This window comes from Coregonus clupeaformis, chromosome 5, assembly GCF_020615455.1.
Source record: "Coregonus clupeaformis isolate EN_2021a chromosome 5, ASM2061545v1, whole genome shotgun sequence".
Taxonomy (NCBI): domain Eukaryota; kingdom Metazoa; phylum Chordata; class Actinopteri; order Salmoniformes; family Salmonidae; genus Coregonus; species Coregonus clupeaformis.
Genome location: NC_059196.1, coordinates 8,324,997 through 8,469,175, shown reverse-complemented (window position 1 = coordinate 8,469,175; position 144,179 = coordinate 8,324,997). Strand labels below are relative to the sequence as shown.

Sequence of the window (144,179 nt, the reverse complement as noted above, 5' to 3'; positions counted from 1 at the left end):
TGGCAATCAACAGATATGAGAATAATTCATAACATTCAGTATAAAGGTCTAGTGACCATCAACCCGCACCTTGAGTGTCACAAATAGAACACTGAAAATCATGTGTATTACAGAAAGGAAAAATACAGTGGTGTAAAAAGTACCCAATTGTCATACTTGAGTAAATGTAAAGATACCTTAATAGAAAATTACTCAAGTAAAAGCGAAAGTCAACCATTAAAATAATACTTCAAATTGCTTATATTAAGCAAACCAGACGGCACAATTATTTGTAATTATTTTTTTACGGATAGCCAAGGGCACACTACAACACGCAGACATAATTTACAAACAAAGCATTTGTGTTTAGTGAGTCCACCAGATCAGAGGCAGTAGGGATGACCAGGGATGTTCTCTTGTCAAGTGCGTGAATTGGACCATTTTCCTGTCCTACTAAACATTCAAAATGTAACGAGTACTTTTGGGTGTCCTATTTTCTTTAGGAATGTAGTGAAGTAAAACTTAAAATTGTCATAAATATAAATAGTAAAGTACAGATACCCCCCCAAAAAACTACTTAAGTAGTACTTGAAAGTATTTTTACTTAAGTACTTTCCACCACTGCCCCACAGCAACCATTTTGACTATATTAGCCCACACAGCTACACGGATGCACTTTCATGCAAGGTTTAGGACCGCATATACTGTATAAGCTAATAGAGACTCTAACTGATGTATATAACAGTATTAAAATGATCTTCTACTTTGGTTTAGATACAAGCATCATGAAACCTATAACACAATACATTCATTTGAAAATCATTTTGTCACGATTCAGACAGACGACCAGAGGACCACAATTGCGTCACACCAGAAAGTTTATTAAACTTAAGGGAAAAGGGAAGTAGGGAGTGAATGAAGGCTCCAGGGGTAACAGGGATCCCGTCCAATGCGCTGGGTCTGTGCCCCCCCCAGTGGCAGCGATGCGTCCTATGAAGCCGGTGGTGGGTGGTCCAGAAGTCCTGGGGGGGGGGAGACACAGACACAACAGGGCGGAATGAAACCAGGCAGCAGTACAGTTCAAGGGAAATCCAAAATACGTAGTAGCAAGGCAGAAGGCTGGTCAGAGTTACCGGGAATGAAGAGTAGTCAGGAGTCGTAATGGCAGAAGCAGGTCTGGATCTCCTGAGGCAGAAGAGTATCCAATAAACAGGCAGGTCCGGGGTCACAAAACCAGGGTGAGCCAGAAGCGCGAGCAAACAGGTTCCGGGTGTGAGCTTTGCAGACGATCTGACACCGGAGAGCTGAAAGACAGGGCCTTAAATACTGGGAGAGGTAGTGGGTAATGCAGCGCAGCTGGCAGAGTAATTAGAGCAGAGCAGAGCAGGGACAGGTGGAGCTAGTTAGGCTGAGTAGAGAGAGTGGTGAGCAGAGTGGAAGAAAATTAAGGTGGTAACCCGGTGGAGTGAGAGGCCCATGACAGAACCCCCCCCCCAAGGGACGGCCCCAGAAGTCCCAAGAGCAACACCACGCCGGGCGGGAGGAGGGGAGCCGGAGGAGGGCTAGAACTCCTCCGAACGGTCCCGAGTGAACGTCCTCATCCTCGGAGGAAGCCGGAGGGCCGTGGTCGGGAGATGGGACAGGTCCCGAGACAGGATCAGGCACAGGACAGGAAGCCGAGCGGGCCGGACGGTTAGGGACCCCTCTGGGGCGGCCCCTACGGATTGCAGGTTGATCAGGATGCCGTTGGTGGAAAGCGGTGATGAGAGTCCTATCCACAATCCGACTAGCTGGCACCCAGGTCCTTTCTTCAGGTCCATAGCCCTCCCAGTCAATGAGGTACTGGAGACCCCTACCCCTCCGTCTGGACCGAAGCAGGCGGCGGACGGTGTAAACCAGACCACCATCGACGAGCCGTGGAGGAGGAGGACCAGGCGCAGCAGGGACCAGCGGACTCTCATGGATGGGCTTAATCTTAGACACATGGAAAGTGGGGTGCACCCTCAGGGAATTAGGCAGTTGGAGCCGGACAGCAGTTGGGCTAATCACTCTTATGATAGGGAATGGGCCAATGAACCGAGGTGCCAGCTTCTGCGACTCCACCCTGAGTGGCAGGTTCTTCGATGACAACCACACCCTTTGACCAACATGGTAGGTGGGAGCAGGAATTCTCCGACGGTTGGCCCCGGTAGTGTAGCTGGCAACGGACCTGAGGAGTGTGGCTCGGGCTTGTGACCAGGTGCGGCGACATCGACGGGCAAAAGCAAGTGCAGATGGGCAAGTAACCTCCTCCTCCTGGCTGGCAAACAGAGGAGGCTGGTATCCATAAACACATTGGAAAGGGGACATACCGATGGCAGAGCAGGTCAGAGAATTGTGTGCGTACTCCACCCATGTCAATTGCTGCGACCAGGAGTGGGGGTTGCGTGAAGTCATGCATCGCAGTGCCTTCTCGAGCTCCTGATTAGCCCGCTCTGACTGCCCATTGGATTGGGGATGGAATCCGGAAGTCAGACTGACTGTGGCTCCCAGCAGGTGACAGAACTCCTTCCAAAAAGCGGAGGAGAATTGTGGACCACGGTCAGAAACAACATCCTTTGGCAGTCCGTGGATCCGGAAGACGTGTTCCAGGACCACCTGGGCGGTCTCCTTGGCGGTTGGGAGCTTGGGGAGGGGAATGAAGTGTGCCATCTTGCTGAAACGGTCAACGATGGTGAGAATGACGGTCATGCCACTTGAAGGGGGCAGCCCCGTGACAAAGTCAAGGGCGATGTGAGACCAGGGACGTCTGGGCACAGGCAGGGGCTGCAGCAATCCGGCTGGGGGCTGGCAGGACGACTTGTGTTGGTTGCAGATGGGGCAGGCTTGGACGAATTCCCGTACATCCTTCCTCAGAGAGGGCCACCAGAACCTCTGGGCGAGCAGGTTGTAAGTGCGGGTGGAGCCAGGGTGACAAGCTAGGCGGGAGTCATGTCCCCACTGAATGACCTGGGACCTCAGGTCTTCGGGGAAAAAAAAGGCGGTCAGCTGGGCAAGTGCTGGGACCTGGCTGGTTACGGAGAGCCTCCAGCACCTGTTCCTCAACAGCCCAGGTCAGAGCTGCAACGATGCAGGGACTTGGCAGAATCGACACAGGGTCCTTGGAGGGGGTGTCATCCTTCTGGAATTGACGGGAGAGGGCGTCTGGCTTGGTGTTGCGTGATCCAGGCCGGTATGACAGAGTGAAATTAAACCTGGTGAAGAACAGGGCCCAGCGGGACTGCCTGGAGTTCAACCGTTTGGCCGTGCGGATGTACTCCAAGTTCTTATGATCGGTCCAAACGAGAAATGGAATGGTGGACCCCTCCAGCCAGTGACGCCACTCCTCCAAGGCAAGCTTCACAGCCAGCAGCTCACGGTTCCCTATGTCGTAATTGCACTCAGAGGGGGACAACCGACGTGAGAAAAAGGCACAGGGATGGAGCTTCCTATCCTCCGCAGCCCACTGAGAAATCACAGCACCAACTCCCACATCCGAGGCGTCCACCTCCACAATGAATTGCCGGTCCACATCAGGCATCTGGAGGATGGGAGCGGAGGTGAACCTCACCTTGAGGGTACTGAAGGCTTTGTCGGCTGCTGGGGTCCAGGTGAAGGGTTGCTTGGTGCTGGTTAGAGCAGTGAGAGGGGCAGCAACGGTACTGTAGTTCCGGATAAACTTCCTATAGAAGTTAGCAAACCCCAGAAACTGTTGCAGCTTCTTTCTGTTCTCGGAACTGGCCATGAAGTGACGGCTGATACTTTGGCAGGATCCATTTGGATACTTCCCTCTGCCACTATGTACCCCAGGAAGGCCACTGTCTTGACGTGAAACTCACATTTCTCTGCCTTGGCGTAGAGGGAATTCTCCAGAAGACGATGAAGGACTTGCTGGACATGGCGGGTGTGTTCAGACAGGTTTCTGGAGTAAATTAAGATGTCATCCAGGTAAACGAAGACAAACTTGTTTAACATGTCCCGCAGTACATCATCACTAGAGCCTGGAACACAGCAGGAGCATTGGTGAGGCCAAAAGGCATAACCAGATACTCGTAGTGGCCTGTTGGTGTATTGAATGCGGTTTTCCATTCATCTCCCTCCCGGATCCGCACTAGGTGGTAAGCGTTTCTGAGATCCAACTTGGTAAAAACAGTGGCTCCCTGGAGCAACTCAAAAGCAGAGGTGAGCAGAGGCAGAGGGTAACGGTTTTTCACTGTGATGTCGTTGAGTCCCCTGTAGTCGATGCAGGGGCGAAGAGATCCGTCCTTCTTCCCCACAAAGAAGAAGCCAGCACCAGCAGGAGATGAAGATGAACGGATTAATCCTGCGGACAGCGAGCCATTGATGTAGTCCTCCATGGACTTTCTTTCAGGAGCAGACAACGAATAAAGACGACCCCTTGGAGGAGCTGTTCCAGGGAGGAGGTCGATGGCACAGTCGTACGGTCGGTGAGGGGGCAGAGATGTGGCTCTTGCTTTGTTAAACACCTCCCTGAGACCATGGTAGCATTCTGGGACATTGGAGAGGTCAGGAGCGGAGTTAGTAGGTACTGGCCGAGGGGGTAGTGCGGCAGCAAGCAGGCAGGTTCGGTGGCAGTCCTCTCCCCACTCCCTGATCACCCCGGTCACCCAGTCGAGCTGAGGGTTGTGCCGGGCGGAGCCATGGGTAACCCAGGATGAGGGGTTGGCCTGGAGAGGGGGAGCAGGTGAAACTGGATAGTTTCTTGATGGTTTCCGGACAGACCCATCGAGACCGGGGCCGTGACATGAGTGACCGATCCGAGTAAGTGTCCGTCCAGTGCCCGGGCAGGAATAGGAGGTGTCAAACGGAGGTTCTCCAGTCCCAGTTGGCGTGCCAGCTTGATGTCCATTATGTTGGCTTCGGCGCCAGAATCCACCAGAGCAGCCAGGGTGTGAGTTGAGTCAGAGAGGCGGAGGTGAACTTGCAGCAGGGGTTTGCGGTCGGAGGACTGGATGGTCATTGAACTCAACCGGACTCCCCCTACGCCCGGTGAGCTTCGGCCCTTTAAAGGGCAGGTTACCACACGATGTCCATCACCTCCACAATAGAGGCAGAGGTTTGAGGTGAAGCGGCGCTGGCGCTCTGCAGGAGTGAGGGAGGCTCGCCCAATCTCCATAGGCTCAGACTGATCAAGCTGACCTGGGTGAGTGGCAGTAGATGACAGGAGCCCAGTCGGATCTCTCCGAATGCCGGTAGTAGGTGGACCTTGGCGCCCCTCTCACGACGACGGGTCTGTATCCTTCTGTCGATCCTGACAGTCAGTGCGATGGCTTCATCAAGAGTGGAAGGCAGTTCATGGGAGACCAACTCGTCCTTGATATAGTCAGCCAAACTATGGAAGAACGCGTCCACCAACGATGGTGTGTTCCAAGAACTTCGTCTAGCCAGGGTTCGGAAGTCGATGGAATGGTCTGCGACTGTACGTCTGCCTTGTCGAATACTGAACAGTTCACGAGACGCCTCTGCGGTGGGTGAATCCAGGTCAAACACCTTCAGCATCTCCTCAGCAAACAGGTCGAAGGTTGCACATGCGGGGGTTTGACGTTCGAACTCTGCTGTTCCCCAGAGTCGAGCTCGGCCCGTCAGGTGAGTGATGGCATACCCAACTTTAGCCCCTCCGTGGCGAAGGTCCTTGGCTGCAAGGAGAACTGAAGTCGGCAGCTAGTCAGGAATGGCCGGACCTGGGTTGAATCGCCGTTGAACCGCTCGGGGTTTCCAATCTTGGGTTCGGAGCAGCGGCTGCAATGACCGGGGCAGGTAACTCGGGGGGCTGGGCTGGTGGGCAGACTGGCTGGGGTAAGGTTGGTGAGGAGTTGAATGATCATGGCGAGTTGTTGTTGCTGCTGCTGGAACTGCTGCTCATGCTCATCGGTTTCCATGTCGGGGAAAGTGTGCGCTGAGTCCATAATGGTCAGATCGTACTGTCACGATTCAGACAGACGACCAGAGGACCACAATTGCGTCACACCAGAAAGTTTATTAAACTTAAGGGAAAAGGGAAGTAGGGAGTGAATGAAGGCTCCAGGGGTAACAGGGATCCCGTCCAATGCGCTGGGTCTGTGCCCCCAGTGGCAGCGATCGTCCTATGAAGCCGGTGGTGGGTGGTCCAGAAGTCCTGGGGGGGGGGAGACACAGACACAACAGGGCGGAATGAAACCAGGCAGCAGTACAGTTCAAGGGAAATCCAAAATACGTAGTAGCAAGGCAGAAGGCTGGTCAGAGTTACCGGGAATGAAGAGTAGTCAGGAGTCGTAATGGCAGAAGCAGGTCTGGATCTCCTGAGGCAGAAGAGTATCCAATAAACAGGCAGGTCCGGGGTCACAAAACCAGGGTGAGCCAGAAGCGCGAGCAAACAGGTTCCGGGTGTGAGCTTTGCAGACGATCTGACACCGGAGAGCTGAAAGACAGGGCCTTAAATACTGGGAGAGGTAGTGGGTAATGCAGCGCAGCTGGCAGAGTAATTAGAGCAGAGCAGAGCAGGGACAGGTGGAGCTAGTTAGGCTGAGTAGAGAGAGTGGTGAGCAGAGTGGAAGAAAATTAAGGTGGTAACCCGGTGGAGTGAGAGGCCCATGACACATTTTTTTGGACCTAATTTGCTTACCACTTTTTCCATGTGGTTTCTTTCTTCACAGACTCCATAAAATCATTTTTTCCTAAATATTTGGTGACATTATTCATTTTATGTATAGTTTCCTAGAAAGAAGGGGTGGCTCAACTAACCCTTTGGCTCGACTGACCCCACTCTCCCCTACATTCTTAACTGTTACACATATGCATTTTCTAAACTGAATATGGTACTTTAGTGATCTTAAACTTCCCCATTACACTTGCCAATAATGTTTATGGACGTGTGTGTGTGTGTGTGCTTGCAATCAGGGCATGCCTGTGAGGACGCATGTGTGTGTCTGTCAACGCCAAGAAGTGCTCTTACCAGCAGCGTCACACACAGGCTGAGGATGAGCACAGCACCAAGCAGCAGTCCTCCTGTCACCAACCAGTCAGGGCGTAGGAGCAGGTGTCGTCTCTTGGCGATGCCCATCCTTGTCACATGATGGGGGACAGTGGGGAAGAACGGTCCAGCCTCATAGCACTGTCCACCTGCTGGCATTACCCTCACATACTGGAGGAGCACATGAGCATATGTGCTTTAGAAATTGGGAAGGCTTATGGATTTCACTTTTATCCGTTTAAAGTTACTCCATAACACAATAAAGGAAATAAATGAAGAGGAGCGTGACGTTACTATACAACGATTGCACCTTTCACCCATTTTGTTCATTACATAAGAACATCTAAGGCCCTGTTCGAGCAAACAGGGTAATACCATGTGTTTGTATTGGTGATCACTGAGTTTGAAGGCGTACACCCCAGGTTGAGTGAAGACCATGGAGAAGAGTGTCGGGGGAGTCCTGGCCAGTTTCAGGTCCTCAGCCAGCTGCCTCAGAGGACCCCAGTCAAAGTCACGGTTGGTATTGAACAGGTTCTCTCTGGACAACAAGACAGGAAGCTTGAAGCTCAGTAGTAAAAAAGGATAAAGAAAATACTGATCATATAAAGATACCCACACAAAGGCCGAAATAATTTTTGCAGATAGTGGCTTTTCCATACTGCACTTTTAGAAGTGCGTTGGATTTGCAACAGCACCCTGTCCCGGATGAAGAGGTTTGACACTATGCAAATAAGAAACACATTTCTGAGAGCGAAGTGTAGAAAATCCACTATCAGGAGCACAGTCTGATTGACTTACACGTCATATTGAGGGTAGTGTTGTCTGCTGACAGTGAAGAGCAGTATGTCTCCTAGGTGTAGACATGCAGTAGGGTTCAGAATCCCCACAGAGCTGGAGTTCATGGTTCCTCCCCAGATGGTCGCTCTGCTGGACCAATCAGACCCTCCCTCTCTGACACCAAAGTCACCTGGTAGCAAATAGTCATGGAGGGATGGATGGATGGATGGATGGATGGATGGATGGATGGATGAATTAATAAATCAACAAATTAACAAACAAACAAACAAACAGAGGAATGGATGGATGGATGGATTAATTAATCACAGAGAGAATAATTTATCAGTAAGAGTGTGTGGACAGTAAAATTATGATAACATGTACAGTGCCATGACAAAGTATTTGCCCCCTTTCTGATTTTCTCTTATGTTGCATATTTTTGATACTGAATGTTATCAGATCTTCAACCAAAACCTAATATTAGATAAAGGGAACCTGAGTTTACAAATAACAAAAATGATGCCTGACGAAAACCAAACACTGCATTCCACAGTAAGAACCTTATACCCCCGTGTAGCTCAGTTGGTAGAGCATGGCGCTTGCAACGGCAGGGTTGTGGGTTTGATTCCCACGGGAGGCCAGTATGAAAAAAATTAAGAAAATGGATGCACTCACTAACTGTAAGTCTCTCTGGATAAGAGTGTCTGCTAAATGACGTAAATGTAAATACCAACGGTCAAGCATGGTGGTGGTAATGTGATGGTTTGGGGATGCTTTGCTGCCTCAGGACCTGGACGACTTGCCATCGTTGAAGGAACCATTAATTCTGCTCTGTATCAGAGAATTCTACAAGAGAATGTCAGGCCATCCATCTGTGAGCTGAAGCGTAGCTGGGTCATGCAGCAAGACAATGATCCAAAACACACAATCAAGTCTACATTAAAAAGCAACAAATTTGAGGTTTTGGAATGGCCTAGTCAAAGTCCAGACCTAACCCCAATTGAGATGTTGCGGCAGGACTTGAAATGAGCAGTTCATGCTTGAAAACCCACAAATGTCACTGAGTTAAAGCAGTTCTGCATGGAAGAGTGGGCCAAAATTCCTCCACAGTGATGTGAGAGACTGATCAACAACTACAGGAAGCATTTGGTTGGAGTCACTGCAGCTAAAGGTGACACAAGCAGATATTGAGTGTAAGGGGGCAATTTCTTTTTCAAACAGGGGCATTGGGTGTTGTATAACTTTGTTTATGAAATAAATTAAATAAGTATGTTATTGTCGTGTTATTTGTTCAGTCAGGTTCCCTTTATCTAATATTAGGTTTTGGTTTAAGATCTGAAAACATTCATTATCAAAAATATGCAAAAGTAGGGACATTTGAAAGGGGGCAAATACTTTTTCACAGTACTGTAGGTTTTGTATCATTCTCTGATGATAGGTAACCTGTTGTGATGTGCGTTCCATTGCTTTTCTCTGGAAATAACTTCTGAATCTCCGCTGGGATGTCATTGAGGAGACCAAGGAACCCTGCATCTTTAAAAAAGCAGAGACACACAAAGACAGTCATTGTTGGTGGTGGGGTTGGAAAGTTATAAAGGGAAATATATTTTTTAAAATCAAATCAATAATAAGACACTCATTGTTATTATTGGTCCTACTATGGGTTAAGGGCCTATTATTACTGGGCCCACACTGTACCCGAGGAGCTCACCACTTGTCTGCACTGTATACACAGGAAGGGAGACATTGTGGCGACCGTCACACTGCAAGGTCCCCTGGGAGTCCCAGCGTTTGAACGCGGTCTCCAGCAGCACACTCCCTGAGACGCTCACCTGTTACAGAAAACACTGGGCCGTTTACTGATAAATATGTCAGGTTGTTACTCTACGTGGCTGTCTATGATGTCCAAGCATATGATATCCAAGTATGTGATATTCAAGTTCATTCAGCGCATCTTCTGTACATTGTCTGTGATTGTACAAGCTAAGTTGCAACTCAAGCTAGTGTACTGTATACCCTTGTACATTTTTCAATAAATTGTCCTATGGATGTTGGTTGGAGTTAAGGGAACAGGATAAAATGTTTGTAATGAAAGAGTTTCATTCCAAAATGCAATATATCCATTTTCAGAAATGTTGGTAAATGAGCTTTTATTGTTTAAAGAAATTATGTAAGAGATTGGTGTGTTTCTTCACTATCTAATAATGGCATGGGGTTATTCAATGACAGACATCACTAGATGGTTTAATTTCAGAGAGACAAATAATCGTATGTGTGTGTGTATCAAATCACATTTTTCATTGGTCGCATACATGTATGTCGCCTTGTGAGTGTGTGTGCGTGGTGCCTTGTGTGAGTATGTGCTCATAATGTGTCTGCCATACAACTCTTTCCTACACATGCTGAAGTCATCATGGCTTACCTGGCCTTCAGAGTTGCTATATACTAGCTGCAAGTTTACAGCAGCACACACTAAATGCAGTTCCAGCTTTGGCCTGCTCCTACACCAGCCACCACACACTGCTCTCTCTGGGGGTTCCCTACACAGACACAGGCCCAGAGCTCCATCAAAGCCCTGGTAGTCCCCTGGAGAGAGACACACCTGGGAGAGGAAGAGAGGAACACTTGAGGTCTGTTGACCTACAGACTAAAGGAAAGGGCTGGGACTGAGCAGCAGCCAGTCAAGTGAAAAAGGTTACACATTAAGTTGGACTCAATTATGTACATAAACCCAGGATTGCTGATGCTATGTATTGGCCAATGATAGAATAATAGAATAAATGTGGCAAAAACAAATGTAGACATTAATAAATGCATTTCTATAGCTTCCAAAATAATTTTTTTAAATGGTGGGGGAGTGCCAAGATGGAGGCGCGGTGGCTTCAAAACAGTGCCCCCTGTATTCATCTAGTGCAGGGGTTCCCAAACTTTTTCACTCCGGCCCCCCTTCCAGCATTCGAGAACATCCCGCGCCCCCACTGCGCACGCATATGCGCGCCACGTTTATTTCTATGGGCACAAGCAATGTTCATGACACAAACTGTTCACACCCCTCTTGTTGGTGGAGAGAACATTTTGCAGGTTTAAAGCTTATTGTCTTGCAATTCTATACATTTTGCCATGTCTAATGTGTATTCAAGTGATATTTGAGTGACTCAAGCATTACAACAAAATCTATGAGCTGAAAAACCTAGCTAAAAAACATTAGCTGACATGGGCTAGTTGATCTGGACATTTCTGACAAGTTATAAATAGCTCTCTAAGGTATGCAATGACTAACATGACAAGAAGAACTGATGATGCACTACCCAATTTTGAAATTTCTACTATTACAACTTTCAAGAGTAAATTGAAAGCCGGACTGAGTTCCTACTTTTTTTTTTGTACTCGCGACCGCGCGCCCCACAGTTTGGGAACCACTGATCTAGTGTATATATCAATTACTGGTGGGACTAGTACAGAGTAGACATGTTGCTACAGTTCCATCTGTACATTGTCTGTGATTCTACACAGAATAGAATGTATCAATGGAAACAGTTTCCACGGTTTTTGTATGCATGTCTTGGTAAAGCAAATTGTATTATCAAAAAAGTACTATCAACACACCTGTACTGCACACAGTACTTTGTTCAATGAATTACAGTACGTTGTTCAATGAACCATTGACATGGAATGTAGAGTTTGTGTGTGTGTGTGTGTGTCCATGCATGGGTGAGTTATCTTCTCCTAACCTGCTGGGTACAGTGCTGTGCCCACTGCTGCCTGTCCAGACAGGTTCCATGTTGTGTCCTCGCTCTCCCATCTCTACAAATATCATACACACTGTGCAAACACGTGTCCCCTTGGCCCATGAGCCGGTACCCTAGGGCACAGGGGCACTGCCCATCACTGGCCTACATTGGCGCATGCACACACACACACAACACACACACACATGCACACAAATAGACATTAGACTTTTTGCACTAACTCTTTTGACTCTAAGCACACACACTGGACTCTCCCCACACACTTGTTTATGAAGCATGTGACAAATACAATTGGATTTTGATTTGATTTGACATGAAAACGCTTAGATCAACACCCAATCTCCAAAACCTGGAAGTCTTCCAGAGTACCTAGAGTCATTTCCCTTTTGAATATGAGCTGCTGAGTGGAAGGCTCAACAGTCACTGGGTGACTGGCACAGACGAAATTAGACTCCGGCTATGTTGAAACTCGATATGAAACATTCTGAGCCGCGGGCTACAGATTGAACCCATGAACCCAGTGGATATACTGTATATTGTGTTAACTGTTCTTGCATGCAACCTGTGTGCCTGGTACTACGAAAGATTGACAGGACAGAGTCATTGATACACAATACTAAACATAGAAGAAGGGCTTTGCACCCACACAAGCACGCACGCACACACACACGCACACACACACACACACACACACATACACAAACACACAGACACACATACACACACCTGGAAGGTTTGCCCTTCTCCAAGACACACACATCTGTCCTGGCCAGGTAGGGGCTGCTGTGCCCACGCTCCACAGGGTAGGCCAGAGGGCAGAGCAGGCCGAGGACAGTAGTGGTTGGTTGGGCAGCTGAGACAGCGGTCTATGGATCTAGCACCAATCGTCGGCCCAAACGTACCCTTTGGACATGGCACCGGTGTGGGACTTCCCACTGGACAATAGTATCCTGTTTGAATAAATATAGTTTTACCACATGAGATGGTTGTGGTAGTGTAGCACCAAGGGTATTCATGTATTGCCACAAGGTGGCATAGTCAGGTTTCGTCTCTCATGCCACACACAGTTAAAACACAATAGCCTCACAATAGGATCCTAATTATTCTCAATATCCAGGTCTATCTAAGCACGCAGAGACTCACAGACAGTCTACCTTGTTCACAAAATGGCCTCTCCAGCTCCCTGGTTTCCTCAGTTCTGTTGTGGCCATAGACAGTGTGCTCCTCCACAAAGACATACAGGTACCAAAGCAGCAGGGTGGGCCACCTGCAGACTCCTGGCCCTAACTTTCTTAGCATCATCCCGGTCCTGGACGGTCCTGCTATTGCAGTCCCAGACTCAGTGGGGGACAGGAGACCAGCACTTTCCCTGGTCTACTGAATAATTGATGGGGCCTGAGAGGTAGGGTAACATGGGAGGCTGGTGGGTTGAAAGCGGCAACCCAATGCATCCAGGTCAGATTACAGGCTTTGTTCATATCAATCATAACATGGAACTGATATTGAATTGATAGTGATTTGTCTCTCGTCACATCATCACAACTTTGCTTTGCGGTTCATTGCAATTCTCCCAAAATTCTAGGAATGTACTATTTATTTGCATTGGATTTTCAGAATTAGCAGATTGTTTTTCAGACTGTTTCTGATTGCCGTTTTGCTAGGTCAAAGAGTGGTCGTGAGAAATGAATACTATGTTTTGCTGCTTATCCAGTTGCGTCAAACTTTGTGCTGTGTACTGAAATGCTGCCAGCTTGTGTTCAAAATCCAAGGTAACATCTTCACCCTTTGCTTCCTCATCAAATTAAGAGATAACGGGCCTGTCCTTTATCTAGTGGTACACATACGCTTACGCATGTACTAAATCAATACCACTTACCAAATAAATATCAATGAAAACAAGTAGCAGTTTGAATACAGGCCAACTGCCTAGAAACCACAAATACAGAACTAAAGTGTATAATGCAAGGCTGTGTGTGTGTGTGTGTGTGTGTGTGTGTGTGTGTGTGTGTGTGTGTGTGTGTGTGTGTGTGTGTGTGTGTGTGTGTGTGTACACTAGGAATGTGCATGCGCATGGGTATGTGCGTGTGTGTGCGCTTGAGTGTGAATGCACTTGAGTGTGTGCCTGGGATGTGTAATAACCCACAGTATGTTCAGAAGTCAACCGTCTGCACAAGCAGAAGCAGGTGGCCTTAATCCACCGCTGCAGGAAATTAGCTTTTAAACAGGAGCATTTTCTCTTTGCCCCATGGCAAAATGTGTAGAATTGTAGGAAGTTAGCTGTTTCCCACCCTTGCTCAGACCTTGCGGTGCGCCACTGTTATCCACTCTCTAGGACATTTCATGTAATATATTTTCCACTTTTTTTTTTTTCAAGAATGGACTTTGGCTACATGGAATAACCTACATTATTCACTACAGAAACTCTGGACTATGCCCTGTCAATGACAACTAGCTAGTTACCTAAGAGAATTGTGGTGACCTTTTACACACATACAAGCAGGATGAGATGAGTGAAGGATGTGCTCTGGCTGCAGTCAATGGTTAAACCGTCTGTGTTGGCATGATAGCTGCAGTCAATGGTTAAACCGTCTGTGTTGGCATGATGGCTGCAGTCAATGGTTAAACCGTCTGTGTTGGCATGATGGCTGCAGTCAATGGTTAAACCGTCTGTGTTGGCATGATGGCTGCAGATCAATGGTTAAACCGTCTGTGTTGGCATGATGGCTGCAGTCAATGGTTAAACCGTCTGTGTTGGCATGATGGCTGCAGATCAATGGTTAAACCGTCTGTGTTGGCATGATGGCTGCAGATCAATGGTTAAACCGTCTGTGTTGGCATGATGGCTGCAGTCAATGGTTAAACCATCTGTGCTGGCATGATGGCTGCAGATCAATGGTTAAACCGTCTGTGTTGGCATGATGGCTGCAGTCAATGGTTAAACCATCTGTGTTGGCATGATGGCTGCAGTCGATGGTTAAACCGTCTGTGTTGGCATGATGGCTGCAGTCGATGGTTAAACCGTCTGTGTTGGCATGATGGCTGCAGATCAATGACGTTATGACTGGTTATACTCATTCATATATAAATATTTATGACTCGTATAGAGATATTGCAATATGAGTTCAAATGAGGTGAGAGTAATATAGATGGGTGGGTTGTTTACCAACAAAACCAATACATGCGCAACTTTGAGGCAAAACAGACGGGGTTGGCTTACAATCAAAGGAATACTGACCAGTGTAGGCTGCTGAGGGGAGGACGGCTCATAATAATGGCTGGAACGGCGCAAATGGAATGGCATCAAACAGATGGAAACCATGTGTTTGATGTATTTGATACCATTCCACCGATTCCGCTCCAGCCATTACCACGAGCCCGTCCTCCCCAATTAAGGTGCCACCAACCTCCTGTGATACTGACAACACGTAAACTATATTTAGTCTGCAAATGTTTATTGAAAACATACATACATGTGCCCAATAAGCACTGTCTCTCAAATACATTGTTACAGTTGTTGGTTACATACAGTAACTAGCTAATTTTAGCCATATTAGCATAGACTTGAGAAGGGTAAAAACACGTCAAAACAAGATATGGTATCAAGAACAAGAAGAGCCGGCCTTAGCCTCAGAAGGCATTTTTTTGGACTTGTGCTGATGTGGTTTGAGTTTTAACAGCATATATTATGTCTCAATAAGGCTACATTCACAGACAATAACACTAGTCTGTGAATGTAGCCTAGTGCCTCCACCCACCATGATCCTGAGTGTTCCATTAAGTATTCCAGAACTGATTAGAGAACTCTAGTCAGATGGAAACATTCAACCAAGTTCAGCCGGACCCTGATAATATATACTACCATTGTTTTCAGAGCAGATAGTGTGAGGTCTTTGACAGAGGCCTACTTTCTATGTCTGTGTACTCTTCGTGTACCCCAAACTGAGTGGATTCAAGCCAAAATCAAGAATCTTATCTAATAGTTTATAGAATGAACTGAATGAACTTCATTGTAGAGTTTTTCCAGGCTCACCCAGTTGTTGACTTGAGCCTCATGACAGGGACTGGCGGGAAGCAATCATTGAGCTTTAGCCTAGTTGGTTTCAATATTCTATATCTGATAGTGCCATTAAGTGCCTTTCACATGTTACCCTCCCTTGTTTTTCCCCCAATTGGAAATCAGACTGTTTTGTGTATATTTTATATTTATTTAGAGTTTGCAGTGACCTTTATCATCATTTATGTGCTTTACTCTATGTTACATGATTTTCAATGGTTTGCTGAGCCTCTCCCTCCTTTTGTATTTTCTGATTGATTTATTGTAGCCTCCTCCCCCTTGGCTGGTCTCCTTGGATACTGAGTTGGCCCAGGTCTGCCACACCTGGGCATGATTGAAATAACGAGCTACCACACTACTGAAAAGGGAGCTTGCAGCTCCTCTTCTGAGATTATCCTGCGAAAGGGATTCTACAGGCGTGCAGGGAACATGAGCGAGGACAGAACACAAGCTTTGGGTGGGGTAATGCGAGGGAGATGGCACTGTATGGAGTTTAGCCCTACGGTAGCTATTCCTGTGAACCCACCATGGCTACTTCCGCCTCCAGTAGTTGATGTAGGAGTGTTGGAGAGACTATGGAAAGATAGGGAGGGGGTTGATCCATCTGATTTGTTTAATAGATGTCTGGATAGTGTATATCAGGGTTTTGTGCCCATTCTCACAGATGGTTCAAAAGACCTAAGGACAGGACATTCTGGGTCAGCATTTGTAGTGCAGGAATGTGGGGTGGCAGTCAGGACACGTATTACAGATCACCTTGCTGTATACATGGCGGAGCTAATGTCCGTACTGTTGGCCTTGCAGTGGCTGGAGGAAGTCAAGCCGGACATAAGTTATTTGCTCTGAATCATGTGCAGTGTTGAGTCTGCAGTCCTTTAGCTCACGAAGCAGACAATACCTGCTGTATGAGGTACTACCAACCCATGGCAGGGTTAAACCGATGGGTATACAGACTAGATTTACTTGGGTCCCAGCCCATGTGGTGGAGGGGAACGAGGTAGCTGCTGTACTGGCTAAACAGGCCCTTAGTAGTGGCTGTTGCAGTTTCAATGAGCAAAGCAGAGGCAAAAAGCCTGACATGGAGAGTGGTGGTGCAGAGATGGCAGGAGCAGTGGAATAGACTCTAAGGGCAGGCATTTATTCCAAGTACGGAAGAAAGTCGTGGCAGACGGCAGGAGGAGACATAAGAGAGGAGGCTATTTTTAGAAGATTAAGGGTGGGACACAGCCAGTTAAATAAGACTTTAAATGAGATGGGAAAGCATCCAATAAGAAAGTGTGATTATTGCCAGGAAATAGAGATACTGAAGCATGTACTAATACAGTGTGGGCAGTATGAGAGGGGAAAGAGACAGATGAAATAGGAGGGAGAAGGGATACAGAAAAATAAGTTTAAAGAGCATACTGAGTAGAACATCATTAGATATGTCTGAAATATTTGGTTATATTTTTTTAAAAGAGAAACTGGGCTGGCAGGTAGGATTTAGTTTCTCTCTGGCCCACACTCTAGCACAGTTGGTGGTGGTAATGCACAACAAAGTTGGATGCCAACCGCTGATAAACCCCACCGAAGAAGACCATTTGGGGACTGCTGCTGGAGGGAGAACACACCAATTCCGAATCCAGTGCTTAATTTGAGCCGTCACCTCTACATTTTGGACAGTCCTTCCGGAACCCATTTGCCAGGATCCAGTACGTCTTGTGGCAAGAAAATATATATATGATGTAAATATTCTAATAAAATTCAATGAAGTTGCGTCCTCTGTAATTCTCCTGCTCCTTAAACGTAACGTAGCTAATATTCTAAGAATGCATTCATGTTGGGTCGGCCGGTTTATGGTTTGCGCAACAATAGCCTATGAACAACGCGTGGCCATTGCTCTCCAGCGTCGCACTTCATCATGCAGCACCCCTGATAAATGTACAGTGGGGAAAAAAAGTATTTAGTCAGCCACCAATTGTGCAAGTTCTCCCACTTAAAAAGATGAGAGAGGCCTGTAATTTTCATCATAGGTACACGTCAACTATGACAGACAAAATGAGAAAAAAAAATCCAGAAAATCACATTGTAGGATTTTTAATGAATTTATTTGCAAATTATGGTGGAAAATAAGTATTTGGTCACCTACAAACAAGCAAGATTTCTGGCTCTCACAGACCTGTAACTTCTTCTTTAAGAGGCTCCTCTGTCCTCCACTCGTTACCTGTATTAATGGCACCTGTTTGAACTTGTTATCAGTATAAAATACACCTGTCCACAACCTCAAACAGTCACACTCCAAACTCCACTATGGCCAAGACCAAAGAGCTGTCAAAAGACACCAGAAACAAAATTGTAGACCTGCACCAGGCTGGGAAGACTGAATCTGCAATAGGTAAGCAGCTTGGTTTGAAGAAATCAACTGTGGGAGCAATTATTAGGAAATGGAAGACATACAAGACCACTGATAATCTCCCTCGATCTGGGGCTCCACGCAAGATCTCACCCCGTGGGGTCAAAATGATCACAAGAACGGTGAGCAAAAATCCCAGAACCACACGGGGGGACCTAGTGAATGACCTGCAGAGAGCTGGGACCAAAGTAACAAAGCCTACCATCAGTAACACACTATGCTGCCAGGGACTCAAATCCTGCAGTACCAGACATGTCCCCCTGCTTAAGCCAGTACATGTCCAGGCCCGTTTGAAGTTTGCTAGAGTGCATTTTGATGATCCAGAAGAGGATTGGGAGAATGTCAGATGAAACCAAAATAGAACTTTTTGGTAAAAACTCAACTCGTCGTGTTTGGAGGACAAAGAATGCTGAGTTGCATCCAAAGAACACCATACCTACTGTGAAGCATGGGGGTGGAAACATCATGCTTTGGGGCTGTTTTTCTGCAAAGGGACCAGGACGACTGATCCGTGTAAAGGAAAGAATGAATGGGGCCATGTATCATGAGATTTTGAGTGAAAACCTCCTTCCATCAGCAAGGGCATTGAAGATGAAACTTGGCTGGGTCTTTCAGCATGACAATGATCCCAAACACACCGCCCGGGCAACGAAGGAGTGGCTTCGTAAGAAGCATTTCAAGGTCCTGGAGTGGCCTAGCCAGTCTCCAGATCTCAACCCCATAGAAAATCTTTGGCGGGAGTTGAAAGTCAGTATTGCCAAGCGACAGCCCCAAAACATCACTGCTCTAGAGGAGATCTGCATGGAGGAATGGGCCAAAATACCAGCAACAGTGTGTGAAAACCTTGTGAAGACTTACAGAAAACGTTTGACCTGTGTCATTGCCAACAAAGGGTATATAACAAAGTATTGAGAAACTTTTGTTATTGACCAAATACTTATTTTCCACCATAATTTGCAAATAAATTCATTAAAAATCTTACAATGTGATTTTCTGGATTTTTTTCCCTCATTTTCTCTGTCATAGTTGACGTGGACCTATGATGAAAATTACAGGCCTCTCTCATATTTTTAAGTGGGAGAACTTGCACAATTGGTGGCTGACTAAATACTTTTTTCCCCCACTGTATGTTCAGAAAGAAATGACAATAATTCAGAATACTACACCAGGAGTATGCCTATAGTTTAGCCACAGACGATAAATGGCTTATAAAAACAAATAGCTTAGCTGTGGATTGTGTGTAGCCCAATCGCATGGCATGCAGTAGGGAACGCGCGACTAATCTGTGTGTAGGCTACCAAATATGTTATCAACTTCCGAATAGGCCTATTGCGTGAACAGCATTGTATTACACAAAGTAGAACAGAGGCTTTTGGCAGAGCGCATGGGCCATAAACAGTGAGCTGCGCATCATTGGGCGAGTCAGTGAAACTGGAAAGCTGTTTTAGGACTATAATTCCCTCATGTTGTACAATGTCTCCACACGCCTAGGCTATTGATGGATTCAAGACAAGGTCGTTTTTATTGACCTCAGTTTGTCAGTGTCAAAGTAGCCTGAGATTTTGATCATTTGTGAAGTATTAAAAACTATTCTGTTAAAGTCTCAAATCATCTAAAATGATGTAGAATTGCATGAAATGCGTTTATAAAAGGACAAATTTCCCCGGATCCTAGGCTTACATTTTTGGTTCTCCTATGTGTGCAGCTTCTGCAAGCGGCTCTACTCTACTACTCTATGCCAGCACACAAAAGCGATAATGCATGCAATGCTGTATTATAAATATATACAGTGGGGAGAACAAGTATTTGAAACACTGCCGATTTTGCAGGTTTTCCTACTTACAAGGCATGTAGAGGTCTGTCATTTTTATCATAGGTACACTTCAACTGTGAGACGGAATCTAAAACAGAAATCCAGAAAATCACATTGTATGATTTTTAAGTAATTAATTTGCATTTTATTGCATGACATAAGTATTTGATACATCAGAAAAGCAGAACTTAATATTTGGTACAGAAACCTTTGTTTGCAATTACAGAGATCATACGTTTCCTGTAGGTCTTGACCAGGTTTGCACACACTGCAGCAGGGATTTTGGCCCACTCCTCCATACAGACCTTCTCCAGATCCTTCAGGTTTCGGGGCTGTCGCTGGGCAATACGGACTTTCAGCTCCCTCCAAAGACTTTCTATTGGGTTCAGGTCTGGAGACTGGCTAGGCCACTCCAGGACCTTGAGATGCTTCTTACGGAGCCACTCCTTAGTTGCCCTGGCTGTGTGTTTCGGGTCGTTGTCATGCTGGAAGACCCAGCCACGACCCATCTTCAATGCTCTTACTGAGGGAAGGAGGTTGTTGGCCAAGATCTCGCGATACATGGCCCCATCTATCCTCCCCTCAATACGGTGCAGTCGTCCTGTCCCCTTTGCAGAAAAGCATCCCCAAAGAATTATGTTTCCACCTCCATGCTTCACAGTTGGGATGGTGTTCTTGGGGTTGTACTCATCCTTCTTCTTCCTCCAAACACGGCGAGTGGAGTTTAGACCAAAAAGCTCTATTTTTGTCTCATCAGACCACATGACCTTCTCCCATTCCTCCTCTGGATCATCCAGATGGTCATTGGCAAACTTCAGACGGGCCTGGACATGCGCTGGCTTGAGCAGGGGGACCTTGCGTGCACTGCAGTATTTTAATCCATGACGGCATAGTGTGTTACTAATGGTTTTCTTTGAGACTGTGGTCCCCCTGGTCATTGACCAGGTCCTGCCGTGTAGTTCTGGGCTGATCCCTCACCTTCCTCATGATCATTGATGCCCCACGAGGTGAGATCTTGCATGGAGCCCCAGACCGAGAGTGAATGACCGTCATCTTGAACTTCTTCCATTTTCTAATAATTGCGGCAACAGTTGTTGCCTTCTCACCAAGCTGCTTGCCTATTGTCCTGTAGCCCATCCCAGCCTTGTGCAGGTCTACAATTTTATCCCTGATGTCCTTACACAGCTCTCTGGTCTTGGCCATTGTGGAGAGGTTGGAGTCTGTTTGATTGAGTGTGTGGACAGGTGTCTTTTATACAGGTAACAAGTTCAAACAGGTGCAGTTAATACAGGTAACGAGTGGAGAACAGGAGGGCTTCTTAATGAAAAACGAACAGGTCTGTGAGAGCCGGAATTCTTACTGGTTGGTAGGTGATCAAATACTTATGTCATGCAATAAAATGCAAATTAATTACTTAAAAATCATACAATGTGATTTTCTGGATTTCTGTTTTAGATTCCGTCTCACAGTTGAAGTGTACCTATGATAAAAATCATAGGTACACTTCAACTGTGAGACGGAATCTAAAACAGAAATCCAGAAAATCACATTGTATGATTTTTAAGTAATTAATTTGCATTTTATTGCATGACATAAGTTAAAAAAAAAATTATAAAATTTTTTTATAAAAATGACAGACCTCTACATGCCTTGTAAGTAGGAAAACCTGCAAAATCGGCAGTGTTTCAAATACTTGTTCTCCCCACTGTATATATTTATAATACAGCATTGCATGCATTATCGCTTTTGTGTGCTGGCATAGAGTAGTAGAGTAGAGCCGCTTGCAGAAGCTGCACACATAGGAGAACCAAAAATGTAAGCCTAGGATCCGGGGAAATGTGTCCTTTTATAAACGCATTTCATGCTATTCTACATCATTTTAGATGATTGGAGACTTTTAACAGAATAGTTTTTAATACTTCACAAATGATCAAAATCTCAGGCTACTTTGACACTGACAAACTGAGGTCAATAAAAACGACCTTGTCTTGAATCCATCAATAGCCTAGGCGTGTGGAGACATTGTACAACATGAGGGAATTATAGTCCTAAAACAGCTTTCCAGTTTCACTGACTCGCCCAATGATGCGCAGCTCACTGTTTATGGCCCATGCGCTCTGCCAAAAGCCTCTGTTCTACTTTGTGTAATACAATGCTGTTCACGCAATAGGCCTATTCGGAAGTTGATAACATATTTGGTAGCCTACACACAGATTAGTCGCGCGTTCCCTACTGCATGCCATGCGATTGGGCTACACACAATCCACAGCTAAGCTATTTGTTTTTATAAGCCATTTATCGTCTGTGGCTAAACTATAGGCATACTCCTGGTGTAGTATTCTGAATTATTGTCATTTCTTTCTGAACATACATTTATCAGGGGTGCTGCATGATGAAGTGCGACGCTGGAGAGCAATGGCCACGCGTTGTTCATAGGCTATTGTTGCGCAAACCATAAACCGGCCGACCCAACATGAATGCATTCTTAGAATATTAGCTACGTTACGTTTAAGGAGCAGGAGAATTACAGAGGACGCAACTTCATTGAATTTTATTAGAATATTTACATCGCAAACAGTATATATATATACAGTGGGGAAAAAAAGTATTTAGTCAGCCACCAATTGTGCAAGTTCTCCCACTTAAAAAGATGAGAGAGGCCTGTAATTTTCATCATAGGTAGACGTCAACTATGACAGACAAAATGAGGAAAAAAAATCCAGAAAATCACATTGTAGGATTTTTAATGAATTTATTTGCAAATTATGGTGGAAAATAAGTATTTGGTCAATAACAAAAGTTTCTCAATACTTTGTTATATACCCTTTGTTGGCAATGACACAGGTCAAACGTTTTCTGTAAGTCTTCACAAGGTTTTCACACACTGTTGCTGGTATTTTGGCCCATTCCTCCATGCAGATCTCCTCTAGAGCAGTGATGTTTTGGGGCTGTCGCTGGGCAACACGGACTTTCAACTCCCTCCAAAGATTTTCTATGGGGTTGAGATCTGGAGACTCCAGGACCTTGAAATGCTTCTTACGAAGCCACTCCTTCGTTGCCCGGGCGGTGTGTTTGGGATCATTGTCATGCTGAAAGACCCAGCCACGTTTCATCTTCAATGCCCTTGCTGATGGAAGGAGGTTTTCACTCAAAATCTCACGATACATGGCCCCATTCATTCTTTCCTTTACACGGATCAGTCGTCCTGGTCCCTTTGCAGAAAAACAGCCCCAAAGTATGATGTTTTCACTCCCATGCTTCACAGTAGGTATGGTGTTCTTTGGATGAAACTCAGCATTCTTTGTCCTCCAAACACGACGAGTTGAGTTTTTACCAAAAAGTTATATTTTGGTTTCATCTGACCATATGACATTCTCCCAATCCTCTTCTGGATGCACTCTAGCAAACTTCAGACGGGCCTGGACATGTACTGGCTTAAGCAGGGGGACACGTCTAGCACTGCAGGATTTGAGTCCATGGCGGCGTAGTGTGTTACTGATGGTAGGCTTTGTTACTTTGGTCCCAGCTCTCTGCAGGTCATTCACTAGGTCCCCCCGTGTGGTTCTGGGATTTTTGCTCACCGTTCTTGTGATCATTTTGACCCCACGGGGTGAGATCTTGCGTGGAGCCTCAGATCGAGGGGAGATTATCAGTGGTCTTGTATGTCTTCCATTTCCTAATAATTGCTCCCACAGTTGATTTCTTCAAACCAAGCTGCTTACCTATTGCAGATTCAGTCATTCCAGCCTGGTGCAGGTCTACAATTTTGTTTATGGTGTCCTTTGACAGCTCTTTGGTCTTGGCCATAGTGGAGTTTGGAGTGTGACTGTTTGAGGTTGTGGACAGGTGTCTTTTATACTGATAACAAGTTCAAACAGGTGCCATTAATACAGGTAACGAGTGGAGGACAGAGGAGCCTCTTAAAGAAGAAGTTACAGGTCTGTGAGAGCCAGAAATCTTGCTTGTTTGTAGGTGACCAAATACTTATTTTCCACCATAATTTGCAAATAAATTCATTAAAAATCCTACAATGTGATTTTCTGGATTTTCTTTTCTCAATTTGTCTGTCATAGTTGACGTGTACCTATGATGAAAATTACAGGCCTCTCTCATCTTTTTAAGTGGGAGAACTTGCACAATTGGTGGCTGACTAAATACTTTTTTTCCCCACTGTATATATTTTCTTGCCACAAGACGTACTGGATCCTGGCAAATGGGTTCCGGAAGGACTGTCCAAAATGTAGAGGTGACGGCTCAAATTAAGGAGTGATAGATGTGCAGAAGATGATGTGCAAATAGAGATACTGGGGTGCAAATTAGCAAAATAAATAACAATATAAATACAATATGGGGATGAGGTATGTTGGGTCGACATGTTGGGTCTAATACTTCTGTTCAGAATGGCTCCCTGCTGCTCATGCATGTCTTCCTCTCCCCCTCTGTCGCCAGCATGGAACGTATGGGCTCGGTGCCACAGACGCTTGATGACAACGGACGAAGAGGAACGACTGTCGTCCAGCGGACAAATTCTGGACGACCGACGGTGGTGGCGGAGGCAATCTTGAGGACCTCCAGCAGCATAGACAGTATTTTTGGGACTGTTTGTGTGAAGCCCCCTGATACTTTTGAAATAAAATAAAAAACTTTAACTATAACTTTAAACCTGCAAGTTGACATACAATACCTGGCCAAAAGTATGTGGACATCTGCTCGTCGAACATCTCATTCCAAAATCATGGGTATTAATATAGAGTTGACCCCCCCTTGCTGTTAAAACAGCCTCCACTCTTCTGGGAAGGTTTTCCACTAGATGTTGGAACATTGGTGCAGGGGACTTGCTTCCATTCAGCCAAAAGAGCATTAGTGAGGTCTGGCACTGATGTTGGGCGATTAGGCCTGGCTCGCAGTCAGCGTTCCAATTCATCCCAAAGGTGTTCGATGGGGTTGAGGTCAGGGCTCTGTACAGGCCAGTCAAGTTCTTCCACACCGATCTCGACAAACCATTTCTGTATTGACCTCGCTTTGTGCATGGGGGCATTGTCATGTTGAAACAGGAAAGGGCCTTCCCCAGCTGTTGCCACAAAGTTGGAAGCACAGAATCGTCTAGAATGTCACTGTATGCTGTAGTGTTAAGATTTCCCTTCATTGGAACTAAGGGGCCTAGCCCGAACCATGAAAAACAGCCCCAGACCATTATTCCTCCACCACCAAATTTTACAGTTGGCACTATGCATTGGGGCAGGTAGCGTTCTCCTAGACGTTTCCACTTCACAATAGAAGCACTTACAGTTGACCGGGGCAGCTCTAGCATGGCAGAAATTTGACGAACTGACTTGCTGGAAAGGTGGCATCCTATGACGGTGCCACGTTGAATGTCACTGAGCTCTTCAATAAGGCCATTCTACTGCCAATGTTTGTCTATGGAAATTGCATGGCTGTGTGCTCGATTTTATACACCTGTCAGCAACGAGTGTGGCCGAAATAGCCGAATCCACTCATTTGAAGGGGTGTCCACATACGTTTGTATATATAGTGTACTTTTGGCCATGTAGTGTACCTAAGTGGATGAATTCAATAGTGCATTTAAATATAATTAAACGTGTTGTTTTTTAGGAACAAATGAGTCCCCATGGTAGTTGAATTTAATCAACTTGTATGTCCTCTTTTATTGACCTGCAAACTCTTCCTGATATTGACCCTGTCGCCCCACATGACTCCTTTCACGACCACAACGCTTCTACAATCTTGCCCTTAATACAGGATGACGTCATTTGAAATTCTTTAAACCGATGTCGCAAGGAATGTTGGAGCTTGTGCAGTCTGTCACAGTGAGTGTTCTTGTGTGTTGTGTTTCGGTGCTATTCGTTATCAACATGACCCTCCACGTGTTGTGTGTTGACACAGGCAGAGTTAAGGACAGCCAATGATAAGAAGGACCCATCCCTTTATAAGCACGGTCTTGATGAAGAGTCATTCTGCCAAACCTAGTACACAGGTAAGGACAGGCCACTCTCTCACTTATTGATCTTCCGCTACTTCTATTGTTTTTTGGTCTATTTAGTCTGAAGATTCCTGTTAGAAAATTCATTTTTCAATTTCTCCTCAGTGAAAAAAAAACATGCATCTCAAAGTAGTGATCTTCGCCTTGTCATTTTTGACAACCACAGGTTTGTGCTTTCTCCCATTTCCTTTTCCTTAAAAACATCACTGCATCTGCTATCGAATAGTGTTTATCATAATATAGAGCAGATGCAATTATGTTTTAAAGAGAATAATAGCATTTAAAATGAGTTAATGTATCAATGGTGTTAACTTCTCCTATCTCCTACTGTAGCCCACCCACTCCACCGTACCAGCAGAGAAACATCACAGGCCCTACAGGACATAATGACCAATCAGGCTAATGAGAAGACAGACCTCAACAAGGATGTCAAGTATGTCCTCATACAATATATGCCATAAACAATTGAATCATAAATCATAAATGCATGTATACAGGTGAGCCTTATAACAGCCTCAAAACAGTCCCGTAACAGTCCCATAACAGGCTTATAACAGGCTTATAACAATCTTTTAACAGCTTTATAACAGTATTATAACAGTATTTTAACAGTCCTATAACAGTATTTTAACAGCCCTATACCAGTCCTATAACAGCCTTTAACAGCCTCATAACAGTCTTATAACAATGTTTTAACTGATCCTGTATGTTAACAGTGGGATGTGGAAGAGCCATGTGGAGAACAGCAACCTGTACACCCAGGACAGCCCCAACCCCATGGTGATTGAGATCAGGCACAAGCTTACCCTGGAGTCCGAGAGGCTGCGCTCCCGCCTTCACCAGGAGCTCACTAAGCTGAGGGAGAGGCTCGCCCCGTACCCTGCCCACCCCCAGTCCAGCAAGTCCACCCTGGCCAGCATGAGAGATCGCCTGGCCCCCCTGACCAAGCAGCTCCAGAGCGCCGTGAACGACAACAGCCAGGAGCTGTGTAGCCACCTCAGGCTCTACTTTCAGGGATTGGAGGCCGCGGAAAGCCAGGCGGCGGCCGGACCCACCCTATACCTGGAGGCCGTGCATTGGATCAGCCAGACCTTAGACGACAGCAGTGCCAAAATGACCTCTGTCATCCAGGACTTCAAAACCAAGACATCCAGCATGATCAGGGAGCTCAATGGTACCATCCAGGGGGACTTCTGGCAGGAGGTGAACGTCCGGCTGGGACAGGAGGTGCAGGCGTTGAGTCTGGAGGTCCAGGGCAGGGTGGGGGTGCTGAAAGCAAAGCTGGCCCGTCTCCTGCTGGCTCCACACCCCCTCAGGGCTGAGGTGTCCACCAGCATGGAGCAGTTCTGCCAGAGCGCCGCCTTACAGGACCAGTTGTTCAATGCCCGAATAGAGAAGCACCTTCTGGGGCAGGAGTCACAGGCTCAGAGCCCCAGCGAGCCGCTTTCTCTGCAACCTCTGGGCTTATTGGAGGAGGACTTCTCTGCGAAACTAAGCGCTCTCCTCCAGGACATTCTGCACACTGTCCAGTAAAAGCAGAACAAAACTCTCCTCATAGCAAAATGAGAGAGAGAAAGAACATGGTGTCCCATTATAGGGTACATTTAAGATATATCATTGTATCTGCTCCTCATGCTTATATATATATATATATCAACTCCTCTACCATTGTATATACAGTACAGTAAGTAATCCATGTATATTTATGATGTTTTCGTTGTTGTGTTTATTTCATGTGGATGATTGTTGTAAGGCATTATATGTCAACTGTAAATAAAGCTTGTGTGAAGTTTACACCGTGTAAATAGGATGTATTTTTACGGCTAGTTCATATGCAGTACTTTTATTGTGTTCTCATAAAAAATAGACACCATTACACATAACATTGAATTCATATTCAACTTTATTTAGTATTTTTTCAAATAATATACAGTACAGAGCAGCTGCAGCAGGTCTGAAATTGCAGCATGATTGCTAAACCCAGCCATCTTAGGTTACAAGTCAACTGTATTGAGTACAGTATATCAAAATAAAATCCCCAAAACCCATAACATATTATAGCATTGTGGAAGACTCAGTGCATATATCTATGGAGTCATAGGCAATGCTATTAATAGTAGTCAGATAAATGCAATAGGTAATATATCAGTTCCCACATTCCAGAATAATGATATAAATTCAGAGAAGTATTGATGTTGCCTCGTCTTGTACAGTATTGCTCAAGCGCTTAACATACTTTCAGAAATGCTTATATGTTAGTACAAAAGGTGAAATATTCAACATGGTTCAGGCATTTATACATTTTCCTTCATAACTGGTAATTGATATTGCGTATCAGGAATTGATTAACTTAATCTATAAACAAAAGGAGAATTAGACACTAGTGTCAACTTATTTTCTTAGGACACGCTCAAGGTCCTCTAGTAGTTTTGGCTACAAAAATATTGACATAATGAGAAATCTGAAACACACCCTATCAGGCGAATCAGATTGGGCAGCTCGCAGGTGGACAGGTTAGTTGGTAGATGGTCATTGGCCAAGACACCTTTCAGTCAAAGGCATGGGACAGACCGCCTGCCCAGTAGAGCTTCTTGAAGACAAACCAGCTGCCTAGAACCACCAGGGCTATGGCTGCGGTGCCAAAGAGGATCCCTACCACCAGCCCTGTGATGTTAACCCTGTCACCTCCTGACTGTACCCCTCCGCTGCCTGGATCACACAGAGGAAAAGTAGAGCATAGTTTGGGGGCGTGCTTTAAATGACGAGTTTATCCTCCCACCTAGACATATTAACCATTTAACACTTGAATTTAGCAAAAACATTTAACTCACTATATGCCAACGCAGCAGGTCTTTCCTCTGTAGGAAAAACAACAGAGAGGGAAAACATCATATTATTCACTGAAATTGAATTTAAGTAGCAGTGGTACTGATAGCAATTAACTCTATAAACTCCAGTGAATTACTTGCTACCCGTGATCATTATTACTGAATATCAGAATCTCAGACATAATGTTGAACAAAATGGTTAATAGAATATTCCAGGTCTCACCAGCTCTGCTGGTATAGAGTGGTCCCACAGAAACAGTGGCTGATTCCACTGACTCGGATCCAAAAGGCTCCAGCGATCTCTTTCTCCTGCTATTGCAAGCCTGTGACAAAGACAAGTTTTTATGCTTATACAAACTATTTATAGTATTGCAGCGAATTCCGGGGGTAGCGCCAACCGGACTTGAAACCCGGGTCCAGTGACTGTCATCCCAACACGTTAGCCACTACACCAAGAGATCCGATCTCTTGACAAGGTTGCTGTGATGGGTCAAGGTCAACACTGTTCTATCGATGGTGCTAATTGTAGAGAACAAGATACGTTAGAATGGTGTAGTTGGGTGGACTCCACTTACATCAACCAGTTCCCGACACTTGCTGGGCTCACACAGTCGAAGGATACAGTGCAGGTAGATACTGGACCTTTCCAGGTTATTGTGTGTCACAAAGCGGAATGCCTCAAAGGAGAATCGGGAATTCTTGGAAATCCCATTCTGTGTGACTGATGAGCGTGGATCAACAGAGCATCTGTGAATAAGGATTATAAGAATTGTCATTTTGCACACACTTAATACGACCAATATATTGGCCTGTAATTTATCATCCATATTTCTCTGTATTTGAAATTGATGAGAGGATGGATTTTATCAAACCCTGTGAAGAAGTTGTGCTGCTCATTGTTTGACATGTTGTACGCAGATGGGGTTGCAAAGCAGTGGTCAAGTAACAGATTAAAACTGTTTTAGGGAGGGAGGGAGGGAGAGAGAGATAGAAGAGAGAGAGTCATCATGTCAATTTGTTAGAAAAAGAGTGTATACCATTCAGAATAATGTAAAAATAGAATATACAAATAAAAATGAATATAATGGATATGGCAAACTACAATACAAAATACTGTACATGAAATGAGTGTGGACTCTGACAATTGACCCAGTAGATAAGTTAAGAGACAAAAGCTTGACTTACTTCCCAGTGAGGTTGGTGGCCTTGACCTCCACGTAAACCTTGGAACGCAATTCAAGTCCTGTCGGTGGAACCACCAATTGGTGACCGTAATCAGTGTCCTGCACAACAAACAGTAGAGAAGAGAAGGAGTTGTGAGGAAGATCACAGGTGAGGTTTATTCTGTAAATATCCAAATCAAAAGACTAATAGCAGAGTAAAATAAGAGTAAATTAACCTGTCATAATATGTCGCTAAGATATAGTTACATTGTAATAACATTCTATAGGCGGGGACAGTGTATATACATCTCAAACAGCCCTGACCATTAATGGATGCTTTTTTATGCATTAGGAATGTAATACTGCACTCACATTAAAAACACTCATACTCAACGTGTCAATGAACGTGCCATTATTGTCACTAGTGGCCACTGAGACTGACGACCTAAGATAGAAAGAGTGGGAGAGAGCTGGAGTTAGAGAAGAAGGAGAAAGTGTCATAGTTCATTTATACGTCAGCTGACCTGACGAAGATCCCAGTGGGATCGAAACGTTGTCTGTTTGTGTGCCTTGAATTAATCACTGGGTAGCAATACAGAGTTAATTTGTAACCCAATTTTTTTTTAAATTAAATTAAAAAACATCTAGCTACCTCGCTAGCTATATAACCCAATTCAGCCTCTGGGGATCAATAAAGTATATTTTTACTGATAAACAGATAGAGGACCGAGACTCACGCCACAATCTTTGTGTTGTTGAGAAGGTACTCCAGCGGGTAGCGGCAGGAGAAGTGATAATAGAGGTCTGTGGCATAACTGATGATCCCCACAGAGGACTTGGGGGTGTCAAGGTAGCCCGTGATGATGACCGACTGGACGCTGGAGAAAAAGCTGAAGGAACCAGAGGCATCCGGGGCCTCGTCCAAGATCTAGGCTCAATCAACACAATGATGGATCAATGAATTGATGATTGAAAGGGAAAAGGAAAGGGGGTGTCTAGTCAGTTGTTGATATAAGATCAATGAATGATAGATCAATTATATAGGACCAACACAATGATGCATCAATGTAAGATCATGATTGATTGGATTGATATAGGATCAACAAGTTGTTATTAGACACTTAGCTAGTACACAAAACACAACTTATAAATATTAGGTTTGGTTTACATTCGATTCTATAATAAGGTAAGGTAGTATCATTTTACACAATTGCACAGTTCACAGTAGGCTACACACAATTTTCCTATTTCCCAAATAACCACCAGAAGGCTAATCTTGGACATACATTACATACAGTTAAACAGCCCAAAACCTAATGATGTCCTAATTTACACCGTAACTAAGGCACTCTCTCATTGTGCATGCACGGTATATATGCAGAAGTCCTGAAAAAATACAAATGTATGCACTCACTAACTGTAAGTCGCTCTGGATAAGAGCGTCTGCTAAATGACTAAAATGTACACCTTACCTAAGGCACTCTGTCACAGTGAATGTACAGTCACCCTCTCACCTGCAGTGACTGGCGACAGGGGTTCTCCTGGCTGTGATTGACAGGCAGCTGGTAGCGGATGACAGGCGGATCCACGCTGGTGTCAATCAAGCCCTGGCACTGGCTCTTGTTGTGCTCTCCATTCAGAGCCAGACCGGCGGGGTCGAAGCCTGCCCACTGAGCCGTACACAGGTTCACCTTCAGGTTGATCATACTGGCCCCGCAGTCCACCGTCAAGTCGTTGTTGTCTGAGTGGCCACAGAGGAGAGGGAGTAGAGGTTAAAACATATACAGAATCATTAGTAGGCTACAGTAGCTGCTGGGGGGGAATCACTCAGTGATCTTACCACTGTTTATACAACGGGTGGGTCTAATCCTTAATGCTGATTGGTTAAAAGCGCATTCCAGCCGGTGTCTATTCCACAAGTTACCACCAGCTAAATCTATGACGTTAAAATGCCTATTTACTCTGTTACACCTGACTGCGCAATCCACTGTCTCATCAGCCCAGCCAGGCAAGTTACTGGGGGGAATCACTCAGTGAGCTTACCACTGTCTGATCACCATGTCTCAATTATTGTTCAGGTCAAAATGTTCCCCCTGAGATTTTCACATGGGGAATTCCACCCCTGAATGGCCATGTGGTTCAACCCTCAGGACTTACCTGGGACCCTGTTGTACAGAGCAGAACAGTTGTAGGTAATGGAGGAGGCAGGCTGGAGGACAATAGCCATCACAGCAGAGACACAGTACAGGGAGAGCATCTTAACTACTGTGGAGAGAGAGGATGAGAGACACTCAGAGGACATTCACAGAACAGAAAGAGCCACAGTCAGCATCCATGATCAGAGTGCAAAGCAGATGATAATGCAGAGATGGTTGTGAGATTTGTTATCCCATACAGGAAATAAACATGTAAAATGTACCACTAAACAAAATCTGTTATATTTCAAAAATGATAAACTTCCCTAAACAATTATTCACTATTCTAAATATGTTTGGTTTGACCATTCAAAACTAAAGCAGGAGAGCTGAGTCTCAAGTCATCCCATCCTACCTGTGAGGTTCCCGAGGAGGTGTTTGTGTGAACAGGTTGTGGTGGGATGTGTCTCATATACCACAGGTGTTAGACCTCCCTGACATCTAATATCACATGGGAGTGAAACACACATCCATCCCCTCAACAAACACACAAACACAATATTTTTTTAAACCATCAAACAACCACTAAGAGGACTGTGTCAGTGGGGTTTGACATAGATCTCAAAGGTTAACCTGCACGGGATATTTCATATTTCTTGGAAACAATTAGGGGATATCTTGAGAATGATTGAGCATTGTTGCTTTTCAGGGATATATTGTACACTGTATTCATATCTGTTTTAAATATATTATCATATTAGATTCATCCACTTCAGCATCAGGATTTTTTTACATTATAATGAATCCACTTGAACGCAATATTCTTCGGTGATTTGCTAATTGTGGAAACAAGTAGTTACAAATATATATAACTTTTTAATATATATATCTTTTTTAATTGATAGGTTGAGATAATGTGTAGAATATCCGATAATATGAATTCCGAGCCAATGAGATGATACAGAAAATCGATATGAAATTCTCCTTTGAGCATGGTTTTTAGCCCAGGACTAGGCTTAACCTTTGTCTAGGAAACAGGCCCTTAGAGCTTCATGGGTTGGGCATGCGTTGACATTTCATTACAAAACCTTTTGAGCAGAGGTGTGTCTGTTCGAATTTTATAAACATTAATCACCACACAAAACCTATTCATCAAAATGCCATACAATCCCTGGGGGTCCTTTTGCATTTCTTATCAAACTTCCATCTAAAAGTGAGAAGTTAAATCTCCACGAGAGACAAAGCTGTCTTTTGGGATGTCCTATATAGAAGAGTGGATTTATGTGTTGAGAATGAAACACTATGAATGCTGGAAATGTGATAACGTAAGCCACAAGGTAACAAACACAGAACCAGAAATAGCCATTGTTAATTTAACTTGCATGTCAGCCCTTTACTCTATTGTGTTCCAAGAGCTACTTTGTAAGTAGACTTTGCTATAGGCTACAACTGCTACTGTTCAACTGTGAAGGCCAATTGTTCAGCGTGAAACATAGAATGAAAACGACCAGATATGTTTCTGCCAAAAGCCCCTTGGCGAGAGAAGAGATTTGTTACATTATACGGATGCATCACTCGGTGACAGTCCCTTCACTTTTTGTCTCTGCCCAAGATCTCTCCAATGACAACTGTTTAGTGTTCAACACGGAATGCAGTGGGCATTCTTATGTGATCTAATCATATTATCAGATTCCAAAAATCCTAATGGCTGCTGGGGTCACTCAAGATTACGCAAAACTCTGAACCCTTGTCTATCTGAGACAGTGTAGTTTGAAGCTAAGCTGTTTACTATTATTTAAATCAATGGATAATCAAGGTTAATTGATTCTGAAAATGAATGAAAGGGCAGTACTGTACATGTGGAAATAATATAGTAATAGAATGCATGTTGCTTGCCTTACATGTTATATGATGGCAAGAAAGAAATTGTCACGCCCTGCCCTTGAGAGGCCTGTTGTCTTTAGTTGGTTTGGTCAGGGCGTGAGTTTCTATGTTATATATTCTATGTTTATGTTCTAGTTAGTCTATTTTTATGTTGCAGTGCTAGGTTTGGCCGGGTGTGATTCCCAATCAGAGACAGCTGTCGCCCGTTGTCTCTGATTGGGGAGCATACTTAAGCCTGAGGACTTCACGTTACGTTGTTTCTTGTTTTGGTTTGTATGTTTACTGGGTGAATAAACATGTATGCTTTCCACGCTGCACCTTGGTCTGACCCGTCTCTCAACGTTCGTGACAGAAGATCCTACCACAAAAGGACCAAGCAGCGTGCCCAGGAGCAGCAGACACCCTGGACACAGGTGGGGAAGTCATTTTGGACTTGGGAGGAGATATTGGCTGATGGAGGACCCTGGGCGAAGGAGGAAGCCCAGGCAGGAGAGGAGAAACGGCGACCCCAAAAGGACTCGGTCACGGAGAAAGCCCAAGAAGCAGCCCCAATAAAAAAAATTGGGGGGGCTAAAGGGGTGGTCGGGGATCGAGAGAGAAGCGCCCCAACCACTGCAACCGGTGGAGTTCCAGTTGGAGTCCCTACGACCATGAGAGCAGGAATGGGAACAGTTTTACACTGAGGAGTCGGAGGATGACGACGACGATGAGTTTCTGTTCCCTAACTCGTGGGGGCTCCCGGAGGAGTCCTCACTGGAGGAGGATTGGGCGCGGAGAGAGAGGACTGGAACAGTCGTACATCTCCAACGACAGTTCCCAGCCCGGTACGTCCCGTGCCTGCTTCTCGCACCAAGCCAGTGGTGCGTGTTCCCAGTCCGGCACGGCCCGTTCCAGGACAGAAACACGCACCTAAAATGGAGTCAGCAGGTACAGTCAGTCCGTCCGGATCTTTGGAGGAACGTATCCAACGGCAGGCGAGCAGGATCCAGGCTCTCGGCAGCGCAATGGAGCGCGTGGTGAGTAGATTGGAGCGATGGGAGAGAGGTGGCGTTTCTACACCTCCTCCAACCACACAACTCACCCGACCTCCAGCGACGGTCCCCTGCAGGGAGCACTTTAGCGTGTCGGTGCCCAGTCTGGGGCCGGCAACCAGGCCAACTACAGGGTTGGAAACCACCTCTGCGTCGGTGCCCAGGGTGGGCACGACGTACAGTCCCGTTTTGGAGCAGGAGCTCCTAAACGTGTCGGTGCCCAGTCTGGGGCCGGCAACCAGTCTTACTACAGGGCTGGAATTTTCCTCTGCGTCGGTGCCCAGGCTGGGCACGGCGTTTAGTCCTGCTCCAGAGATGGGGATGGATACTTGCCGGAAGGCTGCTCCACTCCGGAGCCAGACTAATCCACTCCACCGGTGCCTGATCTAGCTCTGGTCGGTTGCTCCACTCCGGAGCTAGAGTAGTCCACTCCACCGGTGTCCAGCCTAGCTCCGGTCAGCGGCTCTAATCCGGAGCAAGAGCAATCCGCTCCACCGGTGCCTGATCCAGCTCCGGTCAGCGACACCATTCCCGAGTCAGAGTAGTCCACTCCACCGGTGCCTAGTCCAGCTCCGGTCAGCGGCTCCATTCCGGAGCCAGAGCAGTCCGCTCCACCGGTGCCTAGTCCAGCTCCGGTCAGCGACTCCATTCCAGAGTCAGAACAGTCCGCTCCACCGGAGCCAAGTCCAGCTCCGGTCAGCGGCTCCATTCCGGAGCCAGAGCAGTCCACTCCACCGGGATCCAGTTCAGCTCCGGTCAGTGGCTCCACTCCGGCGCCAGAGCAGTCCGCTCCACCGGTGCCTAGTCCATCTCCGGTCAGCGGATCCATTCCGGAGTCCGAGCAATCCGCTCAACCGGGGTCCAGTCCAGCTCCGGTCAGCGGATCCATTCCGGAGTCAGAGTAGTCCGCTCCACCGGTGCCCAGTCCAGCGGTTCCATTCCGAAGCCAGAGCAGTCCGCTCCACCGGGGTCCAGTTCAGCTCCGGTCAGCGGCTCCACTCCAGACCCAGAAGTCAGCCCTTCTCCAGGGTCGGGGCCTCCCACACCAGGGTCCAGACAGGGCTTGGTGCATCGTGGGGTGATTGCCGATCCAGGTCCAGACGTCAGCCCCTCTCCAGGTTCGGGGTCTCCCACACCAGGGTCCAGACAGGGCTTGGTGCATCGTGGGAGAAAGGAGAGGGGAAGCATCGCGCCGAGGACCAGACCAGGGGCGCAACAGAGAGGAAGAGGTCGTCACGCCCTGAGCCGGATCCGCCTCTGAGGCTGAAAGCCCACCCGGACCCTCCCCTAATGAGTCAGGTTGGTGCGGCCGGAGTACGCACCTTTCGGGGGGAGGTACTGTCACGCCCTGGCCTTGTCGGTTGCTCCACTCCCTTTAGTTGGTTTGGTCAGGGCGTGAGAATCTATGCTAGAAATTCTATGTTTATGTTCTAGTTAGTCTATTTCTATGTTGCAGTGCTAGGTTTGGCCGGGTGTGATTCCCAATCAGAGACAGCTGTCGCCCGTTGTCTCTGATTGGGGAGCATACTTAAGCCTGAGGACTTCACGTTACGTTGTTTCTTGTTTTGGTTTGTATGTTTACTGGGTGAATAAACATGTACGCTTTTCACGCTGCACCTTGGTCTGACCCGTCTCTCAACGTTCGTGACAGAAATGAATAAGATAGATGAAAGGAAACAATTTAGCATATACAGTGGGGAGAACAAGTATTTGATACACTGCCGATTTTGCAGGTTTTCCTACTTACAAAGCATGTAGAGGTCTGTAATTTTTATCATAGGTACACTTCAACTGTGAGAGATTGAATCTAAAACAAAAATCCAGAAAATCACATTGTATGATTGTTTAAGTAATTCATTTGCATTTTATTGCATGACATAAGTATTTGATACATCAGAAAAGCAGAACTTAATATTTGGTACAGAAACCTTTGTTTGCAATTACAGAGATCATACGTTTCCTGTAGGTCTTGACCAGGTTTGCACACACTGCAGCAGGGATTTTGGCCCACTCCTCCATACAGACCTTCTCCAGATCCTTCAGGTTTCGGGGCTGTCGCTGGGCAATACGGACTTTCAGCTCCCTCCAAAGATTTTCTATTGGGTTCAGGTCTGGAGACTGGCTAGGCCACTCCAGGACCTTGAGATGCTTCTTACGGAGCCACTCCTTAGTTGCCCTAGCTGTGTGTTTCAGGTCGTTGTCATGCTGGAAGACCCAGCCACGACCCATCTTCAATGCTCTAACTGAGGGAAGGTTGTTGGCCAAGATCTCGCGATACATGGCCCCATCCATCCTCCCCACAATACGGTGCAGTCGTCCTGTCCCCTTTGCAGAAAAGCATCCCCAAAGAATGATGTTTCCACCTCCATGCTTCACGGTTGGGATGGTGTTCTTGGGGTTGTACTCATCCTTCTTCTTCCTCCAAACACGGCGAGTGGAGTTTAGACCAAAAAGCTCTATTTTTGTCTCATCAGACCACATGACCTTCTCCCATTCCACCTCTGGATCATCCAGATGGTCATTGGCAAACTTCAGACGGGCCTGGACATGCACTGGCTTGAGCAGGGGGACCTTGCGTGCGCTGCAGGATTTTAATCCATGACGGCGTAGTGTGTTACTAATGGTTTTCTTTGAGAATGTGGTCCCAGCTCTCTTCAGGTCATTGACCAGGTCCTGCCGTGTAGTTCTGGGCTGATCCCTCACCTTCCTCATGATCATTGATGCCCCACGAGGTGAGATCTTGCATGGAGCCCCAGACCGAGGGTGATTGACCGTCGTCTTGAACTTCTTCCATTTTCTAATAATTGCGCCAACAGTTGTTGCCTTCTCACCAAGCTGCTTGCCTATTGTCCTGTAGCCCATCCCAGCCTTGTGCAGGCCTACAATTGTATCCCTGATGTCCTTACACAGCTCTCTGGTCTTGGCCATTGTGGAGAGGTTGGAGTCTGTTTGATTGAGTGTGTGGATAGGTGTCTTTTATACAGGTAACGAGTTTAAACAGGTGCAGTTAATACAGGTAATGAGTGGAAAACAGGAGGGTCTGTGAGAGCCGGAATTCTTACTGGTTGGTAGGTGATCAAATACTTATGTCATGCAATAAAATGCAAATTAATTACTTAAAAATCATACAATGTGATTTTCTGGATTTTTGTTTTAGATTCCGTTTCTCACAGTTGAAGTGTACCTATGATAAAAATTACAGACCTCTACATGCTTTGTAAGTAGGAAAACCTGCAAAATCGGCAGTGTATCAAATACTTGTTCTCCCCACTGTATACAGTATCTCACAAAAGTGAGTACACCCCTCATGTGACAACACTAAAGAAATGACACTTTGCTACAATGTAAAGTAGTGAGTGTACAGCTTGTATAACAGCTGGCAGCACTCATACATCTATTTCCCAAAGACAACCTCTGGATATGACGCTGAGCACATGCACTCAACTTCTTTGGTCGACCATGGCGAGGCCTGTTCTGAGTGTAACCTGTCCTGTTAAACCGCTGTATGTTCTTGGCCACCGTGCTGCAGCTCAGTTTCAGGGTCTTGGCAATCTTCTTATAGCCCAGGCCATCTTTATGTAGAGCAATAATTCTTTTTTTTCAGATCCTCAGACAGTTCTTTGCCATGAGGTGCCATGTTGAACTTCCAGTGACCAGTATGAGGGAGTGTGAGAGCGATGACGCCAAATTTAACAAACCTGCTCCCCATTCACACCTGAGACCTTGTAACACTAACGAGTCACATGACACCAGGGAGGGAAAATGGCTAATTGGGCCCAATTTGGACATTTTCACTTAGGGGTGTACTCACTTTTGTTGCCAGCGGTTTAGACATTAATGGCTGTGTGTTGAGTTATTTTGAGGGGACAGCAAATTTACACTGTTATACAAGCTGTACACTCACTACTTTACATTGTAGCAAAGTGTCATTTCTTCAGTGTTGTCACATGAAAAGATATACTCAAATATTTACAACAATGTGAGGGGTGTACTCACTTTTATGAGATACTGTATTTTGTTATATCATTTGTGGTTTGAGAAGGGGACACAGATATGACACAAAGGATTTTAGAACAATTAGCTAAAATGTAAGATTAATGGGTTAATAATATACTGAACAAAAATATAAACGCAACATGTAAAGTGTTGGACCTCCACTTCCGGCTTCTTCACCTGCGGGATCGTCTGAGGGGGGAGGGGTTGTTGAGGAGTATTTCTGTCTGTAATAAAGCCCTTTTGTGGAAAAAACTCATTCTGATTGGCTGGGCTCTGGCTCCCAAGTGGGTAGGCCTATGCCCACCCATGGCTGCACCCCTGCCCAGTCATGTGAATCCATAGATTAGGGCCTAATGCATTTATTTATATTGACTGGTTTTCTTACATGAACAGTAATTCAGTAAAATCTTTGAAATTGTTGCATGTTGCATTTATATTTTTGTTCAGTGTAGCTGTTAAATGTGAAATATTTCTCCATCTAGTCACCAATACAGGAACCCTACAATTTCACAAAGTTAAACCCTGCATGAACTGTAACCTTCACCACTGAAAACAAGCCAGAAAAAGTCCCAGCCAGACATGACCAGTGTAATAACATCAAGACATGTCAGCCAGGATTATACTGTAGTGACAACATACTTCAACACAGTAATCACCGTTGTGCTTCTTTACAGTATCCATCTCAGGGCTCAACAAAGGTGGCGGAAATTTGATCCCAGTCACAGCAATAACCAAGGGCAATTAGGCTTGTTTAAGATGCTGATTTGAGTCGGGAAAGAAAATATGCTGGGAATGGGTAAGGGAATGATACTGTACGCTTTGGAAGGGTATAGGGGAGAGATCAAAGAGTCATTATAGTCCCTGTCTATCTGAGTGGACATCCCCTGCATCACGCAACTAGTGTATCTCTCCTTTCTCATCATGTCAGCTCGCAAGGTGGACCTACTATAGAGTCATAATATGAGTCTATACTTGTTGTATTCGGCGCATGTGACAAATAACATTTGATTTGATTTGATTTGAATACCCATAAAACCTAGAGGTCAAACGTGGAAATGGTTCAAAAAGTCTTCCCGTCCATTAATTTTTCCTATAGGGGATTTTAGAAACACTTAAAATTAGGGCTGTGTTTCGTGTAGGCTTACCCTGGTGTGGCATTTTGATAACCGTGTAAATCTCTCTAGGACAAGGTGTATTTACCCCCCCAAAAATTAAATGCTAATTATGTGGCTATCATAAAGAACTACAAATGCCATGATGTTCTGGACGAGACTGCCGACTCGAGGAATCTCTGGAATAACTATCTAATGTTAGCTAAATGTAGTAATGAATAAATAGGATACACTTCTTTAAATTGACTGAATTCTGTGAACTGTCTTGTGCAAGTTTTAAATTGACACATTACCTGTTAGCAAAGGTATCAGCTAGAGATGAGGTGCAGGGATGTGTCGTTTTGCATAATGTCTACTTTGATGCTAATTAGATTATTTATTTTTTATCTGAAAGTAAATGGAGCCGAATATATTGATAAAAGACACATTGTCCGAGAGAGATTAACTTGGTTATCAAAACGTCACGCCAGGGAGAGCCTACACGAAACACAGCCCTTATTTTAAGTGTTTCAAAAATGGTGGAAAAACGATTGGAACCATTTCCCTGTTTGACCGCTAGGTTTTATGGCCATTGTCTAAATGTTATGGTACTTGGTTTGTCCTTGAGAAGACTCTTGTGTGTTGGAGATGTTGGAGTAGAACTAGTGTGAAAGTAGAAATAGTATGATTATTGGTACTGTCATTGCTTGAATAAGACAATGCAATGATGGTGACGACATGGTGATGAGTAAAATATTATTGTCGTAAGAGAAGTAGTCCATTGCTGTCATCTGCTGGCCAAGTTTGGGTGGTTATCAGTGATTGTTTACCAAAGTATCCAACACATTAGGAACACCTGTTCTTTCCATGACGACCAGGTGAATTCAGGTGAAAGCTATGTGACCCCTTATTGATGTCACTTGTTAAATCCACTTCAATCAGTGTAGATGAAGAGGAGGAGACAGGTTAAAGAATCATTTTAAAGCCTTGAGACAATTGAGAAATGTATTGTGTATGTGTGCCATTCAGAGGGTGAATGGGCAAGACAAAATATGTAAGTGCCTTTGAACAGGGTATGACGGTAGGTGCCAGGCGCACCGGTTTGAGTGTGTCAAGAACTGCAACGCTGCTGCCGTTTTCCCACTCAACAGTTTCCCTTGTGTATCAAGAATGGTCCACCACCCAAAGGACATCCACCCAACTTGACACAACTGTGGAAAGCATTGGCGTCAACATGGGCCAGCATCCCTGTGGAATATCGAGTCCATGCCCCGATGAATTGAGGCTGTTCAGAGGGCAAAGGAGGTGTTCCTAATGTTTTGTACACTCAGTGTATGTTCCTCTTATTATTTGGAAATATTTCCAAATTCATATCTGATTATATAAAATGACCAAAATGCAGTCCCAAATCACAGACTTGTATTACCTTTCAGTAAGACCCTATTTAGCATTAGATAACATACATTGTTTCCCTGTCATAAAATCAACTGATGCCTTGAAGTAAAAAGGCCTATTCCATTCCTGAGTTACACCAGAGGTGGACCCCCTCACAGAGAGACAGTGCATGCCTTTGCGTGACTTGAGTAACACTACCCTGGCCTCACACAGATTAGGACCCTCTCATGGGGCCAAGACTCGTGTCACTAATAAATGGACATGATAGAGCGTTACATTCCAGGAAGAAGAGTAATGAACCTCTGGAGCAGAGCCAGCCAGACAGCACAAAAGTGCCTCACATAAAAAGCCTGTGTTGTGGAACACATCCCGGCTTGTCTGAGCACTTCATTTGCTCCCAGAAAACGTGTTGCAGGGTTTACCATCTGCTGGTGACTGATCGAGATTACACGAAGAGAGGCCATGAGTCTCGGTCTTGTGGCTGACTACTGTGTGTGCTGGGCCAAATAGGATAGTCTTTTCTGTTTACATGCTGTCTGGTTCCTGGAAAAACCTTAAATCAAATACGACCCCGCCAAGCCGCACTGCTTCTTGACACACTGCTCGCTTAACCCGGAAGCCAGGTGCACCAATCTGTCGGAGAAAACACCGTACAGCTGACGACCGAAGTCAGCGTGCATGCACCGGGCCCGCAAGGAGTCGCGAGATTGCGATGGGACAAGGACATACCAGCCGGCCATACCCTCCCCTAACCCGGACGACGCTGGGCCAATTGTGCGCCGCCTCATTGGTCTCCCGGTAGCGGCCGGCTGCGACACAGCCCGGGATCGAACCTGGGTCGGAAGTGACACCTCTAGCACCTTAGACCGCTGCGCCACTCGGGAGGCCCGTATTCTCTTTTTGTATTTAAAAAAAGTTACACTTTTTGGAGATAATAGGTTTTTCCAGGACACCAACAATGCTGTTTATGATATATGAGAAAACGTGTGCTAGGTCTTAGTTGAGAGATGAGAGTTCTATTTGCTGCATGGAATGTGTATTATACTGTTATTGATGACTATTTTTAAAGCCTTTTTAAGCCTCTACATTTTCCTTCATATTCTTTATTAGGCCTATGCATAATTTTGTAAAATAATGTTTTTCTATCCCTTTCACAATCATAAATTGGAAATATACTTATTTTCATTTTTCTACAGAGAAAAGGGAAATGAGTGGAAGTGGCTGAAAAACAAACGAGAAAGGACAGGGACAGGAAATATGGTGTTGAAAAAATAGCTCTTCCCTTTCCTCCTTTCTGGCTTCCTGTTAGGGGCCAATGCTTTGCACATTCCTCTGAGCCCATGAAGTCACTGCGATCAAATCTCCTCACTAGCAATTCAATCTGAGCCCGTTTTCACCAATCCTTGATCAGCACTCCTACTCTAAGAAGCTTTATGAATGCAGGCCCTGGACTTTTCCATTTCTGATAGTTACAGTCAAAACACTAACTGAAAACGGTTCACTATAGGGCGAATTAAGGTTTCCAGGTTTAACATACCTGGCAACCCTCTGCTGTTTGTTGCCAAGTTAGCCAACCCCTTCCCATGTCGCCTAGGCCACAGCATATAACCAACTGTGTTATTATGGTCTGAGTCTGAAGTGACTGATGTTGGCTTTCTGAGACTACCAGATTAGCATCAGCATTCAATCCTATCTCAGATCTGCTCTAGCATAAAACAGGATGTTTTACTGACTATGTGTAAATTATGTGGATACAGATTTCAGGGCCATTGTTATCTGGTTATATTGGTCATCACATATTAACCTCACAATAAAACGGCTCACCACTTGTTCTTGTATTGTCTGGAGTTTGCTGCCTGGAACACTTGGAGATTTCCCAAAGTCTCACAAAAGTGTTCCATGTAGTAGCTACAATGGATCTTTGCTGGGCAATCTACAAAGAAAAATGATTGCAAAGTACTGGCTAAATTAGCAGTACTTAGAATTTCCTAATTTCCTCAAGTGAAAGAACACAATCTTCTCCTCAGACTAATGCTTGACCTTTACATAATTAACTACACATTTTTCTCTCAAATGTTTTATTTCTTATTTCCCACCCTGGTTGTCAGATATTCCATTAAAGTAATGTGTGTGTGTGTGTGTGTGTGTGTGTGTGTGTGTGTGTGTGTGTGTGTGTGTGTGTGTGTGTGTGTGTGTGTGTGTGTGTGTGTGTGTGTGTGAGAAATAGAAAACATTTGCTATACAGTTGTACAATCCCATGTACATTTCTCTTGCTCAGTATAGCATACCACACAAATACGTCTATTCATTCCATTAGTCTCTTTTCCATTCTTATCAAATGAATGTGACTTTGATTATTGTGTAAGTGAAGCATGGAGAAGCCTAATTTCATTATGCCTTTATATGAGTGCAAAAAAACATAGCAAGATACGACAAGCATTCCTCCTTTAAACTTTTATCTTCGATGGACTTACTCAAAATCCTGAGCCATTCGCAGTAAAATGGGTTTAAAAAACGCTTTACCGGATCCTGCAAAAACACTTCGACCTAATTCTGATTGGACCATACCCTCTCTCAGGCTTTGACGGGCGGCCACGGATTTGCTCGAATTTACGCGAACGCTTTAGTGAAGATGAAGAAATGGATTTTATTAAACTGCTCGGGACGGTTCTCGCCGTTTGCTGCCACCCAGGATTCACCCAATTTGAACTCAATGGTGAGTGTTTACAGGGAAAGAATGTCAAACTTGTCAAAGCACGTTGTCAAAAGGTAACGGTATGATTAACCAAAGTTTATCTAATGCATGGCAATATTGCGGTCTGTTGATTGTGCGAAAAAAAAATCGTATTATGTAGTGCCCAACGAAAGAAGAAAGATTTTGGAACGTTAACATTTTAAAATAGAAACTTCAAATGTCACCCAAAGTCGAGTGCTTTTGTAAGCTAGATGGCAAAAACAGTCACTGCAATAATTATCTTCAATAGGTCTATACATTGCCCAGAGCAGGCTTTTTGTTTTGGTTTGTGTGTCGGGAACCTATGATTCGTTTTGAGATGGGCCATTGTGCTCAGAAGTAGGTTACAGATTTAGAAGACCAAGGTGGTATGTAATAGCCCAAATGTGGTGCAAAAATCAAGGTGCAAAATCAAGGTGGGCCATATTACTTTAAAGCTTATTCACTGTGGTTTGCAACATTATTAATAAAGGCCCCAATAATAAAGAAAATAAGCCTGTAATAATAAATAAATAATAACATAGAGCCTATTCATAATGTTACATGCAATCACTTACGAAAAACAATAAAACATTTCTTAAGCTTATGGCAATAGGCCTATATAAAATCAAGAGATCTTGCACATAGGCCTATTATCATGTCATTCATGTAGGCTAATATGTGTGCCATATGTCCTCACAGCTTACATAACAACTTGCAATGTTATTCCACTTAATTACCATTCTGATTTGACATTATTTATTACCCATGTTTAGATTAGCAATTTTGCAATTGAATTTGCAATTTGATTTGCATTCTTGATTTGCAATTTCTTGTTTTCCAATGCGATGCACTGTAGGCCAGAGGATCTGCCGGCGTGGCACAGAGCGACCCTGCTACAGGATCAACTACTTCCAGGACCCACAGCGGAGGGTGACCTTCGATGATGCCAGGCAGGCCTGCAGGACAGATGGGGGAGAGCTCCTCAGTATCGACACTGACAATGAGCAGCGCCTGGTCGAGAGGTTCATCCAGCAGTTGCAGGCCACTGATGGGGACTTCTGGATCGGGCTGCACAGAAGCCCACGCCACCGGGTGACTACTATGGGCTGCCCTTCGCAGTACTACTGGCTGGATGGCAGCAAGGCCAGATTCAGGTGTTCTTGTGTTTTACTTTGAATGTTGTGGTATTGGCAGTGTTGGGGAAGCTAATATGAAAATATAGTTTACCAAGCTACCAATTACTTCACACTGAAAGAAGTTAAGCTACACTAAAGCTACCCTTAAAAAAATATAGTTGACTTAACTAAAGTTACTTTGAAAAGGTAGTTCACTTCATCCAAACTACTTTGTGAAAAATTATCATATGTAAATCTGAAATGTCATAGACGACAAATTGCAAGAACAGATCACTGTATTCAGATGTTAACAGAATGTGTCATTTAACCTATTAATCACAAAATTAAATGTTCCAAGTGAGAATTACGCAGGCCTGATGCCGAAAAAGAAAGGAAATGATTACGTAGTTCCAGTAGCTAGCTACATCGCTACATGGCAAAAAAGTCATTAACTACTGAAAACACTAACTTCATTTGAATTTAGTTCAACTACCACCAAGCTACTGCAAAATGTAGTTAAATTACCAGTTGAACTACATGTAGTTCACTACTCCCCAACACTGGGTATCAGTAGGATGAGAGTGCATTTTCAGAGGCATGCTGTTGACTATCAGAGGATCTCTGATAAGGTTGTTGACCTATGGAAAAATGCTTGTTGCAGAAACTGGCATTGGGACGAGCCATCATGTGGCAACGAGATGTGTGTGGTGCTGTATCACCAGCCTTCTGCCCCCCCTGACGAAGGGGGGCGCTTCATGTTCCAGTGGAACGATGACAACTGCAACACCAAGAACAATTTCGTCTGCAAGTACTCCGAAGGTGAACTGTACCCTGGACACGTTCTGAGTAGCCAAACGTTGTGGAACATTGCAGATAGAAATGTCATGAATAGAGCTGACATGATTCTACATGTCAGAGAGTTATGTTTGTTCTACATCATGTTTTTCTATCTGAACGTTCCACAACATTGTGCCCTGCTGAACATAGCCCCGGTGTCCTTGATAGTGTCCATATTTAGACATGAACAGATTCAAAGGGTTGTATTCAAAGGACAGCAAATGGAAGGAAAGGGACCGAAACAGGGAGGGACTACCTGAATTTGTCCAATAAGAATCTCTCGTTTTCGTTGACGAAACTTTTTGTTATGGATTGCAACAGTGTGCACTAATGAATACGACGGTGTTACATTACATTTATCCTATCTCAATCCTGTAGTTTATCTCCGCTGAAGGAGATAATATTGTATGGTATGATTTTTATTGAATACCAGCTTATCAACAAGGAACCATAGAAAATATCCTTCACAGTCAATATAGTCCATATTCATTTGCAGCTGATGATTGTCACTTTCTCTCTCTTACAGAAAAGTTACCCATGTTTACTGTGGTGTGGAATTCAATATACACAGGTAAACCCACCACTGCAACTAACATTTAGATTTTTTAAGGTCAAATATGTGAATCCTTGAGATGAGTGATTTGTTGATACTGAGATCAACAGCTTGAACATTGTAATGACATCACCATTCTCAATCTCCGAAGTGTCTATGTATAGGATGACATCTAGTGGTCAAGATTTATGAATCACAATATAATACACTGCTCAAAAAAATAAAGGGAACACTTAAACAACACAATGTAACTCCAAGTCAGTCACACTTCTGTGAAATCAAACTGTCCACTTAGGAAGCAACACTGATTGACAATAAATTTCACATGCTGTTGTGCAAATGGAATAGACAACAGGTGGAAATTATAGGCAATTAGCAAGACACCCCCAATAAAGAAGTGGTTCTGCAGGTGGTGACCACAGACCACTTCTCAGTTCCTATGCTTCCTGGCTGATGTTTTGGTCACTTTTGAATGCTGGCGGTGCTTTCACTCTAGTGGAAAGCAGGAGGAGCACTGCCAGAGCCCTGCAAAATGACCTCCAGCAGGCCACAAATGTGCATGTGTCTGCTCAAACGGTCAGAAACAGACTCCATGAGGGTGGTATGAGGGCCCGACGTCCACAGGTGGGGGTTGTGCTTACAGCCCAACACCGTGCAGGACGTTTGGCATTTGCCAGAGAACACCAAGATTGGCAAATTCGCCACTGGCGCCCTGTGCTCTTCACAGATGAAAGCTGGTTCACACTGAGCACATGTGACAGAGTCTGGAGACGCCGTGGAGAACGTTCTGCTGCCTGCAACATCCTCCAGCATGACCGGTTTGGCGTGGGTCAGTCATGGTGTGGGGTGGCATTTCTTTGGGGGGCCGCACAGCCCTCCATGTGCTCGCCAGAGGTAGCCTGACTGCCATTAGGTACCGAGATGAGATCCTCAGATCCCTTGTGAGACCATATGCTGGTGCGGTTGGCCCTGGGTTCCTCCTAATGCAAGACAATGCTAGACCTCATGTGGCTGGAGTGTGTCAGCAGTTCCTGCAAGAGGAAGGCATTGATGCTATGGACTGGCCCGCCCGTTCCCCAGACCTGAATCCAATTGAGCACATCTGGGACATCATGTCTCGCTCCATCCACCAACGCCACGTTGCACCACAGACTGTCCAGGAGTTGGCGGATGCTTTAGTCCAGGTCTGGGAGGAGATCCCTCAGGATACCATCCGCCACCTCATCAGGAGCATGCCCAGGCGTTGTAGGGAGGTCATACAAGCACGTGGAGGCCATACACACTACTGAGCCTCATTTTGACTTGTTTTAAGGACATTACATCAAAGTTGGATCAGCCTGTAGTGTGGTTTTCCACTTTAATTTTGAGGGTGACTCCAAATCCAGACCTCCATGGGTTGATAAATTTGATTTCCATTGATAATTTTTGTGTGATTTTGTTGTCAGCACATTCAACTATGTAAAGAAAAAAATATTTAATAATTTTATTTCATTCATTCAGATCTAGGATGTGTTGTTTAAGTGTTCCCTTTATTTTTTTGAGCAGTGTATAATAGGAGAGAATAGAATATAATATAAAAACTTTATCAGTGTCATTGAATCAATCCTCTTCTCAGATTGTCACGATCGTCGGGAACAGAGGACCAAGGCGCAGCGTGGAATGCGAACATATTTATTAAATAATGATAACACGATCAAAACAACAATCGATAACGTGACGTCCTCGGTCTAACACAAACCACACTGGAACAAGATCCCACAAACACTGTGGGAAAACTGGCTGCTTAAGTATGGTTCCCAATCAGAGACAACAAGCAACAGCTGATACACGTTGCCTCTGATTGAGAACCACACTGGCCAACATAGAAATACAAAACTAGAATAAATGAAAACTCACACCCTGGCTCAACATACTAGAGTCCCCAGAGCCAGGGCGTGACAGTACCCCCCCCCCCCAAAGGCGCGGACTCCGGCCGCGCCAACCAAACACCACAGGGGAGGGACCGGGTGGGCACTCCGCCTTGGCGGCGGATCCAGCTCCGGACATGATTCCCACTCCAACCCCCCAAAGTACCCCTGGTCCGGTCTGACCCTGCTGGCCGGAGCTGGACTGAACACCGGTGGAGCGGATTGCTCTAGCTCCGGCGTGGAGCAGCTGACCGGTGCTGGACCAGGCACCGGTGGAACAGGCACGGGCTGTGCCGGACTGACGACGCACACCACTGGCTTGGTGTGGGGAGCAGGAACAGGCCGAACCGGGCTGACGATGCGCACCATAGGCTTGGTGCGTGGAGCAGGAACAGGCCGGGCCGGGCTGACGATGCGCACCATAGGCTTGGTGCGTGGAGCAGGAACAGGCCGGGCCGGGCTGACGACGCGCACCACAGGCTCGATGCGAGGAGCAGGAACAGGCCGGGCCGGGCTGACGATGCGCACCATAGGCTTGGTGCGTGGAGCAGGAACAGGCCGGGCCGGGCTGACGACGCGCACCACAGGCTCGAGCGAGGAACAGGAACAGGCCGGACCGTACTGGGGACACACACCACTGGCCCTACGCAGGGATCAGGAACGGGCCGGACCGGACTGGTAACACACCCCAGTACCTCTCGCCGTGCCTCTACACTTTCCCTCTCCTCTGTGACCAGTGGCCCCCTTAACCTGGCGGCCTCCTCTGCAAACCCGCTGGACCGCTCTATCGCGGCCTCCTGCTGCCCCGTCGTCCACGGCGTGAGCCCCCCCCCCTAAAAAAATTATGGGGGTCTCTCCTCCCCGTGGGCCAGGCCCAGCCGAGGTTCATGTCCTTTAGCGATACCTCTGGCACTGGCTACTGGACACGCTGCTTGGTCCAGTGTTGGTGGGATCTTCTGTCACAATCGTCGGGAACAGAGGACCAAGGCGCAGCGTGGAATGCGAACATATTTATTAAATAATGATGATGATAACACGAACAAAACAACAAACGATAACGTGACGTCCTCGGTCTAACACAAACCACACTGGAACAAGATCCCACAAACACTGTGGGAAAACTGGCTGCTTAAGTATGGTCCCAATCAGAGACAACAAGCAACAGCTGATACACGTTGCCTCTGATTGAGAACCACACTGGCCAACATAGAAATACAAAACTAGAACAAAAACAAATGAAAACTCACACCCTGGCTCAACATACTAGAGTCCCCAGAGCCAGGGCGTGACACAGATAATAGAGGCTATGCATGACAAATACAGTAGGCCATAGTACAGTTACAGATTACCAGTGACGCTGCTTGAAATTGTTGCTCTGATTGAGTTTATTCCTAGGGAGTTTATTTATAGTAGGCTGCTAATTTGCATATTAGTCATACTGTACTCCTCTACACATTGCTGCATCACACATGCTCAATCCTTCATCTTTGATGAAGACAAATGTTGCTTATTTTTGGTCTGCATATTTATTTGGTCAATATTACATTTTTGGATATCAATCGAACTTACAGTGTCTGTCTATTTAAAAGTTTTGTTCATTATCTATTTTCCAGTTGCCCCAATTATATCTCTCATGCCAAACCTACCATCAGCTACAGTGAGTGATGAGAAGACAAAAATTGGACTATCTGAATCATCAGGTAAAAAATCTGCACTCTTCATGTCTATCGAGTTTGATCCTAGGTTATGAAATATTGTGCATTGTGTCACAAATGCAATAAATAATCTCATTTCTTTTTTCTTTTTTTATTCTCCAAAAGGTATTCATAGTGAGGTGCCAACTTACTGCCATTAGCCTGGTCCCAGATCTGTTTGTGCTATCATGTCAGCTCCTTTTCATTGACAATGAGTGACAAGGAGTTGACATGATAGCACAAACAGATCTGGGACCAGGTTATAATGCCATTGTCTTACCTCTGTTGTTATCTTTCAGATAACGCCCTGTATGTCTCCTACATTCTATTTGCTACTGTCCCTATTCTACTGCTGCTGCTTGTGGCTACAGGAGTCTTCTGCTATAAACTGGCTGCCAAAAGGTAATAATTGTTCGCTTCATTAAATAATAACAGGTAATAATACATTGTGTACGATTGGCACCTTTCAAGGTCACCTAACATTATTTAAAAGTATGTAAAAAATCTATAAGTTAAAAAATGACAGAGAAAAGAGGGGCAAAACAGAGGAAGCTCGCAAGAGGGCTTACGAAAAATAATCAACATCAGACATCACAGAGCATAAGATAGCCTTAAGAGATATTTTGTTTTGAGGTGGGTTTCAATGCCGTATTTGAAGTAGGCAATGCTGGAGGTGTTTGTGGCTCACTACATGCCTCTGTAACTGATAGTGTAACTGTCTTTATGCAGGAGAAAGTCTCAGACAGACAGCTACCCTAAGCAAGAGCAATGGGGTACAATGTCCACTGCGGCCTGCAACATCCAAGGACCCTATGCCTACCAGGACATCACCAAGCTTCAACCAGCCGATCTGGAGAGCATGGCACCTGAAACAATCAAGAAGATGTCCTTCTGTGCCTCCTCTTTTGATTCCCAGTGTGATGATTACGAGAATGTTTCAAACAAGGAGACAGTGACAGAGAGTGGCTTTGTGACCAATGACATCTATGAGGCCTGCCAGGACCAGGGTCGGCACTATCTCAACGAGACTGGATGGGTGGAGAATGAGATATATGAGTAATGTTGCAGTCCTGCAGTGCCTCTCTCTTTACCACATGTCCACTGGGCCATCTGGGCATCTGACTGTTGTTGTCTCCATTCATCTTTCATATATCCTGCTGGTGGGTTGTATGGCATCATGTGATGCGAGACAGGATGGACAGATCCTGTGTAGTATTCAAAAGTGTTTGCTTTAGGGTACGCCCACTAACCGTACAAAAAAGCCCATGGTGTCACCCCCATTTGAGGCTTCCTGTGTGGAAGCTGATTTCAGGGAACAGGACAATATCTTCGGAAACTCGGATGACAGAAATCTGACCCCACGATACCTCTGAGCAATGGTCTCCCGCCTGTGAGAGATGATCCTCCCAATGATGTTTACCAAAGCCTCCACTGTTATGACACCAGTTTGAGCTGGCTGGATATAGTCTTTAATGTGCCTTTTCATGACTACACCAAAGTCCTGGTTGGATAACAGAGTGTAGCATTTGTTTATTTGCCTATTCCTGTGTCTTCGTCTTATAAACTTGTATGTATCACAATGTTGTGAAGAAAATCAAGAAAATACATATTTTGCGTACATGGTAGATTCAAGTGGGCCTGACTAGAGTGTTGTGAAAAAGTAGTCTAACGAGCTAAAGCTGAGTGTTCTTGGAGGATGTCGGACAGGAAATGCCAAAAGCACATCTGGAACTCGCACATCCAGGAAATCTAGCAGTGACAGCACATGCTTTTGGGGTGCTGCGCTCAACAATTTCCCATGTAAGTCTGTCACGATAGGTTAATTAACAAAACATGTACTTGCTGGACCTGTAGGCCTATATGGGTAATATTTCAAATATTGCGCACCGCTCTGGCTACAAATAAATGTGTTTTTATTTTATTTTTAAATAATAATGTACCTTTATTGTATTTTTGTGTACAAGAAGACAGAAAAATTGACAATTTCTATAAGTCGTAAAACCTTTGGTAAGATATAGCTTACTTTACTGTACTATTGCAAACAGTACTTACTTATGGCTTCCATATTGTTTGTTTGACCAGCAGATGGTGTTGTTTCATGTCATATTTTAACTGTCTTTCCATTGGTCTCGAACTCCAGCAGCTTCACTAAAATGCTATGTTGATCGCTAGATGTGCAATGGGTATGTTTAAAAAAAGGATAATAATGTGCTAATATTCTGTCATATTATTGTATTATTCTCAAACCAATTGATTTGCCATTATAACCTGAACTGAACAAAAATATACTGAACAAAAATATAAACGCTACATGCAACAATTTCAACGATTTTACTGAGTTACAGTTCATACAGTATAAGGAAATCAGTCAATTGAAATAAATTCACTAGGCCCAAATCTATGGATTTCACATGAGTGTGTAGGAGCGCAGCCATGGATGGGCCTGGGAGGGCATAGGCCCAGCCAATCAGAATTAGTTTTTCCCACAAAAGGGCTTTATTACAGACAGAAATACTCCTCAGTTTCATCAGCTGTCCGCGTGGTTGGTCTCAGACGATCCCACAGGTGAAGAAGCAGGATGCGGAGGCCCTGGGCTGGGGTGGTTACACATGGTCTGCGGTTGTGAGGCCGGTTGGAAGTACTGCCAAATTCTCTAAAATGACGATGGAGGCGGCTTATGGTAGAGAAATTAACATTCAATTCTCTGGCAACAGCTCTGGTGGACATTCCTGCGGTCAGCATGCCAATTGCACACTCCCACAAAACTTGAGACATCTGTGGCATTGTGTTGTGTGACAAAACTGCACATTATAGAGTGGCTTTTTATTGTCCCCAGCACAAGCTGCACCTGTGTAATGTTCATGCTGTTTAATCAGCTTCTTGATATGCCACTCCTGTCAGGTGGATGGATTATCTTGGCAAAGGAGAAATGCTCACTAACAGGGATGTAAACAAATTTGTGCACAAAATTTGCGAGAAATACGCTTTTGTGCGTATGGAACATTTCTGGGATCTTTTATTTCAGCTCATGAAACATGGGACCAACACTTTACATGTTGTGTTTATATTTTTGTTCAGTGACAAACCTGAATTGCAGAACACACACCATCCATTATAATCCAAATTAATGTTTGCCGTTTTGTGCATAGCTGGGAAACCTGGCAAGCATCTCACACTGTGTTCTCAAAATGTATGTTCTCAAAATGTATGATTATTTTACCACAGGCTTAAAGGGCAATTGCAACCAACAAAAAGTATAATAAAATGTATTAGTGGTTGCATCACTTGCATGCATCATTTGCCTTGTGCATAGACATGCATATGTTCCATAGTCAGAGCCCAGCTGCACACACACCTTTACATATCAAAACAACATGCATGTATTTAGTAATTTGCTAGTATAAATGTACATAAATAATTCACCAGTCCAATCCATGCATTTGACTCAGAGTAACAAAAGCTTTTTCTGTGCCCCTGCAGGCCAAACTTCAAAGTCAACTATCCACTCTGGGCGGCGAGCAAAGAGATTTCAGAATAGCAATGTTACCGGTTGACGTAAGAGGTGGATCCGGTTGCCTTGGAAACGAATTGGCACTGAAGCGTGAAACCGCTTCAGAGGCCCGCCCCTGTACAAATACCCCCATGGCTCTGACGTCAATGTACGTCAAGGAGAGAATATGATGCCTCCTGCAAGTCAACTCGTGTACTTTAGCTAATAGAGGTGGCTTGCTGAAATATTATAGCTCTATTGTATTGGAGAACGTGGCGTGACAGCCCGTGGCAGTCGTAAATGTCCTCTGTCGTCTCGTTGGTCTGAAGGGTCGTTAAGGTTCAAACTGGCTGGGTGACCAAGAATTGTACTTTGTCTATTTTTAATAGACACATTTTAGCGGGCGGTTTGTTTTCCCTTACTCGTCATCTCTAGGCTCAAGTCGCGAGCCCCTACGTCCTAACCCCAAACCCCATTTAATACAGCATGGTCATGGCTGACAATCACCAAAAACCGATGGTTCGGGGTCCTGTCCGAGTGGGCTTCTACGATATCGAACGTACTCTAGGAAAGGGTAATTTCGCCGTTGTGAAGCTGGCTAGACATCGCATTACCAAGACCGAGGTGAGTGCTGAGAAAACAGCTAGCTGCCTGGCTAGCATGCTAGGTAACGGTGAGTGAGCTAAGCGTGTGATTCTCTTGCAAAGGGAAATAACCTTGTCTTTTAACTAACAAGCTAGTTACTTGCCACCTGTATTGCAGTTGTAAGTCAGCTAGTTATCTAAAGTTATATTTGCACATTTATTATGTAGTTAACTCATTCTGTTCACATTTGACATTGACATGTTTAGACCATTTCACACCTACCTAGTTTGCTATGTTGCAAACACAGTAGTCTCTTTTTTTGCTAAACTTTTGACTCTTACATGAAGAAAGTTATAGACTAGTAACAACTTATGTAACTTCATAATCAAAACTGTCTGACTATGGTTATTAAAGTTGGGTGTCACCCAGTTTTAAATGTAGTTAACGTTAGTCTAACCGTGAAGCAGATTCATTCATGTGTGTTCATGCCAAGAGAGTCACATCATTATCCAATCACTTTGTGACCTCAATGTTGTGCAATACACTGCCTTTCTTTGACCATGGATCAATACGTTGCTTCATTACTCTGTCTAACAATTGTGTGCAGTTTGTATAATGTGGTCAACATGCCACCCCACAGTCCTGCCCCCACGTTTTGGTTTTTGCTCTACTAGCACTACACAGCTGATTCAAATAACCAACTCATCATCAAACTTTGATTATTTGAATCAGCTGTGTAGTGTTAGGGTAAAAATCAAAACATGCACCCGGTGGGACCCCAGGACCGAGTTTGGGAAATCCTGCATAGACTGGTGTAAACAACCATGGTGTTAACAACCATGTAAATATCTAGGGCATGCAGCATGGGTTAATGCATTGGTTACATAACCCAATAATAATAATGTGATTTTATTGCCTCTTCTTGGGACAATCACTGTGGAGCTGTTGTGTACATACCCTATTCACAGACGCTAATAGCCCTTAATCATGACTCTCATTTCCATTACATTACACATAAGTAATTGGACGAAGGCGTCTTCTGTACGGGGGAGTTTTGTTAAGAGCGCTGACACTCAATCTGAACATTAACAAGTGTAAGGACCTTATCTTTCATATCAGCGTTAAATAATTTTCTAAAAAAAACAAAAGGTTAAATTGATACACACCTTGTTAGGGTTAGTGTTCCCACACGGCCGTATCTCCATGTTACAGCGCGTGTTTACGGAAGACGAGGCGACCGCCTGTGCTAATTAGCTACTGTATCTAGCGTACTCCGAACACCTGTGTGCAAGCGTAATTCGGGACGTGTAGCAGAAGTGACGTTTCGTCGGATCGAGGCACTCATAGCTGTATGGATCTGTGCAAAACTGCTTCAGTAAGTGTATCTTTTTTATTTGAAGGATTCTTTCTCGCTGATTAAAGATAAGGGCCATAAGTTTCGAAAGATGTATTGCAAGCAATGATTATTGACGTTTGTAAATGTTAAAACACAGCGTCGGGATTGTAGTTCACATGAGCCAGTCGTGGGCGACGCGAATGTCTGAACTGTACGGAGAAGACAGAATGCCTCCTAGAGTTTTCGAGAGCTAAGACGCTAACTGCTTTAGCGCCTATTGACGATAGTGTCTTCTGAAGGGGGGAGTATTTTTTTTATTTTTTCGACGCTTGCGCTAAACTTTAACACGCATCACTTGCGGTACGGTTTTGGAAACATGAGTAACTTATCTTTTATATCAGGAATAAATTATTTTCAAAAAAGAAAAGGTTAAATAGGCGATATACACAGGCGAGCATGACGTATTTCCGGTTAAATCTCAGGATGGATGTAAACTTCCGGTTATCGTAGAATGCTGTGCTACCGTATGCTAGCATTGAATGCTTGTCGTCAAAAACATCCGAAACGGTTAATTTTCGTCGTTGTTGTTGTTTATCTTAATGTTTATGTTAATGTTTTTACTTGTAATACTTTGTCTTGACTTATAACACGATGACCTGTAAACGTACGAAAGTGTCCTTTCAAAAACGGGATGACAGCTCTTCCAGCCATCTTCTAGACATCTAACAGCGATTAATAACATTTATTTCGCAACACATTGTAGTCTGCCTATTTAATTGGACTCTGCATACCTAATTCAGCTTGCCGGAGTAGCATCTGGTTTGGGCTTCACTACAACCATGGCATCCACAGGTCCTGGCTTCACTCCCTATTTATTTATGAGATGGTATAAGGAGAGATGCTAGTATGAATGTGACACAACTGTCTGGTATTGAAATGATACAAACCATTGTTTGTGGTTTATGCCACTTCTGCTCTGTTTCAGTGCACGAAAGTACAGGAGGGACGACAGACATGCCACATTCAGAGTAATGGGCAGTCTGATATAGTAATGCAACCAAATGATTGCATATCTCACACCCAGCCACACAGGAACAGTAGCTTTTAACAAGTACAACTGGCTGTGAATCACGCAATGTCATCTGAAATACACAGAAGCATAATTTAATGGGTTTTGAAAGACGAGGGTCTACAGCAGCAGGAGTAGGAGCAAAACTAGTTCTTTTTACTGGTGTAAGCAACTTATCTACTGTCTCATGTCACTTTTGTGCTTTCTGCATCACTTTCCTACTGTCTTGCACCACTTGGCTATACTATCTCCCACCACTTACCTATTGTCTTGTGCCATTTACCTACCTTCAAACAGTATTGGCAGAGCAGTAGGTGAGTGGTGCAACATTGTAGCCTAGTACCAATAACAACAGTAAAGTGAAGGTTTTGCTCCTAATTCCTCTCGGAAAGTAGAAACATCAAGTTCAAAAGCAAGGAGGTTGGGCCATATGTTTATAAAGAAAGAAGTAAAGATGACAGGACAGTTTTTTGAGTAGAACATCAGCAGTTTGAAGAATAGCTGAGTGGAATATGTTACTGTCATTGCAGTCATCAAGTCAGGAAAAAGTAGTAATCTCATTATTGTTTACATTTCAAACCAAACTCCAATTTGTTTACAACAGACCCAACAACAAAGCATGGCAATTCCCACTCAGCTACCCTGGTCTGTATTAGGCTACCACTGTTCAGCTATCGTGAAAACCACTAAAGTTCTAAAGTGTTCTCTTAGCAATGGCAATCAAAGCTGTGGTAACGTTAAACGAGTAAAACATGTGTTGAACGGAACCTTGAACAAGTTCAACAGAACTTTGAACGTGTCACTTAATCTAGTCCTACTCTCAGCTGGTGTGGTGGCTTTAGTTTCTTCATTGAGCGGTAGCAGTGGGCTCTCACAGAGATCTCATTTGTAGCCCTGTTTTTACCTGATACTTTTATAAAAGTACAAACACATGAAGTGAGAGATATATATACACAAAGGCAAGGCTTCTAGCTCAGGCTAGCTAGCGTTAGCATATTACCTTCAAAGTTGCAAAGAAAAGAAGAAATGTAAAATTTGAAGCCTTTATCCAGTTTGCTACGTGGTGTCGTACTGGTTGTCCGGACGACCCTCCGTATATCATTAACAGATACTTTAGGCAACTCCAGCAAACACCTTGTAAACTTCATCTCTGCCATCATAACGGTCTACTGCCACTGTCAGTTTTCTTCCGGTAACCGGAAATGCCCAAGCATCCTTAGGCCAATGCGGAAGTGATGCGTGCATAGAGCCTATTGCTACACCTTTTTATAGGGTTAGGGTTCCTACACAGCCATATTTACATGTTACATCGCTTGTTTACAGAAACAGCTGGAAGATTATTGAGAGGCTAAATGGACCCGCCTGGTGCCCAAATTGATGATGTATGTTGTGCAGTTGAGAGTCGAGTGGAGATGAATGGATTCGGTTCAGTCAATCCTCCTGATGAGCCCTTCCCAGCTAGTTAGTTTATGCTGGCTAGCTGGCAAAAAGAGAAGCATGGTGCTAGTTAAAACGTGCAAAAGAAAGTGATGTTTGTTTCGATGGGGGAGGGAGAAATAACTTGTTTGTAGGGCTGGCACAATTATCGTAGAATTGTAAAACCGACAATTATGGACAATAACCGTGAACTAAACATTTTTTTTTGTGTGTCATAATCATCTTACTACTCTTTTCTGAAGAGGGGGGGATTCAACGTTATATTTAGTAGATATACCCTGCTCAAAAAAATAAAGGGAACACTTAAACAACACAATGTAACTCCAAGTCAATCACACTTCTGTGAAATCAAACTGTCCACTTAGGAAGCAACACTGATTGACAATACATTTCACATGCTGTTGTGCAAATGGTTTGAGACAACAGGTGGAAATTATAGGCAATTAGCAAGACACCCCCAATAAAGAAGTGGTTCTGCAGGTGGTGACCACAGACCACTTCTCAGTTCCTATGCTTCCTGGCTGATGTTTTGGTCACTTTTGAATGCTGGCGGTGCTTTCACTCTAGTGGTAGCATGAGACGGAGTCTACAACCCACACAAGAGGCTCAGGTAGTGCAGCTCATCCAGGATGGCACATCAATGCGAGCTGTGGCAAGAAGGTTTGCTGTGTCTGTCAGCGTAGTGTCCAGAGCATGGAGGCGCTACCAGGAGACAGGCCAGTACATCAGGAGACGTGGAGGAGGCCGTAGGAGGGCAACAACCCAGCAGCAGGACCGCTACCTCCGCCTTTGTGCAAGGAGGAGCAGGAGGAGCACTGCCAGAGCCCTGCAAAATGACCTCCAGCAGGCCACAAATGTGCATGTGTCTGCTCAAACGGTCAGAAACAGACTCCATGAGGGTGGTATGAGGGCCCGACGTCCACAGGTGGGGGTTGTGCTTACAGCCCAACACCGTGCAGGACGTTTGGCATTTGCCAGAGAACACCAAGATTGGCAAATTCGCCACTGGCGCCCTGTGCTCTTCACAGATGAAAGCAGGTTCACACTGAGCACGTGACAGACGTGACAGAGTCTGGAGACGCCGTGGAGAACGTTCTGCTGCCTGCAACATCCTCCAGCATGGCCGGTTTGGCGGTGGGTCAGTCATTTCTTTGGGGGGCCGCACAGCCCTCCATGTGCTCACCAGAGATAGCCTGACTGCCATTAGGTACTGAGATGAGATCCTCAGACCCCTTGTGAGACCAAATGCTGGTGCGGTTGGCCGTGGGTTCCTCCTAATGCAAGACAATGCTAGACCTCATGTGGCTGGAGTGTGTCAGCAGTTCCTGCAAGAGGAAGGCATTGATGCTATGGACTGGCCCGCCCGTTCCCCAGACCTGAATCCAATTGAGCACATCTGGGACATCATGTCTCGCTCCATCCACCAACGCCACGTTGCACCACAGACTGTCCAGGAGTTGGCGGATGCTTTAGTCCAGGTCTGGGAGGAGATCCCTCAGGAGACCATCCGCCACCTCATCAGGAGCATGCCCAGGCGTTGTAGGGAGGTCATACAGGCACGTGGAGGCCACACACACTACTGAGCCTCATTTTGACTTGTTTTAAGGACATTACATCAAAGTTGGATCAGCCTGTAGTGTGGTTTTCCACTTTAATTTTGAGGGTGACTCCAAATCCAGACCTCCATGGGTTGATACATTTGATTTCCATTGATAATTTTTGTGTGATTTTGTTGTCAGCACATTCAACTATGTAAAGAAAAAAGTATTTAATAAGATGTATTTATTTCATTCAGATCTAGGATGTGTTGTTTAAGTGTTCCCTTTATTTTTTTGAGCAGTGTAGTTTACCCAATATAACTTATTCATTTTTAAATGAAGAGGGTAAAGTTATTAATTTTACAAGTAGAATGGTACAGTCTGGAGGAGAATAATCATTTCCAAAAGTTCCAAGCGGTCAAAACCATTCGTTTTGGAGACAGGGGTGTCAGCAAAGCTGTGTTGTATTTAGGCCGGACCGCATTTAGTTGACTGGTCAATTGTTTGGTCGGAAGGCTGTCGGTCGACCGAGATTTTATTTTTGTCGAGTAGTGGCAAATATATTGTAAAATATTATGGCACACAAGACACCTGTCTGATTCACGCCTGTCTGAGTGGACTAATCCATTGCGGAGGCCGCGGGGATAGCTCACCAGTAGTACATTTACCGTTAAATCCCATAATTTCTAATCTGAAATGTTTGTTTGGTTAGAGTAATTTCTGTTAATGCATTCAATATATTATTAGTACAGTCTTACCATTGTTATTGTAGGAGTGGACACGTTGTTTGCAGAGCGCACAACCTATGGTTTATTTCATTCCATTTACGAGTTGTCAATTTATTCATTGTCATTTGTTTGGAGCACTCCTGACAATCTTGAGTAAGGACAGGCACTTGATTATGCATAGAAGTAGGCCTAGGCCAACTGGCCTGCGTGCAAATGTAGGCCTATAAATGTGCCTGATACTATTTCTGATTGTCTTAACACACTATCACTGTGGAGCTTCTCAAAGTAATTTTTTCTTTGCCTCAAACAGCAAGTAAACAAAATCTTTCCAGCTGTCTCCCTTTCGATAACCACTCAGCATGAAAGGGGGAAAAAAGTAATGCTCTGATCGGTGGAAATGTCATAAAATAGGCCTACCTGATTACTTCTTATCACTGTCCGGAGCTCACTGGTGCAGGAAACCCTGAGGGCCCAGAATATTTTATACAATGTTGCAAGTTTGCTAGAACATGTTTCTGGGCCAGACCAAGTTAATAGTTGATACAATGTTTCAAGTTCCTTGCAGACAGGCCATGCATAGCCAATGTGATTTATAGGATATTTCTTTTTATCAGGATGTTTTCTACCTGCGGGCTGCAATGTTTTGATTTGTTGACTTCATGTAGGCTATTTTTAAATATTGGCAATGGCAATAAACATACTTTTAGATTTGTATCATTTGAATTTAAATTGAATTTTGATTAACCACATGACATTGATTTTGAGATATGAAGACTTTATTTTAAATGAAATTGGTACGATAACTTGGCACTCCAAATGGAAAAGGTTGGCGACTGCTGGTGTAGCCTATTACCAGCAACTTCATGAGCGTAAGGGGCAGAATATGCAAAGTGGGAGGAGGAGAGTCTGGTCGGGAACAGGTTTTTTTCTTCTGGTTAGGCTATATTGATCTTTGGCTCCCTTTTTAGTAATTTGTGTCTTCATTTTTAACCGCAGTGCTTAAAGCATCAGACAAGCTCAGTAGCCTACATATAGTTGATTTTATTCAAACATAGGGTGTGTCTATATATGGAAAAATACATGTTTAAAAATGTCAACCAATCGATTGGTCAAAAGAACAGACGACTCTCGGTCGACCAAGATTTTCTTTAGTCGTGGACATCCCTAGTTGTATTCATTAGGTATGTCGTAGCACATTTTCAAAGATGCATTACAAGCTAAACACATTTTTCTAATAAAATGACAATTATGATAATAACCATGACAATTAGGCCTAATCGTTACCCAAAATTCCATAATCGTCACAGCCCAACTTGTAGTATTGGCCACCATCTGGATGTCGCCTTGACATGCCAATTAGCTAACGTAACGAGGTTGTATCGAGGCGCTTCCCACAGTTTCGCTTCACCGGGCAGCTGTATCGCATGTTGCTGGCAGTAGCTAACGTAGCCAATTTGTTCCATCCCACTGATTTTATTATTCTGAGTAGGATAGCAGCCTACACGAGAAATAACTTGTAATATTGGTAGTCCCCGTGATTCAGTCTACTGCTCAATGGAAGAGTTTGCACTGCAAGCCGGCAACACAACATCACGGGGCACAGTGTGTCCTTAGTTCCTACTTGCCGACTAATGCCGAGCACTGCTGTCCTGCAGTAAGGAGAAGGAAGTAGCTAGATAATGTAACCAATATCAGGCCAGGATGACAGCTATAGCACATTTTATTGTAGTGATTTTCCCCGAAAATGTACAACTACGGCATTAATGTCTGCATAAAAATAACCGAACAATTACTCCGATAAAAAACGGAATGATTCTGAACACTCTCCCAAGTCCCAACTTTGGCAGACAAGTTTCAAATTCTTGTTGAAGTCACAATAATAAATTAGCTAGCTGGTGTGAGGGCTCATTAGGGCAACTGACTGAACCTAATCAGTTTGTCCCCACTCAACTCTTGCTGCATGACATACACTGCCAGTCAAAAGTTTGGACACACCTACTCATTCTAGGGTTTTTCTTTATTTTTAGTATTTTTTACATTGTAGAATAATAGTGAAGACATCAAAACTATGAAATAACACATGGAATCATGTAGTAAACAAAAGTGTTAAACAAATCAAAATATATTTTATATTTGAGATTGTTCAAATAGCCACCTTTTGCCTTGATGACAGCTTTGCACACTTGGCATTCTCTCAACCAGCTTCAACAGTCTTGGAGTTCCCACATACGCTGAGCACTTGTTGGCTGCTTTTCCTTCACTCTGCCGTCCGACTCATCCCAAACCATCTCAGTTGAGGTCGGGGGATTGTGGAGGCCAGCTCATCTGATGCAGCACTCCATCACTCTCCTTCTTGGTAAAATAGCCCTTACACAGCCTGGAGGTGTGTTTGGTCATTGTCCTGTTGAAAAACAAATGATAGTCCCACTAAGCCCAAACCAGATGGGATGGCGTATCGCTGCAGAATGCTGTGGTAGCCATGCTCATTAAGTGTGCCCTGAATTCTTATTAAATCACAGACCGTGTCACCAGCAAAGCACCCCCACACGGTCCTCATGAGTCACTTTCATCATATCGCTTGATGGTTTTTGCGACTGCACTTGAAGAAACTTTCAAAGTTCATCAAAGTAATGATGGACTGTCGTTTCTCTTTGCTTATTTGAGCTGTTCTTGCTATAATATGGATTTGGTATTTTACCAAATAGGGCTAGCGTCTGTATACCACCCCTACCTTGTCACAACACAACTGATTGGCTCAAACACATTAAGAAGGAAAGAAGCCACACCTGTTAATTGAAATACGTTCCAGGTGACTACCTCATGAAGCTGGTTGAGAGAATGCCAAGAGTGTGCAAAGCTGTCATCAACGCAAAGGGTGGCTATTTGAAGAATCTTAAATGTAAAATATATTTTGATTTGTTTAACACTTTTTTGGTTACTACATGATTCCATGTGTGTTATTCATAGTTTTGATTTCTTCACTATTATTCTACAATGTAGAAAATAGTTAAAATAAAGATAAACCCTGGAATGAGTAGGTGTCCAACCTTTTGACTGGTACTGTACGTCATACATTTTGGGCACCAGGCGTCTCTGTATAGCCTCTCCCAGTGGACTTCCTGTGCTAATTAGCTGGCTATATGCGTCTCCAAGCACCTGTATGTAAACAGAAGACGGACATTTTACATTTAAGTCATTTAGCAGACGCTCTTATCCAGAGCGACTTACAAATTGGTGCATTCAACTTAGGATAGCCAGTGGGAAAACCATATCTTGATCACAGTAAGTACACTTCTTCAAACAAGCAGCTGTGAGCAAAGTCAGTGCAATCAGGGACAACTACATCTCGATCACGTGTTGTCACTGAAAAATACTGTCGGCTGCAACTTTGTTAAAATTGGTTAAAACAGTGTACATTATATGTGTGCATTTTTGCATTTGTGGAATTATTTTGATGTGATTTGAAAGTAGGGGGATTTAGCTATGTTTCTAGGACCGTACCGCAATTGAGAATCGATTCATGTTTAGATGGAGTATTTGGCTGTTTTGGCTTCCGAAGCCATTTCGCCTTTAAACAGAACATGTAAGGTCCTTGGAATATAAGGAGTAACGTTAGGCTCCTTTAGTCCATTATGGGGCTACTCTGTACATAGCTAGTAATTGCAAAGCAAATCTGTCAGCCCCTGTTTAGTGTTTAGTGTTTAGTGTTTACTGCTTGGAGATGGTATTAGTAACAGCCCACTGTCCTGGATTCTTGACTTTGCAAGATTTAAAATCTCTCTCTGTACTCATATCGTCTTTCTGATCTTGCGATCAGTAGGTCCTCAGTTCACGAATGCCCCTACCTTACTTGACCTCCTTGTAGGGGCTGGTAGTAGGCCTAATGCCTCCATCACACCGACAGCGTCTTTGCGTTTTGGTACACCAGAAGTACATTCATTTCCAAAGGATCACGCGTTTGCCTTGCAGCATTGCGTTGCAGTTGCAGTGCGTTCTGTGTGGTGCATAAGTTGGATATATTGAACGTATGCATCAAACTGTATGCGTAGACGGCTTGACAGAAATGGTAGCAGAAGGTGAAGGTTTAACTTTTGTTGCACACATATCCAGATGAGGCTGCGTACCATTTTGCGCAATGACGCTGTCTGTGTGATCGAGGCGTAAATGTCTTCTGTTTATAATGAAGCGAGAGGGGAGCATTAGTGTAGTGATATGGATCTAATCAAGCATTGCATTGGGTAAGATTAGAGTAGAATGATTAAAGGCCTCCCCTTGCTCTTGTTTACTTCCAGAGCTTGGCTCGCAGACATTTGGATCTCTTCAAGTCCTGGTGATGAAATGCTGTTTATGAGAGCGAGACTTGGGATATTGCATGTTATCATGACATGGACGCTGTTAATCAATTCTCACAAGGATGAAGAAATTGCCAGTTTTCCAGCAGCTTCTGCTAGTTTTTGCCCCCCTTACCTCTCACCCAGTGTGGATAACAGAATATAAAAGCTGTTTATGATTTCCCCCAACAAACAGTTTTTTGTGCAAAGGAGAGCATTTGAGGAGTTTTTTTGTCTGCGCTCGCCTTGCAAGAACTGAGAGTGCTGTGGAATTATATTATGGAGAGATAGGCCTACTGCTTACCACTTTTGCCTTTGGACTTCCTTAGAATTCTCTGCCTCAGTCTAAGCAACACTTGAAAATGTATGCCTACAAAAACTTTTTTTATTTTCCTTTACACAAAAATACATTTACATTTACGTCATTTAGCAGACACTTATCCAGAGCGACTTACAAATTGGTGCATTCACCTTATAGCCAGTGGGATAACCACTTTACAATATGTAAACAAAAATTGTGTGTAATTTCTTTCAAATGTAAAAAAAAATACAAAAAATGTTTAGAGTTTTTAATTTTCATTTGTTTTGTATATATTGTTGTTTAAAAAAAATAATTTGTGTTTTTTATTAATATTAATAATAATAATAATTTATTTTTTGTAGGGGGGGGATAGAAGGATTACTTTTATACTATCCCAGGTATTCCTTAAAGAGGTAGGGTTTCAAGTGTCTCCGGAAGGTGGTCAGTGACTCCGCTGTCCTGGCGTCGTGAGGGAGCTTGTTCCATCATTGGGGTGCCAGAGCAGCGAATAGTTTTGACTGGGCTGAGCGGGAACTGTGCTTCCGCAGAGGTAGGGGGACCAGCAGGCCAGAGGTGGAAGAACGCAATGCCCTTGTTTGGGTGTAGGGACTGATCAGAGCCTGAAGGTAGTGAGGTGCCGTTCCCCTCACAGCTCCGTAGGCAAGCACCATGGTCTTGTAGCAGATGCGAGCTTCAACTGGACGCCAGTGGAGTGTGCGGAGGAGCGGGGTGACGTGAGAACTTGGGAATGTTGAACACCAGACGGGCTGCAGCGTTCTGGATGAGTTGTAGGGGTTTAATGGCACAGGCAGGGAGCCCAGCCAACAGCGAGTTGCAGTAATCCAGACGGGAGATGACAAGTGCCTGGATTAGGATTTGTGCCGCTTCCTGTGTAAGGTAGGGTCGTACTCTGCGAATGTTGTAGAGCATGAATCTACAGGATCGGGTCACCGCTTTGATGTTAGCAGAGAACGACAGGGTGTTGTCCAGGGTCACGCCAAGGTTCTTTGCACTCTGGGAGGAGGACACAACAGAGTTGTCAACCGTGATGGCAAGATCATGGAGCGGGCAGTCCTTCCCCGGGAGGAAGAGCAGCTCCGTCTTGCCGAGGTTCAGCTTGAGGTGGTGATCCGACATCCACACTGATATGTCTGCCAGCAATGATAGGAGAGACCATGTGAGGATATGACAGAGCCAAGTGACTTGGTGTATAGAGAGAATAGGAGACGGCCTAGAACTGAGCCCTGGGGGACACCAGTGGTGAGAGCACGTGGTGTGGAGAGAGATTCTCGCCACGCCACCTGGTAGGATTGCGTCCTACCTGACAGGTCGCTCCAAGAGTGAGCCACGCCGGAGATGCCCAACTCGGAGAGTGTGGAGAGGAGGATCTGATGGTTCACAGTATCAAAGGCAGCAGATAGGTCTAGAAGGATGAGAGCAGAGGAGAGAGTTAGCTCTAGCAGTGTGGAGAGCCTCCGTGACACAGAGAAGAGCAGTCTCAGTTGAATGACCAGTCTTGAAACCTGACTAGTTTGGATCAAGAAGGTCATTCTGAGAGAGATAGCAGGAGAGTTGGCTATAGACGGCATGCTCAAGAGTTTTGGAGGAAAAGAAAGAAGGGATACTGGTCTGTAGTTGTTGACATCGGAGGGATCGAGTGTAGGTTTTTTGAGGGGTGCAACTCTCGCTTTCTTGAAGATGAAAGGGACATAGCCAGCGGTCAAGGATGAGTTGATGAGCTAGGTGAGGTAAGGGAGAAGGTCTCCGGAAATGGTCTGGAGAAGAGAGGAGGGGATAGGGTCAAGCGGGCAGGTTGTTGGGCGGCTGGCCGTCACAAGTCGCAAGATTTCATCTGGAGAGAGAGGGGAGAAAGAAGTCAAAGCATAGGGTAGGGTAGGGCAGTGTGAGCAGGACCAGCGGTGTCATTTGACTTAATAAATGAGGATCGGATGTCGTCAACCTTCTTTTCAAAATGGTTGACGAAGTCATCCACAGAGAGGGAGGAGGGAGGGGGAGGAGGAGGATACAGCAGGGAGGAGAAGGTGGCAAAGAGCTTCCTAGGGTTAGAGGCAGAGGCTTGAAATTTAGTGGTAGAAAGTGGCTTTAGCAGAAGAAACGGAGGAAGAGAATGTAGAGAGGAGGGAGTGGAAAGATGACAGGTCCGCAGGGAGTCTAGTTTTCTTCCATTTCCGCTCGGCTGCCCGGAGCCCTGTTCTGTGAGCTCGCAATGAATCGTCAAGCCACGGAGCAGGAGGGGAGGACCGAGCCGGCCGGGAGGATAGGGGACATAGAGAGTCAAAAGATTCAGAGAGGGAGGAGAGGAGGGTTGAGGAGGCAGAATCAGGAGATTGGAGGGAGAAGGATTTAGCAGAGGGAAGAGATGAGAGGAAGAGGAGAGAGTAGCGGGAGAGAGAGAGCGAAGGTTGCGACGGCACATTACCATCTGAGTAGGGGCAGAGTGAGTAGTGTTGGAGGAGAGCGAGAGAGAAAAGGATACAAAGTAGTGGTTGGAGACTTGGAGGGGAGTTGCAGTGAGATTAGTAGAAGAACAGCATCTAGTAAAGATGAGGTCAAGCGTATTGCCTGCCTTGTGAGTAGGGGGGGACGGTGTGAGGGTGAGGTCAAAAGAGGAAAGGAGTGGAAAGAAGGAGGCAGAGAGAAATGAGTCAAAGGCAGACGTAGGGAGGTTAAAGTCACCCAAAACTGTGAGGGGTGAGCCATCATCAGGAAAGGAACTTATCAAGGCGTCAAGCTCATTGATGAACTCTCCAAGGGAACCTGGAGGGCGATAAATGACAAGGATGTTAAGCTTGAATGGGCAAGTGACTGTGACAGCATGGAATTCAAATGAGGAGATAGACAGATGGTTCAGGGGGAAAAGAGAGAATGTCCACTTGGGAGAGATGAGGATTCCTGTGCCACCGTCGCGATGACCAGATGCTCTCGGGGTATGCGAGAACACATGATCAGACGAGGAAAGAGCAGTAGGAGTAGCAGTGTTTTCTGTGGTAATCCATGTTTCTGTCAGCGCCAAGAAGTCGAGGGACTGGAGGGTGGCATAGGCTGAGATGAACTCTGCCTTGTTGGCCGCAGAACGGCGGTTCCAGAGGCTACCAGAGACCTGGAACGTGGAGTTCGCGCAGGGACCACCAGATTAGAGTGGCAGCAGCCACGCCGTGTGAAGCGTTTGTATGGCCTGTGCGGAGAGGAGAGAACAGGGATAGACAGACACATAGTTGACAGGCTACAGAAAAGGCTACAATAATGCAAAGGAGATCAGAATGAAATTAACTAAGCATCTGGGAAAGTGAGAGAGTGGGGCCTCCCTCACGTTTCACTGAAACACTCAAATATAACTCTCCCAACTTCCACTGTAGATTAATAGACTTTAGTTAGTGTCTGGTCTGTTAGCGATGTTACCAAACAGACTAGTTCTGTCTCAAATGGACCTCAAGGGAATATTTTTGAACGTTTTGTCCAGGGACTCATCACTGTATTCTGTGTTCCACAGGTTGCCATTAAAATCATTGACAAGAGCCAACTAGATGCTGTGAACCTGGAGAAGATCTACCGGGAGGTACAGATCATGAAAATGTTGGACCACCCGCATATCATCAAGTTGTACCAGGTAAACCGCTCCTCTTGAAACACCAGTATACAAAATACATTCCCTTTTTATTTGATCCTCTGGGTTTTTGTATAAATTTGCAACGCCTACGGTCATTCAGGACATTTTCTAATGGGTGAGCAAACATCTCCAATCTACCTGGCCTTCATAGATATCAGAACTGACGTCTGACGGAATTAATGACTAACCAATCAACCCTCTGGCTCTCCAAGCAATGTGTCAAGGTGCTTAACAAAATTTCATCCAAACTGCGCTGTAGGGTTCAGCCTCTCGTGTTAATAGCAGGGGGGAAAAGCCATGTTCAGCTGTCAAGCTCTACAATCAGAGGTCCAACTAGTCAACCCGAAAAGCCCACCACAGACGTCACTTTATTACATAAGACTTTAGGTCACTTTGGTCTTTGGGAATGTGAATAGCAGTTCATTATTACACAACCAAATGGCTCGGGTCCAGGCGTTGCTGTGTAATCACGGTGTATCATTATTTCCAACAGCTCTTCCATTGAAACTGCATGGGGCAATTAGTCATTTCCTTTCAGACCTCATAAACAGAGGGCAGCAGGCTCGGCATCGACTCTCTTCTCGCTCTCTCATCCCCAAACGACCAACTCCCCCGTTCAGTTTGTCTTGGGGTCTTTGCTTCACAGGATGCCCCCTCAGCGGACTCAGAGGCCCAAGTTTCCCACAGTCACACACACACATCCTCTTGCTTCGGCCACTTCACTGTTTCCAATAAACTCCTCATCCCCACCTTCATCAATATATGGCCTATTTGTCCCCATCAAGCATTCACAGCAACACAAAGAAGTTGTAGGCTATAATGTTGACATTTGCATAGGACGACAATACATGTAATTTCCCCATTTGCATCGTTGACAGAGTAATGTATGCACGCATGACTGTAAGTCGCTTTGGATAAAAGCGTCTGCTAAATAGCTTATTATTATTATATTATTATTAAATTATTATTATATATTATTATATTATTACTGTGGCAGAATTTGGATAATAAGTGCCATGTGGTTGACATGTTATGTAAAGCACTGGGAAAAGTGACATTGATTATCCCTACAGGGTTTTTGATAAAGTCATGGAGATAGGGGCATATTGGTCAGAAAGGGTAAGTTAGCCCAGATGGGAATTTACATGAAATGACCACTTTGTGGGAATTCTATGTGAATGTATCTGATTCATTAATGCATCTCTTTTCCTCTCTCTCAATTTAGCTCTATTCATCCCTTTGTTTTCTTTGGCTAATTCTAGGATACATCCCAAATGGCTCCCTATGTAGTGTACTAGTTCCCATAGGGCCCTGGTCAAAAGAAGTGCACTTCGTAGGAAATAGGGTGCCATTTGGGATGCAGTTCTGGTGACCTCCCACACACACCGCTGGTACTATCAGTACCGTCTCTACTGGGAATAGAGGAGCCGTTCAACCATGGAACAGAACATCGTTCCCATTCTCTCATGTGTGTTCCTTATTTGTGTCATTTTTGTAATTCCAAAAAAGAATGCATTCTTTTTTTGCTGTGAGCAGCCAATATGAGCCTTGACTGTAACATTTGTAACATTTACTCTGCTGATCAATGCAAGTTTTCATTCATTCATTTGTTCTTTATGATCCTTTCATTAAGACTGTTCTGCTGTTCTCAGTAGACCCACGTCAGCCAGCCTAATACTGTTCCAGGAGTCTATGCACGAGGATTATCAGCTGAATTTACATCTTAACAGCACCAAGGTCGTTGCTGAGGTTGGTCTTAATCTGTTTTGCTGTGTGCTTATTGCTTACTCATCGTTTCCTTCCATCTTTCACAGGTAATGGAGACCAAGAACATGCTCTACTTGGTGACAGAGTATGCCAAAAACGGGGAGATTTTTGGTAAGTGACACAGACGTACCAAGTGAATTTGTACCCGACTGGAAACAATGTCAAACAATTTTAGCATAAATCTCTTTTGTAATGTGTTGTCACCTCTCCTCTCCTGTTAGTTATATTACTTGCATGCTGTAGACTATACACTGAGTATACAAAACATTATGAACACCTGCTCTTTCCATGACATAGACTGACCAGGTGAATCCAGGTGAAAGCTATGCTCCGTTATTGATGCCACTTGTTAAATCCACTTCAATCAGTGTAGATGAAGGACATGTTAAAGAAGGATTTTTAAGCCTTGAGACAATTGAGACATGGATTGTGTAATTGTGCCATTGAGGGTGAATTGGCAAGACAAAAGATTGAAGTGCCTTTGAACGAGGTATTGTAGTGCAGTGGTTCCCAAACTGTGTTGCACGCTCGAAGGGGGGGCGTGGGGGTCTCTTTTAATTTTAGTCCGGCTTTCAACTTACTCTTGAAAGTTGTGATAGTAGAATGCACAAGGTGCAATTTCAAAATTGGGTAGTGCATCATCAGTTCTTCTTGTCATGTTAGTCATTGCATACCTTAGAGAGCTATTTATAACTTGTCAGAAATGTCCAGATCAACTAGCCCATGTCAGCTATGTTTTTTAGCCCATAGATTTTATTTAATGTTTTAGTCACTCAAATATCACATGAATACACATTATACATGGCAAAATGTATAGAATTGCAAGACAATTAGCTTTAAACTGCAAAATGTTCTCTGCAGCCCATGACAAAATGTGCAGAATTGCTTGAAATAGGCTTTAAACCTGCAACATTTTCACTCCTCCAACAAGAGGGGTGTGAACAGTTTGTGTCATGAACATTGCTTATGCCCATAGATATACATGTAGCACGCACGCAGGGGGGGGCGTGGGATGTGCCCCAATGCTGGAAGGGGGGCCTGAGTGAAAAAGTTAGGGAACCCCTGTGGTAGTGGGTGCCAGGCACACCGGTTTGGAGTTTGCCAAAAGGCACCTAAAGGACTCTGACCATGAGAAACAAGATTCTCTGGTCTGATGAAACCAAGATTGAACTCTTTGGCCTGAATGCCAAGCGTCACGTCTGGAGGAAACCTGGCACCATCCCTACGGTGAAGCGTGGTGGCAGCAGCATCATGCTGTGGGGATGTTTTTCAGTGGCAGGGACTGGGAGACTAGTCTTGATAGAGGGAAAGATGAACGGAGCAAAGTGCAGAGAGATCCTTGATGAAAACCTGCTCCAGAGCGCTCAGGACCTCCGACTGGGGCGAAGGTTCTGAATACTTTCCGAATGCACTGTATGTTACTGGTAGGCTTTTGCTTAATCAAAAAGGAACACTTCCTTCATTGTCTGTTGAAGGACAGTTAGTAGGGCAAAGGAATGCCTCCGCCTGTTGTGAGATGATTTTATTAAATGTTCCCTTGAGTTCCTCACCATTTGCATATATATATATTTTATTTTTTTAGGTGGTAGATCAGCTTTAATATTGCAGATATATTGTAACTTCCATCAATGTAATTGTCTGCATCACCTCCAATCCCCCATATGTTTTTTTATTTTTCTCGCATATATATATACACACAGTGGGGAGAACAAGTATTTGATACACTGCCGATTTTGCAGGTTTTCCTACTTACAAAGCATGTAGAGGTCTGTAATTTTTATCATAAGTACACTTCAACTGTGAGAGATGGAATCTAAAAAAAAATCCAGAAAATCACACTGTGATTTTTAAGTAATTAATTTGCATTTTATTGCATGACATAAGTATTTGATACATCAGAAAAGCAGAACTTAATATTTGGTACAGAAACCTTTGTTTGCAATTACAGAGATCATACGTTTCCTGTAGGTCTTGACTAGGTTTGCACACACTGCAGCAGGGATTTTGGCCCACTCCTCCATACAGACCTTCTCCAGATCCTTCAGGTTTCGGGGCTGTTGCTGGGCAATACGGACTTTCAGCTCCCTCCAAATAATTTCTATTGGGTTCAGGTCTGGAGACTGGCTAGGCCACTCCAGGACCTTTAGATGCTTCTTACGGAGCCACTCCTTAGTTGGCTGGCTGTGTGTTTCGGGTCGTTGTCATGCTGGAAGACCCAGCCACGACCCATCTTCAATGCTCTTACTGAGGGAAGGAGGTTGTTGGCCAAGATCTCGCCATACATGGCCCCATCCATCCTCCCCTCAATACGGTGCAGTCGTCCTGTCCCCTTTGCAGAAAAGCATCCCCAAATAATGATGTTTCCTCCTCCATGCTTCACGGTTGGGATGGTGTTCTTGGGGTTGTACTCATCCTTCTTCCTCCAAACACGGTGAGTGGAGTTTAGACCAAAAAGCTCTATTTTTGTCTCATCAGACCTCATTACCTTCTCCCATTCCTCCTCTGGATCATTCAGATGGTCATTGGCAAACTTCAGACGGGCCTGGACATGCGCTGGCTTGAGCAGGGGGACCTTGCGTGCGCTGCAGGATTTTAATCCATGACGGCGTAGTGTGTTACTAATGGTTTTCTTGGTGACTATGGTCCCAGCTGCCTTGAGATCATTGACAAGATCCTCCCGTGTAGTTCTGGGCTGATTCCTCACCGTTCTCATGATCATTGCAACTCCACGAGGTGAGATCTTACATGGAGCCCCAGGCTGAGGGAGATTGACAGTATTTTGTGTTTCTTCCATTTGCGAATAATCGCACCAACTGTTGTCATCTTCTCACCAAGCTGCTTGGCGATGGTCTTGTAGCCCATTCCAGCCTTGTGTAGGTCTACAATCTTGTCCCTGACATCTTTGGAGAGCTCTTTGGTCTTGGCCATGGTGGAGAGTTTGGAATCTGATTGATTGCTTCTGTGGACAGGTGTCTTTTATACAGGTAACAGCTGAGATTAGGAGCACTCCCTTTAAGAGTGTGCTCCTAATCTCAGCTCGTTACCTGTATAAAAGACACCTGGGAGCCAGAAATCTTTCTCATTGAGAGGGGGTCAAATACTTATTTCCCTCATTAAAATGCAAATCAATTTATAACATTTTTGACATGCGTTTTTCTGGATTTCTTTGTTCCGTCTCTCACTGTTCAAATAAACCTACCATTAAAATGATAGACTTATAATTGTTTTAGAAATAGATGGGTCGTGGCTGGCATTGAAGATGGGTCGTGGCTGGGTCTTCCAGCATGACAACGACCCGAAACACACAGCCAGCCAACTAAGGAGTGGCTCCGTAAGAAGCATCTAAAGGTCCTGGAGTGGCCTAGCCGGTCTCCAGACCTGAACCCAATAGAAAGTCTTTGGAGGGAGCTGAAAGTCCATATTGCCCAGTGACAGCCCGAAACCTGAAGGATCTGGAGAAGGTCTGTATGGAGGAGTTGGCCAAAATCCCTGCTGCAGTGTGTGCAAACCTGGTCAAGACCTACAGGAAACGTATGATCTCTGTAATTGCAAACAAAGGTTTCTGTACCAAATATTAAGTTCTGCTTTTCTGATGTATCAAATACTTATGTCATGCAATAAAATGCAAATTAATTACTTAAACATCATACAATGTGATTTTCTGGATTTTTGTTTTGGATTCCGTCTCTCACAGTTGAAGTGTACCTATGATAAAAATTACAGACCTCTACATGCTTTGTAAGTAGGAAAACCTGCAAAATTGGCAGTGTATCAAATACTTGTTCTCCCCACTGTAAGCAGCATTTTATAGAGGGAGCAAAAGGGAGTGCTTGCTTGACACATGAAGGATAACATTTCTTTACCCGTGAACAAAGTGAAGGGACGCAGGGCCCTCAGCAAAGTTGTCTGCCTTATCCATGCCCAATGACGGTGCACAGAGTGCTTTTTTTTTTTTTTTTTTGCTTGGCCTTGATAGAGCTGCAAACATGAGGGCAGGCATATATTTTTGCTGTAGAAAGCAGAAGTACAGTGCTTTCAGAAAGTATTCACACCCCTCCACATTTTGTTGTGTTAAAAGGTGGGATTATATTTTTTTTACAAGAATCTAAACAAAATACGTCAGTGGAAGAAAATGTCAAACATTTTTGTTTTTAAAATTTTTTATACAAAATAAAACACTAATACAGTGCATTCAGAAAGTATTCAGACCCCTTGACTTTTTCCACATTTTGTTACGTTACAGCATTATTCTGAAATTGATTCAAAAAAAAAATTCCCCCCTCATCAATCTACACACACTACCCCATACTGACAAAAACAAAAACAGGTTTTTATACATTTTTGCAAATTTATATATTTTTTTTTACTAATATCACATTTACATAAGTATTCAGACCCTTTACTCAGTACTTTGTTGAAACACCTTTGCCAGCAATTACAGCGTTGAGTCTTCTTGGGTATGACGCTACAAGCTTGGCACAACTTTATTTGGGGAGTTTCTCCCATTCTTCTCTGCAGATCCTCGCAATCTCTGTCAGGTTGGATGGGGAGCGTTGCTGCACAGCTATTTTCAGGTCTCTCCAGAGATGTTCGATTGGGTTCAAGTCTGGGCTCTGGGTGGGCCACTCAAGGACATTCAGAGAGTTGTCCCGAAGCCACCCATGCGTTGTCTTGGCAGTGTGCTTAGGGTCGTTGTCCTGTTGGAAGGTGAACCTTCACCCCAGTCTGAGGTCCTGAGCACTCTGGAGCAGGTTTTCATCAAGGATCTCTCTGTACTTTGCTCCGTTCATCTTTGCCTCGATCCTGACTAGTATCCCAGTCCCTTACACTGAAAAACATCCCCACAGCATGATGCTGCCACCACCATGCTTCACCGTAGGGATGGTGCCAGGTTTCCTCCAGACGTGACATTTGGCATTCAGGTCAAAGAGTTCCATCTTGGTTTCATCAGACCAGAGAATCTTATTTCTCATGGTCTGAGAGTCTTTATGTGCCTTTTGGCAAACTCCAAGCGGGCTGTCATGTGCCTTTTACTGAGGAGTGTCTTCCGTCTGGCCACTCTACTATAAAGGCCTGATTTGGTGAAGTGCTGCAGAGATGGTTCTCCACAGAGGAACTCTGGAGCTCTGTCAGATTGACCATCAGGTTCTTGGTCACCTCCCTGACCAAGGCCCTTCTCCCCCGATTGCTCAGTTTGGCCAGGCGGCCAGCTCTAGGAAGAGTTTTGGTGGTTCCAAACTTCTTCCATTTAAGAATGATAGAGGCCGCTGTGTTCTTGGGGACCTTCAATGCTGCAGACATTTTTTGGTACCCTTCCCCAGATCTGTGCCTCAACACAATCCTGTCTCGGAGCTCTACGGACAATTCCTTTGACCTCATGGCTTGGTTTTTGCTCTGACATGCACTGTCAACTGTAGGACCTTTATATGTGCCTTTCCAATTCATGTCCAATCATTTGAATTTACCAATCAAGTTGTAGAAACATCTCAAGGATGATCAATGGAAACAGGATGCACCATAGCTCAATTTCGAGTCTCATAGCAAAGGGTCTGAATACTTATGTAAATAAGGTATTTTGTTTTCTTAATTTTTTATACATTTGCAAAAATTACTAATCTGTTTTCGCTTTGTCAGTATGTGGTATTGTGTGTAGATTGAGATTTGTATTTATTTAATCCATTTTAGAATAAGCTGTAACAAAATGTGGAAAAAGTCAAGGGATCTGAATACTTTCCAAAGGCACTGTATATCTTGATTACATAAGTGTTCAACCCCCTGAATTGATACATGTTTGAATTACCTTTGGCAGCGATTACAGCTGTGAGTCTTTCTGGGAAATCTCTAAGAGCTTTGCACACCTGGATTTTACAATATTTGCACATTATTCTTTTGAAAATTCTTCAAGCTCTGTCAAGTTGGTAGTTGATCATTGCTAGACAACCATTAAAGTCTTGCCATAGATTTTCAAGCAGATTTAAATCCACACTGTAACTAGGCCACTCAGAAACTTTCAATATCGTCTTGGTAAGCAACTCCAGTGTATATTTGGCCTTGTGTTTTAGGTTTGTGAATTTGTCTCCCAGTGTCTGTTGGAAAGCAGACTGAACCAGGTTTTCCTCTAGGATTTTGCCTGTGCTTAGCTCTATTCTTTTTATCCTACAAAACTCCCTAGTCCTTGCCAATGACAAGCATACCCATAACATGATGCAGCCACCACCGTGCTTGATAATATGAAGAGTGCCCGAAACATAACTCTTTGTATTCAGGACATAAAGTTAATTTCTTTGCCACATTTTTAGCAGTTTTGCTTTAGTGCCTTATTGGAAACAGGATGCACGTTTTGGAATATTTTGTACAGGCTTCCTTCTTTTCACTGATTTTAGGTTAGTGTTGTGGAGTAACTACAATGTTGTTGATCCATCCTCAGTTTTCTCCTATCACAGACATTAAACTCTGTAACTGTTTCAAAGTCAACATTGGTATCATTGTGAAATCCCTGAGCTGTTTCCTTCCTATCGGGCAACTGAGTTAGGAAGGACGGCTGTATCTTTGTAGTGACTGGGTATATTGATACACCATCCAAAGTGTAAGTAAAAACTTCACCATGCTCAAAGGAATATTCAATATCTGCTTTTTTATTTTTACCCATTTATTTTTACCCATCTATCAATGGGTGCCCTTCTTTACGAGGCATTGGAAAACGTCCTTGGTCTTTGTGGTTGAATCTGTGTTTGAAATTCACTGCTCGACTGAGGGACCTTACAGATAATTGTATGCGTGGGGTACAGAGATTAGGTTGTCATTCATAAATCATGTTAAACACTATTGCACACGGAGTCCATGCAATTTATTATGTGACTTGTTAAGCACATTTTTACTCCTGAACTTATTTAGGCTTACCATAACAAAGAGGTTGAATACATTTCAGATTTTAATTTTTAATTAATTTGTAAACATTTCTAAAAACATAGTTCCACTCTGTCATTATGGGGTATTGTGTGTAGGCCAGTGACACAAAATCTCAATATAATCCATTTTAAATTCAGGCTGTAACTCGACAAAATGTGGAAAAAGTCCTGTGGTGTGAATACTTTCTGAAGGCACTGTATGTGACAGGTATTTTTCTTGTTCCATTTTATTGGTTCTTACGCACACACTCACTACTTAGGGCTTGTGTGATTTTGCCTAGTCAGAGTAATGTATGTTTACAGAGGGTCAGGAGGAGGGAAATGTGGCAATGATTCTCATCAAGTGGTTGATGACTTCATTTGGATGGTCATCACGTGTGTGTGTGCACAAAGCAGCGATACTGCACTAAATAAACAAACTGTGTTTGACACTCTGGGTCTCCCCGTACCTGGGTTATGCCAGGGCCAAGCTCAGACCTGACACTGTTCCTGACACCCTATTCCCTTTTCAGTGCACGTCTTTTGACCAGGGCCCATAGGGAAGCCCATAGGGCTCAGGTCAAAATTAGTGCACTACATAGGGAATAGGGTGCCGTTTGGGACTCTTTCCAGGGCTGTATTGGCTTCTGTGGCGCCTGGAGAACTTGTCTTGCGATCAGCCCACTACAAGTCCATTATGATAGAAATAGACTGGGCTTGGTAGTTAATCAATGCAGCGCTCCAACAGTACCCTACTGAAGGGTGGACAGTACATTGGGTAACCTCATTTCAGAGAATCCTTAGATTGCATCGCGGATCATGTCTAGGTATTACAGAACCATTTTGGCCCCACTTATTGTGCTGTAAGTCCTGATTGTGCAATGTAATATGGTTAAATAATGCATGTATATGCCGTCTCATCAACATCATCACTGAGATTGACAGACACCAGCAAGCAGCACAATAGCTGACGTAGGTAAACAGGATTATAATGTTCTGTTTTCTTCCACTATAAACAGACATCCCTTCCACTTAACATCAATCTAAAGATCCACCAAGCTACATTTGTGAAACTTGACTGAGTAGCTGGCTGTCAAGTAGCGTCTGTTTTTTGTGGCTTTGTGAAGCTACAGTTCTTTACCCAATCACAAGAAAGCACTTCACCCATCTAGCAGTTATCACTGCTTAGAAGTCCTTTTTATAAGCCTGCTGCTCTCGGTCGGTGTCCATCCAGCTTTGTCCCAGATTCTGAGTGTCAGCTAGCTAGCTGTCTGGGAGCAGATCTAGTCTGTCTGTCCATGTCCATCCCATAGAATTAGAATTACTAGAACGGACATTCCTAGACAAGTCATTGACTTAAACAGTTCCAAAAGGTCTATTTCTAAGATCCATCCATCCCAACCCTGTGGAGTTTGAGTCTGGCAGGGTGGTGGGCCAGACACAGTGAAAGCTGCCATGCCAACCTGTCTGCTGGCTCGTCACAGCGCTGCAGGAGTGGATCCAACCTGGAAAAATTGGGTCAACCACAAATAATGAGGAGGAGCGGCAGAACAGAACCGCCAGGCAGAGAAGAGGGGGAGAGAGCAAGGGGATGTCAATTTGAATATGGAAAGGGGGTGAAAAAATGTAGGACATTGCAGGAGAGTGGGTGGGTGGGTTTTGTTGACTAGGCCTAAACACATCTGTCTTCTTGAGAGAGTGCCCCGGCGAGATTCATTTTGCCTGTCAACTTCTATTGGCCGCTGCAATAGTTGGGTCTATAATATTTTTTCTTCTGTTACTCAGTAGGTATCGAGTGTTTTTTGTCTGACCTGAAAAGGCTTGGCTACACTGTTTACTCACCTGGCTGACACTAGTATCATCTCTTTGCTGGCTGATTTGACCTGGGGCATGCTAGGTAGTGTTGTGTAGCCTATGGGTGCGTCTTTTCTTCAGCATTAAGTTTCAGGAAAATACATTTGGAGCTGAGACGTTGAAGGAGGGATAGAGAGAGAGAAGGAGAGAGTAGTTATTGCCCTTCAGTGGGCAGGCTCCTCCTTGCTTGGCAGTCTGGATGCCGGCCAGTGCAGAAATGTACAGACGCCGGGTCCTGCTCTCGCTCTCCTATCTCTTCAAAACCTTAGCGGCTGTTAAGAGATTACACATCTCCCCAACAGAACTGGAACACGGTGCTCTTCTGAGCATTTTCCTAATTGTTTTTAACACCCTGTCATGGACCTGTGATTCATCATTCACCCCCCCCTCATGAGAGCTTTGCACACCTGTGTTGTGTAATATTTGCCCATTATTATTTTCAGAATTCTTCAAGCTCTGTGAAGTGTTGGGGATCATGGCTGGACAGCCATTTTGAAGTCATGCCATAGATTTTCAGGCAGATTTAAGTCAAAACTGTAACTTGGCCACTCAGGAACATTCACTGTCTTCTTGGTAAGCAACTCCAGTGTAGATTTGGCCTTGTGTTGTAGGTTATTATCCTGCTGAAAGGTGAAATCCTCTCCCAGTGTCTGGTGTAAAGCAGACTGAAGCAGGTTTTCCTCTAGGATTTTGCCTGTGCTTAGCTCCATCCCATTTCTTTTCCGTGTTTGAAAATAAGGGGGCTGAGTGTTGTTTTGGATTTGCCCCAAACATAAGGCTTTGCATTTAGGCCAAAAGGTGTATTCATTTCCTGTGTTTTTTTTTTTCAGTATTACTTTAGTGCCTTATTCCATACATATGCATGTTATAGAATATTTTTATTCTGTATAATTGTTATTCTTTTCTGTACAGGCTTCCTCCTTTTCACTCTTATTTATGTCATTATTGTGGCGTCACTACAAAGTTGCTGATCCATCCTCAGTTTTCTCCCATCACAGCCATTGAACTCTGAAGCTGTTTTAAAATCCCCAATGGCCTCATGGTGACATCCCTGAGCAGTTTCCTTCCTGTCCTGCAGCTCAGTTCAGAAGGACGACTGTATCTTTGATGTGTCTGGGTGGTTTAATACATCATCCACAGCATAGTTATTAACTTCACCATGCAAAAAGAGATATTCTCAATGTCTGATTTATTATTGTTACCTATCTACCAATCACTGCCATTCTTTATGAGGCTTTCGAAAAGCTCCCTGGTCTTTGTAGTTGAATCTGTGCTTGAAATTCAGTACTTGACTGAGGGACCTTACAGATGTTGTATGTATGTATGTATGTATGTATGGGGGACAGAGGAAGGGGTAGTCATTCAAAAATCATGTCAACCCCTATATTGTATTTCTCATAATGTCTATTTCAATGCAATATATATAGTATGTAGCACAGTAAACAACACTTCTATTGTCCAATGTCATAGTGTCAGCTAATTCCAGCCAAACAGGTATCCAGGATCCAAAGTCCAGACTTTCTCTAGCGAGGGATTGGTTAGGTACTATAGGTCAAGAGGCCGCGGTAGACCTACTACTCAGTGTATGCAGAGGTTTATCACGTAGCTGTGTTGTAGCTGCAGCAGCCCTAGCCCACCCAGTCTCTCTATTCAGAGCACCTCGCCACATTCCCATGCCAAGCCAAGTGCCTTTTTTTGATTAGCGACACGCCACAAAGAGAAGCCTCCGTCAAGAGGGGTAACCATATGGAATGTGGCACCCTCTCTAATCAGTGTCATGTTTTTCTCATTTCCTCTGAAGTTAAACATTTCATCAGAACTATTGTACTGTCCGGCTATAATGTCAGTTTCCTGGAACTTGACCTTAATGCATTTCCATTTGCATGATGAACTCTATATGTATATGAGTAAATTATGATTCAGCTTAATGCTTGCTATTGCCCTTGCTCCATCTTTATCCAGACCTTTCTCGTTTGAGCACAGGATGGTTGACAGTGTTATTGTGCGGAACATCGGCCCGCCTAAATGACTTGAAATGACTCGGACTCTAAAAACCCGAACTCTGGTTGGTCACCTGAAACGTTTTGGATCGTTGAAATGTCTTGAACGTAATTTTGCCCTTGTACTGTAGCGGGATATGGGTGCTCATTCCTCGTCGTCTCTCTCCCTCCATTTTATGCGAGGGTGTGAAATACAGAGCTGCATGCATGGCTGCCTGCTGGTTGGAGGTGTGGAGGCCGCCATGATAAGTGTTCCCCAGAGGCTGTTGAGGCTGGATGGGAAACGATGAATTAGGAATTATTAATTCTCTCCCCCATTTATATCTGTTCATGGGCCTGCAGGATTAGAAGGTTGTAATTGGCGGGAGGAAGTCGTAACGAGTTTTATTTGATTTGGCATTTGCGGATGGTTACAAAAAAAAAAAAACATTGTCACATGCACCGTGAAATGCTTATTTGCACCATTTGATTAACTGTTCAGCAGTCTTATGGCTTGGGGGTAGAAGCTGTTAAGGAGCCTTTTGGTCCCAGACTTGGTGCTCTGCTACAGCTTGGATAGGGAATTCAGTGTGGATTATACAGCGCCAAGAATGTGTTTGTGTGCGTGCACCCGCGTAGACTATCATCATCACTGAATACTGAGTTAAAGAAATATCAACAGAATCGAGCCATGATGGCTCCATGATCTTTAGAGATGGACGTTTAAATGTCTTTTTTTTTTTTTTTTTAGACTATTCTAGTTGTTGTGTTTCCCTCTTAAAGTCAACCAAAACAAGATAAGCCAAGCCCGAAATAGATTCCAAATGTTTGCATTTGTCTCAGGAAAAGGGTCTGTGGCCCAAATAGTTTCCTCCCGTTTGTCCCTCAGAGAGGCAGCATAGGGGTCAGAACAGAATAGTGTGATACAGCTCTTTGCACGACATTGCAGCAGCCAGGGACGTTGGAGTTAGGTCATCTTGGCTCTTTCTGACTCGCTCGCTCCTTCCCTCACTCCCCCTCTTATATGCTCATGCACAAACAACAGGCCAGTTCTGATTAACCTCCCTCCTAGTTAGCTGATGAGGAAATAAGTTGGCCAATCCCTTCATTTTCAATGTATTCTGTTTTCTGTGTATTACAGTAGGCATAGGCTATAATGTGTTTGTCACTGCCCAGCGGAGCAGTGTCTGCGTTTAGTTGGGCCTGTTAGGGCTAGGTCTGTGAGCTTGGCTGGCCGGGGGCTGACCCAGCACTCCTGGGTGTGGTAACTGACCGCATGATTACGTCCATGCGGGGGGATGTTTACTCTGCTCCCCGACCCGACCACAGAATCACAGGCCAGGCTCCTTATTGTGGCTCATCACTGTCCTGTCCTCTGTCGGCTGGCTGGCCGGGGGAAGGGTGGATACTGTAAGAGTAGTTGAGAGAGCTGAGGTGTTCCATGCCACTATGTGATTGTACTCTACAAACATGGATATGGCTAAACAAACCCAAATGGAATTGTACTAGCCGATTACTGTTCAGGCATGAGCAGAGTGGGGATTCCATTAGTCACACAGATTTGATTTGGTCTAATATGTGTAGTTTAGCAAACCTTAGCTAGGTAGAAGACTTGGCGCACACATAGGCCTACATTTTACATTTACATTTTAGTCATTTAGCAGACGCTCTTATCCAGAGCGACTTACAGTTAGTGAATACATATATTTTTTTTTTATACTGGCCCCCCGTGGGAATCGAACCCACAACCCTGGCATTGCAAACGCCATGCTCTATCAACTGAGCTACATCCCTGCCGGCCATTCCCTCCCCTACCCTTGACGACGCTGGGCCAATTGTGCGCCGCCCATGAGTCTCCCGGTCGCGGCCGGCTGCGACAGAGCCTGGATTCGAACCAGGATCTCTAGTGGCACAGTTAGCACTGCGATGCGGCGCCTTAGACCACTGCGCCACTACATGTTTGAGGCCTATGCATCCTAGCCACCCCTGATTTTGAATGTAAGCCAGCTGAATGTATATGACTCTAACCCTAACCCTCTCCCCTCTCTAGACTACCTGGCCAAACACGGGCGACTGAGCGAGCTGGAAGCGCGGCACAAGTTCTGGCAGATCCTGTCAGCGGTGGAGTACTGCCACAACCGCAACATAGTCCACCGAGACCTGAAGGCTGAGAACCTGCTACTGGACGGACATATGAACATCAAGATAGCAGGTAGGCGGTTGGTGCAGTAAAGCCAGAAGTTTTGTCTGTGTTTTTTCCTGACCCCATAATCTTTGGAGTTTTGGCCAAAGTTACCTGAATTTTGCAACCCTACTCTTAGGTTCCCCTGAAACACTAAGAATAATCTTGGAATTGCCAGTGGGATGGACTATATGAGAAGACCTTGTGTAGAGAAAGAGTTTCATGTTAACGAAGTCGTGAAGAACCTGTAAATCGACATAGGTCTAGAAACTGTAAACCAAGTATTTTTATATTGCAGTGAGAACAACTTCACAACTTGTTTTGATCAGAACATTGCTGTTGGATTACATGGCCAGGAGCAATGACCTCAGCAACGGTTTAGTTCTGAAATGTCTAACTACCAGCGCAGGCCATTTGCACTGTGTTGAGAGGTGACCAAAGCCCCCTAGCTAGATGAGGGAAGCAGGAGCTGAAGCTAGTCCGTACTGCACAGAGCCCCGGGCTGTTGTTGCAATATCAGTAAGATGGCATTTTGAGCGGGCCGGTGAAAATGTCATCGAGCATCTGGGAAAGGGCTGGGCGAGAAGGAGTGTTCTGAGATGTTTGTCAGACACGGTTACACGATGTGCGCATGCCCAGAGTCCCCGCGTTCCTGCTCCGGGGGTGTTAGATCTAGGCTAGTCCGGACAGTGACTGATGGAGAGAGCGACTTGGCTGGGGCTTCCTAAGAAGCCTGTCTTCCCTTCCTTGGCCGTGTTCATTAGGGCAGGAATGGAAACCGTTTCCAAACGTTTTTCAACTGAAAATGAAAATGAGTCCCTGTAGTCCCTCCTCGGTTTTAGTCAGTTTTGTTCCATTTGATGCCTAATGAACACAACCCAGTTTGTCTCTCTCTGGATGTAAGAGAAGGTGGTGGGTGGTTGTTATAATTACCAAAGGCATTATTGCCACCACAATGACTCAGATCCAATTGTTGGGAAAGGTGTACTTATTTTGGGAAATGGACCAGTGAAAACTACATTAACCTAGGATTACAAATACATCAGGCTTTGCTTGGCATAGATGAGGATGTTTATTGTCATTTTGTTCTAGTCTCTCTGGACTAAAAAGAGACTCACTGCACAGAGAGACAGATAAATATCCCCCAGTGATATTTAACCCCTTGTTTTACCTCACCGAAGGACATTGTGTGGTTCATGTTTCATCCTCAAATAAGAGGATGCAATGCCACACTAGTCCCCCTTTTTTAAAGGTCTCCTTTTGTATACCCAGAACTGCCCGGGTGGTCAGTCTCTCAGAAGCTCCGTAGTGCTGTGGTGGTTGATGGTCAATCAAGGAAAGGTCACCCAAGTGCCAGGCAGCGGGGGGTGTTGCCTTTATGTTTCCACTTCAAAGAGCGTGTGTGTGTGTGTGTGTGTGTGTGTGAGAGTGTTCTGAGAAGCAGCCAGATCATGCACTTATCAGGAAGCCTCTTATGTGGATTGGTTCTGCTGCTGCAACAAACAACATTTGATCACAGTGGCGCACTGCTCGCCACCACACCCCTCTTCACCCATACTATTACACGGTCTTGTTTTATTGTTCATTTATTGTTAATGGACCAAGCTGAAAGGCCACCCGCTACACAGAATAACATGTTCAAGGTGCAGCTGTTATATTATCATTCAGCCACCCCCTCATTCATCCTCCACTTCACCCCCCCAGTGGTGAAAGCCATTTGATATGGCCAACATGCATGCCTTTGTACCGCAGACAGGGTGATACTCAACCACACACACTGTCCCCCAGCTGTATAAATCACCATAGTAAGCTGAGCTATGCACTATCAACTTGCACAAGGACACATCGAATTATCCCTCATTATAAACACACAACCACTTTCGGCTACTAGCTAACTTAGAGCCCCCCTGTGTGAGTAGATGCGTTAGGCTAATATATGGAACAGGAAGTAGTCTAGTGTCTAAATCCCAAATTACACTTTATTCTTAATGTAGTGCACTACTTTTGACCAGAGCCCTGCTCAAAAGTAGTGCACTTAATAGGGAATAGGGATCCATTTAGGACACAGAGTGATCGGTGCTCGGCGCGACATTGCGCAGCCCACCCTCCACACGTAGCAAGCCCCTGGGCTGTTGGGAGCATTGACGTCAACCAGCCGCGCTGCTCAGTATGCAGCCCGCAAAGTGGGTCAGCTCCTCTGATAAGCCCTCACTCCTTCCTTACTCTGCCTTAACGTGCCTTGCCGTGGCTCTCACCGTCATATCATTATCTCGGCTAGTCTATCTACAAGTTAGATATAGGCTTAAGAGGTGTAGGATTGACCACTTCTTTTGTCTCTAGTTCAAATGTAGCCTAAAGCCTAGGCTAAATCTAAACGTAAGTATACCGTGCCTTCACCTCTTGACATTTCACATTTTGACCCTGTTGCAATTGCATTGCCAGAGCCAGTTTTTCAGGTGAGGTATAAAAAAAACAAGAGGGGAAAAAACATGTTTCAGATTGCTATCATTCAGTGAACCCAGATTCACAGTATTACTACAATAGAATCCAGACGTGCATGGGATGGATTCGATTTTAGATGACGGTTATGAAACATTGTGTTTTTAGCTAGGCTAGTCAATGGCAATGCTGCACTGCTGCTGTTAAGTGTGTGCTGTGCAGTCTGTGGTACACGTCACACAGGGTTTCCTTTAGCTGGCAATTGCCGGCTTCAGCTGAATGAAAAGGCGATTTTTTTTTTATTTTTTTTTTATAAAAATGAAAAGGTGATTTTTAAATAAATCTGTTGCCGGCCAAAATGACCGGGAGAAAATAAATCCTGTTTATTCATTGATGTTGATGTAAATACATTTGACCGTCATGCTTATCGGTCTATAGTTTAATTTGCATAATTTAGTGGAATTAAATTGGCCTGTATTTCCGTTAGTCATAATGTAAGCTTATCTTATTTTTCCAACACAACTTTGAGACGCGCACAGCATACAGAGCCATTCCTGAGTGGGATTTCTCCTGCATCTCCCAGCTGATTTGCTGCTGGGGAAAAACCATGCTTTTATAAGCCCGTTCATTGCGCGACAATTCAAAATGCAATCGCATGTTAAAAATAGTTTTGGTGCACGATTAAAATGAACTAATATTTTTATTTTGTCAACTGTTCATTGAAGCACGCCTCCCATTCAAGTGCATGCAACAGGTTATCAGCGTGTCACCCACCACTTTACAATGTGAGCTGGAGGCAGTATGCACTTTGAAAACATATGTAATTGTTTGAAACCTGAATGTTTTATTTCATATCGTGAGGCATGTTTTACCTTGCTTCAAAGTAAGAGGATGCAATGCATCCTATAGGCAAAATCTGACCAGGGACGTGAAATTATTTTATAAAGACTTCATAGGCGGCGCATGAGTTTCAAGATTGGGGAAGCTTACAATTTATTCTACCGTTCTGCGTGCCAGTTATGATTTTCTTATGTGCGTTTTTGTGGAACAGTTTCATTTCAATAATGTACTTTTCAAATAGCTTACTGTGAGGAACTATAGTTCTAATATATTGTCATTCACAATGGATGTTAAAAAAACACTTTCCTACATTTACGAGCAGCAGGCCAGGTACTTCTATGCGTCCTCAGGCTCCCTAAACAGGATAAAGAAACCAGACACATGCTCATTGCTCACATGGAGCACGCCAAACAAAAGACAATATAATTTTTTTGGGACAGATCTCGTAAATGATGGTTATGAAATAAACAAAAACGTATTTCTCACAAGTGTAGCAGATTTCCACTCCGAGAATGAGAAGTCCAAATGACTGTAATTAATATATGCTTTAACAGAAATGTATGTAACCAAATGAACGGTATTAACGGTACGTTTGAATACTGGTGTCATACAGTGGGGAAAAAAAGTATTTAGTCAGCCACCAATTGTGCAAGTTCTCCCACTTAAAAAGATGAGAGAGGCCTGTAATTTTCATCATAGGTACACGTCAACTATGACAGACAAAATGAGAAAATAAAATCCAGAAAATCACATTGTAGGATTTTTAATGAATTTATTTGCAAATTATGGTGGAAAATAAGTATTTGGTCACCTACAAACAAGCAAGATATCTGGCTCTCACAGACCTGTAACTTCTTCTTTAAGAGGCTCCTCTGTCCTCCACTCGTTACCTGTATTAATGGCACCTGTTTGAACTTGTTATCAGTATAAAAGACACCTGTCCACAACCTCAAATAGTCACACTCCAAACTCCACTATGGCCAAGACCAAAGAGCTGTCAAAGGACACCAGAATCAAAATTGTAGACCTGCGCCAGGCTGGGAAGACTGAATCTGCAATAGGTAAGCAGCTTGGTTTGAAGAAATCAACTGTGGGAGCAATTATTAGGAAATGGAAGACATACAAGACCACTGATAATCTCCCTCGATCTGGGGCTCCATGCAAGATCTCAACCCGTGGGGTCAAAATGATCACAAGAACGGTGAGCAAAAATCCCAGAACCACACGGGGGGACCTACTGAATGACCTGCAGAGAGCTGGGACCAAAGTAACAAAGCCTACCATCAGTAACACACTATGCCGCCAGGGACTCAAATCCTGCAGTGCCAGACGTGTCCCCCTGCTTAAGCCAGTACATGTCCAGGCCCGTCTGAAGTTTGCTAGAGTGCATTTGGATGATCCAGAAGAGGATTGGGAGAATGTCATATGGTCAGATGAAACCAAAATAGAACTTTTTGGTAAAAACTCAACTCGTCGTGTTTGGAGGACAAAGAATGCTGAGTTGCATCCAAAGAACACCATACCTACTGTGAAGCATGGGGGTGGAAACATCATGCTTTGGGGCTGTTTTTCTGCAAAGGGACCAGGACGACTGATCCGTGTAAAGGAAAGAACGAATGGGGCCATGTATCGTGAGAGTGAAAACCTCCTTCCATCAGCAAGGGCATTGAAGATGAAATGTGGCTGGGTCTTTCAGCATGACAATGATCCCAAACACACCGCCCGGGCAACGAAGGAGTGGCTTCGTAAGAAGCATTTCAAGGTCCTGGAGTGGCCTAGCCAGTCTCCAGATCTCAACCCCATAGAAAATCTTTGGAGGGAGTTGAAAGTCCGTGTTGCCCAGCGACAGCCCCAAAACATCACTGCTCTAGAGGAGATCTGCATGTAGGAATGGGCCAAAATACCAGCAACAGTGTGTGAAAACCTTGTGAAGACTTACAGAAAACGTTTGACCTGTGTCATTGCCAACAAAGGGTATATAACAAAGTATTGAGAAACTTTTGTTATTGACCAAATACAGATTTTTCCACCATAATTAGCAAATAAATTCATTAAAAATCCTACAATGTGATTTTCTGGATTTTTTTTTTCATTTTGTCTGTCATAGTTGACGTGTACCTATGATGAAAATTACAGGCCTCATCTTTTTAAGTGGGAGAACTTGCACAATTGGTGGCTGACTAAATACTTTTTTTCCCCACTGTATGTAATGGGGAATTGATTATAAAGGGCAAACAATTCACACAATGAAACAATGAATGCGCAAGAATTGGTGGGAGACAGCTGAGCCATTCTGGAGAGAGACTCGGCTATATCTTCGCCACATCCTTCCCCTTCTTCTTGTCTCAACATTTATTATACTATTCAATTATACTCAAGGCACATTATCTTCACACCAGTGGCGGTCGCTGCCGTTTAAGATGAGGGAGGATGATAATTTATTTTATTACAGCATATTGGATGACTGTCATTCATATTCCATTCACCCAGTTCAATGTAACATCGATAGGTTTAGGCTACTACATGATACTCAAATTTTCCCTGTACCCATCATGAGGTTGCTACAACCTAGCCTATGAATGAAAGTTTACAACGTAGGTGCACAGGTCGAGAGAATTTTGAGTAATCAAGGTGACAGACAGTGACACATTCAATACCGCCTTGCACACTGTAGCTGATCTAGGGTGTAATCATTAGTCCAACAGTTGCAAATGAGAGTTTCTGTTGGACAAATTCAGGTATGTTTATCCCCGTTCCGTTTGCTTCCGTTTTTAAGAAACATTTTTCAACAGAATTGGCAGAATGAATACACCCCTGATCACACGCAAACAGTTCACTTTCATAGCAGCCACATAAAAACAGCATGATCACTTTGCTCGTTGTATATATAATTCCTTCTCGCAACTATCGACGCATTCTCCACCTCTCACCTTTTCCCTTCGCTTGTGGTCTTCAGTGCACAACACATCAGCTGTCTTGTGACCAGGCGAAAAAACCTTTCCAAGCCAAACCTAAATATCATGAGCACTAACTGCTACACACAGCCTGCATCATTGTCACGTCATAGGCAACATACTAGAACTAACGCGTTAGTAAACCCGCTACAATCATGCAGTACAGTCAGAAAGCAGTTTAGTAGTTACTCCGGCGGGCCCCGTTGGCAATAAATTAATACAACCAAACGCTTACCTTTACTTGGAAGAGTTCCAGTGTTGGATAGCCATAGCCAGCCAGCAAAAATATCATCCCTCTCTGTTTGAGCCGGGTGTTTGAGTAGGCTAAACTAGATAGCTGCATTCACTAGCTAAGTGAAAGTAAAAATAAATAAAAATACTACCAAATATGGCTAGCTTGCTCTCTCACTCTCTCTCTCTTGCTTAATTTTGGAAGACATTAATTTGTTCTAAACTGTTCAACTATTTTCTTTCTCTCTCTTTGAGTCAGATAATCACCACATTTATGCACTGCAGTGTTAGCTAGCTCTAGCTTGTAATTTCAGTACTAGATTCATTCTCTGATACTTTGATTGGGTGGACAACATGTCAGTTCGTGCTGCAAGAGCTCTGATAGGTTGGAGGACGTCCTTCGGAAGTTGTCATAATTACTGTGCAAGTCTATGGAAGGGGGTGAGAACCATGAGCCCCCTACGTTTTGTATTGAAGTCAATATACCCAGAGGAGGACAGACGCTACTGTAGCTGTCCTCCAGCTACACCATTGTGCTACCCTACAGCGTGCTGCTGAAGCTACTGTAGACCTTCATTGCAAAACAGTGTGTTTTAATCAATTTAGTGACGTGAATGTATTTTGTATATTTCTATTTAAAATGATAAATTTAATGTTTCATGTTTCACTTTTTGTTTTTATGAAATTCACTGAGAAGGATGGCCCTCCCCTTCCTCCTCTGAGAAGCCTCCACTGCAAAAAAAATTATACTTTTCACCAACAGCCGCAACTCAATACTCAGCTAGGCCTATTACCACGTGCGCTGCCCAAATTGCGGGCTTCCAAAATAGGCATAGCCCTACGAGCTTATGATTTGAAACAATCCACAGCTATTGATCCTTGATTCCTATGTGGCTAAGTCATGATTTCTGGTGAAGTATTTCGAATGATTTTCTTTCTGTATAAACAGGAGTTTATTTCCATTTACTTCCCTATTGGACCTGCTATGCCATTTCTCTTCTATTGGTTTTCATATCAACTTTCTTTCATTGTCCAGAAACCAAAGGCACAATCCTGGTCATATTAGCAACCCATCCTAGTCGTTGCATCTTTAGAGCCCCCCATTTTCTAAGTTTCTAACTTGCTGTCCCATATGGACCTGCTATCAGGTGTGCTGTTTAGGGTGGGTTTTCCTGCCAATTGCATTTTGGCAAATATTTGAAAATAAGGATTTACTGACTGCTTCATTACATGAGTTGCATGTTCTGTTAAGATGCATTACCATAAGCTGTACCCAGTAGGTTCCTCAGGTCCTCTGGCACTGGCCTTTTAACTATCCCAAAGCCTAGGACCAAGAGGCATGGAGAGGCAGCCTTTAGTTATTATGCCCCCAGCCTCTGGAATAGCCTGCCAGAGAACCTGAGGGGGGCCGAAACTGTGGACATATTTAAAAGAGTTCTTAAAACAAATGTTTTTCTTTGCTTTTCCTTAGGTTGCTTTTTAGTTCAGTTTGTGTCATTCTTAGTTTTTTTATCTTATGTTTGTTGTGTGAAATGTGCTGTATAAATAAAGCTTGATTTGATCATCTAATTGTGATTTCTGTCATTCTGAGCACCGTGTGTGGATGCCCTCATGGGTAAAACATTTCAAATGGCCGGTAAATAAAGTATTCCTGGTCACGTTGTCCAGCACCACATTTTCCTAACGGAAACCCTGACGTTATAGTAGTGGCGAGAGGGCAGAGAGCGAGGGAGTCCCAAATAGCACCCTATTCCCCATATAGTGCACAACTTTTGACCAGAGCCCTATCAGGGCTTCAGACTGCAACCATTTAGTCGCACTTTGCGCCCCTTTTACTTTACTTTTACTGTGCGAGTGACATTTTTAATTGCTAGCATCAATGCGAGCAGCACATTCTACATGGTCACCTCACTCAAAACATAAAACATTTTTAGGTGGCTAAAACCATGATTTGGTTAAACAGTAAACTACATTATCCTCATGATTCCTGAGGTCTTGGCTGATTTCTTTGGATTTTCCCATGATGTCAAGCAAAGAGGCACTGCGTTTGAAGGTAGGCCTTGAAATACATCCACAGGTACACCTCCAATTGACTCAAATGAGGTCAATTTGCCTATCAGAAGCTTATAAAGCCATGACATCATTTTCTGGAATTTTCCAAGCTGTTTAAAAGGCACAGTCAACTTAGTGTATGTAAACTTCTGACCCACTGGAATTGTGATACAGTGAAATAATCTGTCTAAACAATTGTTGGAAAAATTACTTGTCATGCACAAAGTAGATGTCCTAACTGACTTGCCAAAACTATAGTTTGTTAACAAGAAAGTTGTGGAGTGGTTGAAAAACAAGTTTTAATTGCTCCAACCTAAGTGTAGGTAAACTTCCAACTTCAACTGTACATTCATATACAGTACCAGGCAAAAGGTTGGACACACCTACTCATTCCAGGGTTTTTCTTTATTTTTACTATTTTCTACATTGTAGAATAGACCATGGTGCTTGCCTATAGAGCAGCAAGAGGAGCTGCCCATCCCTACCTTCAGGCTATGTTCAAACCGTACACCCCAACCCGAGCACTCTGTTCTGCCACTTCTGGTCTCTTGGCCCTCCCTCGCAGCTCCCGCTCCGCTCATCCCAGTCTAAGCTCTTCTCTGTCCTGGCACCCCAATGGTGAAACCAGCTTCCCCCTGAAGCTAGGACAGCAGAGTCCCTGCCCATCTTCCGAAAGTACGTGAAACCCCTACCTCTTCAATGATTATCTTAAATAATCCCCCTCCTCACCTTGACCCCCACCCAAAACATTTTTTCTTTCAGAAGCAACACATGCACTTGACTCCAGCCACTCGGGGGTGGGTGGGGGGGGGGAGCGCAGCATTTGGCCGGGGCACTGAAGAGGCTAAATCAATTTGCTGAGCTGCTGAACACTGCTTTGTGCCGCATAGTCCAACGCTACCTGCCCCCATTACATAAGGCAGCATATTATTTATTTTTGTTGCAAGGCATCTTCCCTCGGCTTTATATAACTGTGATGATGATTAAAAAAAAAATACAAAAAGTAATTGTTATTAATCTGATTTAAGTTAGTTGTTACAACAGGGTCCCTTAACAACGATAACGATCTCTCCATTCTCACACTCGAGAGCAACAACACTGAAGTTTATTCAAATGTGAATCTTAAACATAAGGAACAAGCATGCAAGGGAGTGAGACGGATAAAGGGAGAGAGAATGAAAAGGGGGGTGGGGGTAGCGATTCGCGAAAGAGAAAGCGAGCAGCTTCATACTGGTAAAAGATTTGGCAACACGTCGTTGGAAGTTGAATTTTAATGAAAGGCAGACAGAGAGCTTTTTTTATTTTACGAGTTGCTATGATTTAAAGATCAAGTGTAAGTTTGGAGCTCACTGACTCTCTCTGGGAACAATCAGAACACACAGTCACTCTATGAGCTCATGTCAGTCTCCTGGGAGATGACCTCATGAAGGCCCAGCTAGCCCACCAATGGCCTCAACACACACATGTGTATTACATATCGCATTGGCTAAAAAACCTGCAGGTTGTTCTATGTGCGTCCCAAATAACACCCTATTCTCTATATAGTGTGCACTACTTTTGACCAGAGACCCAGGTCAAAAGTAGTGCACTATAGGGAATAGGGTGCCATTTGGGACAGATCCCTAGAAATGAATAGTTTTTCAAACAGCATTTTTCAAAATTTGGCATTGAAATGAACTTTATGTCCTGAATACAAAGCGTTATGTTTGGGGCAAATCCAACACAACACATCACTGAGTATTTTCAAGCATGGTAGTGGCTACATTATGTTATGGGTATGCTTGTCATTGGCAAGGACTAGGGAGTTAAAAAAATTAAAATAAACGGAAGAGAGCTAAGCACAGGCAAAATCCTAGAGGAAAACCTGGTTCAGTCTGCTTTCCAACAGACACTGGGAGACGAGTTCACCTTTCAGCAGGACAATAACCTAAAACATAAGACCAAATAGTTGCTTACCAAGATGACTTTGAATGTTTGAGTGGCCTAGTTACAGGTTTGACTGAAATTGGCTTGAAAATCTATGGCAAGACTTGAAAATGATCAACAACCAACTTGACAGAGCTTGAAGAATTTAAAAAAAGAATAATGTGCAAATATTGTACAATCCAGGTGTGAAAAGCTCTTAGAGACTTACCAAGATGGACAGCTGTAACTGCTGCCAAAGGTGATTCTAACATGTATTGACTCAGGGGGATGAATACTTGTTTTTGAATACATTTGCAAACATTTCTAAAAACTTGTTTTCACTTTGTCATTATGGGGTATTGTGTGTAGATGGGTGAGAGGAAAAAAATGTTTGAATCCATTTTGAATTCCGTCTGTAACACCACTAAATATGGAATAAGTCAAGGCGTATGAACGCACTGCATCTCTCCTTCCTATTAAACAAGTTAAAGCTGTTGTTTTAATCCATGATTTAAAAAAAGCAATTGGCCTATATAGTGACAAAAACACAGTTAAATCCCTGTTCCTGCTTGGAACATCTCAATATCAGCTGTTTTTTTTGCTGGAACAGAATCCTAGGGTGCCTAAAATTGCTGTTAAATGTAGGAAAATGATTAGCATGTACAGGTGCTGCTGTGCAGGGAATATATTTTGCCCCCCTATTAGCTACCACCCCCCCCTCTTTGCACACACATTTGCATGTTCTAATCTGGAGCTAGCGTTAAATCTCCCCCTATAGGTATAGAACCCTCCATATTGTCTATGGGCAGAAAAACTCCAGGTGAAGGTGGGTAATAATATGAAGTTAACCATTTCATTCTCCCCTTTGTTAGATTTTGGCTTTGGGAACTTCTTCCAGCCCGGGAAGCCCCTGGCTACATGGTGCGGAAGCCCCCCCTACGCCGCTCCGGAGGTGTTCGAGGGACAACAGTACGAGGGGCCCCAGCTGGACATCTGGGTAAGGCAATGCTCTTGTTTGCGTACTAAATGGCATCCCTATTCCTTCAATAGTGCCCTATTAGCCTTGGTCCAAAGTAGTGCACTAATATAAGGAATAGGGTGCCATTTAGGACACATACCTGCTCTGCGATGAGTCACACATACTGCTACTAGTCCCTCGGTGTTACACACTGAGTGTCCCAGAACTGACTGTACATTGTCTTTGACACTGGACCTACTGTAATCATGGACAATTAGAAGCAATAGTGAGGCCAACCAATGTGCTTCAGACCAGATTAAACAAAAAGAGAACCGGGGCAAAGCGTTGCATCCCAAATGGCACCCTACTCCCCACATAGGGCTCTGGTCAAAAGTAGTGCACTATCAAAAGCAGTGCACTATATAGGGAATAAGTTGCCATTTGGGATGCAGCCAAGGTGCTCAACTGAGAGAAGGTGGGATTTTTTTTTAATGATACTGGACGTGATTGCGTTGGGGATCTGATTGTGAATCATCAACCCTAGTCAGCGGATCAACTGTTTGCTTTCCCCCTAAGCCTTGCAGTGATAAGTGTATGAGAATTACATCTTGCCATAAACCAAATAACCACAAAGGTGACCTGAAGACATCATGTGAGAGCATAAGATTTCCCAACCTCTTTTTATAGCCCTGTTTTTATGCCTTTGTACCTGATTGATCTAGTTATGTGAGTGTAAGGATTTTTCCCACAGCAGCCCATGACCTAGTGTGTGTGTCTGTCTGTCTGTGCTCATTGTGGGTGCATGGTTGTGTCTCAATGTAGAGTATGGGGGTGGTGCTGTACGTGCTGGTGTGTGGCGCCCTGCCCTTCGACGGCCCCACCCTGCCCGTGCTCCGACAGCGCGTCTTGGAGGGTCGCTTCCGCATCCCCTACTTCATGACAGAAGGTGAGACTCAATAACATAGTGCTTTACACCCCAAAAAAGCCTGAAATGACACCATTGCTCCTATGAAAAAACACCATCCGAAGCCAAACAGCAGTCTGTGTTGTTGGAATGGGGTTTGTTCACTGGTGAATACCAGCAGAGGACATTAAAGGGGCAATCCGGGATATGAAACACAACAAAGTGGACACCCCACCACTTGTTTTAGTAAACTGCTGAGGGATGTGGCTGTATAAATATAACCTCGAATCAATGGCTATATATTGTTCATTTAAAAGTCCCCAAAAATGTATGTACCAATCCCGGATTACCCCTTTAACTGGCTGCTTGGAGCTCTTCAGAATCCACTATCTTGTGTCTCACCACTGCACAGGGGTTTAGCATGCAGGGAAAGCATAGACCACTTTTGAAGTGATGCTCAACTGCCCAGCATGACATAAATACCCGTTCAAAACACCTGTCCAAATGGAACCCATTTACTACTAGGGCAGGGAATTGCCAGGGACATCACAATACTCTCTCTCTCTCTATATATATATATATATATATATATATATATATATATATATATACAGTGGGGGAAAAAAGTATTTAGTCAGCCACCAATTGTGCAAGTTCTCCCACTTAAAAAGATGAGAGAGGCCTGTAATTTTCATCATAGGTACACGTCAACTATGACAGACAAAATGAGAAAAAAAAATCCTGAAAATCACATTGTAGGATTTTTTATGAATTTATTTGCAAATTATGGTGGAAAATAAGTATTTGGTCAATAACAAAAGTTTCTCAATACTTTGTTATATACCCTTTGTTGGCAATGACACAGGTCAAACGTTTTCTGTAAGTCTTCACAAGGTTTTCACACACTGTTGCTGGTATTTTGGCCCATTCCTCCATGCAGATCTCCTCTAGAGCAGTGATGTTTTGGGGCTGTCGCTGGGCAACATGGACTTTCAACTCCCTCCAAAGATTTTCTATGGGGTTGAGATCTGGAGACTGGCTAGGCCACTCCAGGACCTTGAAATGCTTCTTACGAAGCCACTCCTTCGTTGCCCGGGCGGTGTGTTTGGGATCATTGTCATGCTGAACGACCCAGCTACGTTTCATCTTCAATGCCCTTGCTGATGGAAGGAGGTTTTCACTCAAAATCTCACGATACATGGCCCCATTCATTCTTTCCTTTACACGGATCAGTCGTCCTGGTCCCTTTGCAGAAAAACAGCCCCAAAGCATGATGTTTCCACCCCCATGCTTCACAGTAGGTATGGTGTTCTTTGGATGCAACTCAGCATTCTTTGTCCTCCAAACACGACGAGTTGAGTTTTTACCAAAAAGTTATATTTTGGTTTCATCTGACCATATGACATTCTCCCAATCCTCTTCTGGATCATCCAAATGCACTCTAGCAAACTTCAGACGGGCCTGGACATGTACTGGCTTAAGCAGGGGGACACGTCTGGCACTGCAGGATTTGAGTCCCTGGCGGCGTAGTGTGTTACTGATGGTAGGCTTTGTTACTTTGCTCCCAGCTCTCTGCAGGTCATTCACTAGGTCCCCCCGTGTGGTTCTGGGATTTTTGCTCACCATTCATGTGATCATTTTGACCCCACGGGGTGAGATCTTGCGTGGAGCCCCTGATCGAGGGAGATTATCAGTGGTCTTGTATGTCTTCCATTTCCTAATAATTGCTCCCACAGTTGATTTCTTCAAACCAAGCTGCTTACCTATTGCAGATTCAGTCTTCCCAGCCTGGTGCAGGTCTACAATTTTGTTTCTAGTGTCCTTTGACAGTTCTTTGGTCTTGGCCATAGTGGAGTTTGGAGTGTGACTGTTTGAGGTTCTGGACAGGTGTCTTTTATACTGATAACAAGTTCAAACAGGTTCCATTAATACAGGTAACGAGTGGAGGACAGAGGAGCCTCTTAAAGAAGAAGTTACAGGTCTGTGAGAGCCAGAAATCTTGCTTGTTTGTAGGTGACCAAATACTTATTTTCCACCATAATTTGCAAATAAATTCATTAAAAATCCTACAATGTGATTTTCTAGATTTTATTTTCTCAATTTGTCTGTCATAGTTGACATGTACCTATGATGAAAATTACAGGCCTCTCTCATCTTTTTAAGTGGGAGAACTTGCACAATTGGTGGATGACTGAATACTTTTTTTGGACACACCTACTCATTCCAGAGTTTTTCTTTATTTTTACTATTTTCTACATTGTAGAATAATAGTGAAGACATCAAAACTATGAAATAACACATATGGAATCATGTAATAACCAAAAAAGTGTTGAACAAATCAAAATATATGATATATTTTAGATTCTTCAAAGCAGCCACCCTTTACCTTGATGACAGCTTTGTACACGCTTGGCATTCTCTCAACCAGCTTCATGAGGAATGCTTTTCTAACAATCTTGAAATAGTTCCCACAAATGCTGAGCACTTGTTGGCAGCTTTTCCTTCACTCTGCGGTCCAACTCATCCCAAACCATCTCAATCGGGTTGAGGTTTGGGGGATTGTGGAGGCCAGGTCATCTGATGACGCACTCCATCACTCTCCTTCCTGGTCAAATGGCCCTTACACAGCCTGAAGGTGTGTTGGGTCATTGTCCTGTTGAAAAACAAATGATAGTCCCACTAAGCGCAAACCAGATGGGATGGCATATCGCTGCAGAATGCTGTGGTAGCCATGCTGGTTAAGTGTGCCTTGAATTCTAAATAAATCACAGACTGAGTCACCAGCAAAGCCCCCCACACCATCACACCTCCTGCATGCTTCATGGTGGGAACTACACATGCGGAGAGCATCCGTTCACCTACACTGCATCTCACAAAGACAGAGGTTGGAACCAAAAATCTCACATTTGGACTCCAGACCAAAGGACAGATTTCTACCTGTCTATTGTCCATTGCTTGTGTTTCTTGGCCCAAGCAAGTCTCTTCTTCATATTGCTGTCCTTTAGTAGTGGTTTCTTTGCAGCAATTCGACCATGAAGAACTGATTCACGCAGTCTCCTCTGAAAAGTTGATGTTGAGATGTGTCTGTTACTTGAACTCTGTGAAGCACTTATTTGGGCTGCAATTTCTGAGGCTGGTAACTCTAATGAACTTCTCCTCTGCAGCAGAGGTAACTCTGGGTCTTCCTTTCCTGTGGCGGTCCTCATGAGAGCCAGTTTCATCATAGCACTTGATGGTTTTTGCGCCTGCACTTGAAGAAACGTTGAAAGTTCTACACATTTTCCGGATTGACTGACCTTTTACGGCCCCCTAACCAATTGTGCTATTATGTGTGTGTGTTTTCGCGTTATTTGTAATTCTATACATAATGTTTCTGTCAGTCTCTTATGACCAAAAGGAGCTTCTGGATATCAGGACAGTGATTACTCACCTCGTATTGGACAAAGATTTTTTCTTCAACAAGTCTGACGCAAAGGATATTCTACAGACACAGGCCCAAATCCCTGTCATTCGCATGAGAAAGAGACTGAGATATTATGGAAGTAGGTTGGGGTGCCTTGTAAGGATCTGACGGCGAGCGAGTTATCTGCCTCTTCCATCAGTCCTATTAGCCAACGTACAATCATTGGAAAACAAAATGGACGACCTACGATCACGGATATCCTGCCAACGGGACATTAAAAACTGTAATATCTTATGTTTCACCGAGTCGTGGCTGAACGACGACATTGATACCATGCAGTTGGCAGGATAAACGCTACATCGGCAGGATAGAACAGCTGACAAGGGGTGGTGGTCTTTGTATATTTGTAAACAGCTGGTGCACTAAATCTAATATTAAGGAAGTCTCAAGGTTTTGAGGTAAAGTATCTCATGATAAGCTGTAGACCACACTATTTACCAAGAGCTTTCATCTATAATTTTGTAGCTGTCTATTTACCACCACAAACCGATGCTGGCATTAAGACTGCACTCAATGAGCTGTATAAGACCACAAGTAAACAGGAAAACGCTCATCCAGAGGCAGCGCTCCTAGTGGCCGGGGACTTTAATGCAGGGAAACTTAAATCCGTTCTACCTAATTTCTACCAGCATGTTAAATGTGCAACCAGAGGAAAAAATACTCTAGACCACTTTTACTCCACACATAGAGACGCGTACAAAGCTCTCCCTCGCCCTCCATTTAGCAAATCTGACCATAATTCTATCCTCCTGATTCCTGCTTATAAGCAAAAACTAAAGCAGGAAGCACCAGTGACTCGGTTAATAAGGACGTGGTCAGATGACGCAGATGCTAAGCTACAGGACTGTTTTGCTAGCACAGACTGGAATATGTTCCGTGATTCTTCCGATGGCATTGAAGAGTACACCACATCAGTCACTGGCTTCATCAATAAGTGCATCGATGACGTCGTCCACACAGTGACTGTACATACATACCCCAACCAGAAACCATGGATTACAGGCAACATCCGCACTGAGCTAAAGTGTAGGGCTGCCACTTTCAAGGAGCGGGACTCTAACCCGGACGCTTATAAGAAATCCTGCTATGCCCTCCGACGAACCATCAAACAGGCAAAGAGTCAATACAGGACTAAGATTGAATCGTACTACACCGGCTCCGACACTCGTCGGATGTGGCAGGGCTTGCAAACTATTACAGACTACAAAGGGAAGCACAGCCGCAAGCTGCCCAGTGACACGAGCCTACCAGACGAGCTAAATCACTTCTATGCTCGCTTTCTTGGCAAGCAACACTGAAGCATGCATGAGAGCATCAGCTGTTCCAGATGACTGTGATCACGCTCTCCGTCTCCGTAGCCAATGTGAGTAATACTTTTAAGCAGGTCAACATTCACAAGGCCGCAGGGCCAGACGAATTACCAGGACGCTTACTCCGAGCATGCGCTGACCAACTGGCAAGTGTCTTCACTGACATTTTCAATATGTCCCTGACTGAGTCTGTAATACCAACATGTTTCAAGTAGACCACCATAGTCTCTGTGCCCAAGAACACGAAAATAACCTGCCTAAATGGCTACCGACCCGTAGCACTCACGTCTGTAGCCATGAAGTGCTTTGAAAGGCTGGTCATGGCTCACATCAACACCATTATCCCAGAAACCCTAGACCCACTCCAATTTCCATACCACCCCAACAGATCCACAAATGATGCGATCTCTATTGCACTCCACACTGCCCTTTCCCACCTGAACAAGAGGAAAACCTATGTGAGAATGCTATTCAATAATTAAAACTCAGCGTTCAACACCATAGTGCCCTCAAAGCTCATCACTAAGCTAAGGACCCTGGGACTAAACACCTCCCTCTGCAACTGGATCCTGGACTTCCTGACAGGATGCCCCCAGGTGGTAAGGGTAGGTAACAACACATTTGCCACGCTGGTCCTCAACACGGGGACCCCTCAGGGGTGTGTGCTCAGTCCCCTCATGTACTCCCTGTTCACTCATGACTGCATGGCCAGGCACGACTCCAACACCATCATTAAGTTTGCCATTGACACAGCAGTGGTAGGCCTGATCATCGACAACGATGAGACAGCCTATAGGGAGGAGGCCAGAGACCTAGCCGTGTGTGGTGCCAGGATAACAACCTCTCCCTCAACGTGATCAAGACAAAGGAGAGGATTGTGGACTACAGGGGGAAAAAAGAGGACTGAGCACGCCCCCATTCTCATCGACGGGGCTGTAGTGGAACAGGTTGAGAGCTTCAAGTTCCTTGGTGTCCACATGACCAACAAACTATCATCGTCCAAAAACACCAAGATAGTCGTGAAGAGGGCACGACAAAGCCTATTCCCCCTCAGGAGACTGAAAAGATTTGGCATGGGTCCTCAGATCCTCAAAAAGTTCTACAGCTGCACCATCGAGAGCATCCTGACTGGTTGCATCACTGCCTGGTATGGCAACTGCTCGGCCTCCGACCGCAAGGCACTACAGAGGGTAGTCCGTACGGCCCAGTACATCACTGGGGCTAAACTTCCTGCAATCCAGGACCTCTATACCAGGCGGTGTCAGAGAAAGCCCTAAGAATTGTCAAAGACTCCAGCCACCCTAGTCATAGACTGTTCTCTCTGCTACCGCACGGCAAGCGGTACCGGAGTGCCTAGTCTAGGTCCAAAAGGCTTCTTAACAGCTTCTACCCACAAGCCATAATACTCCTGAACAGCTAATCATGGCTACCCCGACTATTTGCATTGTCCCCCCCACCACACCTCATCTTTTACGCTGCTGCTACTCTCTGTTTATTATCTATGCATAGTCACTTGAACTCTACCCACATGTACATATTTCCTCAATTACCTCGACTAACCTGTGCCCCGGCACATTGACTCTCTACTCTCTAACACTTTTTTGGTGACTACATGATTCCGAATGTGTTATTTCATAGTTTTGATGTCATCACTATATTATTCTACAATGTAAAAAATAAAGAAAAACCTTGAATGAGTAGGTGTGTCCAAACTTTTGACTGGTACTGTATGTTCGTTAGCCACATGTGTGACAACTCCACCAGTCCTATTTATGAAATCATTTACAAAGATTCTACTTGTTTTTTGTTACCGAATTATTTTTTATTTTTTTAATCAATTAGTATATTTGGGTTTAACCACAATATTTGTTGTATTATTTGTTCTGTCTTTTCTGGTTGATTAAACTGAAATTGCAACCAACTTTCTATGGCTTGTTTTAAGAATAACTATATTTTGGAGATTTCGTAACCACACCATGTCCATTAAATAACATCAAATTGATCAGAAATACAGTGTAGACATTGTAATGTTGTAAATGGCTATTGTAGCTGGAAATGGCAGATTTTTTTTAAAAATGGAATATCTACATAGGCGTACAGAGGCCCATTATCAGCAACCATCAGTCCTGTGTTCCAATGGCACATTGTGTTTGCTATTCCAAGTTTATCATTTTAAAAGGACAATTGATCATTAGAAAACCCTTTTGCAATTATGTTAGCACAACTGAAAACTGTTGTGCTGATTTAAAGAAGCAATAAAACTGGCCTTCTTGAGAATAGTTGAGTATCTGGAGCATCAGCAATTGTGGGTTCGATTACAGGCTCAAAATGGCCAGAAACAAATAACTTTCTTCTGAAACTCGTCAGTCTATTCTTGTTCTGAGAAATGAAGGCTATTCCATGCGAGAAATTGCCAAGAAACTGAAGATCTCGTACAACGCTGTGTACTACTCCCTTCACAGAACAGCGCAAACTGGCTCTAACCAGAATAGAAAGAGGAGTGGGAGGCCCCGGTGCACAACTGAGCAAGATGACAAATACATTAGTGTCTAGTTTGAGAAACAGGCGCCTCACAGGTCCTCAACTGGAAGCTTCATTAAATAGTACCCGCAAAACACCAGTCTCAACATCAACAGTGAAGAGGCAACTCCGGGATGCTGACCTTCTAGGCAGAGTTGCAAAGAAAAAGCCATATCTCAGACTGCCCATCTTAATCTTTTCTTTTTATTGGCCAGTCTGAGAAATGGCTTTTTCTTTGCAACTCTGCCTAGAAGGTCAGCATCCCGGAGTCGCCTCTTCACTGTTGACGTTGAGACTGTGTTACTTAAGCCCCCTCGCCTGCCTGCAGCCCCCCGGCCCGCTCCGGTCCTGTTCCCTCCTTTTGCTTCAGATGAGAAGAACGTTTCCTCCTACATTTCCTCTGCTACACACACACTGGCACACACACTGTACAGTACAGAGGCTCTCTATAACCAATCAGGCAGCGCTGTACTGGTAGTACACTACTTTGTTTTACCTCCATTACTGTACATTCTTTGACATCCGTATCAAAGTGGCCCTGGGGTATTTGGTGTAACAGAAATCCGAGATAAAGAAAGCAGGGGGGGGGACGGGGGACAAAAGAAAATAAGTGTTAACCGTCCGGCCCTGAATATTTCCATGATAGTGTCATGATGTACTCAAGAGAAGTGCTCATTCGGCAGCAGAGCAGTCATCATACATAAGACCATAGATCACAGGATGGAGAGGAGAGATGCAGACAGACGCTCGCGCGCGCACACAAACACAAAGATACAAACACACACACACGCACAAAAGATCACAGCCTCAGCCCAGTGGGCAGTAATCCTATTAAGACCCAGCGGTTGGTGACGTCAAGCTCATTTAGCCGCTAACTGAAGGTTAAGAGGCCTCTCCATCCTCCTCCGAGAGAGAAGGGTGGAGGGGGGGAAAGGAGCGAGAGAGGGATGGAGTTAAGAAGGCAGAGAGAGAGTAAGAATGAGATGGGGATAGAAAGAGAAGAAGAGAGGAAGAGCCCACTGTGCATTCCTGCATGAGATCATCTGTTTTTATTAGCGTGAGTAGTGGAGGCGCTCCTTCACTCCTTCCCTGTGGCCGGCCCTGCTTCAATAGAACCGCTTTGTTCCCCCGACGTAATGTTTCAGCTGGAGCTCTCTCTTCTTATTCTTCCCTCGGAACTCTCGGTACATGGTACACACAGTACACTCAGTACCACTGTCCCGGGCTGCGTGTTGTTGTGTATGGTCTGATGTGTCAGGGGCAAATGTGTACACTCCCCTCTCTGTCATCAGACAGTGTCTCAAGCGAGGGCTCTCTGTTATGGTTCTGAGTACCAAGGGTTGTACATTGATTTTCTTCCCCTTTCTCTCCCTCTCTCTGTCTCATCTTTATTATTCTTTCTATCCGTTCCCTCTCCCAGACTGCGAGCACCTGATCCGTAGGATGCTGGTGCTGGACCCGTCCAAGCGTCTGTCGGTGGCCCAGATCAAGGAGCACAAGTGGATGGCACTGGACGTGCCGGTGCAGAGGCCCATGCTGTACCAGCAAGAGGGCGACTTGGGCGAGTACAGTGAGCAGGTTCTACGGCTCATGCACAGCCTGGGCATCGACCAACACAAGACAATCGAGGTGAAAGATGACCTAGAGAGATGGCGCCTTGTTCCTTTATATAGGGCCCTGGTCAATACTGGTCTCCCGAGTGGCGCAGTGGTCTAAGGCACTGCATCGCAGTGCTAGCTGTGCCACTAGAGATCCTGGTTCGAATCCAGGCTCTGTCGTAGCCGGCCGCGACGGGAGACCCATGGGACGGCGCGCAATTGGCCCAGCGTCGTCCAGGGTAGGGGAGGGAGTGGCCGGCAGGGATGTAGCTCAGTTGGTAGAGCATGGCGTTTGCAACGCCAGGGTTGTGGGTTCGCTTCACACTGGGGGCCAGTATGAAAAAATAAATAATGTATGCACTCACTAACTGTAAGGCGCTCTGGATAAGAGCGTCTGCTAAATGACTAAAATGTAAATGTAAATACTAGTGCACTGTAAAGGGAATAGGGGTGCCAGTTGGGACACAGACAATATCTACACTAGCAGGGCCGGCTTTAGCCTTTTGGTGGCCCTAAACCAGATTTGGTTGGACGGCCCCCTCCCACCTCGTGGCAAAACAACACAATTTTGAGACACAGGCTGAGTTCCTTTTTTGGTCACTTATGTCTGGATCCGGCCCTGTACACTAGCATACTAAAGAGAATGGAGCAATGTGTTGCGCATGGATTCAAAGTAGTGTGCCAGAGTGGATATTGGCTGCATCTCTAATGACACCCTATTATGAGTATTGATGTTAGTACAGCTGTGGTCCTCTGTAGCTCAGTTGGTAGAACATGGCTCTTGCAATGCCAGGATAGTGGGTTCGATTCCCGGGGCCACCTATACCTAAGAAATGTATGCACGCATGAATGTAAGTCACTTTGGGTGACAAATTCCCTCATAGATACTCTTCACTCTGGACCCAGACAGTGAACTATTAATGTTTTGTTTTTTTTACTTGCACAATTGCCCCTATTACTTCCATTGATCGTTAGCTAAAGTTTGGAATAATAAAATAATACTAATAATTTATAATCATCCTATTTCACAGATGTGAATGTGTGAATGCATGTGTGAATTGGAAATGTTTCTTTTACATATCTCAATTTAGAGTGGGGTCACAGCCAAGGTCAGCCATTATCAACAGCGACCCTGGAGCAATTAGGGTTAAGTGCCTTGCTCAAGCACAAATCAACAGATTTTTTTTTACCTTGTCGAACTAGCAACCTTTCGGTTACTGGCCCAACGCACTAACTGCTAGGCTACCTGCCGCCCTACGTGTAGTGGCTGTTTCAAGAAAACCAAACCATGGATTACAGTTTATCCTGGCCCATATATTACATTCAGGGTGCGGAAGCATCTAACAAGTTATAAAATACTGAACTATCCCTTTAAAGATGCACTATACAGAAATCGCGCCGCTATTTCCTCGTTGCTAAAATTCTAATAGTTCGCCTTATTTCAGTTTATGTGACAAAACAAGCAAGTATTGTGTAGAGAATCATTGTACCATCTAAGTGGTTCCCAACCTTTTTCGGTTACTGTACCACCAACTTCATTTTGCTCTGTCCGGAGTACCCCTGAAGTACCGCCTCGTGCATTTTACCAGCAGGCCTATGTTCTCATGAGTCTTCTCAAGGAGCCGCTGTGGATAGGCCAAGTACCCCTGGTTGGGAACCACTGATTTAAACCGCTGTGAAATATATTTTCCATAACCAAAAAGAGTGTATTTTCAGCTGTTTTGAAGCTGGTGTACAAAACTGAATATAAAAGATGCAAAAACTAAACTTAAGAACGGGAAGCTTCTTAGACTTGCTTTCAATGAGAATGACAGATCTATAACTTACGTTTCTATGTGAATTTTGTCGGTCAAAAAGTGACATATTGCAGCTTTAACATGGTTTGTCCCTCCCTGTGTCCAGTCTCTCCAAAACAAGAATTACAACCACTTTGCTGCTATCTACTACCTGCTGGTGGAGCGTCTCAAGGCCCACCGCTGCAGTTTCCCTGTGGAGCAGCGGCTTGACGTACACCAGCGCCGGCCCAGCACCATCGCCGAGCAGACTGTTGTCAAGGTAACCCCCGCTGTCTTCATCACAAAGTAGATCTGTCTGTGTGGTGCATTAGAATGGGTGTCTGTGGTCGTAATAATCAAAGACATTTACATTCACACACCTGGCTGTTCAAAGAACATGTATTCATTCATTAATGAAGCGTCTTTTCTCTTCCTTTCACTGCCCTCTCTTTTTTTTCTTCTCTCACTCTATCCATTCAACTTCCTTTCTTCCTTTTATTCTCTCTGTTACCTTTCACCCTCTTCCTCTTTCTTTGAATCTCTCTCTATCCACATTCTTTCCTCCTATCTCTTTCTCTCTCTCGTCTCTCTTCTTATCTTCCTCCCTCATTCTCTCTCGCTCTCTCTGTACCCCTCCGTCTATCTCCCCTACAGCCGAGTGAACCGAGCGGTGGCTCCCCCCAGGTGGGTCTCCTGCCCCAGGGGGTGCGGTGTCTCCTACGCTCCCCAGCCCTGCCCCAAGCCTCTGCCGATGCCTTCAACTTCCCACAGTCGCCACTTCTACCTGAGCACAGCTTCGTGGTCGAGGACGTGGCCACTCCTAAAGTAAGTCACGACGCCAAACAACATGTCATCTAAGGTTACGAGCTGTTCTGAACCGAAGCACCCCGGCCTGTAGACACCCACTATGTAGAGTGTTATCCAGATTTCCAGCTGGATAACACTATTGAGTTAGTGGAATTAAGCAAAAGAAATTACAAGAATCGATGTTCCTATTGGGACAAACTCAGGGAGTACCTCCCCTGTTTGAAAACGTTTCAAAATGTTTTCTCCAACTGAACATGTCCCCGTGGAGCACTTATTGCAACTGGTGACCCGACAGAGGACCGGTCCTCCCCCCAGGCAACCCCAACCCCGACTGGCCACTGCTGCTGAGTTATCCAAGAGTCTGTCTATTTCGTTTAGTTTAGCCCACTCATCCTGCCTCCTTCCCTCCCCAGGGGGCTCTTTGTTCAAGGCTGTCCCCAACTCCCCACAGCCAAGCGGCGAGAGAAGGGAGCGTTGCCAGTTTGGCACTCAATAGAACAACAACACCAAATCAGCGGAGGAGTGACACAGTCCAGCCGCAGTCCCCACTTACCCCTTTTTATACATTGTGTGGGAACTTCTAGCTAGTTCTGACTGTTTGCATCATAAATGGCACGCTACTCCCTATTTAGTAGTGCACTGCTTTTGACCTGGGCCCTGGTCAGTAGTGGTGCACTATAAAGGGAATTTGGTGCCATTATAGTGCACTACCTTTTGAGGCTCTGGTCAAAAGAAGTGCACTATATAGAAAAAGTAGTGCACTATATAGGGAATAGGGTGCCATTTGGGATGCTGCCTGAGTGATGGATGGTGGTGTTTGCGTCACAGTTATGTTATGAAAGAGCTCTGACTCACGTTTCACTGAGGACGGGGATCCACAGTAGAGTACATAAGCTGGGAACATGATGGTGTGTTTGTGTGTTAACCCCGTTCAAATCCCCTGTCCTATTCTGACCTCTCCTGGCCTGCACCTGCTGTTAATGCTACTTGGCTGGCCCCCTTTCTCTCCTCTACATCCCAAATGGCACTCTATTCCCTATATAGTGCACTACATTTGATCAGGTCCCATAGATTCCCTATATCGTGCACTACTTTTGACCAGGGCCCTATGGGAAACCCTATGGGCCATGGTCAAAAGTAGTGCACTATATAGGGAACCGGGTGCTATTTGGGACACTGTCTGTGCACCCTGCCCTAGACACAGCCTGGTTATCAGAGGGGGAATGGAGGGATGTGTCTTGCCCTGTGAGCAGCTCCCCAGAGGCCTTAAGGCTGAGGCACTGGGCTGGCTGGGTCTAACAGGAACCGCACGGCCAGCTGCCCCTCGCTACTCAGCCCCATCCGTCCCCTCTGCTATCTGTCTGTCTGTCACTGGCTGGGGCCACACATCTGACATGACAGCTGCCAGTTCTCTACAGCTCAGGCACAGTCCGAGACCTCTTTCCCCCTCACACGAACAAACACACACACACACACACACACACACAGTAGGAGCACACGTACACTTAGCGTTGGACCATGTGACATCTGCTGTACTCTTGCCCCTGCAGCTCTGGATCCAGACTGTCTCCCTCACTCTCCTCCTCCCGCTCTGCTAAGTATGTCTTTATCTGTGCCGGACTGTGACCTTTTCTTCCAACCTGGCCAGGCTTTAGCGTTCGACTTCACTCCAACGTCAGCACTCTACGTTGAGCAATCTACCATTCCCCTGCTTGCTTCTGTGTGTTGAACAGCTGCCTTATACGCACAGACCCTATACTAGTTTTATTTTGACCACTTAATTATTTATCACTTTTACAACCTATTATTTTTTTATTTACTGACGAACTATACTTAAAAATGATATATTAACCCTCATAAAAAATGCTGTGTAACCAGCAGACTTGCAAGAGATTATATCAAAGCAACGCTCAAGTGTTATCTCGGTGAGTGAACACAGCGTGGCCCCTCAAGAACAAGGAACTAGCATGATTGCAGCAGCAGGAACACCAGCAGGACACATGACCAGGATGCTGCCTGTTGAGGCCGTTCCCTCTGCCCTCCCTCACTCCTGATGAGCCCCTGCTGGCTCTAGCCACTGTAGGCACTAGGAATGAATCCCAAATGGCAACCTGTTACCTAATTAGGGCACTACCTTTGGTCAAACTAGTGCACTAAATAGGATATAGTGTGCCCTTTTGGATGCACACTAGGCAGTAGGGCATTGTGCAGAAATAGCCTGGTGTGGCCTGGGTTCGAGCAACCAGCCCCTCTCCCTCTCCCTCCCCAGTGCGTTGAGTAACAGGCAGCATTCCTGGCCTAGCACGCTTCAGGAGACTGGGATCAGGAATTGTACAAAGCAGCTCTGACTGGAGGAGCCCAGGGTTCTGGTTTCCCCGGCAACTCATCCAGATGATCCGTGTCAGCAAGGGGTGTGTGAGAGAGACAGTGTGTGTGCGTGCGAGAGAGATTTCTGTCGGAGGGAGACATTTGTGTGTGAGAGAGACACTGTGAGCGAGATACGTGTGTGTGTGCTTGATGAGCGAGCCTGATTGTGTCTCAGTGTGCCTGTGTCTGTGGGAGAGTCTCTCGCTGCGCTTTCGGCCAAAGCACACTTCCTGTGCATGCATACCAGACTTCCTCCCCTCTCCCCTCTTACAGTGTCTGAGCAACGGGGGGAAAAGAGAGGGAGAGCGAGAAATGGCAGACACATTTTGTTTACCCATCCAGTCCCCAAACCTTGCAGTAGATTGTATGTTTCTGTAGGTCCAGAGCTGTCCACTCCAATAACACAAGTAAAGAGGACCCTCTGGATGTGTACATTAGGGGGAAGCTGCCTGGTCATGAATTAACCGAGAGAGGAGCCATGTCCTGATGAATGGTTTCACCCTCTTAGGCAGTGTGTGTGTGACAGAGAAGGAGGTCCCATTCAGAGTCTCAAGCTGCCCCGTAGAAATGTAGGAATGGAGCTAACTGGGGAGACCAAAGTGTAATGGAGGTGTTTAGGTGAGACCCTCTCACATGATGAGTAACTTTGCCTGTGTGCTGGAAACTCGCGTTAGCTCCCCAGAGATAATGCCCTGAGAGTCTGGGTTGGTAACCCAGTTTGATCCCCAACTCTATAGCGAGTTCCCAGGGACTATGGATGAAAATGAGCTATTTTGCTAACAGCTGGCACTTGAGCATTGATGTGGAAAGGGCAATAATGATTAATGTACACTGTCCCTGTGAAATACATTTCATAAATGGATTGCTCCAGCAAGCAACTCACCGTGCCTCTCCCTGTCTTTGCCTTTAGGTCAATGGCTGCATGCTGGACCCCCTGCCTCCCACAGTGCTGCGCAAGTCCAGCGTGTCGTCACCCAGTAACATGATGGAGACGTCTATCGACGAGGGTATAGAGACTGAGGAACCCGACGCCGAGGACGACCCCGCCCACCTCTTCTCCGCCTTCCAGACGGCCCGCTTCGGCCAGCGCCGACACACCCTGTCCGAGGTCACTAACCAGCTGGGCCCCGTCATCAACCAAGGTCAGAACTGAACCAAGGCTCTGGGACATTAGAGAATCATATAGGTCATTGCCTAGATAGAGGACATAGGGCTGTGTTCATACGATGGGTTGTTGATCTGCTAAGCCAGCAAGTATTGCGTTTGTGAATGGTGAAAATGTGCGCTTCCAGTGCAAATTGTTATTTTAAAGGCACCACATTTATTGATGGATGGATGAATGAGTGGATTGACTGGTATTTATTTATTATATCTATCTGAGGCCAGAGGGGTGCACTACAAAGCAGGATCAACGAGTTAGCCAGCTAACTTTGATAAAAAAACAGAAATAACTATTGATTTTCTGGTTAATTTAAGAAAGATGAACTTAATGTGTTTTGGTTGTTGAGGCAATTAGACCATGCCCATTTCATACTTATTTTCTTAAAAAATAAATAGTTATTTCAGAATATTCTGGGAAGTTAACTGGCAAAGTCATTGATCTTGCTTTGTAGTATACCCCTCGGGAATCTTTCCTGACCAGCGACCTTACCCGGAAAACGAGCTGTGATGATTATGGAATTTGGAGTATCAATTAATTTTCATGCAAATGGCCACTGTTATATTCATAATTGTCTTTTATTTTTGTATTTATTTTTTTAGCTTGTAATGCATCTTACTGCATATTTGAAAATTAGCTATCACATACCTAATGAATACAACACAGCTTTAGTGACACCCTTGTCTATTGGTTTTTACAGCTTTGAACTTTTGGATCTCCTCCCGACCATGCCGTTCTGCTTGTAAAAAAGTATTGCTAACGTTACCCACTTCATGTAAAAATGAACAAATCCTATTGGGTAAACTATATCTACTTGAATATAAAGTTGAATCCCCTCTTATCATAACGTGAATGTATGAAAACGATTATGACAACAACAAAAATAGGTTTTTGTTCACGGTTATATGATAATTGTGCCAGCCCTACCCAGAAAAACCTGTGACCCTAATTATAACAATATCCAATCCACCAGTAGTACTGTCAATGAACCCTTGCTTTCCTGTATTGCTGTGAACCAAAAGGTAAACTGTTAACCATGGGCCACAACCCATCCCTGGGCAGCGTGGACTCTGACATGGGCTACGACATGGGCTCCTTGCACAGTGACCTGGGTCTGCTGGAGGATGCCCCCTCTCTCAGCGAGGTGGTCCTGGCCAACACCCACAACTCGGGGCCCCACATGACCCAGGGCCCCTTCATGAGCCAGCGGCCCACCATGCAGGCCCTGAGCTCCCAGAGGAGGGAGGCCCACAACCGTTCGCCCATCAGCTTCAGGGAGGGCCGCCGCGCCTCCGACACCTCCCTCACACAAGGTGAGATCCACTGGTTGTCTCTTTCTCGATCTTTACCCGTCTCCTTCTCCGTCTCGATCTTCATGTCTTTTTCACTCCTTCTTTCCCTCAACATTTCTCCACCTCTCTCTCTGTTGTCAGCCTGCGTCTCATAAGACAACTGGTGTGACTCTGCTCCAAAGTAGTGCACTATATACTAGGGAATAGGGTGTAATTTGCTAAATGAAAAATACAATTGACATCAGGTCTCCACCTGAGCATCTTTTCCTCCCTCAACCCCTGAACATTAGGACCCTGAGAGACGCCATCATCAAGGTCTCGGCCTCTAATCATCGCACAGACGACTCGAGACCCCTGTGAACCGCAGCTCATTCACACCCCTGCACACACACACTTTCAAGCTGAAATTGGCTCTCATTCGCTTTATTTTCTTCTCTTTCACCCACCCCCTCTGTCTTTCGCTCTCTCTCTCACTCTGATGATTCATTTTGTGAATCAGACTGCGCTTTGAAGGTTTGGCCCACATAGCTTTGTTTAATGTTTCATCCCGTAGCAGCAGCAGAAGCACCCTGGAAAGTAACTTAATTAATAGAGAGCTTAAAATGTATACAGTGAGAGGAAAAAAGTATTTGATCCCCTGCTGATTTTGTACGTTTGCCCACTGACAAAGACCTGATCAGTCTATAATTTTAATGGTAGGTTTATTTGAACAGTGAGAGACAGAATAACAACAACAAAATCCAGAAAAACGCATGTCAAAAATGTTATAAATTGATTTGCATTTTAATGAGGGAAATAAGTATTTGACCCACTCTCAATCAGAAAGATTTCTGGCTCCCAGGTGTCTTTTTATACAGGTAATGAGCTGAGATTAGGAGCACACTCTTAAAGGGAGTGCTCCTAATCTCAGCTTGTTACCTGTATAAAAGACACCTGTCCACAGAAGCAATCAATCAATCAGATTCCAAACTCTCCACCATGGCCAAGACCAAAGAGCTCTCCAAGGATGTCAGGAACAAGATTGTAGACCTACACAAGGCTGGAATGGGCTACAAGACCATCGCCAAGCAGCTTGGTGAGAAGGTGACAACAGATGGTGCGATTATTCGCAAATGGAAGAAACACAAAATAACTGTCAATCTCCCTCGGCCTGGGGCTCCATGCAAGATCTCACCTCGTGGAGTTGCAATGATCATGAGAACGGTGAGGAATCAGCCCAGAACTACACGGGAGGATCTTGTCAATGATCTCAAGGCAGCTGGGACCATAGTCACCAAGAAAACAATTGGTAACACACTACGCCGTGAAGGACTGAAATCCTGCAGCGCCCACAAGGTCCCCCTGCTCAAGAAAGCACATATACAGGCCCATCTGAAGTTTGCCAATGAACATCTGAATGATTCATAGGAGAACTGTGTGAAAGTGTTGTGGTCAGATGAGACCAAAATCGAGCTCTTTGGCATCAACTCAACTCGCCGTGTTTGGAGGAGGAGGAATGCTGCCTATGACCCCAAGAACACCATCCCCACCGTCAAACATGGAGGTGGAAACATTATGCTTTGGGGGTGTTTTTCTGCTAAGGGGACATGACAACTTCCCTGCATCAAAGGGACGATGGACGGGGCCATGTACTGTCAAATCTTGGGTGAGAACCTCCTTCCCTCAGCCAGGGCATTAAATGGGTCGTGGATGGGTATTCCAGCATGACAATGACCCAAAACACACAGCCAAGGCAACAAATGAGTGGCTCAAGAAGAAGCACATTAAGGTCCTGGAGTGGCCTAGCCAGTCTCCAGACCTTAATCCCATAGAAGATCTGTGGAGGGAGCTGAAGGTTCGAGTTGCCAAACGTCAGCCTCGAAACCTTAATGACTTGGAGAAGATCTGCAAAGAGGAGTGGAACAAAATCCCTCCTGAGATGTGTGCAAACCTGGTGGCCAACTACAAGAAACGTCTGACCTCTGTGATTGCCAACAAGGGTTTTGCCACCAAGTACTAAGTCATGTTTTGCAGAGGGGTCAAATACCTATTTCCCTCATTTAAAATGCAAATCAATTTATAACATTTTTGACATGCATTTTTCTGGATTTTGTTGTTGTTATTCTGTCTCTCACTGTTCAAATAAACCTACCATTACAATTATAGACAGATCATTTCTTTGTCAGTGGGCAAACGTACAAAATCAGCAGGATATCAAATACTTTTTTCCCCTCACCGTATATAGGAGATGTGTGTGTGTGTTGTTTTTTTTCCCCCCAGCTGCCTCTTCAGTCTGCGCACACACACACACACACACACACACACACACACACAGCAGGAGCTAAGAGTCACCAGAGCCCCAGTTCTTTCACTGACGTTTCAAACAGCCATTAGAATCAGCAGCTGGGTTCTTCGTGCAGCTGCAAGGTGGAGACATGGAGAAGCTTCTCAAATCTTTATATAGCCTTATCATTAGGATGAGTCAGGTCCCGTGGTTCACGCCGTCAGGAACAGTCACCCAGCCTTTTAGGAGCCGGAGATAGGTTTTTATTACAACCACCATTACACACACACACACGCACACACACACACACAAAATGTTACCACCCACACACACACTTATGACGTACATACTCTCTCCCTGCAGGCGGTGGAGGAGGTAGGCTAGAAGTGATAGCTATGTAATTTCAGTCGGATAGATGCAAGGGAACCGGGTTCTAACGATTCGTTTGGATGCTAAAACCCCTGACTCTATGTTGTCAGGTCTGGTTGCGTTCCGGCAGCATCTCCAGAACCTGGCGCGGACCAAAGGCATCCTGGAGCTGAACAAACAGATGTACGAGCAGATGGGCTCCGGGGAGGACCCGTCCTCCATGAGGACCGTGGGGCCCCATGCAAACCTGCAGAACCTGCTGGACCCCATGCTGCAGGTCAGTACTGGTTCCACAGTGTCAGGAGAGGATCAGGCAGACAGGCAGACAGGCAGACCGAAAGCGAGAGACCCCACCCAGCAGCACATCTCCTGACCTCACCAGCGATTCATTAGCCAGCCAGCCGGTGAATCACAGACAAGGCTGGTTATATAATGGTCCGTCGGGACGAAGAGGCAGCCAATTGTCTCCTTGTTGACTGTCAGTCAGCCCCTGGTGCTGCACAGAGTGAATGCAGTCATTGTTGAGGTAATACTGCTGCCCATAGTAATGGGTGCCCATAAAAATAGGGAGAGAGAGAGAGTGTGTGAAAGAGGGAGAGAGAGTGAGGTTAGAGGGAGAGTGTGTGTGTGCGTGCCTGTGAGAGAGAAAAGCAATAGAGTTATCTTAGAAGTAACTGTGTGACTGCATCCAGCTCCCTTGCCCTAGAACAGTGCGTCCTGTGGTTGCTGCGTGTCAACACAAGGCCTGTGTGTGTGGTTGGTTGGTTGGTTGTGGTGGTACATACAGAGGCTTAGTCTGCGACCCAAATGGCACCCTAGTCACTATTTAGTGCACTACTTTTGACCAGGGCTCTGGGCAAAAATAGTGCACTATATAGGGATTTGGAATAGGTGCCATTTGGGACAAAGCCCTGGTGGTCTAAGTGCTGATTGGCAGCATGCCTGTCTGTCCACAAGGTCTCTATAGTTGTTTACCATACAATCACTATTCACAGTCAGCAACAATACTACAACAACAACAACAACAGCAACACACTGGCCCTGTATACAAGAGTGGCAATGAGTTCATTACTCAGTGGAGCTGTGTGAGTGTGTGTTTTCGTGTGTGTGCGCCTCCGCGTCAGGGTTTCTGTTAGGAAAATGTAGCGGCGGACAACGTGACCGGGAAGATTTTAATTTACCGGCCATTTGAGAAATGTACCAGACCCATATGCATTGAGTACGTAACCCATTAGGGCATCCACCCACGGTGCTCAGAATGACAGAAATCCAGTTTATATTATGATAATTAATCTTAACAGAACTCCTGTAATGAAGCAGCCAATAAAACGTCAATTTCAAACATTTGGCCAAATAAAGTTTGCGGGTAAACACCATTCTAAACAGCGCACCTGATGCGAGCGGTTCCATATGTGACGGTGATGAAAATCTTAGAATGAGGGGGAATCTAAAGATGAAACAACTAGGATGTGTTGCTAATATGACTAGGATTGTGCCTTTGGCTTCTGGACAATGAAATAAAGTTGATATGAAAACCGGTAGAACAGGAGAGAAATGCTGGTTTCAATGGCATATGAGGAAGTCTTTATAAAATAATTGCCTCCATGTTTCTATGGTCAGATTTTGCCTAGTCTACTTTGAAGCAAAGTAAGACATACCTCATAATATGACGTAAAACATTCAGGTTTCAAACAATTAAGTATATGTTTTCAAAATGCTTACGACCTCCAGTTCACATTGCAAAGTGGTGGTTGATGCGCTGATAGCCTGCCTACTGTTGCCTGCACTTGGATGGGGAATTGGAGGCGCGCTTCAATTACCAGTTGAGAAATAAAAATAGTAGCTCTTTTTAATCATGCCGATCAAAACTGTTTTTAACAAGCGATTGCATTTAGAATTGTTGTGCAATGACTGGGCTTATAAAAGCATGTTTCACTCCAGCAGCAACGAGCTTGAGAAACCGCAGCAGCTCTGCCGTTGTCTGACAAGGGATATTCTGCTCAAAATAGCCTGTGTATACTATGCTTGTGTGATAAATATAATGACTAACGAAAAAACACACGCCCAATTTAATTCCCCTAAATTTAGCTACATTTACCTACAGACCGATAAGCATGACGGTCAAATGTATTTCCATTGACTGATATTTCCATTCATGAATAAAAAGCATCATTTTGCAACGGGATTGTTATTTTCGCCCGGTAAATTTGGCCGCTGACAATTTGATCTGCTTTTCGTCTGTAACCCAGTGAGATTGTGAGTGTAACCTCTGAATGCTTCTGTGTGTGTTGTGTGTTTTCAGGGGGAGGCATCCAAGCACGAGGATAACTTGGCTTTATACCATGGTGGCGCCCAACCTCTACTGTCCCGAAGACAGAGCCTGGAGACACAATATCTCGCACACAGACTACAGGTACTAATACACCACTCAATCTGTTTTATACTGTATGTATATAAATATTTATTAAAGGAGTAATCAATTACAATAAAACAATGACTAATAATATGTTGTTAGTTTGTATGCATTACTGTAAGATTGTATCTAAATTTCATTGTCATTTTATACCTATCAATGTTTCTGGATGGCACATTTGAGACAGATATAGTTATTCAATCCCTCAAATTCCCCTCTCTGTCCCTTACAGAAAGCTACTGTTATGGCTAATGTGAGTCCTGCTAGCTGCCAGCTCTTCTGTAAGGAGAATCCTCGGAGTCTAGAGCAACAGCTACAGGAGCATAGGTACATTATTAGACTATTCACACTTATCAAACGGATCCCATCGTCATCTTATTTTCCTGCTTGTCGCTATAACCTATATCGCTATATCTTCAGGTTGCACCAGAAGAGGATGTACCTCCAGAAGCAGACCCACCTCCAAACCTACTTCAACCAGATGCAGATAGTGGAGGGTTCCTTTCCAGGGGACCCAGGGGCCCCTCCACAGCAGCAGGGGGCCATGGCTGGGACCCACCAGCAACAGGGCAGCTCCCAGGCCTCCCCTCCCTACACCCAGGCCCTCAGCCCCCTCATGGAGCCTAGCGCCAACCTGGTCTACGACCCATACCTGGCCCAACACTACCCCCACCCTCACTCCCACCTCAGCCCAATACTCATGCACCCCAGCCTGGCCGGCCAGCTGCAGAACCAGCACCCCGAGGCCCTGGGATACAGCTACCAGCTGTGTGACCAGCAGGGCCAGTTCCACTCCCCCCAAGAGGCACTTTATCCAGAGCAATACGAGTTCCCCCTGGACCCCGGGCAGCCGCACCCGCCTGGCCCAGGAGAGGCCCCTGTGGCTGGCTACGAGGGGCTGGCGCTCCCCGCCGAGCTCCAGGACTCCTTTCTGGACAGCGAGATGATGGAGACTGTAGACTCGCAGCACGGCTTCGTACTGGTGAACTGAAGCCGGTAGAACTGTGGGGAGAAAGCAGCATTACCGACAGTTGAAAACCTACACAGCATTATGTCGTAGATGTGATGGAGTGGAGTTGGGGGTCAAGGTACAGGGGAAAGGGAAAGTGTTTTTTTGTATCAATGAATACTATTTTTTTGTTGTGGTGAACCAACCTCAGAACCTTTCTACCAAAATCCTCCCTATCTCCCTTCTTCCTACTCCTCTGTTTCCATCAGCCCTATGCTAGGACCCAGACCTGCTGGCTGCCTGGTTGATGAGGGCGTGCCAGCATGGCTGGCTGGCTGGGTATATGTGGATGGATGGATGTTGCTATGATGGGGGTGTCACGTGTGAAGTGATATCGCTCCACAGGAACACAATTGCCTCAAAGCTGACTGCAGCCGCAGCGGCCTCGTCGAGAAGAAGAGCTGGACGATGCAAGAAGACTTAGCACAGTTTGGTCATTTTTGGAAGACGTGGACAACGGAACTTGGCTTACCGAAAGCACAATCCAAAAGACAACAATGCTATTTTGTATCGAAATAGGACAAGAACTCTCAAAAACACGTTGTGTGTTTGACGTAGTAAAACAAAAAATGAACAAGAGACAAAGTAATGAATTAATGCGCGCTTGATAAGTGCAGTGTTCGTCAATATTTTATCGTGGCAATATTGAAGCAATATATCCATCTGGGACTGGGGAGCCACACAGGCTCCTTCCTCACCAGAAAGTCGTACTTTTTTCGGGAGAATTCCAGTATGATGACTCACAACCAACATATCCACAGTGACAGCTCATCATTTACATTTAAATAGACCGTGATGATGTAATCGGGAGATAATCCCCCCACCAATCCCATCGCAGCAGATAAAAGGGAAGACAAAAACAGCACTCTAATCAATATTTAATGAAGAGAAACATGATTTGTGTTCACGTTCCTTTTAAATTGGGTAGTTATTTCCAACATTCTACACAAATCAGTTTGTGAGGCCCTTTGCTTCACTAGGAGCTAATAGGAATAAGTCAAGTTAAGTCCAATCAAATCAGTTTGCTGCACTAGTGTTGTGTTAGGTGAGGGTTTTATCTCCAGATTGTGTCCTTATACCTCCTGTGGTATACAGCTGATGTGGGCCTACAGTGTTGATATGTAAAATGTCTAATCATGATTCTGTGGTGGAAAAGCCCTAAATACCTACTGGGTTTCTGAAGGAATGTGTTTCTCTAACCTAAAGGTTGCAGTAAAACAACAACAACGTAAGAACAGAACGTTAGTCACCCGACACTGGATTAATTTAGTTTCACCATGGCTCTCTTACAACAAGCTTAGAATGAACACTTCACTTTTGAATCTACTTGAAGCGTACAGATCTCTGACGAAGACATAAAACTCTACTTTTCATTAACTAGGAGGAAAAACAGAAGTGGTCGAGGTCAGAGGCAAAGTCTGCTTCTCAAATGGCACCCTATTCACTACATAGTACACTACTTTTGACCAGAGCCCTATTGGCCCTGTCAAAATAGTGTACTATGTAGGTAATAGGCTGCCATTTGAGACACTGCCATAGACTAGACTACAGGAGTGTCTGTGGAAGTTGAATTACTGGAGCACTTTTACGAGGTAAAAAGGAAATGTAGCGAGAGCGATGTGGTGATGGTGGTAGTCGGAGTGGTGTTTAGCCTAGTCTGCTGCTTCCCCTGGAGACTAAAACAAAAGCGAGGGACCCATTCGCTCTCTTTTATCCCAATAAATGGACACAAAACATTTGGTTCTTTTCAAAGAAAGACCAGAGAATAACACTATTGGTTGTACATTGTGCTTTGTACAAATTAGGGGTTTAGAGACTCTTGAATGCCCTCAAGATGCAACAAATATTGTGTTGAGCGTGAATAGTGTTCAGTGTGCCTTTTTTACTTTTAGCGTTTATTTCTGGTTTTAATTCTGTTCTGTTTTTATTTTGGGGTATCCTTTCCGGAAATAAGTAGACCCAGGTTTTACAAAGGTACAAAACCAAAGTCCCCTCAGAAGTTTCCCTGTCCAACCACTCCATGTGGAGTTAGGAGCTTCTTGGTTTTAGCTTCTTGACAGTGCTTTTTTGGTCCATCAGTATATGCCATTTAAAAAGTATTATAGCAATATTTCTAAGTAATAGCAGAAGATATAATGAACATAATGAAGATTAGTAGTGGATGTGTTTCAGTATCATAATTGCACCTCCTGCTGACAAACACCTGTCTTTAGAAAATCCAATTTTATATTTACCTTCATTGATGTTGACCACACATAAGCTAACTTGCTGTTGAGATTAAAAAGGTTTATTGAACAACTTGTGTATGAGTATTTCTTGATCTACTTTTTTTCAAATAATCTGACTACATACTCTTGTGTTGAATCCAATGATGAATATATTTACACTACCGGTCAAAAGTTTGGTTTGGGCTTAGTGGGACTATCATTTGTTTTTCAACAGGACAATGACCCAACACACCTCCAGGCTGTGTAAGGGCTATTTTACCAAGATGGAGAGTGATGGAGTGCTGCATCAGATGACCTGGCCTCCACAATCCCCCAACCTCAACCAAATTGAGATGGTTTGGGATGAGTTGGACCACAGAGTGAAGGAAAAGCAGCCAACAAGTGCTCAGCATATGTGGGAACTCCTTCAAGACTGTTGGAAAAGCATTCCAGGTGAAGCTGGTTGAGAGAATGCCAAGAGTGTGCAAAGCTGTCAAGGCAAAAGGTGGCTATTTGAAGTATCTCAAATGTAAAATATATTTTTGATTTGTTTAACACTTTTTGGGTTACTACATGATTCCATATGTGTTATTTCATAGTTTTGATGTCTTCACTATTATTCTACAATGTAGAAAATAGTACAAATAAAGAAAAACCCTTGAATGAGTAGGTGTTCTTAAACCTTTGACTGGTAGTGTATGTCCATGGTTGAATTATAGGCACTGTCATTCCCCAAAACACAGCTCACTATTTGAGATTCCATTACAACAGCCTAAATAGGGACATCAGCGGATCTTCTATTGTACCAGTATAACGTGTGTAGGCGTAAAGTAATGACCTGGAAGGATGAATCACACGTAGCCCTTTATGATAAACAGTTGAGTCACACAGTACATGAGCCTGAAATCATTTCAGCTAAAATATCCAAGGTCTCACAAAGGCCATTGTCAGTTATTATTAGCATTTTATTACCCAAACTCTGTTCAACATCCAATTTGATTGGTAATGTGGCATGAGTTTTGTAAAGACACTCAAACGGATGGATATGTGGCATCATTACTGTGTTGATAAATATGTTCAGGGTTCTTATTAACACCATTGACTCAGTCCTAGTTATGTGAGTAATGAATGGCTTAATTGGACAAGAGTTAATGGTCTAAACTTATGGAGTGAAATGTCCGCCCTCACAAGCACGGTACCTTTGTCATCACTAGATGTGGAGTAAATCAGGGCCTATAGACATAAAGCTGCTGATCTAGGATCAGGTCCCCCTGTCCATATAATATTAATATGATCTAAAAGGCCAAACTGATCCTGGACCAGCACTCTTACTCAGATGTTTTATGAATATGGCCCAGGAATGGGTGTGAATAGATACAGCATCTCAGACTGTGGGAAATGTTCCACTTTTCCAAAGGCCTCTACATGACTGTGTAGCCTACATCCCTCTTGGTTCTCTTGTCTGGAATTACATCAGGATCCCCTACAGGAGATCTACTTATAACTAGACCAGTTCCCGTTTGTCAACATAAACACGGCCAACAAACAAGCAGCATTGCTTCGGAGGGTATTTGATTAGTTCAAGCATTGCTCCCATTTCTCAGCAGATGCCCTTGCTGTTCTTTATCTGGGTGTGGATTAGCAAATGATGCTCCTCGGCAGCTGAACTGAGTGAATCCAGAGATGCCATGTCCTCCCATTAGTGCACTGCCCCCCCCATTGCTGCATTGCCCTCCTATTGCTCCACTCAACTCTACTGTAGCCTATACATACCAGGACAGTAGAGAGAGCCCGCCGAGCCATGACTAGAGAGCAGTTGAAAAGTGACCGGTTCTGAGGACCTCCCCATAAGTGGATAATGAGATCACTTGGCTTTCAGCCTAGCTGTCTCTTTGTCCCCAGTACAGATTTCCATACAACTTGTGCAGGAATACAGTTAATCCAATCAGGCCTGTAATCCCATTTAGACTAGTTACAGCTTCAGGTAACTGCCAAAATAATGGAAACATCAACATAGTGTCTTAATAGGCCGTTGAGCCATCACGAGCCAGAACAGCTTCAATGCACCTTGGCATAGATTCTACAAGTGTCTGGAACTCTATTGGGGGGATGTGACATAATTTTTCCACGAGAAATTCCATAATTTGGTGTTTTGTTGATGGTGGTGGAAAACACTGCCTCAGGCACCGCTCCAGCATCTCGCGTAAGTGTTCAGTTGGGTTGAGATCTGGTGACTGAAACAGCCATGGCATATGGTTTAAATTGTTTTTATGCTCATCAAACCATTCAGTGACCACTCGTGCCCTGTGGATGGGGGCATTGTCATCCTATGAGGGCGTAGTCGTGGTAGCCAAAATAATGCCCTGCCCAGCATTTTTATACATGACACTAAGCATGATGGGATGTTTAATTGCCTAATTAACTCAGGAACCACACCCGTGCGGAAGCACCTGCTTTCAATATACACTATATACAAAAGTATGTGGACACCCTTTCAAATTTGTGGATTCAGCTATTTCGGCCACACCCGTTGCTGACAGGTGTATAAAATCGAGCACACAGCCATGCAATCTCTATAGACAAACTTTGGCAGTAGAATGGCCTTACTGAAGAGCTCAGTGACTTTCAACGTGGCGCCATCATAGGATGCCACCTTTCCAACAAGTCAGTTCGTCAAATTTCTGCCCCGCTAGTGCTGCCCCAGTCAACTGTAAGTGCTGTTATTATGAAGTGGAAGCATCTAGGAGCAACAACGGCTCAACTGCAAAGTGGTAGGCCACACAAGCTCTCAGAATGGAACCATTGAGTGCTGAAGCGCGTGACGCGTAAAAATCGCCTGTCCTCAGTTACAACACTCACTACCGAGTTCCAAACTGCTTCTGGAAGCAACGTCAGCACAAGAACTGTTCGTCGGGAGTTTCATGAAATGTGTTTCCATGGCCGAGCAGCCGCACACAAGCCTAAGATAACCGTGTGCATTGCCAAGTGTCGGCTGGAGTGGTGTAAAGTTCGCCGCCATTGGACTCTGGAACAGTGGAAACGCGTTCTCTGGAGTGATGAATCACGCTTCACCATCTAGCAGTCTGACAGACGAATCTGGGTTTGGCGGATGCCAGGATAACGCTACCTGCCCGACTGCATAGTGCCAACCAGGGACGGCCTGTTCAATAGGGCGATATGGGCGACGCACTGCCAAACGGGAAAAGGAAGGGATTTTTTTTCTAATCAATTATATCACGGCAACAGTAGTTATCAGTGTTGTAATCTATACGTCTGATCTGCCACAGTGCCACACTGCCACTAAATGTCGAATCAGGCTAAAGTCGTGCTTCAAATGGCTCCACCCCCTTTTGGGGCGATTTCAGTCAGATTGAAAATCGCCCAGAACTTCTGTCATAGACTCCCATGTAAAATCTATTTTTTTCAAATTTCAGAGCCTTCAATACAATCTCAATGGGTGTCTGTGGGCTTGCACTTACGCTTTCGTCATACGTTACGTAACCATGAACGTAACTGAGAAAAGAGTGGATTGTTTGAAAGAAAAGTTCCTTTTTTGTCGGCGAACAAATGAAGATAAATTGGCAACGAAACAATTAGGACCTCCCAGACCAAATTTAATAATTCAACAGGTTTCTACTAAAGGCGGAAAGTCCTACACCCGAGGATTTTCCAAAAATTGGTACGAACGAAAAAGACATTGCCACTCACTCAACTGGATGACGAGGGATACAGGCTAGCTGTCCGCCGCCACAACGATGAGGTTAGTGTTGATAATCACAAGTTTACTGGATGTGGATATGGTGTAATAAAGGCAGTTTATTCAGAGGTAAATATATCTGGAATCGCGTTCACGGACCCGTTCGTCAAACTCTTAGGGAGCTATAAATTAAGCCCCATTACTTACCATATCAGATAAGAGAAATTGCTGCAGCTACATATATTTTACATCCTGGCCCTACATAGTTCACTATTTGCATCACTTACCAAAATATTACATGTGGTCATATATGCTTGGAAAGTGGAGATGCCATAGAACGTCAAAAAAGTAAACATTGCTGGAGACACATTGCCGTTTTGGAGAAGACATCGCGTTTGCTAGCGAAGAGATTTGTTGTGGCAAATGAACTTGGGCTGGGAATTGCCAGGAACCTCACGATAAGATATATGCATCAGCATTGCGAGTCTCATGATTCTATACGTATTGCGATTCGATACTGTGATTTTATTGCGCACCATATGTCTGTTGCAGAGGGATCAGAAAGCCATGAGAACGAGTTTTGATCAGTCATGGAAATAAAAGTGCTGAAAACAAATTGGCTCCCAATGTGAAAAGATTGAGAACAAGCTATGAAGGAACAATAATGGTGTTTTGGTGCAGGTACAGCCAACTAGCGCTAAAATATTGCGATATTGTCAATACAGTATATCGTAAAGTATCACTATGTAACTCGATTTCTTTCACCCCAATCCCTCAAATTAACGGTAAATAACTGAATTGTTTGCCCCACATTTAGCTAAGATGATTAGCTAGCCAGCTAAAATGTTTTAGTTAGTTAGCAGTCGCATCTACAATAGTTTACTGTCAATAACATGTCTCCAAAAATGACGTGGTGTCTCCAATTGTGTTGACATTTTACAATTGCAATGCGCATCCATGAGTATCCACTTTCTGTAGCTCAGCTGGTAGAGCATGGTGCTTGTAACGCCAAGGTAGTGGGTTCGATCCCGGGACCACCCATACACAAAAATGTATGCACGCATGACTGTAAGTCGCTTTGGATAAAAGCGTCTGCTAAATGGCTTATTATTATTATTATTATTATTATTATCTGAAGAGAGCCCCGAAACATTGTGTGCAGACATTTTATGCAATAAATGAAGTAGGTTCAATCTAGTAGTTCTGATCTTCTGATTGGTCCTGATGAGTTGGGCGAGGTCCCCTGCAGGCTACTGTCACTGTTGCATTGGCTCTGAGTCGGGTTCTCTGTCTTCAAATGTTCAGCCTAAGAGAGGGGATTTGTGTGTGTGTGTGTGTGTGTGTTTAACAGTGATGATGTGTGTGTGTGTGTGTGTGTGTTTAACAGTGATGATGTGTGTGTGTGTGTGTTTGTGTGTGTGTGTGTCCTCAGAGCAAGAACTCGTGAGTTGGAAGAACTGAGAGGCCTATGGCGTGGGTGTTGTCCTTGGCCACCTGCTGACAAGGCTGACAAGATAGGACCCTTTTGTCCATTGTTATTGGATAGGAACAGAACTTATAACCAGCTCCTGACCTAAATAGATCTTAGCACAACATTTTACTCAACATATCATATTCCATATTCACTATAACAAATATATTTACTACGACATTAGCAAGAACCGCCACATCCTCAGCCGGCTAATCCAGTGTGTGAAGTTTTGCGGAGTGTTTGAGTTAGCTTTGCGAGGCAAAGATGAAACTGAGGGCTCCACCAACCCTGGTAAGCCAACACTTTTGAGATCAGTCAATAAATGCTTCTGGTATTGACTTATATGCTGCCCCTGTCTTCATGTTGTTGCTGGACATATCTTTTTTTAAATGTGTGTAGGTCACCTAAATCATCAGAAAAATTGCCCCTCCTGAGAATTTTTTCAGGAGCCGCCACTGGTGCCAACTGTAACGTTTGGTGGAGGAGGAATAATGGTCTGAGGCTGTTTTTCATGGTTTGGGCTAGGCCCCTTAGTTCCAATGAAGGGAAATCTTAACGCTACAGCATACAATGACGTTCTAGATGATTCTTTGCTTCTTTGATTCCTGTTTCAGCATGATAATGCCCCCATGCACAAAGCGAGGTCCATACAGAAATGGTTTGTCGAGATCGGTGTGGAAGAACTTCACTGCCCATGATTTTGGAATGAGACGTTCGACGAGCAGGTGTCCACATACTTTTGGTCTTGTAGTGTACTTTGTATCCCCCATTAACGCAAGTGTTTCCATTATTTTGGCAGTTACCTGTAGTTAAGATGTACAGAAACCCTGTGCCACCTGTAGGACCACACAGAACGACCTAAGGTGTTCGAGGAATCTGAGATCCATCAGGTATTCCTGGACACAATCCATGTGCACGCTAGATGAGCACATCTAATTGGCTATTTGGGCCTAAGCCAATGCTATTCCGTGAAAGCACGCTCGAAAATCAATGAATATACATATTTTACCTTTTGCAAATAGATTACGTTCCATACAGACTCCTCCATTCACTGATGTAAACTGTCACGATTATAAACACTCAACAGATAAAAAGTAGGTCACCTGAAAAGGTACTCTGTCTCATGACACAATGTCCATCTTATTTTTGTATTTTTTTTAAGCCATCAGCAAGATTAGAATCTGTGACCTTCTGGTCCCTATCTCAGTGCGTAGTCCACTGCGCTAGCAGGGGGGAGGGAACCACAGTTATTTTCTTTCTTTCAGTTACAGGAAGCTGTTCAGTTTGTCAGTCGTTTAGAACGTCAATAGAAATGTGATTTGTTAAGTATGTTGGGTAAGATTGGAAAGTAAAAGCTGCATTAGCATTCGAACTGGCGACCTTGTGTGTCGCAACCCGCGTTTAATGCTCTCCATCCACCTCCAACCAAGCCTTTTCTTTATTTGACTCTAACCTGTCAACTCTACCCACTGAACTGTCACTAAGGTCTGCCCACTGAGCTTTCATAACCAATCAATTCTTACTTTAAATATTATCACAATCATTTATTTTAATCGTCTATACCGGTCTAAAAATGTGGGCACAATCAGAACAGGGACAAGATGACACAGGACACATATTAGCACCAGGTATAAACGGGGCTTTTCAATATTATGTCTTGTAAATCAGAATTCTACCCTCTGATCATGCTGGCAAAACTGAAATCAATGGTTGCCATGATGACAGGTGAAGGACCACAGCATACTTCTGCTGTCCATCTGAGGTCAGAGTACTCATCAGTTTAACAATCTGGGGTCAGTTGAAGCTACACTGAGCAACGGGAACTAGTCCTGGGTCATGTTCATTAGGCACCAAACTAAAGGAAACAGGGAAAGACTACCTGGACATTTTAGTTTTCCGTTGCAAAACATAACATTTTCTGTCGCATGCCATAATGAACATGACCCTGATGGAGGATGGATATAGCTGACAGTGAAAAAGAGGCAAACCTCCACATGAGAAGGTAGTTGATCAAAAATACCTGTCTAGCCTGACCCAGATCCATTTAGCCTGACCTACTACTGGTACAGTATGTCTGTTATAGAGTGACAGACGTGACCATGCAAGGATGTTAATTCTAGGTCATGTGCCTGCCGGGATTAGGGTTGCCTCTGACCGTCTGGTGGCCAGATAAAGTAGAACAACACCTTAAGACAGACGGAGACTTACACTGACTGCTGCCCATAAGTTACGCAAGATCCTTTGTACATGAAGAGGTCTGTGTCTTCTTTACATGGAATGAGAGCATATGCTTGGCCATGACTTATGTAATGAAACTGTAGTCTATACTTGATAAGAAGAAACACTTCAGAAGCGTCATGCCTATTGATCAGGGCGCCCTTAATTAGATACAGTTGTAGGACTAAGCAATAAGGCCCGAGGAGGTGTGGTATATTGGCCATATACCACAAACCCCCGAGGTGCCTTATTGCTATTATAAACTGGTTACCAACGTAATTAGAGCAGTACAAATAAATGTTTTGTCGTACCCGTGGTATACGGTCTGATATACCAAGGCTGTCAGCCAATCAGCCTTCAGGGCTCGAACCACCCAGTTTATAATTAAATATATTACACAGTAGATATTGTAGTTTATTTCACACAGAATTAACTGTAAGATATTGAATTTGTCCATCAGTGCCCCCACAGAAATAGAGGCAAGACACTTCTGCTTGTGATGGTCGAGAGTGCGGGATAGACAGACTAACCTACTCAAGATAGTGTGTGAGAGAGAAAGGACAGATTGAGGGCAGGGTGACTTCAGCAACAAAAAAAATGTTTTAAGCTTGTTTCCCTGGCTCTTCTACATTTGTCATTTGTCACTGTGAGAGAAACCAACCGGAGCGCATCTCTCCCCCACTGAGCTGAAGTACCTTTGCTGAATCCTGTCATCATTACTTTATCTAGTTTCAGAAGAGCCAGCTACATTATTTTAATTTTCTCAAAGTTTGCAGCAGTTCTGACTGTTTTGATGGCTTCAAATACTAGTATCCAAGAGATACTAGAATCCATAACTCCTCAATTCAGTAGTGCTGGGCTTCCTGTATGAATTATGGCTAATAATATTAAATCAAAACAAACATACTTTTAAAAAATGTATTATTTAACTGTTATTTAGGCTACAGGCACAGTAAATCTCAACATAAGTCTATGTTTGGCAATCCAATGCGGAGGATTATTGTGACCTCCCTATCATGCTATTAAACCACCAACACTCCACGTGTACTAGTGCAGTACTGTTATGCGACCATGTGACGTAAAGACTAACCTTTGCATAACGTGTAGGCCTATAACAGCGATGAGCTATAATCGGGGGTGGGCCGTTGCTTGGGTTGATTGTGTATACTGATGGAGATTTTGAGAGATTAAAAAGCCTTCCCATTCTAATGATGATCTCTCGTGATGGCTCTGTTTAGTGTTTAAATGCCTGAGTGCTCTTTTTATAACAACGGAAGTTGTGTCTGTGATGTGCTGCCAAGGTCTTCCCTTGTGTAACCCTTCAGTGTGACGACCAATTGCGAAATAAAAAACTATTAATTAATCTACTTCTAAATGAATTCGCCCTCTGCTAACTGCTGAATATGAAGGCCAACTTGAAACGTAATTCACTCACTATGCTGCTGCACTAAGTCATAACAGCCTCAAAAACACAGTCGTCACTAGAAAATAGCATTTGTACAACTCCTATATTAACACTCCATGCTGTTGTACAAACTTGGAAATCCTCTCTCTGCAATTGATTGAATTCCAGAATCATTATCATATCACACTATCATTCACCTTTTCCTTTTCTATTTCATCTAAGTGAAGTTGTAATAAGTCGAAATAAACCCTCTTTCGTCCCTAAATTGACATTGAGGTGATCTTCATTATCTTCATTACAACCATTTTGCAACATAGATTCTTATTGGGCAAATTCAGTTACATCTCTCCCTGTTTTGTACAGTTTTGCTTCTGTTTGGTTCCTAATAAATACACCCCTGGGGCCAGTTCAGGATCAGCAACAGCACAGAACATTCAGACAGAGATGTATGACCCACCCAGAACAAATAGGATTCTGTCATCATGTAGAATAGGAAACGTGTCACTTTTTAATTTATGATATTTCTAACTGCAACGTTCTGGGGCAGGTTTCCCAGTGTCGTGACATTACTTTCATTATTGTGATGACTATTATTTATCGAATAATTACCTATTATGTTTAATTGTTACTAGATTGAATGAATCAAGTAACAATTAACTCATTAGGAATTTGGGGCACCACGGGAAAAGTTGTTTAATGCGTTACCGTTTCCCGAATTAACTCTAAAGATATCTAGATATTTCTTATCATTTAACAGTCATTTATTAATCATTTACCTCATATCAGTCTCATTCTGAAAGTCGTACTCTTTAAGTCTGCATGACACGTGGTACATTCCGTACCACACAAATTGATTTAATGATTTATTTACTAACTAATTAAAAATGATAACACAAGATACAAACACGTACACGGTATAGGTAGGGATTAGAAATGTAATACAATGAAAACGGGTCCCTAGTGGACTAACACAATATGACACTTGTTACAAAAGATGACGAGTTAAAGAGAGAGAGAGAGAGAGAGAGAAAACACTTGGATACACATGGACCTATGCTCACAGTAATCCTAATACTTTGCCCCAAACTGCCGCCCATTTGGGAAGAAAAGCAATGCATGTATTTACGTGTTGGAGGTCTTCGTCATGTACAGTGCTATGAAAAAGTATTTGCCCCCTTTCTAATTTTCTCTACTTTTGCATATTTGTGATACTGAATGTTATCAGATCTTCAACCAAAACCTAATATTAGATAAAGGGAACATAAGTGAACAAATAACACAACAATTACATATTTATTTCATAAACAAAGTTATGCAACACTCAATTCCCCTGTGTGAAAAAGTAATTGCCCCTTACACTCAATAACTGGTTGTGCCACCTTTAGCTGCAATGACTCCAACCAAATGCTTCCTGTAGTTGTTGATCAGTCTCTCACATCGCTGTGGAGGAATTTTGGCCCACTCTTCCATGCAGAACTGCTTTAACTCAGTGACGTGTGGGTTTTCAAGCATGAACTGCTCATTTCAAGTCCTGCCACAACATCTCAATTGGGATTAGGTCTGGTCTGGACTTTGACTAGGCCATTCCAAAACTTCCAATTTGTTGCTTTTTAGCAATTTTCATGTAGACTTGATTGTGTGTTTTGGATCATTGTCTTGCTGCATGACCCAGCTGCGCATCAGCTTCAGCTCACAGACAGATGGTCTGACATTCTCCTGTAGAATTCTCTGATACAGAGCAGAATTCATTGTTCCTTCTATTAAGGCAAGTCGTCCAGGTCCTGAGGCAGCAAAGCATCCCCAAACCATCACACCACCACCACCATGCTTGACCTTTGGTATGATGTTCTTACTGTGGAATGCAGTGTTTGGTTTTCGCCAAGCATAATGGGACAAATCTCGACCAAAAAGTTGACTCAAGTTTGCCAAAAAGCACCTGGATGATCATCAAGACTCTTGGAAGAACGTTCTATGGACAGATCATTCAAAAGTATAACTTTTTGGACGACATGGTTCCAGTAATGCCTGGCGAAAACCAAACTCTGCATTCTACAATTTTTTTAGGGCAATAGTCTTAAAGGGATAGTTCAACCAAATTACAAAATGACATACTGGTTTCCTTACTTTGGGATGGATTAAATCCCTAGCGTGGAAGAGCTGCGCTACAGGGCGATAGATATTTAAAGGCAATGTTCCCGCGTTAGCAGATACTGCATTCACGGTAAACGCTGCATATGTCGGCTCAATCGGAAATTACCTTGAAATTTCAATCGCGCTAGAGCGCTGAACTTCAGCGATACGGATTTAATCCAGCCCCTTGTAAGCAGTCCATCGACTAAACCAATGTGTCATTTTGCAACTTGGGTGAACTATCCCTTTAATCTGTGTCCAGGAAACCAGCCCCTGAACGATTTACCTCAGTGAACAGGGCCTACCCACTGGGCACAGATGTCATTTCAATGTCTAGTTATGATTTACATTTGGTTGAGATGTCAAGTTGTCATCTAATGTGAATTCAATATGAAATCAACAAAAAAACACCATGTTGTTGGATTTACGTAAAAAGTTGGTTGAAAGAAATACAAAATTCCCTTAAATTTGACTTTTTGCAAATCCAATCAGTTTTCCACATTGATTCAACGTCATCAAATGTATTTATTTTGTCGAAATGGCGTGGAAACAATGTTGATGCAACCAGTTTTTGCCCAGTGGGTAGGGCCTACATCACAGAGTTGACACGAGGTGTAAGTAACGTTAGGCTCCAGTTCCTCCTCTCTGCATGATTCCCTGTTCCTAAAACAACCTGCCGGTTATTTGTATTTCATCCCCAGAGCAGCTGCCATTCCATAATGCTGAAACACCAGCAGGAACATCTGAAAACAATTGACCGCAATGGGTCTCCATGGATGGACTGGAGGTAGCTGGGCTGATCACTGAGAGAGCTGTGCAAACACACTTTGAAGCACTGACACATGTGGATAGATAGGCCACCAGGTCTGCACATGGCCCAGGCATGGATGGACCTCTGTGGAGAGAAGGGCAGGGAAATACCTGGCTTGACTCTTACTGCCATTAAGAGCGCCAGCAGCCCATCTGGTCATCCATCTTAACCATTAGGCCAGAGGGTGATTCAATTCCTGGCCTGCTGGTTTTCATTCTTTCCTTCTAATAAGGGAGTGAACTATCTGGCCAATCAATGACATTATTTGATTAATTGATTAACCAGTAGCCCTTGAGGCCCATAACTGAATAGCCCCGCATTGAACGTTAGATTAGAACTTGTTATTGAGATCTTCTATACAGTATACAGTACCTGGTTGCATTATTCCAAGACAACATACAGTGGGGAAAAAAAGTATTTAGTCAGTCACCAATTGTGCAAGTTCTCCCACTTAAAAAGATGAGAGAGGCCTGTAATTTTCATCATAGGTACACGTCAACTATGACAGACAAAATGAGAAAAAAAAATCCAGAAAATCACATTGTAGGATTTTTTATAAATGTATTTGCAAATTATGGTGGAAAATATGTATTTGGTCAATAACAAAAGTTTCTCAATACTTTGTTATATACCCTTGGTTGGCAATGTCACAGGTCAAACGTTTTCTGTAAGTCTTCACAAGGTTTTCACACACTGTTGCTGGTATTTTGGCCCATTCCTCCATGCAGATCTCCTCTAGAGCAGTGATGTTTTGGGGCTGTCGCTGGGCAACACAGACTTTCAACTCCCTCCAAAGATTTTCTATGGGGTTGAGATCTGGAGACTGGCTAGGCCACTCCAAGACCTTGAAATGCTTCTTACGAAGCCACTCCTTCGTTGCCCGGGCGGTGTGTTTGGGATCATTGTCATGCTGAAAGACCCAGCCACGTTTCATCTTCAATGCCCTTGCTGATGGAAGGAGGTTTTCACTCAAAATCTCACGATACATGGCCCCATTCATTCTTTCCTTTACACGGATCAGTCGTCCTAGTCCCTTTGCAGAAAAACAGCCCCAAAGCATGATGTTTCCACCCCCATGCTTCACAGTAGGTATGGTGTTCTTTGGATGCAACTCAGCATTCTTTGTCCTCCAAACACGACGAGTTGAGTTTTTACCAAAAAGTTCTATTTTGGTTTCATCTGACCATATGACATTCTCCCAATCCTCTTCTGGATCATCCAAATGCACTCTAGCAAACTTCAGACGGGCCTGGACATGTACTGGCTTAAGCAGGGGGACACGTCTGGCACTGCAGGATTTGAGTCCCTGGCGGCGTAGTGTGTTACTGATGGTAGGCTTTGTTACTTTGGTCCCAGCTCTCTGCAGGTCATTCACTAGGTCCCCCCATGTGGTTCTGGGATTTTTGCTCACAGTTCTTGTGATCATTTTGACCCCACGGGGTGAGATCTTGCGTGGAGCCTCAGATCGAGGGAGATTATCAGTGGTCTTGTATGTCTTCCATTTCCTAATAATTGCTCCCACAGTTGATTTCTTCAAACCAAGCTGCTTACCTATTGCAGATTCAGTCTTCCCAGCCTGGTGCAGGTCTACAATTTTGTTTCTGGTGTCCTTTGACAGCTCTTTGGTCTTGGCCATAGTGGAGTTTGGAGTGTGACTGTTTGAGGTTGTGGACAGGTGTCTTTTATACTGATAACAAGTTCAAACAGGTGCCATTAATACAGGTAACGAGTGGAGGACAGAGGAGCCTCTTAAAGAAGAAGTTACAGGTCTGTGAGAGCCATAAATCTTGCTTGTTTGTAGGTGACCAAATACTTATTTTCCACCATAATTTGCAAATAAATTCATAAAAAATCCTACAATGTGATTTTCTGGATTTTTTTCTCTCAATTTGTCTGCCATAGTTGACGTGTACCTATGATGAAAATTACAGGCCTCTCTCATCTTTTTAAGTCGGAGAACTTGCACAATTGGTGGCTGACTAAATACTTTTTTTCCCCACTGTACATATTGTTAACACTTCCTAACCACATGTAACATATAGATTTGCATTAGTATACGCATCAAAAGTCCCAATACAAAGTTACATCTCACTTTTCTATTTTTGGAGTTATTACATAAAACAAATCAGAATTCAGGAGAATGCCAAAGTCATGTCGGAAAAACATTTTCCGGGGTGTGGTGTAATTTGGAGAAACGGCAAGCCACCCTATTCCCTAATAATGTAAACTCCAACAGAAATAACTTCAAATGTATAACTTCAAATTAAACCAAATCGTTTCAATTACATTTTCAGCCAACTTACAAGCAAATACTTTATGAATGTATTGTTACAAATCAACTTACAAGGTTTCTAGCCAACTAGCCAGCTAACGTTAGCCCTACCAGCCTACTAACGTTACATTAGCACTGAATTAGTCAGCCAGTTGCTATCAACACCTAGCTTACAGCTACAGTGCCTTCAGAAAGTGTTAATATCCCTTGACGTATTCAACATTTTGTTGTGTTACAGCCTCAATTCAAAATGGATTCAATTTTTTTATTTTTTATTCTCACAAATCTACACACAATACCTCATAATGACAGAGTGAAAACGTTTTTAGAAATGTTTGCAAATGTGTTGAAAATGAAATACAGAATTATCTCATTTATATACAGTACCAGTCAAAGGTTTGGACACACCTACTCATTCAAGGATTTTTCTTTATTTTTAGTATTTTCTACATTAAAGAATAATAGTGAAGACATCAAAACTACAAAATAACACATATGGAATCATGTAGTAAACAGAAAAGTGTTAAACAAATCAAAATATATTTTATATTTGAGATTCTGCAAAGTAGCCGCCTTGTTGACAGCTTTGCACACTCTTGGCATTCTCTCAACCAGCTTCATGAGGTAGTCACCTGCCATATATGAATCTGTGCCATTCACTTTAAACTGGACTGTTTTTAGAGCATTGTTTGCTAGTTAGTGAGTTATTAGCCCAGTTATAAATTATTTGTAGTCAGCAATGGGGGAGTGGTTGCTTCCTACAAGAGCACCAAACGTGTGCATTTCTAGACATCTTTGATAAGGAGTCAGGTAAATAGCTTTTTTTTGTCTTAAAGGGGCAGTGTTGTATTTTGAGACAGAATAAGCTAAGTAGCCAATAGGCAGAGGGTAGCATAATTTGTCTGATTCTCTGTAATAATGGTATGGGAATAATGATGCATTTTATTTTGTAAAGTGGTTTCTTGCATCAAACAACACAACAACATTTTCAGTCACCTCCTTGTCTGATGGAAAAGTGGATAAACAGGTTAACGTCAAGCCCTGCATGTTTTTTTCAAAAGTCTCATGGAATGTAGGCCTACATTGAACACCACACATTGGCTGCTACTGTAGGCTGAACGATAGAACAGCTATTTCCATGTTAAAATGTTACGGGATCCATTTTCTCCATTGTTTTTGATGGTAGACCACTCTGGTAGGCCTACATTATGATCAAGTACAGCCTGTGTTCACAGTAAACGCGCGCCGAGAAGATGCACATAATTTTCACAAAGTTCAAGTTTGCGCTCAGCAGACATGAAATGTGCTCAGTGATGAAAATAATTTGAGGGAACATTGGCAGCATCACGCTATGGGGATGCTTTTTAGTGGCAGGGACTGGGAGACTGGTAAGGATAGAGGGAACAATGAATGGAGCCAAATACAGGCAAGTCCTAGATGAGAACCTGCTTCAGAGTGCAAACGACCTTAGACTGGGGGCGAAGATTTACGTTCCAACAGGACAATGACCCCAAGCATACAACCAAAGCAACACTGGAATGGCTTCAGAAAAATAATGTGGAAGTCCTTGAGTGGCCCACCCAAAGCCCAGACTTGAATCCCATTGAAAATCTGTGGAAATACTTGAAGATTGCTGTTCACCGCCGCTCCCCATCTAACTTAACAGAGCTTGACAAAATCCCCAAACCCAGATGTGCAAAGCTGATTCAGACATACCCAAGACGACACATAGCTGTAATTGCCGCCAAAGGTGCTTCTACAAAGTATTGACTCGGGTGTGAAAAAAAATCTAAAAACATGTTTTGACTTTGTCATTATGGGGTATTGTAGATGGGTGCAAAAATTTTTTTTAATAATAATAAATTTTGAATTCAGGCTGTAACACAACAAAATATGGAATAAGTCAAGGGGTATGAATTCGTTCTGTAAACCAAGGTTTTGAAAATACATAACACCATCTAACCAGATATCAAAGAATGTTAGCTATATGCAGTTATCTTAGCCAGCAACCTAGCCAGCCAGCTAAATAATAATAATTCACATTTTAAAACGTAGCCAGCCAATGTTAGCTATTTAGCCAAATAACGTTAGCTATTAGCCTAGCCAATCAGCATGGCTATGGTCGGCATGGTAGAGCCCAACTACTGGGCTAACCGCACCACCCTCTGGACAGCCCTGCGATAGCGGACGGTGCAATTGCCTTACCAGGCGGTGATACAGCCAGACAGGATGCTGTCAATGGTGCATCTGTAGAAGTTTGTGAGGGTCTTAGGGGCCAAGACACATTTTTTCAGCCTCCTGAGGTCACCTTCTTCACCACACTGTCTGTGTGAATGGACCATTTCAGGTTGTCAGTGATGTGCACGCCGAGGAACTTGAAGCTTTTCACCCTCTCCACTGCGGCCCCATTGATGTGGATGGGGGCGTGCTCTCTCGGCTGTCTCCTGAAGTTCACGATCAGCTCCTTCGTTTTGTTGACGTTGAGGGAGAGGTTATTTTCCTGGCAACACTCCACCAGGACCCTCGCCTTCTCCCTGTAGGCTGACTTGTCGTTGTTTGTAATCAGGCCTACCACTGTTGTGTCGTCAGAAATCTTGATGATACAGTTGGAGACGTGCGTGGCCACGCAGTAATGGGTGAACAGGAAGTACAGTAGAGGGCTGAGCACACACCCTTGTGGGGCCCCTGTGATGAGGATCAGCGTGGCGGAGGTGTTGCCTACCTTCACCACCTGGGGAACTTCTGGATATTAGATCGATGATCACTTACCAGCTTTTCGACCAGAAATGAGATTTCCCTGAATTGGATCCTTTATTTGAACTCGCCGAGGCAGTTCCATTCATCCTGGGGGCTGCTCCAAGACGCCGCCAGCGGAGAAACGGAATAAGGAGTGTGCTCCTAGTCACACTCAGGAGGAATACATATACCATCCACCGCTATATATTACTCGCTAATGTTCAGTCTCTGGACAACAAAGCATACAAGCTCAGGGCGAAGATCTCCTTCCAGAGAGACATCAGGGACTGTAACATACTCTGTTTCACAGAATCATGTCTCTCTCCGGATATACTGTCCCCGTCCATTCAGTCAGCAGGGTTCTCCGTCCATCGTGCAAACAGGAAGAAATAACTCTCTGAGGGAGAAGAAAGGTGGAGGTATATGTTTCATGATTTATTACTTGTGGTGTGATTGTGGTAACGTACAGGAACTCAACTCCTTTTGTTCTCCCGATCTTGAATACCTCACCATCCAATGCCGACAGCATTACCTCCCGAGATAATTTTCTTTGGCTCGCAAGGAACTACACTGGACTTTGTGCAAACAGTAAACTGAATATCCTGAGGTCGCATTTATTGTAGCTTGGGACTTTAATAAAGGAAATCTGAGGAAAACGCTACCGAAGTTCTATCAACACATCTCCTTTGCTATTCACTCATCGAGCACTCTTGACCATTGCTACTCCCCCTTCCGGGACAGCTACCAGGCCCTCTCCCGCCCTCCCTTCGGCAAATCAAACGATTAGAACCTATCCAAACCAAAAACCGTGGATAGAGGGCAGCATTCGCGCAAAACTGAAAGCGCGAACCACCACATTTAACCACGGCAAGGTGACTGGGAACATGGATGTGTACAAACAGACCAGCTATGACCTCCGTAAGGCAATCAAAGAGTCAAAACGTCAGTACAGGGACAAAGTGGAGTCGCAATTCAACGGCTCAGATACGAGACGCATGTGGCAGGGACTACAGACAATCACAGATTATATAGGAAAGCCAGCCACGTCTTGGACACCGACTCCTTCTTCGCCCGCTTCGAGGAAAACACAGAGCCGCTGTCGCGGGCCACCGCCGCACACGAGGACTGTGAGCTCTCGTTCTCTGTGGCCGATGGAATACATTTAAGTGTGTTAACTCTCGCAAGGTTGATGGCGCAGACGGCATCTCTAGCCGTGTCATCAGAGCACATGCAGACCGGCTGGCTGGAGTGTTTATGGACATATTCAATATCTCCCTATCCCAGTCTGTTGTCCCCACTTGCTTGAAAGCGAATGTAACTGAACTAAATGACTATCGCCCCATAGCACTCACTTCTGTCATCATGAAGTGCTTTGGGAGGCTAGTTAAGGATCATATCACCTTCACCTTACCCGACACCCTAGACCCACGACAATTTGCATACCGCCCCAACAGATCACGGATGACGGAATGGGCATGGCACTGCATACTGCCCTATCCCATCTGGAAAAGAGGAATACCTATGTAAGAATGCTGTTCAACACAGTTCCCAGTAGTTAACACAGCCACGAAGTCCGGGAAGCTCATGAGGTGTGGCTAACCATAGCCAGCTTGAGCTAGGTGTTGAGCTAGCATACGAACTCGGTAGCACAGAGTAGATCCTCTATATGACGTTGAGAAATAGTGCATTGTGGTTAGTTTCGAAGATATCCGAAAATAAGTTAACATGTAAAAACCCCAAAACATAACTATGTAGTTATAGGTAACCAGATCGTGACTAGAACTAAGTTACTAAGTCTTTGACCACAATGTGTTGTTACTTTAGTGAGTAAAAGCTCATGCTTCCTACCCTTTAATGGGACTCAGTGCAGCCAATGGCAATGTCCAGCCAGGTCACCCGTGAGAAACGTCAGGATTCAACGTCCATCCATGTCTGAGGATGTCGGGAAATGACGTGGAAACTGGCCACTAGGAGCAACAGTGAGCCCTGTTACCTTGTGGACGTGGACGGGCATAAGCATCTGCCTCTGATTCCAAAGGTGGCAAATTCGAGTCCAGTGATAGAAAGTTATTTTTGTTTTAAGCCTATCCCAAACCTTAACCCTTATCTTAACCATTCGGAGTTCATGCCTAACCTTAAAAATGCGGAGTTGAAGCAATCTGATTGAATCGAGCCCTAAGTGGCCGATTCAGATTTAGGAAATGTATGCCTTTCCTACGTACTTCAAAATAGTGGGTATTCAGACTTACCTTATGCTGGCGTGGTTCCCTTGCGAGAGCTGAATATATATAATATTCAACTGGGGGCCAATTCCGACCCGAGTTAAGAGTGCGTAAATGGAACTTAATTCCCTTTTTATGCACTTTTCTCTATGCGTATTCTGAACTTGAATTTAAGCATGAGAATAGCATTCTATTCACCCGCTAATCGTCCGGGGTGGAGATCTAAGAAATGAAGGTGTGGCGGAGGTGTGTCCCTCATAATTCCACCACCTTTACGTGCGATGAAACCATGAACAAGGTCGAGCGAACCTGCCGCTTCCAAGTGGATTTTTTATTAATTTTTTTCCAATAGAAATAACAGCATTCTCCCCGCACTGTAATTGCACTGTCATTTATAAATTGATAAGAACTATTGATGAGAGCAGATAAATTAGTCATCCGTTTGGAGAAGGGGATTGTAAATACACATAGATTATTTTTCCTTATGATCCCTGGAGACGAATGTAAAACCAGTCATATGAAAGCAAATTGAAAATCAACATGACATGTATTGTGGCCCCTTTTCCACAGTGAAGTAGGCTATAAATAGCTGTGCCGTTATTCAGAATTGTTATTGTGTGCTCTCATAATTTGAGTGGATGAAATTTGGAGACCCAAGCTATAGGCTTTTGTAGGGCTGAACCTGCCGAGTTGATGTTTGCGCTTTAGAATGTTTTAATTATATACCCAGGCTTTTCTCCATGTTATTTTACAATTTGTTTCATGTTAAATATTAGCCACTATTGGGAGCCACCATCAGTAATACCCACATACATTTATAATTGTCACTTTCTTCAATTTGTAGCTTACATTTCACATCATTCCATTCCATGTACCTTTCTTTCCTCTGTCATGTCTGTGTAGTTGTTCCTGAAGGTCGCTAGCATTAGTGGATCATATTAGGCTAACGTTGTGCAATATTTTGGGACATGTAGCCAATTTGAATCATTATGGAACTCAGACCACACTATCAAGTTAAACCTGGAGCCTGGCGCCCGGTTCACGACGACTGGACCGTTGTCATACAGTTCCGTGATTTTGTGAGGATTAAGGTAGATTTATAGGACTATTGTTCAAGCCTTATTGTACACTTTTTTTCCACCTTCCAATATTTCATGGATTGAACTTGAATATGACAACTTTCAGGATGAATCAAACCACTGTATTTTTTATTCATCAATATATTTTGTGCGTAAAGGCTCTCCAAACCAGTTTTTTTATGATTCATGCTTTCCTAACCCTAAAATGTTCCTAAATAATCTACAAAATGACAGTATTTTTTAATCTAACAGTTGGTGATGAAACGAAGACGAATATGCATATATTTAGATGGCTTTCTTTCATTGATCCCTATATTCTGAACCCATTTTCACAATGTATTCTAGTCTGTCAAAATGTTTTATAATTAATGGTACACCGTATTTAAAGAGATGGTTTAAGATAAATGTACTTAAACCCCTATTAAATGAAAACTCCACAATAAAATATGTTGGCCAGCAAGTGGGAGGGCTTTCAGCGGTTGAATTAAATGTATTCAGCACGCACAAGGGAACCATGCTTGCAAAGCCTGGTATGCACCTGCATAAGGGGGGCGGCAGGTAGCTTAGTGGTTAAGAGCGTTGTGCCAGTAACCGTAAGGTCGCTGGTTCTAATCCCCAAGCCAACTAGGTGAAAAATCTGTCGATGTGCCCTTGAGCAAGGCACTTAACCCTAATTGCTCCTGTAAATCGCTCTGGATAAGAGCGTCTGCTAAATGACTAAAATGTAAATGTATAAGGTAAGTCTGAATACCATCTACTGAGAAGTGTGTAGGAAAGGCGTACATTTCCTAAGTCGGAATCGGGCCCCTGCTGAAAATCCTCCCACTTGCTGGCCAAAAGATTTTATCTCGTGGAGTTTTCATTCAATAGGGTTTTCAGTACATTTATCTTAAGCCCTTTAAATTTGGTGTACCTTTAATTAGAATTTCCTCGACAGACTCACTAGAATATATGGAGAGAATGGTTCAGAATATTAGGGATAAATTAAAGAAAGCCATGTAATACATGCATATTCGTCTCCTTTTCGGCACAAATTGGTAGATAAAGTACTCTGATCTTGTATATTATTTAGAGTTAGGATGCATTTGGAAAGTATTCAGACCCTTTTACTTTTCCACATTTTGTTGCATTACAGCCTTATTCTAAAATTGATTCAATCGTTTTTTTTCTTCATTAATCTAAACACAATACCCCATAATGACAAAGCAAAAACAGGTTTTTAAACATTTTAGCAAATTTAACAAAATTAAAAAACTGAAATATCACATTTACATAAGTATTCAGACCCTTTACTCAGTACTTTGTTGAAGCACCTTTGGCAGCGATTACAGCCTTGAGTCTTCTTGTTTCTCCCATTCTCTCTGCAGATCCTCTCAAGCTCTGTCAGGTTGCATGGTGAGCGTCGCTGCACAGCTATTTTCAGGTCTCTCCAGAGATCTTCGATCGGGTTCCAGTCTGGTCTCTGTCTGGGTCACTCAAGGACATTCAGAGACTTGTCCCGAAGCCACTCCTGCGTTGTCTTGGCTGTGTGCTTAGGGTCGTTGTCCTGTTGGAAGGTGAACCTTCACCCTGTCTGAGGTCCTGAGTGCTCTGGAGCAGGTTTTCATCAAGGATAGCTCTGATACTTTGCTCCGTTCATCTTTCACCCGATCCTGACTAGTCTCCCAGTCCCTGCCGCTGAAAAACATCCCCACAGCATGATGCTGCCACCACCATGCTTCACCGTAGGCATGGTGCCAGGTTTCCTCCATATGTGACACTTGGTATTCAGGCCAGAGTTCAATCTTGTTTCTCATGGTGCCTCTTGGCAAACTTTAGGTGCCTCTTGGCAAACTCCAAGCGGGCTGTCATGTGCCTTTTACACTGAGGATTGGCTTCTGTCTGGCCACTCTACCATAAAGGCCTGATTGGTGGAGTGCTGCAGAGATGGTTGTCCTTCTGGAAGGTTCTCCCATCTCCACAGAGGAACTCTGGAGCTCTGTCAGTGACCATCGGGTTCTTGGTCACCTCCCTGACCAAGGCCTTTCTCCCCCAATTGCTCAGTTTGGCCGGGCGGCCAGCTCTAGGAAGAGTCTTGGTGGTTCCAAGCTTTTTCCATTTAAGAATGATGGAGGCCACTGTGTTCTTGGGGACCTTCAATGCTGCAGAAATGTTTTGGTACCCTTCCCCATATCATCTGTGCCTCGACACAATCCTGTCTCGTCAACTGTGAGACCTTATATAGACAGGTGTGTGCCTTTCCAATCAATGTCTCGACACAATCCTGTCTCGGAGCTCTACGGACAATTCCTTCGACCTCATGGCTTGGTTTCTGCTCTGACACGCACTGTCAACTGTGGGACCTTAAATACAGGTGTGTGCCTTTCCAAATCATGTCCAATCAATTTATTTTACAACAGGTGGACTCCAATCAAGTTGTAGAAACATCTCAAGGATGATCAATGGAAAAGGGGTCTCAAAGGGTCTGAATACTTATGTACATAAGGTATGTTTTTTTATTTTTAATAAATTAGCAAATATGTCTAAATATGTTTTCACTTTGTCATTATGTGGTATTGTGTGTAGATTGATGAGGGAAAAAAATAATTTCATCAATTTTAGAATAAGGCTGTAACGTAACAAAATGTGGAAAAAGTGCATTCGGAAAGTATCCATTCGGTCTGAATACTTTCCGAATGCACTGTATTTATGAATAATACAAAAACAGGTTTGGAGAGCCTTTAAGCACAAAATATATTGGTGAATCAAAAACAGTGGTTTAAATCATTCTGAAAGTTGACATATACAACTGTTCAATACATGAAATATTGGAAGGTGCGAAAACATTCTACATTTACATTTAGCAGACGCTCTTATCCAGAGCGACTTACAGTTAGTGAGTGCATACATAAAAATAAAAAATCATAAAGTGTACAATTGGGGTTGAACAGTAGTCCTATAAATCAACCCTAATCCTCACTAATCATGGAACTGTGATGACAACAGTTCAGTCGTCGTGAACCGTGCGCTAGGCTCCAGGTTTAAACTGCTACGTATGGTCTGCGTTCCATAATGATTCAAATAGGCTACATGTCCCAAATTATTGCACAACTTGTAACACGTTAGCCTAATATGATCCACTATTGCTAGCGATACTCAGGAACAACCACACGAACATAGAAATAAAGGTAATCTAACAATGCAATGGAATGATGCAAAAGTCAGTGACAGTTATACACAGAGTATACAAAACATTAACACCTTCCCTTTCCATTTTCATAGACTGCCCATGTGAAAGCTTTGATCCCTTATGGATGTCACTTGTTAAATCCACTTTAAATCAGTGTAGATGGAGACAGGTTCAAGAAGGATTTTTAAGCCTCGAGACATGGATTGTGTGTGTGCCATTCAGAGGGTGAATGGGCAAGACAACATATTGAAGTGCCTTTGAACGGGGTATGGTAGTAGGTGCCAGGCACACCGGTTTGTGTCAAGAACGGCAAAACTGCTTGGTTTTTCACACAAGTTTCCTGTGTGTATCAAGAATGGTCCACCACACAAAGGACATCCAGCCAACTTGACACAACTGTGGGAAGCATTGCAGTCAACATGGGCCAGCATCCCTATGGAATGCTTTCGACCCCTTGTAGAGTCTATGCCCCTACAAATTGAGGCTATTCTGACGGCAAAAGTGTTCCTAATGTTTGTTATACTCAGTGGTAAAGCATGGCGCTTGTGACGCCAGGGTAGTGGGTTCGATCCCCGGGACCACCCATACGTAAAAATTTATGCACACATGACTGTAAGTCGCTTTGGATAAAAGCGTCTGTTAAATGTATGTGGGAATAATTGACGGTGGCTACCGATAGTGGCTAATATTTAACATGATACAAATTGTTTTAAAAAATACAGTGAAAAGTCCGGCCATATAATTAAAAAATTCTATAAATCAACTCGGTAGGTTTGGCGCTATACTGTCATTTACGCATGGCTACAGCAGCCTATAGCTTGGGTCTCCAAATTTCATCGCAAGTTATAAGGCCAGCATTTCATAAACTTCACTGTGGAAAAGGTGATATGTTGATATGCTTCAGTTTATGACTGGTTTCACGTCT

The 144,179-nt window shown here is 44.2% G+C and overlaps 4 protein-coding genes across 4 annotated transcripts; 3 read left to right on the top strand and 1 right to left on the bottom strand.

Annotated features, from left to right (window-relative positions):
• The first annotated feature begins 25,729 nt into the window (after positions 1–25,729).
• Positions 25,730–27,547, top strand: zgc:162608 (uncharacterized protein LOC100037332 homolog). Its single transcript, XM_041877010.2, has 3 exons — positions 25,730–25,919; positions 26,087–26,186; positions 26,470–27,547. Exons 1-3 carry the CDS (start codon positions 25,871–25,873, stop codon positions 27,284–27,286), a joined length of 966 nt encoding a protein of 321 aa, XP_041732944.1. The 5' UTR covers positions 25,730–25,870; the 3' UTR covers positions 27,287–27,547.
• A 91-nt stretch (positions 27,548–27,638) lies between these two features.
• Positions 27,639–32,334, bottom strand: LOC121567069 (zona pellucida-like domain-containing protein 1). Its single transcript, XM_041877012.2, has 11 exons — positions 32,295–32,334; positions 31,902–32,009; positions 31,259–31,485; positions 30,482–30,672; positions 30,117–30,189; positions 29,767–29,864; positions 29,454–29,537; positions 29,157–29,328; positions 28,805–28,904; positions 28,585–28,611; positions 27,639–28,462 (listed from the first exon to the last, which is right to left on the bottom strand). Exons 2-11 carry the CDS (start codon positions 31,999–32,001, stop codon positions 28,302–28,304), a joined length of 1,233 nt encoding a protein of 410 aa, XP_041732946.2. The 5' UTR covers positions 32,002–32,009; positions 32,295–32,334; the 3' UTR covers positions 27,639–28,301.
• Positions 32,335–43,723: 11,389 nt separating this feature from the next.
• Positions 43,724–52,424, top strand: laynb (layilin b). The gene is made up of 7 exons (XM_041873784.2): positions 43,724–43,992; positions 44,849–45,146; positions 45,769–45,926; positions 46,471–46,515; positions 50,018–50,104; positions 50,398–50,500; positions 50,828–52,424. The coding sequence occupies exons 1-7, from the start codon at positions 43,917–43,919 to the stop codon at positions 51,156–51,158; spliced, it is 1,098 nt and encodes a 365-aa protein (XP_041729718.1). The 5' UTR covers positions 43,724–43,916; the 3' UTR covers positions 51,159–52,424.
• A 1,348-nt stretch (positions 52,425–53,772) lies between these two features.
• On the top strand, positions 53,773–120,136 carry sik2b (salt-inducible kinase 2b). Its single transcript, XM_041873792.2, has 15 exons — positions 53,773–54,212; positions 68,425–68,541; positions 70,356–70,419; positions 83,079–83,240; positions 94,504–94,628; positions 95,412–95,535; positions 104,207–104,415; positions 106,287–106,439; positions 106,814–106,984; positions 110,244–110,475; positions 111,515–111,805; positions 114,527–114,693; positions 116,719–116,829; positions 117,062–117,156; positions 117,250–120,136. Exons 1-15 carry the CDS (start codon positions 54,075–54,077, stop codon positions 117,818–117,820), a joined length of 2,730 nt encoding a protein of 909 aa, XP_041729726.2. The 5' UTR covers positions 53,773–54,074; the 3' UTR covers positions 117,821–120,136.
• Positions 120,137–144,179: the final 24,043 nt, after the last annotated feature.

What these genes read in the sequence shown, in the direction of transcription:
- zgc:162608 (XM_041877010.2), top strand. Translation starts at nt 25,871, where the DNA reads ATGCATCTCAAAGTAGTGATCTTCGCCTTGTCATTTTTGACAACCACA. An exon ending in GTCATTTTTGACAACCACAG is followed by an intron (nt 25,920 to 26,086) that starts GTTTGTGCTTTC and finishes CTCCTACTGTAG; the next exon opens with CCCACCCACTCCACCGTACC. An exon ending in GACCTCAACAAGGATGTCAA is followed by an intron (nt 26,187 to 26,469) that starts GTATGTCCTCAT and finishes GTATGTTAACAG; the next exon opens with TGGGATGTGGAAGAGCCATG.
- LOC121567069 (XM_041877012.2), bottom strand. Translation starts at nt 32,001, where the DNA reads ATGCTCTCCCTGTACTGTGTCTCTGCTGTGATGGCTATTGTCCTCCAG. An exon ending in GCCACCAACCTCACTGGGAA is followed by an intron (nt 29,538 to 29,766) that starts GTAAGTCAAGCT and finishes TCCCTAAAACAG; the next exon opens with TTTTAATCTGTTACTTGACC. An exon ending in ACCTGCTGCGTTGGCATATA is followed by an intron (nt 28,463 to 28,584) that starts GTGAGTTAAATG and finishes TGTGTGATCCAG; the next exon opens with GCAGCGGAGGGGTACAGTCA.
- laynb (XM_041873784.2), top strand. Translation starts at nt 43,917, where the DNA reads ATGGATTTTATTAAACTGCTCGGGACGGTTCTCGCCGTTTGCTGCCAC. An exon ending in GTGGAATTCAATATACACAG is followed by an intron (nt 46,516 to 50,017) that starts GTAAACCCACCA and finishes TCTATTTTCCAG; the next exon opens with TTGCCCCAATTATATCTCTC. An exon ending in TGGACTATCTGAATCATCAG is followed by an intron (nt 50,105 to 50,397) that starts GTAAAAAATCTG and finishes GTTATCTTTCAG; the next exon opens with ATAACGCCCTGTATGTCTCC.
- sik2b (XM_041873792.2), top strand. Translation starts at nt 54,075, where the DNA reads ATGGTCATGGCTGACAATCACCAAAAACCGATGGTTCGGGGTCCTGTC. An exon ending in TATGAACATCAAGATAGCAG is followed by an intron (nt 83,241 to 94,503) that starts GTAGGCGGTTGG and finishes CCCCTTTGTTAG; the next exon opens with ATTTTGGCTTTGGGAACTTC. An exon ending in CCGAGCAGACTGTTGTCAAG is followed by an intron (nt 106,440 to 106,813) that starts GTAACCCCCGCT and finishes TCTCCCCTACAG; the next exon opens with CCGAGTGAACCGAGCGGTGG.